The 109,039-nt window shown below is 49.6% G+C and overlaps 5 protein-coding genes across 15 annotated transcripts; all 5 read right to left on the reverse strand.

Moving 5' to 3' along the window:
• Positions 1-10,080: 10,080 nt before the first annotated feature.
• EPN1 (epsin 1) lies at positions 10,081-46,320 on the reverse strand. Of its 4 annotated transcripts, none has more exons than XM_049900854.1 (11): positions 46,077-46,320; positions 42,165-42,471; positions 32,867-33,116; positions 20,910-21,034; positions 19,991-20,065; positions 19,300-19,383; positions 17,074-17,371; positions 16,253-16,363; positions 15,983-16,066; positions 11,003-11,260; positions 10,083-10,804 (listed from the first exon to the last, which is right to left on the reverse strand). In XM_049900854.1, the coding sequence occupies exons 2-11, from the start codon at positions 42,390-42,392 to the stop codon at positions 10,596-10,598; spliced, it is 1,722 nt and encodes a 573-aa protein (XP_049756811.1). In that variant the 5' UTR covers positions 42,393-42,471; positions 46,077-46,320; the 3' UTR covers positions 10,083-10,595. The 4 variants fall into 4 exon arrangements, with proteins under 4 accessions (XP_049756813.1, XP_049756812.1, XP_049756811.1 ...); XM_049900853.1 differs by having other exon boundaries at positions 16,253-16,366; XM_049900856.1 differs by lacking the exon at positions 19,991-20,065 and having other exon boundaries at positions 10,081-10,804.
• Positions 46,321-46,850: 530 nt separating this feature from the next.
• U2AF2 (U2 small nuclear RNA auxiliary factor 2) lies at positions 46,851-66,718 on the reverse strand. 2 transcript variants are annotated; one of them, XM_049900839.1, is made up of 12 exons: positions 66,511-66,718; positions 62,033-62,168; positions 61,243-61,287; positions 60,837-60,940; positions 60,241-60,392; positions 58,811-58,927; positions 57,809-57,947; positions 52,184-52,263; positions 51,979-52,101; positions 51,551-51,637; positions 51,064-51,312; positions 46,851-47,587 (listed from the first exon to the last, which is right to left on the reverse strand). In XM_049900839.1, exons 1-12 carry the CDS (start codon positions 66,557-66,559, stop codon positions 47,453-47,455), a joined length of 1,416 nt encoding a protein of 471 aa, XP_049756796.1. In that variant the 5' UTR covers positions 66,560-66,718; the 3' UTR covers positions 46,851-47,452. The 2 variants fall into 2 exon arrangements, with proteins under 2 accessions (XP_049756796.1, XP_049756795.1); XM_049900838.1 differs by having other exon boundaries at positions 51,539-51,637.
• A 1,363-nt stretch (positions 66,719-68,081) lies between these two features.
• On the reverse strand, positions 68,082-75,214 carry CCDC106 (coiled-coil domain containing 106). Of its 2 annotated transcripts, none has more exons than XM_049900840.1 (6): positions 74,974-75,214; positions 74,159-74,356; positions 73,889-73,996; positions 73,597-73,773; positions 70,377-70,583; positions 68,082-69,152 (listed from the first exon to the last, which is right to left on the reverse strand). In XM_049900840.1, the coding sequence occupies exons 2-6, from the start codon at positions 74,187-74,189 to the stop codon at positions 68,836-68,838; spliced, it is 840 nt and encodes a 279-aa protein (XP_049756797.1). In that variant the 5' UTR covers positions 74,190-74,356; positions 74,974-75,214; the 3' UTR covers positions 68,082-68,835. The 2 variants fall into 2 exon arrangements, with proteins under 2 accessions (XP_049756797.1, XP_049756798.1); XM_049900841.1 differs by having other exon boundaries at positions 74,970-75,214.
• Positions 75,215-76,992: 1,778 nt separating this feature from the next.
• On the reverse strand, positions 76,993-79,112 carry ZNF581 (zinc finger protein 581). 2 transcript variants are annotated; one of them, XM_049900597.1, is made up of 2 exons: positions 78,953-79,112; positions 76,993-78,012 (listed from the first exon to the last, which is right to left on the reverse strand). In XM_049900597.1, exon 2 carries the CDS (start codon positions 77,991-77,993, stop codon positions 77,400-77,402), a length of 594 nt encoding a protein of 197 aa, XP_049756554.1. In that variant the 5' UTR covers positions 77,994-78,012; positions 78,953-79,112; the 3' UTR covers positions 76,993-77,399. The 2 variants fall into 2 exon arrangements, with proteins under 2 accessions (XP_049756554.1, XP_049756555.1); XM_049900598.1 differs by lacking the exon at positions 78,953-79,112 and adding an exon at positions 78,850-78,897.
• A 155-nt stretch (positions 79,113-79,267) lies between these two features.
• LOC126085793 (zinc finger protein 580) lies at positions 79,268-91,928 on the reverse strand. Of its 5 annotated transcripts, none has more exons than XM_049901482.1 (2): positions 91,818-91,899; positions 79,268-80,271 (listed from the first exon to the last, which is right to left on the reverse strand). In XM_049901482.1, exon 2 carries the CDS (start codon positions 80,257-80,259, stop codon positions 79,741-79,743), a length of 519 nt encoding a protein of 172 aa, XP_049757439.1. In that variant the 5' UTR covers positions 80,260-80,271; positions 91,818-91,899; the 3' UTR covers positions 79,268-79,740. The 5 variants fall into 5 exon arrangements, with proteins under 5 accessions (XP_049757439.1, XP_049757437.1, XP_049757438.1 ...); XM_049901480.1 differs by lacking the exon at positions 91,818-91,899 and adding an exon at positions 81,472-82,934; XM_049901481.1 differs by lacking the exon at positions 91,818-91,899 and adding an exon at positions 81,423-82,934.
• Between the last annotated feature and the right edge of the window lie 17,111 nt (positions 91,929-109,039).

Genomic DNA, 109,039 nt, shown 5'->3' on the forward strand with positions numbered 1-109,039 from the left:
GGGTCATGGCCCCAGACTCTCTGTTAGCCCGAAATTAAAAGCATTCCCGAAGCCAACTCTTCACACAAAGATTAGACTGGACTATAAGACATAAAATGATACTGATGAAGAGTGTGCTTTTTAGCTCTAGTAGACACGAGACTATGTGGGCAGCTCCTGCCTGGAGGCAAGATGAGACGGCAGAAGGGGACAGGAGCTGGTTGAATGGACCGGGGAAATACAGGATAGAGAAAAGGAGTGTGCGGTCATATTGCAGGGAGAGCAACTAGGGTCACACAACAATATGTGTGTAAGTTTTTGTATGAGAAACTGACTTGAATTATAAACTTGCACTTAAAGCACAATAAAATAAAATAAAGAAAATGCAGAACATTTCATGAACTGTAAACATAAATTACAATTCACAATTGTAAACATAAATTGCATTCAGTATATGGATTACACCTCAAAATAAAGAAAACAGAAGTCCTTACAACGGGACCAATAAGCAACATCATGATAAACAGAGAGAAGATTAAAGTTGTCAAGGATTTCATTTTACTTGGGTCCACAATCAATGCCCATGGAAGCAGCCATCAAGAAATCGAACGATGTATTGCGTTGGGCTAATATGCTGCAAAAGACCTCTTTAAAGTGTTGAAAAGCAAAGATATCACCTTGACGATAAGGTGCGCCTGACCCAAGCCATGGTGTTTTCAATCACCTCATGTGCATGTGAAAGCTGGAAAATGAATAAGGAAGACCAAAGAAGAGTTGATGACTTTGAATTGTGGTGTTGGTGAAGAATATTGAATATACTATGGACTGCCAAAAGAACGAACAAATCTGTCTCGGAAGGAGTACAACCAGGATGCTCCTTAGGAGGAAGGGTGGCGAGACTACATCTCCCGTACTTTGCACATGTTATCAGGAGGGATCAGTCCCTGGAGAAGGACATCATGCTTGGTAAAATAGAAGATCATCACAAAAGAGGAAGACCCTCAACGAAATGGATTGACACAGTGGCTGCAGTGATGGGCTCAAACATAACAGGGATTGTGAGGATGGTGAAGGACCAGGCAGTGTTTGGTTCTGTTGTACATAGGGTCTTAATGAATTGTAATCAATTAGACAGCACCTTAACAACTAACAACAAACATAAATTAGGTTAATTAGGAAAAATTATAGTTATTAGGAGTTTTGGATGTCTTCTTTGGGCCTTATATTTGTGTTTCAATAAATATCTGCTCAACTTTCAGTTTAGTTCCCAATTGTTTTTCTTTTTATTTTCCATAATATCAATGTAATGTGTTGTGGAGGTTATAAACTATGTCTTGAAATGAAAAAAACCTTTATTCTAAGTAGAATGAAAGAGAAAGAGTTTTATTGAGGAATAGTTAAGATGCAGCTGGACAACACTAAGTAAAGGTACAAAGTGCTCCGAAGTACAGAGCTGGGAAGGGCTTTTTACACATGACAGGTTTAAGGAAACAGTAAACCAACAGTGGTACCAGTTAATCTACAGACTTCCTAGAGTCAGCCTGTAAGAGCTTTTGCTACGAGGACCGTATGCTCAAGCATTTTTTTCCAGAACATGCTACACAGAAGGTATTTTTGTCACAAGCTTCCTGGAACATTCTGATAACAATCTCAACTACATCCTTTGAGAGAAGAGCCAAATTTTGCCCCCTCCCCCATGCATCCAGACATAGTGCAAATTAACCTGTTACGGTGAGCTAACCCAAAAGCCTCTTATCTGAGGGTCTGCCAACACATAAGTAAACCTTTGGATTTACCCAACAGATGAGGCAATTTTCTAAATAATAAAGAAAGTTAACAGTAAAAATATAGAGAGAAGAAAAGATCCATCGCCACCAGCAGGAAGTTGTGGATTCAAAGTCCTGGAAAAGACCAGGCTCCAGATCAAACAGTGATGCTCAGTATGAATCAATCATAGGGTCAGCAAGATTTTGGAAACCTAAAAGGGCATTGAGGAAAATGCCCAACTAGAAATAAAGTAAAGAGAGACTTATACACACTTCAAAGTTATACTTTCACCATCAATGGAACTTAGCTTCTGAACTTGGATTCTTCCATAGGAAGCACAGAAAACTGCATCCCAGCTGCTGAGCTGCTTGTTAGGATCTGCTTGTTGATGGCCAAGAGTTGTCCTTAATCACCAGAGGTGGCTCATACTGACTTGATTGGACATAAAAATTGCTCCTCATTGAAGATGTCCCAGACTCCCCATGCAGATGCTGTCACTTGTCCTACAGGTGACAGGATAATGGAATCTCTGTGGGGAGATGGGGTCCAGGAACCATGTACCTATAACTATGGCCTCAGGTGTCCTGGGCTCATCATGAATGACACTTCCCTGTTCAGAGCTCTGGAGCAAAGGGCAAGCAGGTGAGTGCTTCCTTACATTTAAGCTCAGGGCAAGAACAGAACAGAGAGGTGGGTGTCCAAGAGGAGAGAGACTCAGAGTGCTGTTGTGTAGAACGCTGGGCATGATAGGAACTGACCTGCCTTGTCATGAGCAAAGCCATCCACGCTGTGGTCACGCCAGGAAAGAGAAGGGTGTGTGCTGGGGAGTCTTTCAGGGTGAGACCAAATATGGGGCCCCCGCAAAAACCTGTATGCCAGACTTTGATTCACAGAGACAAAGAGGGGGGCAGTTTCTTTGGAATCTGTGCCCAGCCTTAGACCCCAAAGTCACTGAGCTACTCTCTCAAGCAATAGTCTGCTCATTCTCTCAGACCTAACAGACTGAGGTTTGAGTGTGGATATGAGGGGACAAACTCATGTGCAGTGCTTGGAGTAGAACTCAAATATCCAAACTTAATACAAGATTTACCGACGCAGGCACACATACATGTTCAAACTGAAATACAGGGACAACTAACCTATGGTATAACGACACACCTAGTTTTCTTCTCTAAAATTCCACTGCAGTGTGATGCAATCTTCTCAGTATTTCTCCAAAAATTTTCTGGGTTAATTGCTGGTTATTTTCTGGATACTGTGTATGAGTATTGCTCATATTTGTATCTCTCTATGCAAGTGGGAAACCCTGGTGGCGTAGTGGTTAAGTGTTATGGCTGCTAATCAAAAGGTTGGCAGTTCAAATCCACTAGGCACTCTTTGGAAACTCTATGGAGCAGTTCTATCTGTCCTATAGGGTCGCTATGAGTCAGAATCAACTCAACGGCAACGGGTTTTTTTTTTTTTTTCTTTTTTTTTAATGAGTCAGAAAGGGCCCCTCTCTCCTTCTTTAACTTGAGGCAAAAAGGGAAGAGAAAAAAACGTTCGTGGGATGAACTCAAGTTAATCGTCATATCCAACAAAACAGTGTCACTGCTGGAATGTAACTGACCTCTTCTTCCATTTTTACACTTTATTATTCTTCTCACACATCCCCGGATATAATAAGTCATCAAAACAAGGAAACAAATGATCTCTACGTTAACATCACTTTCTAATTACGCTAAATGAGGGCTAACTTTATTCCAGTCACTGTGATCAACAAGTAACATGAAATCTGCATGGTATGTTCAAACCACTGAATGATTTATGTTCTATTTAATTCAAATTTTACTTTTTAGATAAGAAGACAGTGGCACCGAGTGATTAATAAAATTCCCACATGACGCTAAGCTAAAAAGGGATGATCTTGACACCAAGTAGGAGTTTTCTGGCTCCAGAGGCTGGACTGTTGACAACTTGCTCTCTTGCCTGTAACCAGGAGTCCTGGTTTTATCCCCATGTTAAAATGAGGTGGCAAAGGTTCTGAGAGGTCAAGGCCATGTTCTAGTACCTCAGCGTAGGTGACTGGGAGTCAGGACCACGACCCAGATCTGGTGACTCCAAAACTGAATCCATCACGGTGTTGCTTCCTGTATTGTCTACATCACAGTTTCAAAAGTTATGCTAAATTTTCTTGAAGAATAAGGTATTTTGGCAAGTCTGAGATTTGGTTTCAGATTCAATTCTCTCTTCTATACCTGATAATGGCTACTTGTTCCTCAGGAAGAATTATGAATAATTGCCTCCTGGAAAATTCACACTTTAAACTACAATAAGTCAGTTTGATGTTGTATCTGACAGAACCATGTTATTTAGTCCTAAGGACTCCGGGCCAAATCAAACTTTAATGTGACCCCATGTGTGCAATCAGAGACTTTGAGGTCAAGGACCTAGCTTGATGCTTGTTTGTAAAATCCAGAACCAAGCAAAAGAGTCAGACAAAATATCAACCCTCAACAACTAACAAAGAATTCAAATGATCTGTGTACTGGGGCTAGGGACTGGGGTGTTTAATTTTTGGTGTGCACTGAGGAGGTTTGGGGCCACTCAGGAACTGCTGACCAGGATCTGACTTCTCAGCAATATGTGCTATGATCATTGGAGCATGTAGACATTAATAATAGTTTATACCACTGGTGAGCTTCTCTATACCCAGTCTATACTGAATAAAATATCCGAGGACATTTTTAGAGTTACTGTGTTTATTCAAAGGGCTATGAATTTTTGAACAATATTTTGTTTCTGGTCACATTGTCATGTCATGACTTCGCCAAGACTGAAAGTTGATTATTTTCCAGTTTTATTAAGTTACATAATTTTCTAATTTTCGTATTACTTTGGGTTTTTCCTTCTCATTTTCATAGGCTAACACATTTTTATGACAGGCAGAATGATCATGATCTCTGATGGTGGACAGTACATCCCAGTCTTTGAGTCTTTCACTTATTCATTGACCTAGTACTTGTTTATTTTATACCTACTATGTGTCACCACATTGAGTAACACGTCACCTAAATTCAGGGATCTTCCATTCTGACCAAAGTGTCGGCGAAGAATATTGAATATACCATGGACTCCCAAAAGAATGAACAGATCTGTCTTGGAAGAAGTACAACCAGAATGCTCCTTAGACTACATCTCACATACTTTGGACATGTTATCAGGAGGGATCAGTCCGTGGAGAAGGACATCATGCTCGGTAGAGGGTCAGCGAAAAAGAGGAAAACCCTCAATGAGATGGATTGACACAATGGCTGCAACAATGGGCTCAAGCATAACAACGATTGAGAGGATGGTGCAGGACCCGGCAGTGTTCTGTTCTGTTGTACATAGGGTTGCTATTAGTTGGAATTGACTCAACAGCACCTAACAACAGCAACACATTCTGTTGAAGAGTGAATATAAAAGCAAATAAAAATAAACACTAAAAAATAATTGTGAGAATGAAACTGATTTGGGGTGCATTTTCCTGAGTATTCCCTCCCTGTGAAATACAAATGCATCCAATTTTAGGATTCTCAACCCCTTTTCCAAGGTTGGATAACCAAGAAGATTCTTGGTGTCTGCACTGCAATAGCCCTGCTTTTCCCACCACAGGACACTGGTATCCTCCCCATGTCTTTTCAGAAGCAAGCCCTGAGAACCAATGAGCAAGTGACTCTGAAAACCTTCTTTCTTTCCAAAGTTGTGGTTGAGACTCTGGCCAGTGGCTCTCTCTTCTTCCATAATGTCTCTCCAATCCTGACTGGACACAGGATGAGGTCCACACACACCATTTTTGCCTATGTGCCCTGGGCAACTCCTTGGTTCTTCTCTCCTCTAGGATTCCCCAGATGATGGCAGCTTTTCGCCTTAAGAACATTCTGTCCAGTCTTGGGTGTAAACTTTTCTATTACATCTGTCGATTGGCTTGTAGCACCACCCTGTGCTCGACCTGTATCCTGAGCACCTATCAGGCCATCACTCTCATCCCTGTGAAAGCAGAGTGGGCAACAGTCCGAGGAAGAGCCCCCAAGGTCATTGGTCCTTCTTGTTGCACCTGCTGGATGTTCAGTGTCTTGACAAATATCTATACTCCTTTTGATAGTCACTGGTCCATAGGGCACTTACAATGATACTACCACCCAAGACAAGTGGATGCGTTCACACTTGCGTGTCAGTGCAGGCGTTGTTGCTTTTTGGTCAGCCACTGACACCTTGTTTATTGGCCTCATGATCGGGGCCAATGGCTCCATGGCGCTTCTCCTGTGCAAACACCAGCAGAGAGTGCAGCATATTCACACCCCCAGTCACTCCCACAAACATCCCACTGAGATCATAGCCACCCACAATCCTGATACTGGTGATCACCTTTGGCATCTTATTTTTTATCTAAGTGTTTTTGTATATGTACGTGTAGGGGTGATGCATGTCTCTCAGATTTTGGCCTCATGTTTTCCCACTGTCAGTCCCTTACTGCTGATCCTCAGGGATCCTAGAGCTACAAGCTTCAGTTCTTGAATTGTTGAAAATCTCTGTTAGAGGGAAAATATATAGAAGAGAGCTTCTATAATATCCATAATTACTCTGTTCAGTGATCATTTACTGAGAACCGATTTTTAACCTAAAATTCCAGTGACCTTAGGAGGTCAACTCGATACTGTGGCAGCATTGTGGGATCTGACAGTCTATTGATGAAATCATGAGCTCATAAAGATCCATAACATTATGGAGGAAACTGATTTCCCCCTCTACCAGTGCCACTGTATAGAATAAACCTCCTCTTCCGAGAGTAACCTCATAAAGAGTTTCCATAAATTTTATCTCAATGTAGATGTGGCTAATGCCTGACATAGTTTGGTGCAGAATTCCATATTGATCCAGATAATTTTTACTCCAGAGTGGCTAAGATTCTATTTCATAGATATAGATAACTGGAAGATGGAGGGTGTGCTTATGTAGTGTTGTGTGCCATCATTTCACACACATTTCTTTCAATATGCTGGGGTGTCACACAGGAAAGCGACGGTGTCCAGTGGATCCTCATCAGAAACCTTGCGTATTTTCTTTAACTGGTTGATTCTCAGTCAATTTTATTGATTCAAAGGATGGAGGAATATTAGGGAGTTTGGAGAAGCTGCCATTCATGGACTTGTCATTTAGATTTTTACTTTTCACCATTAAAGAACAGAAACCAGGGACTTCAGTATCTGTCTTATGTCCCCCCGCCCCATTACCTTTTGCCTTCCTTTAGGTTAGTCTCTTATTTCTTTATTCCTTGTGTGCAAGCATGTGCACGAGGGGGGAGTCAACTCCAAAAATTGTACACATTTACATGAGACACTGTGGGTGTCTACAGCTGTAAGTCAACAGAAAATTCTACAGCACGCATCTGAGAGAGAAGGAATGGGTAAGTGTGGGGGCATGTGTAAGAGACTCTGTGTGAGAGGTCTCGTGTGTGTGTGACTAGTGTGTCCTGTGAGAGTGAGAAGGCCTAAGACTGGGAAAATGTGTTCAGTGTTCACGCCTAACGTGTTCCCAAGCAATACAGCCTACATGTTGAGCAGAAACAGCTCTCAAAACCGGGCTGCGGGACCCTCGATCCCTGGCGCCATCTGCTGGTTGACAGAGCCACAAGCCCAAAAACCAAAAACCAAACCCGTTGCCGTCGAGTCGATTCCGACTCATAGCGACCCTATAGGACAGTAGAACTGCCCCCATAGAGTTTCCAAGGAGCGCCTGGCGGATTTGAAATGCCGACCTTTAGGTTAGCAGCCGTAGCGCTTAACCACTACGCCACCAGGATTTCCCCACAAGCCCAAGAAATCGAAAAAACAAACCGGTTGCTACGGCGCCAATTCCCACTCGTAGTGATCCTATTGGACAGAGTAGAACTGCCCCACAGAGCTTCCAAAGAGCTCCCGGTGGATTCGAACTGCTGACCTTTTGGTCAGCAGTTGTAGCACTTAACCACCTATGCCACTAGAGTTTCCAAGAAAGGTCTCCTTGTTTTTCCTCACAGCCCAACCCCCAGGCCCTAAACTGGGTCACAACTGAGGAGCCCTCCGTGGTCCACGGTGGGGGGGGGGGCTACATTGGGCGACACTGTCAGAGGGGGCGACACCAAATGACTGTATAAAAACAAGTAAAACTTTTTCTTAAGCCCAGTTTACAAAGCTAAAACTATGCTAACTCACTTTTTGAATCTTCTAATAATTTTTTTTTTTAATAAGCTTTGGTCAGAGCTGTGATTATTACGCAATAAAAATGGCTGCAAATCACGTGGTTTTGTCTGCACGTGCTCCAAGCATGAGCTACTGCTGCTAGTGTTTTTATAGTCGTTGATTTTGTCAAATTTTCTGGTGTTTTAGCTACAATATTGTGCTAATTACTATTTGTGAACCTATTAACTTTTTTGAGCATGAAGTAGTAATTAAAGGGGAAGAAGGAGTGATATACAGGAATTACAGTTTGTGAATAACATTAGTACAAAAAAAATAAATAAGGATTTTATATGGTCAGGTACAGGAGGAGATCTATGGGGGGTTACACCAACTCTAGTGATGCTCTTGGGCTAGAGCTGCTCAGCCCAGAGCATGACACCTGAAACATGGGGCCTCAGAGCATATTTGCCATTGAGTCTGTGAAGGAAAAAAAATGAAGTATACATGGCGAGAATAAATTAATGAATCATGAATGAACTTACTCAATATTAAATGGTGGAATACCAGTTGCCTGAAGGCCAGTCTATTCAACTCACGGCAACCCCGTATGTATCCGCGTAAAACTACTCCATAGGGTTCTCAGCGGCCGGTTTTGCAGAAGCAGATCACTCGGCCTTTCTTCTTAGGCACCTCTGTGTGGACTGACCTTTTGGTTAGCAGTTGAGCATGTTAACCATTTGCACTACCCAGGGATTTCCAATTATGGAGCATCTCTACAAATCAGGTGTTCGTATTTGAAGAACCCAAATAAGGGGCCAAAACTCAAAAGCCGTTGCTATCAAGTTGATTCTGACAGCTGCACCCAGAGGGGTTCCCAAGACTCAGAAGTCACACACCTCAGGGTTATACAGGGCAGCCCTCCTCAACCTGGGAGGGGCTACACGAAGGGGGCTACCAAAGTGAGATCGAGGCTGGCTATCACCCCTTCTCAGTGGCCCTCCTGATACTCAGGCTGGCGGGGGGGAGGGGTGGCTCTCTGGGCCCCATTATAGCATATGCCCACGTGTCGCGATTGCCCGTCTGTTTGTCCACTTGGCCTCTTAACCAGGGAGCATCTCCTGAGCAGAGGCAAGAATGAACTCCGGCTGATCTCCAGGTCCTGACTCCGGCATGGCCTGCAGCCCATTGTTGGAATGTCCGAAGTTAATTGCCCCAGGAGTTAGGACCTGAAGCCAGGGACACACCGTGCCATAAAAGCGACTTGGCGGATCCATCTGCGCAGAGGACGGCGGACCCGCCTCTCAGGACTGTCGGAGGACCCGCTGGGATGGCAGTGATAAGAAGAGGTTCAGCCAGGACAAGACCGAACATGCCCGGCAGGGGGTGCCCGGCCCTGTGGGCTCACCAGCATAGGCCGCCTGGGATTCGGGCCCAGCGGGGGCTCCCTGTGCAACGATGTAGTGCCGCTTAGTGTTGATTAGTGATGCCTGGCACGGATCGTTGCTCCCCGGCATAGACTACTGACGCCTGGGGTGTTCTCAGTGTTCTTCGCCTAGGATTGGTGCTACCTACCATGGATTAATGATGCCTAGCATTGATCACTGCTTGCCCAGAATCTGTGCCTAGCATGATTTGTGCTAGGTGGCACAGTGGTTAAGAGCACTGCTGCTAACCAAAAGGTCAGCAGTTCAAATCCACCAGGGGCTCCTTGGAAACCCTATGACGCAGTTCTACTCTGTCCTATAGGGTCTGTATGAGTCGGAATGGACTGGATGGCAATGGGTTTGGTTTGGGGTTTTTAACCAGGTAGACTAGTGCTGCCTGCCATGGATCAGTACTACCTGCTGTGGATTAGTGATGCCTGCCCTGGGCACAGGTTATGGCAGATATGACACGTGCCTTGCAGAGATAGTGTGCATTGTGTATTTGCCATCTCTGAGTAAGAACCCTTATCACTGACCTCTCCCTTAACGCTCAGCGACCCCGACTTCAACACAGTGTCCGCTGGTCACAATCTGAAGCCAGCACACCCAAGTACCAAGTCACTGGCCCAAGCAGTCTGCAGCTCCTACAAGGCTGCCCCCTCCCACCCTCCACACAGCTGAACCCCATCAAACCCCAAAGGGGCAGGAGATTCAAGGCTCCTGAGAGAGGACTGCCCCACAGGTAAGCAAGGTGAATCCAGAGCCCTAGGTCCCATGGCGTAGGGAAGGGGCTCCCAGGGACACAAACCACAGAGGGGAATGTGGGGGAGCCATGCCCAAGAGAATTGCCATTTATTCCCAAAGTTGCCAAAATCATCACCAAGGATTCACCGAGGGGTGCATAAGGGGGACAAGGAGGCTCCAACACTGATTGAGGAGAGGTCAGTAATTTGGAGGGAGGGAACGCGCAGGGGGACCCCCAGTTGGCCCTCCCCCTTCTAATGCCACAGGAAAAGGGTCCTCCTCTTGCCAACACCCCTCTCACCCCCCAGGCCCAGTTTCTCTGTGGGGAGGTAGAGTGGGGAGGCAATTGGAAGAGGGCGTAGTGTGAGTGGGCCCCAGGAGGGGGAAGGGGGCTGGGTGAGGATGGGGGCCCCCATTTCACATGCACTCACAACACTGATCTCCTGGGGAGCAAAAATAGGGAAAGCCAGGCCGGGCCAAGTCCCTCTTCCCCCCTGGATTATAGGAGGAAGGGGTTAGTGTTGGGGGCTGGGGGGCCCGGGGGCATCATGGGGGGCAGGCCAGGGCCCCCCCCAAGGGGAGAGATGTACGTCGGTGGTGCACCAGGGACTGGAGGTACGGGGCTGAGACGCAGCTGGTTCAGAGTGAGTGTTGCAGGGGGCACAGGCTGGAATGGGTTGGTGACCGAGGGGCCGGAGGCTGGGGCACCTGTGAAGGAGAGACAGACAGACAAGACACACAGCACAGGGTCAGCGGCAATCAAATCAACTCTAAACCCATCCTGGGCATACAGATGCACCAGGAACCACGTCCCTGCTCACATGAGGCCCCAGCCTGGCCGGGCCACAGGGGAAGGACCCAGGGACAGAGTAGTAGGTCAGGGGCAGGGCAGACGGGGCTACTCACCGCTTGGCAGGAAGGGATTGGAAGCCTTGGTTCCAGGGGGTGTGGGCCCTGGCCGGCTCACCAGCGAGTCCAGGTCCACAAGGGCCGCGTTGGGCCCCAGGAATGACTCGGGTGTCTTCCGTGTGGGGGGTGTGGGGGTTGGGGTAGCTGCAGGTGGGGGGCTCCCCACAGCCTCAGCCAGCGAGCCCCCGACACCACTCATGTCAAAGGCCCCAGGACTACGGGCGGGCACCTCTCCTGCAAGCAGCTCCAGCTCCCCTGGAAGAAGCAGTTGAGAGGGGCTCAGGGAGAGAAAGTTGGAGGGACTCCGACCCCAGGAGTCAGAGTCTCTGGGCAGCTCAGTGCCGAGGCTCCACAGAAGGCCAGTACCCAGAGCCCTCAAAAGGGAGGAGGACCGAGGCTCAGAGAGGGGGTGTCAGTGGCTACAGTGGAGAGCCCAGAATCAAAAGCAGGTGGGTTCCCCTAGGATGGCTATTAGCAAGAAAACAGAAAATGACACGTGTTGGTTAAGGACGTGCTAAAACTGGAACCCTCATCCACTGATGGTGGGAATGTACAATGGCGCAGCTGCTATGGAAAAGTTTGGCAGTTCCTCAAAAATCAAACATAGAATATGATCCAGCAATTACACTCCTAGGTATCTACCCAAAATAACGGAAAGCAGGAACACAGGCACATGCACACCAGTGTTCACAGCACCATCATTCACAATACCCAAGGGTAAAAACAACCAAACTGTGCACAATGTGGTCTGTACACACACAATGGGATATTATTCAGCCATACAGAGAAATGAAATCCTGATACATGCCACAACATGGATGAACCTTGAAAACATTATGCTGAGTTAAATAAGCCAAACACAAATGGACAAATATTGTATAATCCCACTTATATGAAATATTTAAAGTAGACAAATGCAGAGACAGAAAGTAGATTCGTGGTTGTCTGGCGATGGGGCTGAAGTTGGAGGGAGTTACTGCTTAATAGACAGAACTTTTGTTTGGGGTAATGAAAAAGTTCTGGAAATCAACAGTGGTGATGATTGCAAAACACACACACACAGATGCGTTTGATTCCAACAGAGGTAGAAGTAATAACGGAACTAGAGTATCACTACTTGGCAAACGCTGTAGTAGTAACTGCTTCAGGCAAAAATCATCAACGAACTCCAAACCCAGTAGGTGAGAAACGGGATATTAACATACTCGCAAAAGGTCTCCCCACAAGAAGGAACATGGTAGCTTTAGAGTGGCCCAACATTCGCCAACACCAACGACGCCAGTAGACCTGATGACATTTGATGGCTTGAGATCTGATTTCTCTTTTTTAAATAGATTTAAGAATTCTATCTACTGTTGAAGGAGCCCTGGTGGCACAACAGTTAAGCACTCAGCTGCTAACCAAAAGGTCAGTGATTGGAACCCATCCAGGGGCACTGCAGGAGAAAGATCTGGCAATATGCTCCCATAAAGACTGCTGTTGTTATGAGTGCCATCAAGCCGGTTCTGACTCATAGTGACCCCACATACAACAGAACAAAACACTGCCTGGTCCTGCGCCATCCTCAAAACCATTGCTATGTTTGAGCCCACTATTGCTGCCACTGTGTCAACCCATTGTGTTGAGGGTCTTCCTCTTTTTTGCTGACCCTCTGCTTTACCATGCATGACATCCTTCTCCAGGGACTGGTTCCTCCTGATAACTTGTCCAAAGTATGTGAGACAAAGTCTCGCCATCCTTGCTTCTAAGGTGCACTTTGGCTGTACTTCTTCCAAGACAGATTTGTTCATTCTTCTGGCAGTCCATGGTATATTCAATATTCTTTGCCAACACCATAATTCAAATGCATCAATTCTTCTTCAGTCTTCCTTATTCACTGTCCAGCTTTCGCATGCATATGAAGCGAATGAAAAATACCACAGCCTTGGTCAGGCGTACCTCAGTCTCTAAAGTGACACCTTTGTTTTTGAATACTTTAAAGATGTCTTTTGCAGGACATTTGTCCAATGCAATACGTCGTTTGATTTCTTGACTGCTGCTTCTATGGGCATTGACTGTGGATCCAAATAAAATGAAGCCCTTGACAACATCAATCTTTTCTCCATGTATCATGTTGCTTATTGGTCCAGTTGTGAGAATTTTTGTTTCCTTTATGTTGAGGTTGTAATCCATACTGAAGGCTGTAGCCTTTGATCTTCAACAGTAAGGATCTACAAGTCCTCTTTACTTTCAGCAAGCAAGGTTGTGTCATCTGCGTATCACAGGTTGTTAACGAGTCCTCCTCTAAACCTGATGCTGCGTTCTTCTTCATATAGTCCAGCTTCTCATATTATTTGCTCAGTACACAGACTGAATAAGTATGGTGAAATGATACAGCCCTGACACGTACCTTTCCTGATTTTAAACGACGCAGTATCCCCTTGTTCTGTTTGAATGCCTGCCTCTTGGCCTATATACAGGTTCCCCATTAGCAAAATTAAGTGTTCTGGAATTTCCGTTCTTCTCAATGTTATCCATAACTTGTTATGATCCACATAACTGAATGCCTCTGCATAGTCAATAAAACACAAGTCAACATCTTTCTGGTATTCTCTGCTTTCAGCCAGGATCCATCTGACACCGGCAATGATATCCCTGGTTCCACATCATCTTCTGAATCCTGCTTGAATTTCTGGCAGGTCCCTGAAAATAGACTGCTGTAGCCACTTTTGAATGATCTTCAGCAAAATTTTACTTGTGTGATGTTAATATTGTTCAATAATTTCCACGTTCAGTTGGATCACCTTTCTTGGGAATAGGCATAAATATGGATCTCTTCCACTCAGGTGGCCAGGAAGCTGTCTTCCAAATTTCTTGGCATAGATGAGTGAGCACCCTCCAGCGCTGCATCTGTTGCTGAAACATCTCAATCGATATTCTGTCAATTCCTGGAGCCTTGTTTCTCACCAATGCCTTCAGTGCAGCTTGGACTTCTTCCTTCAATACCATTTTTTCCCATAAAGATTACAGCCTAGAAAACGCTGTCGGTTTTCTACTCTTCACATGGGGTCACTATGAGTCAGAATAGACTCAGAATCACCTAACAGCAGCAGTATCTAATCAAAAGCAAGTCTGGAAAATTGAGAATTAGACTAGACAGTAATCTAAATTAATCCTGGTGTGATGGAGGAGGGGAAGTTGGCGCTGTAATATCTCCCTTCAGGGTGTTAAAGTCAACCAGTGGGAATGTATTTCTGTTCCACAATTGAGGTTCAATAAAAGTTTGCTTAATTAAAGTGATCAAAGTTTAAAACCAGACCAGTTGCCACCGAGTGGGTTCTGACTCATGGTGGTCCCATGTGTGTCAGAGTAGAACTATGTTCCATAGGGCTTTCAATGGCTGATTTTTCAGAAGCAAATCACCAAGCCTTTCTTCCAAGGTGCCTCTGGGTGGGTTCAAACCACCAACCTTTCAGTTACCAGTTGAGCACTTAACCATCTGCACCAGCCAAGGACTCCAACCCAGACATACCCCAGAAAAACCAAACCAGTTACTGTCAACTTCTACTCATGGTGGTCCCATGTTGTCAGAGTAGAACTGTGCTCCACAGGCTTTTTGATGGCTGATTTTTCAAGAGTAAATGACCAGGCCTTTCTTCCAAAGCACCTCTGGCTGGACTCGAACCTCCAGCCTTTCAGTTAGCAACCAAATGCTTAACTCTTTATACTACACAGGGACTCAGATCCATACCTCCCTCTCAAAAAACAAAACAAGTTGCCACTGAGTTGACTTTGATCTTTGATTCATGGTGATCCATGAATCAGAGTAGAACTGTGCTCCACAGGGTTTTCAATGGCTGATTTTTCAAGAAGTAGATTGCCATGCCTTTCTTCCAAGGCCCCTCTGGGTGGCTCTGAACCATCAACCTTTCCATCAGCAGCTGAGTACATTCATCATTTGCACTACCAAGGGAATCTGATCAAGTTAAGATCCCCAGTATATCATGTGCCTCCTGATAAGAAGACCCAACGTCACTTCTGGGGCACCCCTGCCAAAAAGACAGGTGGATCTGATCACAAGGAAGCTTCAGCGCAACCCAAACTGAAGAACATTCGAAAAACAGTCAGCTCTGCCAACACATCGCTGTCAAGAGAAGACAAGTAAAACTGCTGTGAGCTGAGGACCACTCAAGAGGCAGGACATCTGAGTGCAACACGTCCCTGTGGGTGGGACCCTGGTCCGGAGAAAAACGCTCTCTGCCATAAGAGACATGAGTGGGGCAACTAAGGAAAGCGCAATGTCTGCAAAGAGAGGAGAAGTCCCTGGGCTACCTTCCAGGTCCTGATCAGTGTACTATCAGGTCCCCAGAACAGAGAAGCTCCTTGCTTTTAGAGACACTGAGTGAAAGGTCCCTGGATGGCACAAGTGGTTTGCACTCAGCTGGTAACCAAAAGGTTGGCAGTTCAAACCCAACCAGCAGCACTGCAGAAGAAACAGGCCTGGCAATATGCACCCATGAAGACTACAGCCTAGGAAACTCTATGGAGCAGTTCTACTCTGTGTAACACGGGGGGGGTCTCCTAAATCACAAACCACTACCAACAACAACAAAAACAGCAACAGGAACAGTGAGTCTGCAACCGCTCAAAAACAGTTTGGACACAGTGGGGAGAGATTAGCATTGTGGACTCACAAGGAAGGCAATAATTCACTGTACTCTTTTTCCAGCTTTTCTCTAACTCTGAAATTATTCCAAAACAAAGGTATTTTTTTTTTTTAAAGATGGGTAGATGGGTCTGTCTCAAGGGACTGCATTCTATCCCAACTAGCTCTTCACCTCTCATCAATACCTCCCTACCTGCTGAGGCAGAGGCAGGGAAAGTAGATGGTTGGGGCTCCAGGACTCAGTGCCACAGGGGGGATGGGGTATCAGGGCCACTGGGAGCCAGAAGGGGATTCAGTGGCCGTGGCGGGGGGTTGGGCGGGAGGTTGCTCACCTGTGCTGCTCCCAGAAGTTGGCAGGACCGTCCGTAGTCGGTCAAAGTCAGAGAACTCATCAGGCTCTGGGTCAAATCCCCCGACTGCAGAGTGGAGACCAGAATGTTCCACTAAACTCCCCAATGCCCCACCCCCACTCCCAGGTACCTCAGACACACACATTCACACACACGTGCAACACACACGTGCACACATGCACACACACAAACACACAACCACGACTCCGCCCAACCCACCCCAGGTCTCCAGGCCCATGACCTGCCCCGTACCTGTGGTGCCATTAGTGCTAGCCTTGGCAGGTGATCCCCCCCAGGGGTCCGAGAAGGCCGGGGCTGGCGCCCAGGGATCGGAGGCGGGGGGCCCACTGACCGGGGCCCCACCTGCTGAGAAAGGAGGCTCTGCATGAGAGGCAGGCTGCCTGTCAGCCTGGCCCCCCCGCACCCCTGTGTACACGCCCAACACCTACCACCCTGCACAGGACCTCACCAGGCTGGCCCTCCACCCAGCACGCTACCCCTCAGCTTGGGGCTCAGCTTGGGGATCTAGGGCCACGTCTCCTCAGTGAAGATTGTGGCTCTAAATTTCCTAAAACCACAGGACAGTCTTCATAATCAGAGCCCCTCACTGAAATACATCCCTGTAGGCCTCCCCTGCAGTCAGCCCAACCAGCCTCTTCCACACCATCCCCAACTCGTCCCTGGCTCTCCCAGACATGTTCTGAGCCCCTCAAGCTGTGATACCCCCAGGCCTATGAGCACACTGTACTCCCTCCTTTTCAGACTGAGGCCTCACCTCCTCCAAGAAATCCCTCCAGATCTTCCCTGCCCCACACACCCACCACCACCACCGGAATGAGAGGCCTCATCTGAACAACGTGGCCCTTCTGCTGCCTCACCACCCGCCCCGCCCAATACCCCTCCCAGCCTGCCTGCCCTCCTCTACAGTTTCACCATCTACCACTTCCCCAGAAGCACTCTCATGCCACACGCACCAGCCCCTAAGGAACAAGCTGGTCCTTCAGGGCCCAGTCCCCGCACTCTCCCTGGGCAGTCTTATCTGGCCCCCCACAGGCTCCTCCTTGGGCACTCACCATCAACACTCCCCCACGGGTCAGGTGTGGGTCCCTCTCCAGCAGCAGGTGCAGGGGTCCCACCCCAAGGGTCGGCCGTGGGCCCAACTGGGGCAGCAGGACGCCAGGGGTCCCCAGAGGCTGGCGTCGGGGCACCCCAGGGATCAGCAGCAGGAGGGACAGGTGGTCCCCCCCAAGGGTCTGAGGCGGGGGCAGCAGTGGGGACAGCAGCGGCCATAGGGGCTGGGCCCCCCCAAGGATCCGATGTAGGCTGAGGAGCTGGGGCCGTGAAGACATCAGCAAGATCCATGAGGGACGACTGCAAGGAGACAGGAAAGCATGAGTCAGGAAGGGGGGCCGCCAAACGATCCGAAGACATGAAACAAGAAAGAGGTCCCTCCAGGCCCTGGGGAAGGACATTCCAAAGAGCGAGCACAGACCATTCCAGGAAGCAAAGCAGATGGGGGCTAGGTGCCCAAAGACACAATGATCCAGGACAGACTGGACAAGGGGGGAAGGGCGAAGGCTGAGCCCGAGCATACACGGCCCACCCACCCATCGGCTCTTCCTCTCTAAGCGGCCTTTGTGTCCACCTGTCTCTGTCCACCTCCAACTGCCCCACTAGGCCAGCCCTCCATCCTGGCACAGCAGCAGAGAACCACAGCTGGGCCTTACTCCCACCTAGGTCCTCATACCAGTCCACACCTAGGCCAGCTCCACTCCCTGAGTACCCTCTCTAACCCTTCAGCTGGAGGCACTCTTCCCTCTCGGGTCTCCACCTCAACTGGCCTTCCTCCGGGGAGCCCCAGCTGGCTCCTGCCCCGACTAGGTCAGGCCCAGAAAATAAGGCCAAGTTGCCCTGAACATGCCTGTCCTGATGCCCACCTCACTTCCCTGTATGCTTCAGGCTCTCCAGAGCCCCCCGCCCGACGCACACATTTCCCTGTGTTCCAGGGGAGGCACGCGGCTCAGGCCCAGCTGACAAGCACTGACTGTCCCTTTGGGTACAAATGTGCCCTCCCCCCTCAACAAACATGCCCATCAGCACCTTCCTGGGGAGATACGTGGCCTCAGGAAAAGATCTTCCTCCCCACTGGGTGACCCGAGGTCCTCCCTTCAGAAGGAAACCGGGGGGGTGGAGTCAGGCCTGCAGCCCCCTCACTACCCGGATCCTTCTCCACTGTCAGAGGTACTGATATAGACCCTGCAGCTAAGGCTGCTAGAACAGGGCTTCTGCCGACCAAGAAGCCCAATGTGGCAAGTGAAGGCGCCCCTCTCACAGGGCCGGCTGTGACCTACTGCAGATGGTGGGATGTGGTAACTGGAAGGATGATGAGCCCTCAGGAGTGAGGCCTGGCAGCCCCACGCCCACAAGATGCCAGCCACCGTGGCACTGTAAAGACTCTGGGGACAAACTGGTGGGTGTTGAGTGGCCACGGGAAGTGAGGTTGGAGGACATGCGGCCGGCTGGGACATCCCAACAGAAGCTGCGTGAGACCTATCGAAAATGGACCAGAAGAACTGCATGCTGAGCCCAGTTGGCCTGAGAATCAACCGTCATGGACACAGCCATGTGTCAGGAGAGCTGGCAGCATAGCCATTGGTAACTGAAATGTCAATGATGCGATGGCTGTCTCCACTGTCAGAGCAGAGGCTCCAGGGCAGGACCATCGGGTCCTTGGTGCCCAGTGCCCAAAAAAAGGTAATAGGCCAACAAGTCCCAAGCTGTCTCCCTTTAGCAATTATCACGTCGCATTTCCACGTTTTCCCGGTCTTCTCCCTATTCAACAGTGATGACTAGCAACAGCGGCGCTTGGTATGAGGGTGACAGCAGTCACAGCAGCAGTGGCCACACATAGCTCAGAGCTTACACAGCCCCAACTGCCCCATCTGGGCATCCCTCCACGCTCTTCCCCAGTCCTCACAATGACCCCGTGAGGCACAAGTGAGCCTCTCTACCTGCAGGAAAGGAACCTGTGAAGGTACCAGGTTGCCTGTCCACAGGTGTTGGGCTCCCCAGGAAGGGTGGGTCTTATTTCCTAGACTATTTCTCCAGCTCCTCCCAGAGACCTGGCCAGAGCCAGAACCAGAATGAATGAGAAGACATGGGCAACAGTAATCTGGAGCGGGCAGGGGTGAATCCTTACTCCCTCCTCATTAATGACCCCCTCCTCAACATCACCCATTTTCCTCCTCAGGGTCCTCCCTCCTCAACATCACCCCCCTCTTCCTCAGTGCCCCCCTCACCTCCTCCTTGCTCCCAGTCTCCCGCTTGCTCTCCTCAATAGCCATCTGTAGCCTCAGGTCATCCCCTCGACGAATCCGCTCTTCCTGTGTTGGGGGTGGATGGAAACAGACGGCAGAGGGAAGGGCAGGGCACAGAGGTCAGAGTCTGAGACAGAAGTCAGGGGGAGAGGAGGGTCCAGAACACCAGTGCTGCCCCCAGAGCCCTCTCCCACCCTGACAAATGTGACTAGAAATTAAAATGGGATGTGTACAATGTATGGAATAGGGGGAATGACCAAGGTCCAAGAACAAGAGGGAATGAAGACTAATGGTGGTGCCATGTTGGGGGACAGGCCCAGGGTGTAGGGAGGGGGCTCAGAGACGCCTGGGAAGCACCGAAGATGGGGGAGACATGGTGGGTAGCTGATTATCTGCACTCAGTGACGCTCTGCGCAGAGTAGGGGTGGCGAAGCCACAGGAGGGAAAGGAAGGGCCTCATCCGAAGCAGCTAAACCTCCCTGTGTCACGCCCAGGTGTCTGTCTGTGTGTCTGAGATTGTCTGATGCTCAGCCCCACAGCCAGAAATACTAAGCTTTGAAAGTGTACAGAGCTGTGAGCTGCAGACCCAATGGCCAAGACCCAGGAAGGGAAGTGTAAGGGTGGGACCCAGGGGTCTGCGGGTACTCTGGGGAGGGGCAGGCGCTGCTCTGACCTTATCATGCTCCTCACGGCTCAAACTAAGGGCCAGCTGGAGCTGGACGTCGTCCTCAGGGCCGCAGGACGGGGGCTGAGGGAGAGAGAATGTGAGGGGGGCCAGGGAGCCGGGGGCCAGCAAGACGGAGAGAAAGAGAAATAGGGAGAGTGTGGGCGGAACGGGGGCTAGGGGCCAAGGGAGAGAGAAATGTAAAGAAAGAGAAACAGAGAGAACCTGAAGGGGGTCAAGGGGCCAGAGACCAGAGACAGGCAGAGAGAAAGAGAGACAGAGAGAGCATGAGGAGGGACAGGGGCCAGGAGCCAGCGATAGAGAGAGACAAAACAAAGGGAGAAAACGACAGAAGGAGCATGAGGAGGGCCGGGGGGCCAAGAGCCAGCAAGAGAAAGAGGCAGAGAGAGACAGAGGCAGACAGACAGAGAGAGCATGAGGTAGGCCAGGGGCCTGGGAGAGAAAGAGACAGAGTGTGAGGAGGGCCGGGGCGGGGCCAGAGGCCAGGGCCAAGATACAGAGGGAGAGAGAAAGAAAACAAGCCAGAGTCCCAGACGGAAAGGTAGGGGCAGAGGGAACTCGGGCCTGATAGCAAGAGTGAGAGAGACAAAAGAAATAGGAAGACAGTCCCCAAGTGGGATGAGGGCCAGAGTAAGGCAGAGACAGAGAGACGAAAACTGAGGAATAAGGCCCCAGAGTGGCAGCATGGGGGGCGGGGAGGTGCATAGGATGGGAAGAGGAATTGAGGGGCAGGGGAAGCATCCAGAAAGAGGGAGAAGGAAGGGTACTAAGGTAATTAAGGCTGGTGTGGAGGGTGAGGTCAGGAGTGGGGGTGGCAGGCAGGTGGGCAGGATAAGGAGGCTGAGGCCATGGAGGTGGGATGGAGAACAAAAGTGGACCCCCTCGCCCCTCCCCCCATGCCCGGTACCTGGTCGGCCTCCTCTTTGCTCATGGCCAAGGCCAGCTGCAGCTGCAGCTCCTCCTCCCCACTGCTCTGTGGCCACGCCTGCTCCGCCTCAGGTGGGGGCCCTGTGCCAACAGCCGCTGAGGAGGCTGGGGGAGAACAAGGGTGAGCACGCACCAGGGGAACAGAGAGGAGAAACCCCAAAACTAGACACAGACAGGCTTCTGTCTCCATGCTGGCACGGCCTGAGGTCCCCCAAATTATCCCCAAGTCTGGCCTGCCCCCACCCCATCCCACCCCCTCCAAAGGCTGAGTTTGAGGCTGTGAAGTTCCCCAGGGAAAGCCTGGGCCCAGACACCAGGCCTGCAGGAGAGGATGGGGGACCCACGGGGGCTGTGAGCTGGATTGGGCTACTTTTGTACTCACCCCAGGGAGGGGTGAGGGGCTGCCCCACCCACGAAAGGGCTAGGACCAGGGGGAACAAAAGTCTGCTGATACAGAGAAGGAAGGGACTTCAGGGACTTTGGGAGCCAGGATTCTGCCAGTGTCCAGGGGCCTAGGCACTCCCAGCATACTCAGAGTCTGTCTCAGAGGCTGGGGGCGGGGAGGGGGTTCCTTCCTCCTGTTGCCCACCTATGAGGGCTCCAGGTCTTGAGCAGCCTGGGGGCTCAATTTCTGGGGCTAGTCAAGAGCTGTGGCATCCTCAAGCACACGGATGGATTCAGAGTCAGGCTGGGGAGTGACCACCAGAGAAGATGAGGGGAAGTGCTTAAACAAGCAGGTGAGAGCGACTGCTCAACAGTGAAGGGTTTTGCTACCAGCCCAAAGACTGGTGGTTCAAACCCACCCAGAGGTGCCTCGGAAGACAGTCCTAGCGATCTGCTTCCAAAAGGTCACACCCTTGAAAACCCTATGGGGCAGTTCTACTCTGCATACATGGGTCACCATAAGTCAGAATCGACTTGAAGGGCGGATAACAACTATCTCATGAAGTCCCTGGATGATGCAAATGGTGAGCCCACTCGGTTCAAATTCACCCAGAGGTGCCTCGAAAAAAAGGCCTGGCGATCTCCTTCAAAAAAACCAGCCACTGAAAAGCCTATGAAGCAGTTCTCTGCATATACAGGGTCGCCATGAGTCAGATCTACTCAGTAGCTACCACTAAGAACAACAACCATGTTAAGTGTTCTGCAAAATAAAAACACCCGGCTGCATAGTCTGCACCTTCTCACCACCCTGCTCCTCCCTGCCCCCGAAACCTCATTTCCTTTCCCCAGTGTCCTGGGTGCCATCTTCTCCCCTTCACCCTGCCAAGCCCTGGGACCCGTGCGCTTTGTGAGGGGGACAGGGGAACTCCCTGTACTTTTTGCACAGTTTTCCTACTGTGAACCTAAAATTGCTCTAGAAAACAATCGGTCAACTCAACAAAAAGCAAACCACGTGGTACAGCTGGTTTTTGCTGATCATCAGGTCTTTCTTCCGAGATGCCTCTAGATGGACTCAAACCTTCAATTTTTCAGTTAGTGGCCAAGCGCGTTCACCATTTGCACCACCCAGGGACAGGGCTCGGCAAACTTACAAAGAGTGGGCAGGGCTGCCGGCTGTTTCCATATGACCCTGGTGATAAGGAAGGTTTTTACACTTTTAATTGGTTGAGTAAAAAAAAAAAAAATCAAAAGAAGACTACTTCAGACCGTGAAAACAACAGGCAGTTGGGATATCAGTGTCCATGAAGAACATTTTGCTGGCACCTGGCCCAGCCACACCCACTCATGCACAAGGCTAGACAAAGCAACAGTGCTGACGCCCAAACCCTGGAGCTCGCAGAATCTGGAACATTCACTGCCTGGCCATCACAGAAAAGGCTGGCTGACCCCGCCAACCATTAAAGACACCTCCCTGGGGGTCCCCCACACTTCCCTGCAGACAGCACCCCCATCTCTCTGCTTCATTTCAGCAAAACGCGGGATAATGGGGAGCCACCTGAGGTTGACGACTGTTCTCCCACCTGATGCCCTTCCTTGGGCCACCCCAGCCCACACCTTCCTTCGCCATCATCCAGCTTGATGCCCATCAGCACGTCTCCACCAAGCTCTTCCTCAACCTCTGAACAAACAGTAGGATCGGCCTCTGGGACCCCCACTCTTCTGCATGGCCCTCCTCCTCCTCGGTGGATTTGGTCCCGGCTACCTAGTCTCATGCCCTCCTCTCTCTCTGGGCCCACAACACCCTGTCCTGTAGCTTCAACACAGCCATGCCTCACACCCAGTGTGTCCTAACACCTCCACACGGACACCAGACAGTGACCTCAAGTCCACTTGAGGTCTAAACGGAGTGCTGCATCTTCCCCCAGCAAACTCACCTCTCCCATGATGATCCTGGGAGCAGGCTCCCTCCCCCACCTGCTGCCCCTGCTGCAGCCCCCTCCTCTCCCAGCGCAAAGCACAGGCCGCTCTTCTCAGCACCTGACCACCACCACTCCCAACACCCAGAAAACCCAACAGTCTCCTGACTGTGCTCCCAGCTCGTGCCTGCCCCACCTGCCCTCCACCCTTCTCTCCTAGTCCACTCTCCGGGAGCAGGTGGACTCGTATCTACAATATTCGCCACATCTTTGGGAGTTCCTGGATGGCACAAACGGTTAAGCGCTGCAAGCTCAAAGGATAGTGGTTCAAACCCACCCAGAGTCACCTGGAAAGAAAGGCCTGGCAATCTGCTTCTGGAAGATCGCACCCATTGAAAACCCCAAGGAGTACAGTTCTACTTTGACATACATGCGGTCACCATGAGTCAGAATTGACTTGACAGCAACTGGTGTGTAGGAATTTACTGGAGGGTTTTGCTCAAGAGGGAATCCCTGGTTGGTGCAAATGGTTAACATCCTTGGCTGGTACACAAAAGATTGGAGATTCGAGTACACCCAGAGGCTCGTCAGAAGAAAGGCCCAGTGCTCTACTTCTGAAAAATCAGCCGCTGAAAACCCTACGGAGCGCAGTTCTACTCTGACACATGGGGCGGTCACAAGTCAGAGTCCAGGGCAACTAACGACAATCACGTCTTTAGCCTCCCTGAGGCAAATCTCTCACAGGCTTCCCACTGCTCCCACAATGCTGTTGGTCAACTGTTTTTGGCCATGACCACTCAGGAAGTAAGTGCATCTCATAATGAGCCACCGCACTGAAAAGGTTTCGTGGGGCAAATTTTACCCTTACTACCTGCAGGACATTCTTTCCACTTCTTCTATCTCGATTCTTTTTTTATTTTAACTGTCACCACCCACCAAACTGATTTTACCACTAATGGGCAGCTCAGGATCAGTAATTTTAAGAACTCCTAAAGGGAGTCCCGGTGGTGCAATGGCTAAGTACTCAGGTCAGTGGGTCAAACCAACCCAATGGCTCCACGGGGGAACGACCTGACAATCTGCTCCCGTAAACGTTACAGCCTTAGAAACCCTGTGGAGCAGTTCTACTCTGTCATATGGAATCGATATGAATCAGAGTAGACTCGACAACACCTAACAACAACAAAAACAAAAACACTTGGAAAGGTTAACATGCTCATCTGCTAACCAAAGGCTGGAGTTCAAGTCCACGCAGCGCCGCCTCGGAAGAAAGGCCTGGAGATCTACTTCTAAAATATCAGCCATTGAAAACCCTACGAGGCGGAGGGGCGGGGCCAAGATGGCAGAGTAGTCAGACGATCCTCTTAGAACAAAGACCCAAAAAAACAAGTGAAAAGATTACATTTATGACAAGCTGGAAGCCCTGAACATCAAATGCAAAGTTAGAAAATGGACTGAGCAGCAGGGGGAGGGAGAGACAGTTCAGAAGCAGAGTTGCCGGACCTGAATCGCCAGGAACCCTCAGGCACCATTCCCGGGAGCGGCGACCCTGAATTGCTGGGAACTTTCAGGCAACACTCCCGGGAGCGGCTACAGTGGGCTGCTGGTAGCATTCAGCCAGCCGCAGTTTCCTCAGGAAGAAACACCCAACCACACAGCTTACTCCCACCTCCAGAACCAGAGAAGAACAGCGCTCTTGGCAAAAGCTAAGTACTTGTGTATATTTTACCACATGCCCGTCCCAAAGCCAGCTTCGGTGGCTGTGGATTTCCCTGGGCCTGAGATAGGTCCTGTTTCACGATCTGAGCCATTCTCCCAGCCTTGTAGAAGGAATAAATTCACAGTTGGGGAAAAGATAATCTGCCAGCTCCACTATCCTAGGGAGCTCAGGACAGAAGCGGCTCCTGCCCAGGCATTAAACAGTCCGTGGACTTTGAATACCTGGACAGAAGCGGCTCCTGCCCAGGCATTAAACAGTCCATGGAACTTGAAAACCTTTCCCCACTGCATCGACCTGTGCAGGCCTATTTTAGGAGAACAGGCCCTTGCTGGCAGACTACAACTGTTTCAGCTGTGTGGTGGAGAAGTGGGTGTTTGATGGCTCATACCGCTTTGCCTATTAAACAGGGTCCTCACCTACCCACATCAGGGGCCTAAGGGCTGGTGGCTCCACTCAGGTCACGCGGCCACCCGCGATTGGGGTCCAAGGATAACTGGTACCTCCCAGTCCTTACAACCAAAAGCACTGGGTGTCCAAGGTCCATCTGCAGAACCTGCCCACCTGTGTGCTCTAGGGAACAGGGACACACTCTCCTCACAGACACTCAGGGGATGGTTGTCAGCCCCCTGCCTTGTTCAGAGCGTGACCCCCTGCTGCAACCAGATACCGGTACCTATATCAATCACCCCTGCCCCACTAAGACTACAGGACAGAGGCTGTACTACACACTTGATGACCAACTACCTGGACACCTGAGCTGAATCCAAACAAGAAAAGTGAGTGGATTCCTAGGCTCATACGCCTGGTAACAGCTCTAGCCGTCTGGTGACAGGACGTTAGAGCTTCAAAGGCAAAAATAATCAAGCTAGCTCACTCAAGCAACCTATTTGGGCATACCAAACCAAAACCAAACCCAGTGCCGTCGAGTCGATTCCGACTCATAGCGACCCTATAGAACAGAGTAGAACTGCCCCACAGGGTTTCCAAGGAGCGCCTGGCGGATTCGAACTGCCGACCCTTTGGTTAGCAGCCGTAGCACTTAACCACTATACCACCAGGGTTTCCTATTTGGGCATATCAAACAAAATCAAGCAAGAAGCTAAGATACAGTAAGCAAACATAAAATAAACTAATAAAGTAACTTATAGACGGCTCGGAGGCAACAGTCAATATCAAATCAAATAAAGAAGCAGACCAAGATTGCTTCAACAAGCTCTAAAAACAAAGATTCAAGGGCTCGTCTGGATGAAGGTGCCTTCCTGGAACTACCGGATGCAGAATACTAAAGATTAGTATACAGAACTCTTCAAGACATCAGGAAGCAGATAAGGCAATACACAGAACAAGCTAAGGAACACACAGATAAAGCAGTTAAAGAAATTAAAAAGGTTATTCAAGAACATAATGAAAAACTGAATAAGCTGCAAGAATCCACAGAGAGACAGCAATCAGAAATTCAGAATATTAACAATAAAATCACAGAATCAGACAACTCAATAGAAAGTCAGAGGAACAGAACAGAGGAAGTGGTAGGCAAAATTTGTGAGACTGAAGATAAAGCACTTGACACCAATATACTTGAAGAAAAATCACATAAAAGAATTTTTTAAAAATGAAGAAACCCTAAGAATCATGTGGGACTCTATTAAGAGAAATAACCTACAAGTGATTGCAGTACCAGAACCAGGAGGGATAACAGAAAATACAGAGCGAATTGTTGGAGATTTGTTAGCAGGAAACTTCCCTGATATCGTGAAACATGAGAAGATATTTACCCAAGATGCTCATCAAACTCCACATAAGGCAGACCTTAAAAGAAAGTCACCAAGACATATTGTAATCAAACTTGCCAAAACCAAAGATAAAGACAGAATTGTAAAAGCAGCTAGGGATAAATGAAAAGTCACCTACAAAGCAGAGTCAATAGGAATAACTCAGACTACTCAGCAGAAACTACACAGGCAAGAAGGCAACGGGATGACTTACATAAAGCATTGAAGAAAAAAAATTGCTGCCAAGAATCATATATTCAGCAAAACTGTCTCTCAAATATGAAAAACAGAAGTTTAGGGAATTTGTAAAAACCAAACTAAAACTACAAGAAATACTAAAGGGAGTCCTGTGGTTAAAAAATCGATAATACAGATAGCAACTCAAGACTACAACACTGGAGAGAGCAACCAGATGTCAACCTACATAGGGAAATTACAAAAATAAAACAAGATTAAAAAAAAAGTTCAAAACAGGGAAACAGCGATGTCATTATGTAAAAAAAACAACATTAAAACAATAAAGAAAGACTAAGAAATGCAGTAATAGATCTTTCATATGGAAAGGAAGACAAGGCGACATTAAGAAATAAAAGTTAGGTTTAAACTTACAAAAATAGTGGTAAATATTAAGGTAAACACAAAGGAGGCTAACAATCCTACTCATCAAAATAAAATACAAGAAAAAAATAAAGACTCAGCAGAAGCAAAATCAACTACAACGAATAAGAGAAAAAGACAATATATAAAAACAAGCTACTCAGCACAAAAAATTAAGTGGGAAAAAGAAACTGTCAACAACACGCAAAAAAAGACACCAAAATGACAGCACTAAATTCATACCTATCCAGAATCACGCTGCATGTAAATGGACTAAATGCACCAATAAAGAGACAGAGAATGGCAGAATGGATTAAAAAAACATGATGCGGCTATATGCTGCCTACAAGAGACACACCTTAGACTTTGAGACACAAGCTCAAAATGGAAAAAAATATATCAAGCAAAAAACAATCCAAGATGAGCAGGAGTGGCAATATTACTTTCTGACAAAATAGACTTTAAAGCTAAATCCACCACAAAGGATAAGGAAGGACACTAAACAATGATTGAAAGAACAATATACCAGGAGGATATAACCATATTAAAAATTTATGCACCCAATGATAGGGCTGCAAGATACATAAAACAAACTCTAACAGCATTGAAAAGTGCAACAAACAGCACCACAATTATACTAGGAGACTTCAACACACCACTTTCAGTGAAGGACAAGACATCTAGAAAGAAGCTCAATAAAGACACGGAAGATCCAAATGCCACAATCAACCAACTTGACCTCATAGACATATACAGAACACTCCACCCAACAGCAGCCAAGTATACTTTCTTTTCCAACACACATGGAACATTCTCTAGCACAGACCACATATTAGGTCATAAAGCAAGCCTTAGAAAAATCCAAAACATCAATATACTACAAAGCGTTTTCTCTGACCATAAGGCCATAAAAGTAGAAATCAATAACAAAAAAAACAGGGAAAAGAAATCAAACACTTGGAAACTGAACAATACCCTGCTCAAAAACAACTGGGTTATAGAAGACATCAAGGATAGAATAAGGAAATTCATAGAATCCAATGAGAATGAAAACACTTCCTATCAGAACCTTTGGGACACAACAAAAGCAGTGCTCAAAAGTCAATTTGTATCAATAAATACACACATACAAAAAGAAGAAAGGGCCAAAATCAAAGAACTATCCCTACAACTTGAACAAATAGAAAGAGAGCAACAAAAGAAACCCACAGGCACCAGAAGAAAGCAAATAATAAAAATTAGAGCAGAATTAAATGAAATAGAGAACAGAAAAACAATTGAGAGAATTAACCAAAAGCTGTTTCTTTAAAAAAAAAAAAAAAAAAAATCAACAAAACTGATAAACCACTGGCCAAACTGACGAAAGAAAAACAGGAGAGGAAGCAAATAACCCAAATAAGAAATAAGATGGGCAATATTAAAACAGACCCAACTGAAATTAAAAGAATCATATCAGATTACTACAAAAAATTGTACTGCAACAAATCTGAAAGCCTAAAAGAAATGCATGAATTTCTACAAACAACCTACCTACCTAAACTAACACAAACAGAAAAAGAGATTGAAAAGGTAACTAAAAAAACCCCAACAAAAAAAAACCCTGGCTTGGATGGCTTTACTTCAGAGTTCTACCAAACTTTCAGAGAAGAGTTAACACGACTACTACTGAAGTTTGGAAAAGGACTGAATACTCCCAAACTCATTCTACGAAGCCAGCATATTCCTGATACCAAAAACAGGTAAAGACACCACACAAAAAAAGAAAATTACAGACCTATATCCCTCACAAACTTAGATGCAAAAATCCTCAACAAAATTCTAGCCAATAGAATTCAACATATCAAAAAAATAATTCACCATGACCAAGTGGGATTCATACCAGGTATGCAGGGATGGTTCAACAATAGAAAAACAGTTAATGTAATCCATCAATCGATGCAGAAAAGGCAACTGACAAAGCTCAACACTCATTCATGATAAAAAACACTCTCAGCAAAACAAGAATAGAAGGAAAATTCCTCAACATAGTAAAGGGCATTCATAAAAGCCCAACAGCCAACATCATCCTAAATGGAGAGAGCCTGAAAGCATTTCCATTGAGATTGGGAACCAGACAAGGATGCCCTTTATCACCACTCTTATTCAGCATTGTGCTGGAGGTCCTAGCCAGAGCAATTAGGCTAGATAAAGAAATAAAGGGCATCCAGATAAGTAAGAAAGAAGTAAAAGTATCTCCATTTGTAGATGACATGATCTTATACACAGAATACTCTAAGGAATCCTCAAGAAAACTACTGAAACTAATAAAAGAGTTCAGCAGATTATCAAGATACAAGATAAATATACAAAAATCAGTTGGATTCCTCTACACCAACAAAAAAAAAAACACTGAACAAGAAATCACCAAATCAATACCATTTACAGTAGCCCCCAAGAAAATAAAATACTTAGGAATAAATCTTACTAGAGTTGTAATAGACCTTTATAAAAAAAACTACAAGACACTACTGCAAGAAGCCAAAATAGACCCACATAAGTGGAAAAACATACCTTGCTCATGGATAGGAAGACTTAACATAGCAAAAATGTCTATTCTACCAAAAGCCATCTATAGATATAACACAATTCCGATCCAAATTCCAACGACATTTTTTAATGAGATGGAGAAACAAATCACCAACTTCATATGGAAGGGAAAGAAGCCCCAGATAAGTAAAGCATTACTGAAAAAGAAGAACAAAGCGGGAGGCCTCACACTATCTGATTTTAGAACCTATTACACCACCACAGTAGTCAAAACAGCCTGGTACTGGTACAACAACAGACACATAGACCAATGGAACAGAAATGAGAATCCAGACATAAATCCATCCACATATGACCAGTTGATATTTGACAAAGGCCCAAAGTCAGTTAAATGGGGAAAAGACAGTCTCTTTAACAAATGGTGCTGGCATAACTGGATATCCATGTGCAAAAAAACGAAACAAGACCCATGCCTCAAACCATGCACAAAAACTACCTCAAAATGGATCAAAGACCTAAAAATAAAATCTAAAACGATAAAGATCGTGGAAGAAAAAATAAGGACAATGCTAGGAGCCCTAATACATGGCATAAAGAGTATACAAAATATTACTAACAATGCAGAAGAGAAAACTAGATAACTGGGATCTCCTAAAAATCAAACACCTATGCTCACCCAAAGACTTCACCAAAAGGGTAACAAGATTACCTACAGACTGGGAAAAAGTTTTTAGCTATGATATTTCTGATCAGCATTTGATCTCTAAAATGTACATGATACTGTAAAAACTCAACTACAAAAAGACAACCCAATTAAAAAAATGGGCAAAGGATACGAACAGGCACTTCACCAAAGACGACATTCAGGTAGCTAACAGATACACAAGGAAATGCTTACAATCATTAGCCACTAGAGAAACGCAAATCAAAACTACAATGAGACTCTATCTCACTCCAACAAGGCTGGCATTAATCCAAAAAACACAAAATAATAAATGTTGGAGAGGTTGTGGAGAGATCACAACACTATACACTGCTGGTGGGAATGTAAAATGGTACAACCACTTTGGAAATCCATCTGGCGCTTCCTTAAAAAGCTAGAAACAGGACTACCATAGGATCCAGCAATTCCACTCCTCGGAATATATTCTAGAGAAATAAGAGCCTTTACACGAACAGATGTATGCACATCCCTGTTCACTGCAGCATTGTTTACAGTAGCAAAAAGATGGAAGCAACCAAGGTGCCCATCAACGGATGAATGGGTAAATAAATTATGGTATATTCACACAACGGAACACTACGCATTGATAAACATGGAGAAATCTGGGAGGCATTATGCTGAGTGAAATTAGTCAGTTGCAAAAGGACAAATATTGTATGAGACCACCATTATAAGAACTTGAAAAATAGTTTAAACAGAGAAGAAAATATTCTTTGATGGTTATGAGAGCAGGGAGGGAAGGAGGGAGAGGGGTTTTCACTAATTAGACAGTAGATAAGAACTATTTTAGGTGAAGGAAAAGACAACAAACAACACAGGCAAGGTCAATACAACTGGACTAAACCAAAAGCAAAGCAGTTTCCTCAATAAACTAAACGCTTCGAAGGCCAGCGTAGCAGAGGCAGGGCTTTGGGGACCATGGTTTCAGGGGTCATCTAAGTCAACTGGCGTAATAAAATCTATTAAGAAAATATTCTGCATCCCACTTTGGAAAGCAGCGTCTGGGGTCTTAAACGCGGCCATCTAAGATACACCAATTGGTCTCATCCCACCTGGAGCAAAGGAGAATGAAGAGCACCAAAGACACAAGGTAATTATGAGCCCAACAGACAGACAGGGCCACATAAACCAGAAACTACAGCAGCCTGAGACCAGAAGAACGAGACAGTGCCCGGGTACAAGCCATGATTACCCTGACAGGGAACACAACAGAGAACCCCTGAGGGAACCGGAGAGCAGTGGGATGCAGACCCAAAATTCTTATAAAAAGACCAGACTTAATGATCTGACTGAGACTAGAAAGACCCCAGAGGTCATGGTCCCCAGACCTTCTGTGAGCCCAAGAGAGGAATCATTCCCAGAGCCAACTCTTTAGACAAGGATTGGACTGGACTATGGGACAGAAAATGATACTGGTGAAGAGTGAGCTCCTTGGATCAAGTAGACACATGAGACCATGTGGGTAGCTCCTGTCTGGAGAAGGGATGAGAGGGCAGAGGGGGGCAGAAGCTGACTGAATGGACATGAAAATAGAGAGTGGAGGGAAGAAGTACGCTGTCTCACTAGGGGGAGAGCAACTAGAATATATAGCAAGGTGTATACAAGGTTTTGTATGAAAGGTTGACTTGGTTTGTAAACTTTCACTTAAAGCACAATAAAAATTAAAAAATTACAATAAAGAAACCCTATGAAGCACAGTTCTACTCTGACACACGTGGGGTGACCATGAGTCAAAATCGACTCAATAGCCCCTAACAACAACAAAGCAAGCCCACAGGCCTTTTTCCACCAGCAGGCCCTGCGGGCTGCCTCCTGGCAACTACCCTCACCCCCACTCAACCATCTTCCTATGCCCACAGGATAGATCCAGTCCTACTGCAGGGACCACCTGCTCCCCCTGCAGCATAGCTGATGGCAGTTCCCTGGGGACCCTTCCTATCTAGGGCTCAGGCCCAGGTATGCGCTTCGGGGAGGAGGGGCTTTACCATGCTTGGGCCTAGAGGAGCCCTGGGCTCTCAGGGGTGCCAGATCAGCATGTGTGTCTGACCGGGTGCCAAGCCTCTGGTCCAGGCCTCCGCACCATGGGAGGCAAGGAGCAGGGACGGCCCTGGAGTGGTAGGGGGAGGCACAAGGGGAAGGATGGGCCACAGTGGGTCCATGGCCAAGGTCCCAAGGAGGAGAAGGAAAGGAGGGAGAGAAAAGCCTGCACTTGGGGCTGTAGGGTCCTGCAGCCAGAATGGAGGAAGACACGGTGGGAGACTCCCAGGACCAGGGGCTTCAAGAGCAGGGCAAGCTCACCAGTGGCGGTTTGTGCCAGCTTCTCCTTGGTCTTCAGCGCGTGTGCACGCTCCTCTCGCAGCCGGTCCTCATCACGCAGCAGAGCCACCAGCTGCTTCGCCTTCTCACGCACATTCACGCCCTGGTCCTTGCCGTCGCGATCCACGTACTGGAAGTCCTTGAGTGTCTGCACGGCGTACATGTTCTCCTTGCACTGCTGCGACACGCGCTCTGAACCCGTCTTGATCAGGTATTCCATCAGCGTCATGGCCTGCACGAGGACCAGGCAAGGGTCATCGTTTAGCATACAGCCATCGCACACACAGTGGGACAGGACTGGGGGAGGGGCAAAGGCCCAGACACAGGGGATGGGAGGCACCAGTCAACACACAGCTGCCATGCAGACAGGGATGGGGAGGTGTAAGGCCCACAGGCCCAGACAGGTGGAGGCAAGGGGCACCGGTCACCACATGGCTGCAATGAACAGGGACAGGCGCCCAGCTCAAATCCCAGTGCCACCATGTGTCTTCGGCCAGTGCACGGGGTATGTACATACGGTGGAATACCATCTCGCAATGGAAAGGAATGAAGGTTTTTTTTAACTTCCCTTAGCCCCCTCCCTCCCATTCCTGGTAACCACTAATAGGCTATGATTTCTATACATATGCCTGTTCTAGATATTTCTTCAAAGCCTGTGGAAGCAGCAGTCAAGAAATCAAACAACATATTGTATTGGGCGAATCTGCTGCAAAAGACGTCTTTTAAGTGTTAAAAAGCAAAGATGTCACTTTGAAGACTAAGCTGCACCTGACCCAAACCATGCTATTTTCAATAGCCTCATATGCAGGGAAAAGCTGGACAATGAATAAGGAAGATCAAAGAAGAATTGATGCATTTGCTTTATTGTGTTGGCAAAGAAGACTGAATCTATCATGGACTGCCAGAGGAACAAGCAAACCTGTCTTGGAAGAAGTATAGCCAGAATGCTCCTTAGAAGAAAGGATGGCAAGACTCTGTCTCACATACTTTGGACATGTTATCAGCAAGGACCAACCCCTAGAGAAGAATATCATGCTTGGTAAAGTAGAGGGTTATTGAAAAAGAAGAAGACCCTCAACGAGATGGACTGACACAGTGGCTGCAACAATGGACTCAAAGTCAGCAACGACTGTGAGGATGGCACAAAACCAAGTAGTGTTTCATTCTGTTGAAAACGAGGTCGCTATGAGTCGGAACCAACTTGACAGCACCTAACAACAACAACAGATAGTTCATATAAGTGGGATGATACAATAGTTGTACTTTTGTGTCTGATTAATTTCACTCAGCATAGTGTTTTCAAGGTTCCTCCACATTGTGGCACGCATCAGGGCTTCATTCCTCTTTATGGCTAGGTAGTATTCCATTGTGTGTATGTACCACATTTTGTTTGCCCATTCATCTGCTGATGGACACGAGGGCTGTTTCCACCTTTTGGCTGCTGTAGGTAATGCTGCAGTGAACACTGATGTACAAGGATCTGTCTGACTTCCTGCTTTCAATTCTTTTGGGCGTATACCCAGGAGTGGAACTGCTGGGTCATCTGTAATTCTGAGAGCCCCTGGGTAGTAAGAACAGTTAAAACAATCGGCTGCTAATGCTAACCAAAATGTTGACAGTTCAAGTCTGCCCAGAGGCGCCTCAGAAGAAAGATCTGACAATCTACTTCCAAAATACCAGCCATTGAAAACCCTATGGAGTACAGCTCTACTCCAACACATGGAGTCACCATGAGTCAGAATCCACTGGGCAAACTGGTTTTGTTTTTGGCTTTTTTATGGTAATTCTATGTATAACTTTTTGAGGAGCTACCATATCTGTTTTCCACAATGGAAAACCATTTTATATTCCCACCAGCAATGAGTAAGTACTCCAATTCTCCACATCCTCACTAAAACTTGTTGCTTTCTGTTTTTCTGGTAACAGCCATCCCAGTCGGGGGTCAAGCAGTATCTCAGAAATAAAGTTCTAGCACATGCTATGACATGGGTGAACACTGTCAACATTATAATGAGTAAAAGAAGCCATACACAAAATGACATATTAGTATATGATCCCACCTACACAATATAACTAGAACAGGTAAAGGCGAAGAGACAAAAAGTAAAGTAGTGGTTGCCAGGGGCCTGGGTAGCAGGGTGGGATGTGGAGTGACCGCCAACAGGTGTGGGGTTTCCTTTTAAGGTGATGAAAAAGTTCCAGAACTGGAAATTCTCATGGACTCTAGACTTTCTGGAGCCACTGAGGATGGATGAACCCCAAAACTATTGCCCTGAGATAATCTTTAAACCTTAAACCAAAAATATCCCCTGAAGTCTTCTTAAAACCAAGCAATAGTTTAGCTTAACTAGTAAAAAATGTCTGCCTTGGGCGTTGTGCTCTTTTGAGAACTACCTATACAGGATCAAATTGACAACAACAAATCAAAAGATCAGACAGGAAACTTAGGGGGCAGAGAGTTTATGTAAATGGGGGAGGAATAACTTAAAAAAGGAGGGTGAGAATGGTTGCACAACTGGAAGAACGTAATCAATGTCACTGAATTGGACATGTGTAACTTGTTGAATGGATGTATGCTCTGCGGTGTAGATTCTCAATAATAACAAAATAAATTTTAAAAAATAAACACCATGATAATCACACCAAAAAAAAAAAATTCTAGAACTGGATAGAGGTGCTGGTTGCACAACACTGTGTATGTACTAAAAACCACTGAACTGTCCTTTAAATGGGTGAATGGTACACTATGTGAATTATCTCTCAATGAACAAAAAGAGAAGGCAGACAGCAGCTGCAGTCACTCCAGCCCAGGGGCACAGAGCCTGCTCTGTTTCTTTAAGATGGAAATCTCATGTAACACACCAAAATAAGTTCTAAAAAAAAAAAAAAAGACACTGTACACAGGTATGACAGGCTGCTTTTTCTGTTCTGTAAGTCTGGAACACGCCATCATTTTTAAGTGGAAAAAGTCACAGTGATGTGGAATGGTTTCAACAGTGACCACGTGACAAGCTACCCCTGCTATAAAAGGGAAGCTGTGTTGGCTGGGAAACTTAGGGGGCAGTGAGTTTAAGATAATGATGGTGAAATGATTTAGAAAAGGATAGGGAGAATGGTTGTACCACATGAAAAATGTGAATTGTACAGGGAGAAATTGTTGAAATGGTGTCTCTGGCTGTGCATACAAAAAACACAAACCCACTGCCATCAAGTCAAAACTGACTCATAAAAACCTTATACGACAGAGCGTATAACTGCCCAACAGGGTTTCCATGGCTGTAAATCTTTACGGAAGCAGGCTACCACATCTTTCTCTCATGGAGTAGCTGGTGGGTTCAAACTGCTAATCTTTGGACTGGCAGCCAAGTGCTTCAGCCACTGCACCACCAGGGCATACATTCACCAAAATTTTTTTAAAAAACAGGAAGCTGTGCCTGGGGTGGAATCCCTCGTGGTGCAAATGGTTAAGTGCTCAGCTGCTAACTGCCAAGGCTGGAGATTTAGGTCCACCCAGAGGTGCCTCAGAAGAAAGGCCTGGCAATTTGCTTTGAAAGCTCACAGCCTTGAAAGCCCTACACAGCACATTTCTACTCTGACACACGTGGGGTTGCCATGAGTTGGAGTTGACTCAACAGTCACTGGTTGTGTTTTGTGTGTGCCTGGGGTAGCTAGTCCCAGCACGGGCTCTCTCGGGAACTACACATAAGACACTCGGAACAGCAAGAGCGAGAGTCTGGGAGAAGGGAATCTTTTTTCTCAACTGGCATCCTTTGATATCTTGTGCATTTCATAACAGGATAACATATTCCCTTTTCAAAAAGTTAATGTGAAACTGAAAAAAAAAAATCCCCACTCTTGGGCCAGGTGGTCTTTGCGTCTTTCTCTAGCCTGGGCTCCAGCCCTGGCTCTGTGCAGCAAGGAAAAGAGTCAGCCCCCTCTGGAGACTGCTCAAGGCAAGAGCCGTTGCCCTTGGAAAAAACACAGATGATTCCAGGGGTTTCATACCAAAAAAAAAAAAAAAAAACCAAACTCATTGTTGTCAAGTCGATTCCAACTCACAGTGACCCTACAGGACACAGCAGAGCTGCCCCATAGTGTTTCCAAGGAGCGCCTGGTGGATTTGAACTGCTGATATTAGTAGGCTTAGCTCTTAACTACTCCACCACCAGGTTTTCCAAGGACTTCATGGAGCCCCAGGATCCCATTCGAGGTCCCCAGGTCTAGAAAAGAGGAAACCAGAGGAAGGAATCCACCCTTTCACTCGACGATGTTTCCAGACACACCACGGAGGGTCAAAACAGCTTTCCAACCTTTGGACGCAGCAGGACCTAGATCTGGCCTGGCCCTCAGGAGGCAGGGCTGACGTAGTTATATCCCTAATCATATCCCTAATCGGAGTTAGTCTTTAACTTGCCCTAGCGGTGCTGACCGATTAGAGGAAGTAGAGAAGCAAAGCCATTGATATGGTGTCACACCCAAGGTGGGAAGGCAGGTAAAGCAAGTCTTCAGTCCCTGAGACTCTGGGGGCATCTGTGCTTTGGAATTCTGAATTTTCAAGAGCAAGATGCTGTTACGGACTGAGTTGTGTCCCACCAAAATTACGTGTTCTAAATTTGTACCCTTATACCTATCGCAGTGGTTAAGCACTCAGCTGCGAACCAAAAGGTTGGCAGCTCGAACCCACCAGCTGCTCTGTGGGAGAAAGAAGTGGTGATCTGCCTCCATAGAAAGACTGAAAAACAAAAACAAACCTGTTGCCTTTGAGTCGACTCCAACTCATAACAAACCTATAGAACAGAGTAGAACTGCCCCTTACGGTTTTCAGGGAGTAGCTGGTGGATTCAAACTGCCAACCTTTTGATGAGCAGACGAGCTCTTAACCACTGTGCAACCAGGGCTCTCCATAAAGATTACAGCCTAGAAAACCCTATGGGGGCAGTTCTACTTTCTCCTATAGGGTCACAATGAAGGAGTTAGCTATGAGTGGAAACAACTGGAATGCACACAGCAACATACCAGCGAATGTAATACCATTTAGGCATAGTTTTGTTATGTTAATTATACTGTTTCAGTACAAGGTGTATCTTACGCCAATCACTTTTGATGTATAGAACAGCACAGACAAAAGCAAGGGTAATCAGGGAAGACAGATGTCACATGAAGATAGCCAAGGAACCCAGGAATAGAAGCCAAGAGACAAAGATCTTCCTAGAGCCAGCACCCTGAATTTGAACCTCTAGTCTCCTAAAATGTGAGAAAATAAGCTTCTGTTCCTTAAAGCCACCCACACGTGATATTTCAGTTACAGCAGCACTAGGAAACTAAGACAACTGCACACACACCACATGTAAGGTAACTCTCGCAGAGGGCTAGATGAGTAGTCGCACTCAGAGGGACCAATAAAGACTGTACAGTGAGCCTCACCTCAGCACAGGTCAGGCTTTGCTGCCAGGTGAACTATCACAAGCTTTCATTTTCCAAAGCCTTCTGGACTTTGGACTTGCAGTTAAAAGACGGCGGATGCGGAAATAACACAAATGCCCATCAATAGCAGAATGCATAAATAAATGATTGTGGTAGAATCCCACAGTGGCGACACCATATACACAGCAATAAAAATAAATAAATAAATGTTGAAAGCAAGCACTCAGAAACCTGCACATCAGTGTTCACTGCAGCATTATTCACAATAGCCAAAAGGTGGAAACAATCCAGTATCCTTCAACAGATGAATGGATAAACAAAATGTGGCACATACACATTGTTTAAGAAAATGCACCCCCATTAAACCTAGAACCCTGGTGGTACAGGGGTTAAGCACTCGGCTGCCAACCAAAAGGTTCGAATCCGCAAGCCGCTCCACAAAAGAAAGGTGCCTGACGATCTACTTCCCAAAACATTACAGCCTAGGAAACCAAACATGGCAGTCCTACTCTGTCCTATAGGATCACTATGAGTCAGAATCGACTCAACAGCAACAGATTTGGGTTGACTTTGGTTCTGTTTAAACTTAAGTCTTAACCCTTCACAGAAACTAAAAACTCGTAATAAGGACAGTTCTGGGAAAACAGTTAATAATTAGATAAGCCGTAAGTAGCCTATGGAATGCAAACAAGAAACCTTAATAAACTAATCTAAGCCACCTTCTGCCGATTAAGTGAATGACCAAAATTGTAATGTGCTGAGATCATCTCTTGGAAGGGGTGCTCTCTGTTCTCAAAGAGTTTCTTCCACCCAATAAAACCTTGCAACGCTAATTGCTTTATTGACCAGGTTTTTTCTTTAAAGAAGGTGATGGAATATTGCTCAGCCATAAAGAGAAATGAACTCCTGAAGCGTCCAACAACATGGATGAACCCTGAGAACATTATGCTGACGGAAAACAACTGCAAAAGGACAATACTGTATGACCTCACTTATACAAATAAGCAAATCTACAGAAACCTGTGATGCAATGGATCGCTTTTATATGGCCTTTCTTGCTCACCATGGTCTTGTAACTTCCACCCAAGTGACTGGGTGGGACCAGGCAAATAAGGTCTACGGAGCTCTAACAAAGGGACTGTTCAGTTTTGCCATCCTGCTAGGTTTAAAAAGAGGCATCCCAGAGGCGGGAGGGGATCTCAGCACCACCAAGAAAGAAGAGCCAGGGCTGGAGTGCATCTTTTGGACCCGGGATCCCTGCATCAAGAAGCTCCTGGAACCGAAAGAGTGTGGAAGCAGTGGGAGGAGGCCAGCAGGACACAGCGCAGGGGGCCAGGAGCCCACAAAGCGAGAAAGCTGAGCACCTTTGAGCAGGAGGCTTACCGACTATTGGCCGAGTAGGGTGCTTCTAGGCACCTGGCAAAACTAGATTTGCCCACTCAAGGAGCTAGAGCTGAGCGTTGGGGCAGGGGGATTACTGGCAGAGTGGGTGCCTCAGGGCACTTTATCAGTGGAGCTAAAAGAGCTTTGTAACACTTGCAAAAGGGCAGAGGCAGAGGGCGAGAGAGAGGCCTGCCTGCAGGCACAGCTGAGAAGAGGCTGTCCTGATGGAAGAACTGTTATCCTGAGCATTCCTGAACTTGAACTGTAACGTATTCACTTCCCTAATAAATCCCATAGTCACGACTACTGTCTGTAAGTTCTCTGTATAGCCACTACAATAAATTATCAAACTCAGCAGTGAAGGAGAATGTGCCATGGGAGGGACAGCTAGCATTAGAATTGGTAGAAAGAGCTCGAGAGAGCAGGTATGTCTGACCTAAATGTCATAGGAATCAGCCTTCGGCTATTGATCTTGATTCTCCTTGCCCCTTGTGAAGCTAGAGGTGGTCAGCCATCTCTACCACACCATTTTTACAAAACCCAAAATATCAGTGGTTCCCAGGGGTGGGAAGGATGAGAAAAGGGGGAGTTTTTGCTTAGTGGGCCTTGAGTCTGTGTTAATCATGGTGGAATAATTTGAAAAAAGACAGTGAGAATGGTTGCACAACTTTAAGAATGTAATCAATGTCACTGAATTGTATAAATGGAAACTGCTGAACTGGTAAAGGCTCGACTGCATATATTCTCACAGTAACAAAAAGGGGGAAGGAACAAAAAAATGATACAGAGCAGTTCTGTCACTCCCAAAGTTGTCCCTTGACGCTACCCCTTTGCAATCAATGCCCCCACCTCCTGGCAACCACCAGGCTTTGCTCTATATTCTGTCTGTAGCCCGCCATCCCCAGAGCACCATATCAATGCAAGCAAACTGCACGCAGTCTCTAGAGTTTCACTTCCTTCCCTTAGCATAATGCACATCAGGTTCACCCCTATCATTCTAACAGATTGTTATGGGTTGAATTATGTCCCCCCAAAAAATGTGTTATAAATCATTTGAACCCACCAGGTACTCCACAGGAGAAGATGAGATAAATTACAGTTGAAGCCCTGCTAGAAAACAAGAGCAGCATACACCACTGCACAGCAACCAAATGTGTTGTCCATTGGATTCTATGCAGAATCAGAAATTGCGGTAGCTGGCTCAAAGGTGGGAGCCAAGCAAGCAGCTTTAAATGTGTGTCTCCACAGTCCTGCCGATAATTCAATCTCACACATCAGGCTTCTGAAAGGGCTCACTATGCCTCTTCCAACTCTCCCATTCCAGGGCATCAACCCATAATTTCTCCCGTTCCAATTATGGTTCCAGACCACCCAAATTAAAAAACTTCCGGTCTCTTCCAGTTTCGCTTAATTGGCCATAACAAAACAAGTTAGAACCAGGTCAATGTAATGACTAGGATTAGAATTAGGATGAGGAGGATAAGTTTCCAGAATACCTAAGATCTGTAATTTTTCCCATTCTGGTTATGGTTCCAGTTCACCCAAACTTAAAAAATTAAATTTAAAAAATAAAACAGGTTTGAGATCCTGATCCTAGCTACACCAAATCCCTAAAATTACATCTAGCACTAATGCTAAACCTCATCCTAATCCTAAACTACCCATTCAATAACCCCACCCCTCACCCTCACCCTAGCTCTGTCCCTTATCTCTAACCCTCACCCTAATCCTAGTTTACTCCATTCCTAAACATACCACAAATGCTAATTCTAACCAACACGCTAGCTCTCTCTCTACCCCTAACCCTAAACCCTCGCTCTAACCTTAACCCTATCTCTACCCCTATTCCTAAGCCACATCCTAGCCCTACCCTAATCCTAGCTCTACCCCATCCCCAACCCACACCCTAACCCTAGCTTTACCTCTACCCCGACCATCTCCCTAACCCTAATCCTAGCTCTACCTCATTCCTAACACTATCCGTTATACCTAGCCTTCACCCTAGCCATAGCTCTATCCCATCCCTCACCCTGACCCTCACAATAGCACTACACCTATCCCTAACCCTACCCCCTAGTCCAAGTGCTAATCCTAATCCTCACCCTAACCCTAACATAACCCCTATTTCTCACTCTCACCCTAGCCGTAGCGCTACCCTTATCCCTAACCCTCATCCTACTACAAATTCTAACACTAACCCTAACCCAATTCCCAACACTAACACTAGACCTAGCCCTAATCTTAACACTAACCCTAAACCTATCCCTTACCCTACCCCTAACTCTAATCTACCCCGTGGGACTGACCAGGCGGGAGGGCCAGGTGGGCACTCATGCTCCATTTACCATCTCCCCACCTGACCGCTAACAGCTCACCTGTCAGCCCAGAAAGGTGTTTGAGATCCTGGTCCTGGGGTGTCAGGTGGGGGTTTGCTGACAGGGCAGGGGCAGGGTGAGGGCCCAGGGCCACTGACCTTATAAACATGCCTCCAGTTCTTGCCGTGGTCATTGAGACGCTTCCAGATCATGCTCATGATCTCAGAGAAGGCAACGACGTTGTAGGTGAGGTCGGCGATCTCTGACATGAGGGAGCTGGACGGGCCCCAGGGGTCGTTGCTCGTGGCCTCACGGACCTTGATCTCTGCCTCCGAGTAGTTGTGGACAATGTTCTTCATCTGGCGCCGCAACGACGAGGTCGACATGGTGCCTGGCAGCAAGGGTGTCGAGATGACGGTGCAAGTGGAGGACAGGGGCCGCAGCAGGGGTGGTCAATCACTGCATCTGAGGAGGAGAGGAGAGGCCCTTTGGAAAGAGACTGGGCTCCCCACGGCCCCCGAGGTAGAGAACGCATCCCTAACTGTGGCCTAGAAGGCTCCGTCCCTCATTAACTGCTCTGTCTTAAAGTGCCGCCATTGCCATTCACCTTTCAGTTCCTCAAACTTGCCCGGCTCCTTCCTGCCTTAGCACCCCTGCTGGGCAAGGCAGAATATGTGCTGGGAGAATGCAGGCTTGGGGGGCAGCCACATACCAGCCATTCAACCCTGGGTGGGCTGATGGGCTTCCACATCTCAGTTTTCTCCTCTGTGAAATGGGGTGTCACATGATGACCCAGGGAACTGAAAGAAGCTGGTGCAGGGAAAGCACCCCATGAACATCGGCCGAGGTCATCCAACCATGCATCCTGCTCACAGCTCTTCCTCTCCTTCTCTGAGGCCTCCTACTCACACACACACACACATACACCCCCGCCTAGGGTTCCACTTAAACTTCCCTTCCTAGATCCACACGCCGGCACCAGGGTTGCCATTCCTTGAGCCTTGTTGGCAGATTCTGCTGCCCTCATTACTCTACACCTACTTGTCTGATTCTGTGACTAAGGCTGGCCCTCATGACTCTACGCCTACTTGTCTGATTCCATGACTAAGGTTGGCTCATGCACCCTGTGGGGGCAGAGACCATGGTTGTCTGGATGTGGCTTTTCCCAAGAGAGGCCAGCCCGGAAGTGACATTCAATGACCGGTCAAGGCAAGAAAGGAAAGAGGGAGGGCAGGAAAGGCCTCTGGAGCAATGGGGGTAGAGGAGGCAGGAACTCAGGGCAAAAAAAGGACACCCGGGATAGTGGGCCACTGAAGAGAATACAAAGCTGGGCAGCGAAAGGATGGGGGAACATCAGGGGAACCCTGCGTCCCAAAGGTGTGAGAAGCTGAAGATCCAGGCGAAGAGAGATAAGGAGTACAACAGCCCCACTGACTGGGTCCTATCTGTGTGCCAGCCCGAGAGAACATTATCTCATTTAACACATTTGTTGTCTCATTTAACACTGCTGCATACAGCATGTCAAGACTACAAATGAGGGGCCCGGGCTCGTGAAAGTTAAACAATTCAACCAAGGTCACACCCCAGGATCAGGGCAGCATAGGGATAAATACCTAGGCCCACCTCCAAAACATATACTGCTCACATTTAAATTTACTGACACTAAATTAAGAGGGCAGTGGTGGTTCAGGATTCTCACCTTCCATGCAGGAGGTGCGGGTTCAATTCCTGGTCAATACACCTCATGCATAGCTACCAGCCATCTGCCAGTGGAGGCTTGCAAGTTGCTGTGACGCTGAGGAGGCTTCAGCAGAGCTTCCAGACTAAGATGGACTAAGAAAGCCCTGGCAATATACTACTGAAACAGGCCAACATACACCCTGTGGGTCACAACAGTCTGATCTCATGTGTGTGGGGTCGCCATGAGCCAAGGGCCAGCTCGACATCAGCTGACAACAACATTAAACTAACCTGGGCTGAGATGAGTGCCACAAGAACAAAAGGAAGGGAATCAAACAAATGATAATGATGATAATGTCGCTGTCGTGTGTCATCGAGCTGATTACAACTCAGAGTGACCCTACAGGAGAGAACAGAACTGCCCCATAAGGTTTCCAAGACTATAAAACTTTATGGAAGCAGACTGCCACATTTTTCTCCTGCAGAGCCTAGTGGATTTGAACTGCTGACCTTTCAGTTAGCAGCCAAGTTTTTAATCACGCGCCACTAGGACTCCTTATGATGATGACACTAAGCACTTACGTGGTTCTTACCTTGTTCCAGGCATTTTCCTAAGTGCTTTATACACACTAACCCAGGTAATCCTTCCAACAAGCCCAGGATTCAGAGCCACTTACAGGGGAGGACAGAGAGAGGAAACGCCCTTTCCCAGGGGCACACAAGTCATCCCCACGAACCTGGATCCCGAGCAGGCTCTGAGCAGCTACTGATGGACAGGTGCTGAGCCCCACAACAACGTAAGTCCCCAGGGCCATGGGGATGAATAAAACAGGCTGGCCCTTGCCTTTGAACTCAGGCCAGAGAGCCAGGCACTCGGAGATAGATGTAAATAGTTGACAAGAGACAGCCAGGGCCCAAGACAGCCAGACACATGAAGACTAAGAGAAAAAGTGACAAAGGCAGATTAGGGGATGACAGAACAGAAACTGAGAGAGACAAGCAGAGAGCGGGAGTCCCGCAGACACAATGAGATGAGCAAAGACACAACAAGAAACAGGGAAAGACAATGAGTGACGCAGGCAGGGAAATGAGAAAAAACAGGCCCTAGAACAGAAACAGGCAGTGACTTGGGACAGAGAAGGCCCAAGAAAATTAGGATATAATGGAAAGTGTGTGGAATTTAGATCCAAATTTTGGCACATAAGCTATAGCAGAGCAGCCTCCTCGAGAGGGAGTTTGTTCAACTCCATAATGAGGAAAAGAATCTCTACCTGGCAGACTAGTTGATTAAATACTATGGGTACATAAAGTGCTTGGCTCCAGGCCCCACAGATAGGAGGCGCTCAATAATGCTGGTTGCTATTATTATCAGAGAAAAAAACAAAAAACCTTTCCAGAAGGGTGGCATCCGAAGATGCATTAACAGCGTGTATTTATCTAAAGCGCGTCCGGAAAAGCACACATCTCGTGCATCAAAGCTAAGATTTTAGATCTTGCTTAGAATGAGGCTTGGTCTTTCAAATTTAAGCTGATTCGAAGAAAAATATCAGGGGCAGTACGGGCAAATACAATATAACAGAAACTACTAAGGCATACTAAATGGAACAGAAAATCTACACAAGCTTCCAGTTAATTACACACTGTCTACCTGCCAGGCAGTGTTCTAGGTGCTTCACAAGCACCGCCTCAACTAACATGCACAGGGACCCTATCATGTGGGAGCTACTGTTACTCCCATTTCAAAGACTAGGAAACTGAGGTTTACGGATAAAAGAAAACACCTGTCAAAATACCATCAACTAGCAAGCAGTAGGGTCTCAGATTCCAGAGTCGGGGATCTTAACCACCACATTCCAGTCTCAGGAAACTAGGTGGGAATGGGGAGAGTCAGATCCTAGCTAGACTCGTGGACGGGGACTTTGGGACTGGAAGTGGTGGTACAGGGGGCAAAAGTGAGAAGTGAAGACAGGAAGAGAAAGAGAAGCCCTAGAGGCAAGAGGATCTAGAGGAGGGCTGGGGACACCTGGGGAGCTGAAGTCACGGAAACTCCCAGAGAGAAATATTGGCAGTCACACAGAGATAAGACAGACACACAGGGACGTCAAGAACACCAAAGCCGACACAGAGACCGACCACCACGGAAGCACACACTGAAGCCGAGAAAAGAGGCAGACGGTGACAGACAGGAGATCAGGCCGGCCGAGGAGAAGACGAAAAGACAAACACAGGGACCCGGACGCGGAGACGCAAAGGCGGCAGAGACGACCAGACCCGAGAACGGACAGCCAGCCTGTCCCGAGGCCCGGCGAAGTCCGCGCGCCGCCGCCCAGGCCCGGGCCGCGGCGCCTGCCGCCTCCCAAGCTGACCCCGCGCCCCGAGCCCGCGCTCACCTCGGCCCCTCACGACGGGCTCCGGGGGGTCATGACGGTCAGCCCCCCTGCCCCCGCTTGGCTTCGGTGTCGCGGGGCGCGCGGCGGGCGACGCAGGCGGAGGCGCGCTCGGACGCACGCGCGGACGCTCCGGAGACCGCACGCCGACCGCCCCGCCGCCCCGGCGCCCGGGAGGGGGCGCGGAGAGCCGGGCCAGGGGAGCGGAGCCGCTCAATAGTCGGGAAGCAACCGAAGGTGACGGACCGGAAGCGGAAATGGCCGCGTCACCCGCCCTCGACGCGCCTGCGCAGTCGCTGCTACCCGCGTACAATCCGCACTTCCTCTGCGCGGCCTCTTGCGCCCGTCGCTAGGCGCAGCTGACCTCACTTCCGCTCGCCGCTGCGGCCGCGAGGTGGGGTGCACGGGCCTCGCGGACTGTGGAGCCGGTTACGCCCCGCAGACTCAAGTTGGCGTCCGAGAGGGGGCTGAGTGCGCCCCCGCTTGTCCTAGCCCCACAGCCACGCCCCGCCGCCAGGTGCCATTAGGCCTCGACCTCACGAGGCCGCCCGCTGCCCCGCGGGGCCCCAAGGCCAGTCCGCGGCACGCTTGCATGCTCACTGCTCTCTGAGACACGCTCTATACCCGACGCTTTACAGACAGGTACGGGCTAGGGATCATGGGTCAGGGACAGCTTGCTCCCGTCCCCCGCAGGAATCCCCGGCAAGCACCCCAGTTTGCCAAGAGGAACCCCCCTGAAAAGGGTTAGACAGACCAGACACAGAGCAGCTCCATAAGTAAAATACAACAAAATGTTTAATGAGCAAATTCGTCTTAGCAAATATGAAACTGCCACAGAGAGTAGGAGGGGGATAGGGGCCACAGGGTTGGGAACAGGTCTGGCTAAGACTAAAGAGGAGAGAATCAACTACATAAGAAACCAGGGAGCGACCAGAAAGGGCCAGAGGCCAAGAGGGCAGGAACTGTGGTCCTGGAAAGGGGCTGGACACTGGGGGCCGGACAACAAAATTCAAAAGTTTGGCCATAAAATATAAACACGCTATGTTCCTACCAAGGGGAAGAGGAGGGGAAGGTACAAGGGAGGAAGAGAGGCTTTGTGGGGAGGGGCGTGGGGGTCCTAACCCGCCCTGTGTGCACCCATCCCCATCCCAATCCTGCCCTCTGTGTCTTCGGGCGCGTGTGTCTGTGGGCGCTGGGCGCATGTGTACACTTCCCCATCCCCCCGCCCCCACCCCACCCCAATCGCTGCCATTCCAGTTGCTGCCGGCTGTCACTCGGCTGTCACTCCTCTGCCCATCGTCTTCAGAGGGGGAAAAGAGGGGGGCGGGAAGGGAGGAAGCCCCCCTGCCAGCCCTGGCCCTGCCTTCCCCCGGCCGCCTCTACCAGAAGTCCCGGCGGTGGTAAGAGTCGGGGTCACAGTATTTTGTGACAACCACTCTGTTGGCGAACTTGCGGCCCGTCAGGCCCTGCATGGCTTTCTGGCAGTCAAACACGGAGGTGAACTCCACAAAGATCTGTGGAAACAACAGGCAGGTATGAAGGCCAGACAGAAGAACAGGTGGGCACACTCCTAGCAACCCACAAGAACACAAACCCAGCACTCAGGACAGAGGGCTCAGCAGGAAGAAGGGCCTGCACAGAGGCGGCCTTGGTGCAGGTGTGGGGCGTTTACTCCAAGTTCCTTCAGAGCCCCCAGGAACAAGAGACTGCACAGCAGAGGCATCAGTGAGAGAACAGCCACACAAGGGACACACCAGCTCCCAGAGGCCGAGAGCAACAGCGCTGAGGTCTACTCTGCATAGACACTGGGAGGCACTCCCCAAGTGACTCCCAGGGCCAGGTTCTCCCTCAGACAACAGATAGAGGAAGGGACGCTCAGAAATTAGGAACAATAACCTTCAGAGCCAGAGTGGAAGGAGAGCTAAGACAGAAGAGAAAGCCACGTTAAAAAACTAAACTGCCTGATCTACTAACGCTTCTAACACCAGTTTACAGGAAACTGGAGGGGCAGGCGGAGGGATACGATACAATGGGCTTAATCCAAAACATGGAACGTTCTGTAGGACAAATGGAAACCCTGAAGGCATAATGGTTAAGAGCTACGGCTGCTAACCAAAAAGTCAGCAGTTCAGATCCACCACCAGGCGCTCCTCGGAATCCCTATGGGACAGTTCTACTCTCTCCTATAGGGTCGCTATGAGTCAGAACTGACTCGATGGCAATGGGATGGATAGGACAAATGACCCCGTTTCCTCAACAAATAAAACTGCTTGACCAAAAAAAAAAGGGGGGCGGCGGGTAGAACTGGTAGAAATTAGGAGAAACTGTAACCAAGTATAAGGTGAGGCCCTTGTTTGGATCTCTGCAGAAACAAATTAGCTGTAAAAACACATTAGACAGGGACATGAACATGGAATGACTAAATACTAAGGAATCCATGTTAATGTTGTTCAAATAAATGGTGTCATGGTTTCATTAAAATAAGCAGTGTTTCTCAGCCTGGGCTAATATTGTCCCCCAGGATGGGACACTAGGCAGTTACAACTGGGGGCAGGGGTGCTATTGGCTTCTACTGTGCAGAGGCCAGGGCCACTGTTCACCATCCTGAAATGTGCAGCATGTTCCCACCACAGAGAATGAGCCCACCTGAAATGTCACTAGTTGAGAAATTAACCTACTGAAGTATTTCAAGTAACGGTAGGTACAATACTGTCATATTTTCTCTCTACTTTTATGCATGTTTGAAAAGGTCCACAATAAAGTTTCAAAACAGCAGGGGGCAAGATGTAGTTACTGCTTATGTAGAAATGAGTTGCAGTTTAGAGAGATGGAAAAAGCACACTGATTAAGGGAAGGGATAATTACGAAGCCAATTAATGTAGTTTTTGTCAAGTTACATAACTGTAAGAAGTTGAGCTGGCGAAATTGTGATATATTTACAATGACAAGAGAAAAGACAAAAATTGGCTGCTGAAGCTGCTTATATATTCAACGAACCACCTCAAGGAATTTGGTTCCTGGGTTTAGTGGTTTAGGGTCATGGTTTCATGAGACATCCCAGTTATTTGCCCTATAAATGTTATTTTCTGCCTCCTAGCTCACTGCATAATGCCCGGGGTCTTAAAAGCTTGCCAGCAACCATCCAAGGCACAACTGGTCTCTATTCTCTTGGAGCAAAAGAGGTAAAAAGAAAAGTCAGGAATAGGAGGCATAAATGCAATGTGTAGCTACTTGCTTCCATGAACAACTGCCTCCCTTGCCAGTTACAATTCAGTGACTTCTCAGAAGTGCTGCAGAGTTCTGGGCTACTATCAGTGAACATTTTGACCAAAGATTCCATAAAAGAATCCTAATCAGAAAGGTGAAAATGCAGAACAGAATGTCAAATTCTCAGGGACTACAGATTTTCTGGTGCAACGGAGGGTGGATGAATCCCTGAAAACTACTGCCCTGAGGCAAACTATCAACCTTAAACCTAAAATCATCTTAAAACCAAACAACAATTTAGCTTAACTAGTTAAAAAAAAAAAAAGTCTGCCTTGAGAATTATGCTCTTTTAACAACTATCTGTATCTTTAACCATCTGTATCTGATCAAAGTGGCAACTGCAACTCAAAAGATTAGATAGGAACCTTAGGGGACAGTGAATTTATGTTAATGGGAGAGGAACAACTCTCCCATTAACATGGGTGAGAATGGTTGCACAACCCAAAGAATGTAATCACTGAACTTTAAGTGTAGGAACAGTTGAATTGGTGTATGTTTTGCCATGTATATTCTCAACAACAGAATTAATTTAAAATAGTAACAGGAAATGCAGTACCAATGAAGACAAGAAGAAAAGGCTAAAATTTTAAAAATCTACATGGGATCAAATTGACAACTTGAAAGATAGGAAACTTAGGGGGCAGTGAGTTCACATTAATGGGGGAACTCAGAAGAGGGTGAGAATGCTGCACAAGAATGTAATCAACACCACTGAACTGTACATGTAAAAATTGTTAAACTGGTATATGTTCTGCTATACATATTCTCAACAACACAAATTATATTTAAACAAAACAGGTTGGCAATGCCAGAGCCTGGGGTTCTTCCTTTCCTGCTTCCCACCAGTGCTCGCTCAGCCCCTACTTTGAGCCAGGCTCCATTCTAGACACCAGACCACAACCTGGAGCAGCCCTGACAAGAACCCTCCAGGACTCCGGCCATTTATACCACACCCAGTGAGAAGGGGGCAAGAAAGCAGCCGAAAGAGGCTACTATCTTCCTCCTCCATGAGTGCACAGAGCCGGGACAATGGGACTCCGGGGGCTCCACCCATGCCTGTGTGGCCTGTGACCTCTCTGTACCCACACCTCCTCCTGTAGCAGGGACTGGCTGCAACCCCAGACAGATCAGGGAGCACTGCTGTGAGAACAGTCACATATGCAATATGCACAGCTCAGGCAGGGCAACGAGCACAGAGTGGACACCAGTGAGTTTGCAGCTTCTAAAACTTCACAAAGCACCCAAGGTTCAGAGAAGTGTCACCTACACAAGATGACGTAAAGCAGCAGCAGCAGAGCCAGGTTCTGCACCAAGGTGACCTCTATACAGAGTCCAAGGTTCATGGCCACAACGCTGTATGCCCAACTGCCTGCTAACATGGCTATCCACCAAGGGGGCCCCAGTGGGCCACACACCTCTCAGCTCCCCAGAATCTCCCTGGAGCCATGCCCAGAGGGGGCACTCAGTAGTGATGGTGGTGGGGGGTGTGTGTGTGAGACACACATGTGGGGAGATGCATGCCCAAACGAAGGCACACATGAGGACACACACATGGGCACAGGGACGGGTACACAGAGGAACACGTGCTCGTGAGGTACAGATACACATATGGGAACACACACACACACTAGGGGACACACACAGGTAGACCCATGAGGACACGCACACACGGAGCAACAGGCACACACAAGGACATGCATGCCAAGCCCCTGGCTGCCCTGACCTTTCCACAGCCGGGCACCTCAACGCCGTCCACGGGCCGAGGAATCTCAATGGACTTGACAAGCCCATACTTGCTGCACTCGTCACGCACATCCTCCACAATCTCCTCATACTCCTCATCATCCAACAGCTCCTCGGGCAGCACCATGTTCATGAGACACAGCACCTCAGTCGGGTGGCCGCCCATCTGCACCTGGGAGCTCATGAGCCCCGGCACTTGCAGGGTTACCGGCGTCTGGTTGATCGTGCTCTGTGGGGGGAGACAGATGTCACAGGGGGCCCACCACACCCCCCGCCCCGGCCTCCCTCTCTAAAGGCCCGGACCAGCTCTCCCTCCGCTCACCCTGCACCCTCGCAGACACCCATGCGGGTGGACCGCCCACACCACAGGGACAGCCTGCACCCCACCTCCCACACTGCATCCCTCTGGCCCGGCTCGCCCCGGGGGTCCCTCTAGCCAATGGAAGATGACGTGCCGGGAGGCTCACCAGCGTGGCATTCTTGGCACCCACACTCGCCCGCTGGACGAGCAGTTTCTTGTCCCCCAGCTGCATCCCGTTCAGCCCTGCAATGGCCTGTGTGGAGGGGGGTGAGCCACGGGAGCGGGGTGGTCAGGGGCTGGTCCCAGTACTTCCCCCCAACAAGCCCCAATACCCCAGAACGCAGGGCACTGGTGGGCAAGAGGGCAGGCACAGGGATTTAAGAGCTTGGAAAGAGCCAGAGCCAGAGTCAGGGGAAGCAGCACATGAGGCCTGGGTTTAAGCCATCACATGAGTGGTCGTGCCTCCGCTGAGCCTTTGCTCACTCAGCAGCTTCCCCAACCCCAAGGCCCCACCTCCAGGTGGCCTCCCCCACCGTTCCCATGAAAGAGGAGCTCAGTTTGAACGGCAGCATAGGGCAGGGACCCAGGACTCACCTGGTCTGTGACGTTGATGTCCACGTACTCACAGAAGGCGTAGCCCTTAGAGAGCCCTGTGGCGCTGTCCTTGACCAGGTTGAAGGCCTTCAGAGGCCCAAATGAGGTCAACAGCTCCTTCACCTACAGCAGAATGCAGACACAATGGCCGTCAGGGCAAGGGCAAGGGCGGAGCAGGGGAACAGAAAGGAGAAGAGAGGCTCACCTGGTCATCATTCAGGTAGTTGGGTAAGCCCCCAATGAAGAGCTTGTGAGCAGAGTCAGGGACTACAGTGGACACAACTCCTAAGGGGAGAGAAGGGATGGACTCAATTCCCAGCACAAGGTCAACACCCACACACTTGGGGGGAGTCCACAGGAGGAGACCCTGCCCTCTCCACATACAAAAAGCCGTCAAGGACCCTGGCAATCCAGCACCAACCAATCACACCTACCATGGGGTGGAACAAGTGTCTATCCATAACCTGAAGTCTAACCAGGAGCCTGGGAAACATCACATGACAAACCACCCCTGAAATGTTAGCAGGTGACACACAGACCCTCTCTCAGTGGCAGAAGAGGCACTGCCCAGAAACCTCAGATCAGTAGCACCCCTCAGAGCACCTGGTGGCCCATATGAGGCAGCCTGGCAGAAACAGGTCCAACCCCAAGGTCACAGAATCCCAAGGTAACACCCCAAGCCTGCCACTTGCCAAGTCGCTGGGTGACCTTGGCAGGTCACTCTGGCTCTGGACCTGCTTTTTTCTCATCCTACTGGCAAGGGATCACAAGGACACATACGCCCTTCTTCATCCTTCAGGCCTCAGCCCTTAGAGCCCTTTCCTGATGACTCCCAATTGAAATTAAGCCTTCTTGCTAAATCTCTCAGCCCTTTTTCTTCATGGTACTGTACCAATGATGAAGAAAGCCCCAAGGAGGTATTCTCAGGGCTCTGTCATCTGTGACACCAGAGAACCATCCCTCACAGAGCTCTCCTGAAGAGGAGCCAGGCACTGCTCAAGAGGCTCAAACAGCACCCTCATGTGAGCTGTGTCATCACAGGTGGTGACTGCTTCAATGACTTTGGTGGTCTGTGCTCACTGTTGGCGCTCTCCCTGCATAGAAAGCAGGCCTCCAACACCCAGGACTCGCCATCTCGCTCACCACTCCACACCCAAAGCCCAGAAGTGACTGGCACCACCGGCCACACAATGCTGAATAAGAGAGGGTGCGACCACCCACATGCTGGCCCAAACCCAGCACTCACTGCACTCCAGCCCCTCTCTTTCACCCTCCCTCTCTCATACACATGCACATCCACCCACCAGGTTGCATAACCCACTGCCCCACAGGCATCACCAAATGTGCTTAACTCTGGGAAATATCCAGCCAGGTGTGACATATGCAAGCCCGCACACAGTCTGTACCACCCTTGGGTTCCAACGGACCCCCATCCATCTGGCCGTGCATCCCGCTACCTACAGACTGCCCTGCCTCTGCCACCACAGCTGCACAGAGGGGTGGCCCCCATCCCACCTGTCCTGAGCCTCAGAGAGGAACACGTACAGTAGGATAATGGGAGATGCTTCAGAACTGAGCACTGCACCCACAATAGGGGAGAAAAGAATCCCTCCTCCTGCCCCCCTCCCCAGCTCAATTAGCCCCAGTGCACCCCCTCCCACTACCAGCTCCTCCAGGCCACACTGACATGGCCCCTTCTGAGCACCCCAGCTGGCACCAACAGCCCAAGCCGAGCCACATCAGTGTGGGCTGTGAGAATTTCCAAACCACAGGAGAGGCCAGACTTGAGAGAGTTATCCAGCAGATGCCTAACAGGACAGGGGGCTCACGCCAAGCATAGACTGCAGGCCAGAAAACATGTCAAACTCTATGTGTTAATTCAGTCTTTCAAAGCCTCTACCAACAACATGAAAATCAGTAAACTGAAACATGGAGATTAAGGACTATGTGAGGTTACAAAGTAAGGGGCTTCCAGGGCCCACACTGAAAGCACCATGGCTACACAGACGGCTCTGACAGGCTAAGGGTTGCCATGGGGACTATCCCTGTCCAGCTGGCCTGAGGCTCAGAGACTCGACCTCTGCCATGCCTGAGCCCTGAGTACACGAGGGCAGAGCTGAGGGGCAAATCCTTATTCCTGAGCACTGGGCTGCACCTTCAGTGGGGCAGCAAGGTGGTCAAGAGCGCATGATAGAGCCTGGGTTCAAGGACTGGCCTGATGCTTTAAGGATCCCCTGGGCCTGGTCTCATCTGCAGAGGAGGAGATGCTAGCGTCCACAGTGAGGGCTTCAAAGGGCAATGGTTCAGGTCAAGCACCCACTAACCCAGGGCCTCAGGACAGGCAAACTGCCCTCAACAAGAGCTAAGGGACAGGAGATCAGAAATGGTGGCCACTGTTACACTGCTAACAGTTTTAACAGAACCTCCTCTCTCAGGCTCAGGTTCCTTGGTAATCAAGGAGGAGGGTTGAGCCCTGCTTATAGCCCACTGTGGAGAGCCCAGTCCCCGACAGCACAAGTCACTGCCTGACCATGTAGCACCCTGGGTGCACAGATGGACTCTGGAGCCAGAGAGGGTAGGGCTCTCCTCCTAACCGTCCCAAAGCTTCTTCCTTAATGGCAGAATGGGGAGATGCCACCCCCTCACAGGGCAGTTTGACCCTGTGGTCTGGCGTCAAACCTGGACCACCTCACTGCCTGACACAGCAGACAGCTCCCCACCCACCAGGTCACTGCTTCACACATCTGTCCTCTTAACAAGTCTTCCCTGGTGCATTTTGCAGGACCGATCCCTCTGAAGTGCCCTCCTCCCCGCAAGTACCCAGCACCCTAGCAGGCTTTTCTTGTGCCCCCAAGGTGCCACCTCACTAGGCAGCAAGGCCAGGACTGCCCCATGTGCCACCATGTCCCTAGCCCCTAACCCCAGCCCTGGTACCACAAAACCAGTCCTGCCCCAGAACTCGAGTAGTGTGCCTGGCATGGGGCAGGCGCCTAAGGCGAAAGTAAACTTGGAGATTGATTCAGAGAAAGTGCCCTCTTAAAGGAGCCCTGATGACTGAATTGTTAAAAGCTTGGCTGCTAACTGAAAAGTCAGTGGTTCGAACCCCGCAGCAGCTCTGAGGGAGAAAGATCTGGTATGGCCATCTGCTCGGGTAAAAATTACAGCTTAGAAAACCCTATGGGTAGCTAACTAACAAACTGGTTCGAACAATAATGAGTATCAACATTAGCTACCACACTCTTTTTAAAAAATGATCTTTGAGACCAAACGGTCAACAATTACTTGAAAACAAAAAAGAGAACATTACAGAGTAAACCAGAATGGAAATAACGAATCTATTCCAGGACTGTGAAGAGTACAACCAATATCAACAAACAACTTGAGTAGAAATAGCTGAATGAGAGCCTAAAGCAGTGTGTAAACCTTCACCAAAAACATGTTATTAAAAAATAAAAAAAAAAAATCTACGGTTAAATTCTACTGTTATATATGGTTGGTATTAAAATTGACTTGATAGCACCAACAACAGCGCCCTCTTGCCCAAAAACACAGCTCTGGTTCTTCCTGCTCCTTGGCTCCATCTCCTTTCTGTATTTCTTGTTTCAGAAGTACCTACTGGGAGCCTATAGCAACACTGAACAGCCAGGCTTGACTGTGGCAGCCTCATCTTGTTCCCAGCTTCAGGGAGAATGCATTTCATACCTCATCCCTTTGTACGATACTTGTTTAGTTACAGGTCAGTGTGCTTCTATCAACGTAAAACATCTTCCTTCCAGTTTCCCGAATTGGCCTTTTTTTTTTTCTTTTTTCAATCAACAGTGTCTGCTGAATTTTATCAAATACCTTTTTTTTGCGGGGCGGGGGGCTTGGTGGGGAGACCAAAACACCAGTTTTACTACTGGTACATAAATGCTTAACCTCCAGCCAGAATCATGCATCCTGTAAGCCCCAACCCCCAGAACCGAATTCATCAACACAGTCAAGGCCACACTGGACACCAGGCCTCTTTGTACAAGAAGATCCCGGAGAGAGAAGAGAAACGAATGACTTCTCTACCACTTAATCGAAGCAAGGGACCTCTCCGGAAAAGGGCCTGCGATGAAGGGAAGATGGTCAAAAGAATCTACCAGGCTCCATTCCCACCAGGAGAAAGGTAGGCGTGCAGGAGGCAGTGGTAGTAGTGTTTGAGTGGGCTCTGGGGCCAAACTACGAGCTCAGGACAGTGGATGCCAACTCTTAACGTCGTGACCTTGAACAAGTTACTTATTGCTCTACACCTGAGTTTCCTCCACTCCGAGAGAGGTACAACAGTATTTACTACAGCAGGAACCAGCTAACTTTTTCTGCAAACGGTCAGATGCTACATATTTTCGGCTACAGTCTCTATTGCAACTACTCAACTTCGCCACTATGGCGTGAAAGCAGGCTGTGACAAATGGGCGTGACCATACGCCAACAACACTTCATTTACAAAAGCAGGCAGTTGGCCAGGATTTGGTCCCTGGGTGGAAACTGGCTGACCCTTGTACTGCAGAACTGCTACAAAGATTAAAAAATAATCCATACAGGGCACAGAAAACGGTACCTAAATAGAATAAGCACGCAACTGGTTAAGTCAGTCATATATTACAAACTGCTTAAAACAAACAGCAGCACGAGGAAAATATTCTGTAGCTAGGTCTGGGAAATGGTTGAAACTGTACGATTGAATTACAGCATGTCAACACACACTATACCTCAATTTTTTTCAAACATACACTAAATTTCCAAAGCATTACAACGAAGAAAGTCAGGGAACCAAGCCCTGAGTCCTGAAATGAGCATCAAGGTGTTTCCCTCTCTAGGTATCGATGTCTTGAACCTTATGAAGAGCTGACTCCATCTCTAAAGGATCCTTCAGGGATAAGCTTCAACCAGCAAAACCACATGTTCCCCAAGCTCCAAGGTGCCTGGCTGGCTCCACCCCAGCACCCAGAGCACAGTAGTGCTCACCCGGCCTCTGCCTGGAGCCCGGGGCCACATGTGCTGTGCTATGGCCACCTGAGGACTGTTGTAACACCTGTAAAAAAAAAAGTTATCTCATGGCATGTGGGAATTAAATGATGTTCAAAGATCGGTACCCTTAAAGGCTATACTAGCAGCACAAAGCCAGGCCCACACGTTGACTATCGTCTGTTACTGTTTTCATGATACGATGGCAAAACAGAACGGTCCTGACAAAGACCATAAAGCTAAAAATAAGTGCTACCTGGCCTTTCAGGAAAACTGTGCACCAACCCATCGATTGTACGATCCACCCATCAGGCCTGTGGGGAATGGGCCCAGAGAACAGGATTCTAGAGAAACGCAGGAAGGCAAACACATGACTATCCACACGCCAGATCCCAAGTCAGGAGCTCTGCTGACTCCACGCTTGCACACACACACACATGCCCACACACATGCCCACTCGCACACGTGTTCACGCACACACACACATCCTCACACTCATGTGTGCTCTCATAGTAATGCACTGACCTCCCTCACTTCTGAGGAGACTGAGGCCCAGAAAGATCACATCAATGTCCAAGGTACCAGAACCAGAAAGCCACAGACCAGGTTCAAGACCTTGAATGCCAGCCACCTTACCTCCTGCAACTCCTCCAGCCTAGTCCTGGCCCTGCCACTCAGCCCCAGGCATCACGTCTGCAAAGGGGGAAAAACCCCCAACTCACAAAGCTCTTCGGAAGCACTGCTTTCTAGGGAGCTTCAACCAGGCTACAGACGGGAAGGGTGGGCCACAGAGACAGCACCGAGAGACACAGGGGCCTGTGTGCACGTCCCCACTCACCAGGCACATAAACAGAGGGGTTCTCCGACATGCCCGGCAGTGGCTGGTAGTCGTGAGGTCTGCGGATCTTCAGTGATTGGCCCTGGAAAATGATGCCATCGAAGGCCATAGCCTGGGTAGTCTCATCCACTGAGCGGAACTGAAAAAGAAAGTAGAATGGTAAGGGGCATGCAGCCAGAGGCCACGCAGGCCACCTCTACCCCGCAAGGCCTCTGAGAGCAGGGTTTCCTCTTTCCTTCACTTGGGTAGATATTCAAAAAGCAGGGCCTTTATGGAAGGCCTCATACAGGGCATAGGGAGAACCAAGCTGCCACAATTCTTGCCTTTAAGAGTCCACACTCCACCAACAATGATGGATTATGATAGCCCTACGAAGGGAAAAAGGGCTGAGAGAGCATAACAAGGGGCAGCTCACTGAAATGGAGAGATAACGATGTTCAGAAAGGCTTTTCTGATAAAGTGGCATTTAAATTAAAACCCATAGCAGGGCTGCTCAGAGTATGGCCCACCCACTGCCGCTGGACCACAACGAGAAGCACAGAAAGGGACGTGAGCGTTTAGAAACTTCTACAGCACCCCGACACTGCCTCATCAAAGTTTAAGTCCACAAAAAGCCGAAAACCAAACACCACAACCACCATGGTCCTTTCCAAGTTTGAGAAACAGGGCAGACAGAGCAGAGCGGTTGACCCTGCTCTGGCTGGCACAGGGCATGTCCCAGGAAGACCAGTGCGACCGGAGTGTAAAAAGCTGGGGTAGAGCGGCCGGGAAGGGGCTGGAAAGGTCGGTGGAAGCCGAGTAGGCCCCCAGAGAGCAAAGGGAGAACAGACTCCATCTGTGCCTCACGAAGCTCACCGTGGCAACAAAGTGCAAAATGGGTCACGGAGGGACCGCGTGGGGAAACAGGCAAGTGATGGAGCTGGAGTCAGGGACACAGCAGCTGGGAAGACCCAGCCCACCCAAGGGGTGCCTCACACGGCACCCCTAATGTGCCTAGCTCACCTCCAAAAAGGCAAAATTCTTGTCCTGGTTGATCTGCACAGCCAAGACCGGGTTGCCAGGGGCCTGGGTCAGCCCCCCCAGGCGCATCTGAGCGTTGAAAAAGTCCATCATGGCCTCCTGCAGAGGGAAGAGGAGACAGGGAGGGGCGGGGAAGGGAGGTGGAGAGAGGAGGGGAAGGGTGAGAGAGGGAGACACAGAGGGGTGTGGGGGCAAGGGGAGAGGGGTGGGGAAGGGAGGGGAGCAAGTGGAGTATGGTGGGGACGGGTGAGGAGATCAATAGTGGAAACAAAAACAAGAGGGAAATGAGAAATAAGGAGGGCACAGCGGCCAGAGACGGCAAGGGGACAGGAGGGGGGCAGATGGGGGAGACGAGAGAAGGCGAGGCGAGAGCCAGAAGCCCCACAATCCGGGGGAAGGAGAAAAACGTTATAAAAAGAAGAACGAAAACACAGTGACGTTAGCAACAGAAAAGACAAAACAGATATCAAACACACAGACAATGAGAAAATGAAACACACAGGAAAAAAAACATCCAGGGGACACACAAAGAAAGACAGAGAGACAAACAGCAAGAAAAAAGAGACAAGCAGCCAGAAACCGAGAGAGAACCAGGGTCAGAGATGAAGAGATGGCAGACAAAAAGAATACCCAGAGAGGAACAGACAGGAGAGAGGAGGCCAGAGCAGGCGAGGAGGTGGGAGAGGAGGGTGGGGCGGGAGGGGAGGAGAGAAGAGTGATGTGGAGGGATCTGGCCCTGGAGTCCGGGGGCTGGTTTATCAAATGTAGCAAAGTGCAGGTTGAGAAAGTCAGAATGGACCTTACTTGCCTTCGACGATGGTAGCAAACTTTTTGTTGCTACGAGGGATCTCAGCCCCACAATATTTCACTTTAAAGAGAAATGGAAACAACTCTTTGATCTCGGGATTCTCGGGGGGGTGCCATAGGAAGGGTAGGGGAGAGGGGAGGGGGAAGGAGAGGGGGGAAGGGGAGGGAGGAGGTCGGGGGGCGATCAAAAATCACAGAGCAGCGACCACGGGAGGGTGTGGGAGAGGATGGGGACAGGCGGCAGAGAAGGAGAGGCGTGTCAGAGAAACACGAAGGGCAGCGTGCGTCTATGTCTGTGTGCACTGTGTCTGCGTCTCCCTCTCTGTCTCTCTCCGGTGGGTGGGCACCTTATGTGTGTGCTTGAGCCCTGGGCAGCTGCAGTAGGTTGGGGGAGGGCAGACGGGGAAAGGGGGAAGAGGAGGGAGGGAGAGGGCCACCCCCAGCCCGGCCCCTGGCTGGCTCAACTCCATCGGTCCGTCTGGGAGGGGGCCGGGGGGTCTTGCAGGAGCAGAGTCTGACCCGTGCAGGTTGGGAGGAGGGAATCCAGGGAGGGAGGATGGGGTAGGGGAGCCAGGGAGAGGGGAAGGCCAGGAGGAGGGCAGTACCTCAGTGATGCCAAAGGGGATGTTGCCCACATAGAGGCGCCGGGCCTGTCTGGTCATCTGGCTGCCGACCACGGGCACCGGTGTTGGGGTCACGGCCAGGCCGTCAGGGGTCATGGTGGGGAGGAGGGCAGTGGCCGGAATTTGACCCGCAGCTTGAAAAAGGTAGAACAGCATTAAACAATAGCTGGGCACCCTGGGGCACCAGTTCAGGACCACCCCTGCACTCCCTAAGAACTCTCATTCTCAACTTAAAGCTCCCCCAGACCCAGCTCAGGGAGTGCAGCTTCTCCCAAAAGCCACCATCCTCCCAAGCACGGCCCTCGGCATTCCCCCCAACATGGCACTCTGCCCCAGCCTGGGCAAGGAAGATTCTTGTCCAGCCAACAGTAGCCAATGCCGCGACATCTCCCCTTGTGGCAGTCACCCTCTCCTCCAATGGGGGCTTCCATGGGGTGGAAGCAGGGTCATCAAAGGTTTGAATCTCATCTCCCCCAAGACTGAAGTCTCATTCCTCAACCTCCTTAAGCACCCACATGGGGCTCTTCCCTTGTCAGGCCTCCTCTGCTGCCAAGAGGACCTGCTCCCAAAAGGCCTACCTTGCATGGCCTTGTACTGCATGGGGGTGATGTGCTCAAAGCCAGGGGGTGGCACGTCCCAATATTTGCGGACCTTCTTCTTCTTCTCATGACGAGGAGAACGACTGGGGAGGGGGAGGGGAAAGCGGGGTGGGGCACCCTCAGTCTGACCAAAGCAGGCCTGTGTGTGCCCAGGTTACTCCTCAGCTCCCGCCCCACCCCCAACCATGGTCAGCTCAGCTCTCTCAAGGAAAGGGAGGGTCAGGGCTTGGCCTGGGCCTCTGGGGTGGGGGGGGTGCCAGACTCCAGGTAGTAAGGTCCTCCCCAGTGTTCTGGGATTGGGCAGGATGGGGCAGGGCAGAGGAGTATGGGGTGAGGAGGTGAAGTGGGGGCATCAGGGCAGAAGGGACAGGTAAGAGAAGCTCACATCAATCCACCGTGCTCCTCTTTAGCGCCTCTGGTCAAAGGTTTGCTGGGGGTGGGAGGGAAAGGTATGGGGAAGGGTGACTGGGGACCCTTGTCTTCCCCACACACCACAACCCCCAAGGACACTGAGTCCCAGGGTGAGGGCAGGACCAAGGTGAGCAAGCAGCAAGCAGGCCCCCCTCAGCCCTGCCATTCCTCCCGAAACACTCCCACCCTGGAAAAGAAAAAATGATGACAAGAATAAGAAAAACAAAGACAAACCATGTTCTAGTTGAAAGACTGAAGCAAAGCCAAAAAAAGGATTCCACCCCTCCTGCCCTTCCACACCCAAGAGAACGAGAACAGAGAAAGAAGTCCAGGAAAGGAAGAGACGTTAGAGCAACAGAAAACCATCCCACAACTAGAAAGCAAGCCAGGCTGGAAACACTGCCCACCCCAGGAATGCTCGGGGGGCATCGAGGCAGAAACCAACCCCCCCCCCGAAGACAGTCCCAGACCGAAAACAAGGGGGATCAGAAACAGATGGAAACAGAGCAGCCCTCACGGAGAAGAGACAGAATCCCTCCTTGTCACCAGGCTCCTCTCTAACATAGAACCTTCTACCCCCAACAACCCAAGAGCACCCCCAATAGAGAAGCTAAAAGAAAAACACAGAGAAGAAAACTGAGCTGAAAACAAATCACAGCAGATAAATCCCCCACTGAACACAGAATAAAGAACAGGCACCCCAGAAGCCTGTCCCCCATCTCCAGTGCCAAGGGCTGCCTCAGCCACCCCCCACGCCCTGATACCTTCGCCGCCGCCGGTCCCGGGAGGCGCTCCGCTGGTCCCGGTTGCGCCGATCACGGCTCCGGCTCCTGCGCTTGCGATCCCGGCTTCTCGAACGGCTGTGGCTGCGCTTCCGGTGCCGGTTCTCTTTGTCCCGCTCTGCGAGAGGAGGGGAGAGGGGAGGTGCTGAGGCCCAGCCCCCTGCCCCCCGCAAGCCCACACTGACGCCTTGATGTCCTGGAAGGCCATCCCAAGTGATGGAGGGAAATAAGCAGGCTTTCCAGTCCACAGCAGCCCAGAAGCATCTGGGATATGAGATATCTAAAGGTGCTCCCCAGGCAGAAAAAACAGAGGAGGCTGGCTCCTGGTCCCCTGGAGGGTGAGGGCCTGACGCCAGGGGTGTCCCTGAGAGGGGGAGGGCTAGACGTTGGGGATTCAGAGACCCAATGGCATTTTCCTGAAGGCACCCAATGACCTCTCAGGAGAGACCTCTACAGCCAGCTGGCACCCACGGTGCTGCCCGTCTGTGCAGTACCAGGCTGGATCTGATACCCCGGGGAAGCAGGGAAATTTAAGCCTGTCCCTTCCCAGCCAGGTAAATAATACAGGAGGCAGTCTCCTGTCTCCAGGCTCTTCTTTCAGAATCTGCACAGGAGAGGGAGAAGAGGAGCATGCCTGGCCCACTGCCCACCCACTGAACCCCACACCACCCACCTCCTCCGGCTGTACTCTCACTGCCTGAGCCAAGGACAGGAGGCACTGGGGTGGCAGCTGTGTTTCCCACAGCTCACAAAGGGGCGCAGACCTCTCCACCAGAGGACCCCAACCCCTATCTGCCTCCCACAGGTGGGTTGTCAGAGGACATCCCCCCTCCAACAGAGAACAGGGACAAGAGAATAGCAGCAGAAACAGGGCCCGGCCTTGCCATTTAAACCACAGAAACCTCTGTTCCCAACAGACCCTTTACTCTCTAGAATGGTATATGGGTCCTTCCAGGTGGAGGCTGACCACCCGCACCCTTGATCCCACAGGGGGAAAGCAAGGCACAGCATGGAGAAGAAGTGCAGGAGCCACAAGGCCAGGAGCCCAGGGGAGAGGCAGCAAGAGCTCCCAACTAACTCTCTGCCGCTGCGCAGATGGGGAGGAGAAGACTAAGGAGCACCACCAGACTCTACCTCCTTTATTCAAAGACGCCAAGATTTCTAAATCACTCCCCAGACAGGGAAAGAAAAAAAACTCACGTAAACACACAGTAAGTTTTAACATGCATCTCCCAAGAGTAGCAATTTCTGGAGATGTGAGAAAAAAAAGGTCATGAGAAGAGAAGGTCAAAGTGCACTTTAGCCTCACCTGTCACATCTCGTCTCGCACGTTTTTCCGATACGATTAAAAACAACTTTTTTGCAAAAGCATCTCAGTTTCAGAATCACTAAAGCTCAGAAGACACACACACCTTAAAAACAAAACCAGGGAGTGTCATCAAAATACTTCCTGAAACCAGGATCTGTGCTATAGGGTTCTGTTTGCAGCACTACCGTTTTGGAAAACATGCCTAGACTCCTATCACAAATCAGGAAATAAAGCCAAGCAACAGAGAAATGGAGAGACTTGAATTTCAAACTAGGCCACTCTCCCTGATGCTGGTCAGGCAGGACATACCAGAGCCGGCCCTAACCAGGAGGTAACCTCCTCAGAATCCACATCCCCAAAAAAAATCAAAGCCTGGAATTGGAGAGAGGAATTAGGAGGCCAGCCAGTAGCACATCGAGCACACAGGCATGGTCCTGGGCACCGAGTGGCGTTTCGGCCTGGCTCTGGGCCTGTGGCCTCCACGCTAGTCAAATAGGCAGGCTGGAAGCCCCCAGAACCTTTTCTGCTTCAAAGGCTCTGAACCAGGCGAGCAGAGACAAAGATATTCACAGAAGAAGCAGTGCGGCCTGCTAGGTATTTAAAATACAGATAAGAAAAATTAACTCTTTGGAGAGAGACAAATACACAAGGCAATGCCTGAAACCTAGAAACTTAGACTAGTAACAGAAAAAAAGACCTCCAGACAGAGCCACTCGCGGGCAGAGCCCTTTCAAGAACAGAAAAGGAGCTACCTTTATCCAAAATGCTCTGTGCAGTGCTGGTGTGTGGGCAGCTCCACCAAGCTGGCAGAAGAGGCAGGTCCGAGGGCCTGGCCTCTTGGCCCCAGTGAGGACACCCTGGGAAATCCAAGAAGCATGTCTTTGAGAGCCTTAAGGAACAGCTCAATCAGCTCCACTACATGGCCAGAGTGATGTGGAACCAACACACGCAGCCAACCGAGCTCAGAGCCAATGTCGGCTTTTCTGCTCATCAACCCTATAAGATCACACAAAAGTGACTTCACCCCGAGACTCTTTCTCTTCTTCTACCCAATTACTCCACCCAAACTGTTGTGAAAACTTGACAGAACAGCATCTAGAAAGCACCCTTCCCCTACCCTTCCCAACTCTGACATTCCCTCGTAAGCCGAAGTCCTGAGAATGATTTCACAATAACCAGTATCACTTCTTGGGCATGTGCCAGACACTTCACATGTTACCCCACTTAATCCTACCTCTGCCTCTGACCAAGAAATATCTAGGAAAAATTTTTAAGTTCTCTGTGCCTCAGCTTCCCCTCCTCAGGAGAAAGAAATAACTTCCACCTCGCAGATCTCTTAGAACGATCTAATAAAAAAAAAAAAATCACACAAAAAGCTTAATCTGATACGTTGCAAACACTCCTGCTTAACTATTACTATCTTCCTTTTCAATTCTCTAAACCCAAAGCAGAAAAATAAAATCGCTAACACCAAGTCAACTCCAACTCACAGCGACCCTATTAGACGAAACAGAACTGCCCCATACGATTTCCAACGTTTAAAATCTTCACAGAAGAAAAATGGCACATTTTTGTCCCAGAGTGGCTGGTGGGTTCAAACCGCTGATCATTTATTTGGTTAGCAGCCAAGCGCTTCAACCTAGTGACAGAAAAACGGTAGCCGGTGTAAAAATGATTAAAAATCAAGTTACAAATGTACTAAAACTCCACAGCTACTAAACAACGAAATGGGTATTTGAAAACCCCAGTATGATCAACTCCAAAGCCTATGGTTTCAAGCAGTATATCAAGACATACACATACGGAGACACCCCGCAGACACTCAACAAACGTTACATCTTCCCCAGCCCTGTCTCCTAACTCAGCCACCCCTCTATCCGAGTCTAGCCTGGAGTCAGAGGAGAGCGTACGAACCTCCTATTCACTCCTTCAAAGAATGGCAGCACGAAAAATGAATTCCAACTAGGCAACTTAAGTCTGAAGCACCAAGAGACCAACGTCCCCACACCTTCCCTGGGCCTCGATGTCTTCACTCACAAAAACAGGTACGCAAAAATAACATAAAAAAAAATACAAACCTAATCACTCTCCTGAGCCTGGCATTCTTCAAGTCCCTAGGCAGGTAAGCGTAGTCACATGCTGTTCTGACCCACCGCGATCATCGATCCTCAACACCAATTCTCACCAGCACCTGGGAGATAGATGCCTTCCCCCCACCCTCTCCACCAGCTCCTCATGGGCCAGGTCCCCATTACACCCTCGAGACTTCAGTTTCCTCATCTCTACGTTGAAACACTTTACGAAGCTGACTCTAGGTACCCCAAGTTTGGGATAAGTTAGAATTTTGACTCCGTCTCAACACGGAAAGAAATAAACAAACATCCCACGTTACGACTGTCAGGACTAATCCAAGAGGGACACGCGAAAAAAAAGTATTTAGACTCAAAAAATGCTTCATTCTTCCTCTTCTTTGACGAAGGAGCAAATATAAAGCACGTTCGTCCTAGGGACCCCACGACCAACGGCGGGGACACCAACACCCCGGCACAGCGGCTCCCAGAAACCCGCACACGAGGGGAGGAAGAGAGGCTTGCTGCCGCCATACGCCGCCGAGATTCTCGCACATGGGGCCCGCGACGCCGCTGCTCTGCCCTCCTCCACGTGAGACAGGGAACAGGGTTGCGGGCCTCACAACCGCCATTTTGGAAACAAAGGGGGCGTGGAGACAAGGCCATGGACCCGACCGGAAGCGGAAGTGCCAAGACAGCGGGAGAAAAAGCAGGCATTACAAGACTCAAACTAAATTCCGAAAGGAAAAAAAGAGGGGGGGCGTCAGGATACCGAGAGAGCTCGCGCCCCGGTCCCCCGCGCCACCTCCGACGGGGACCTCGTGGGGCCCGGGGACAGGAGACACGGCGCGCATGCGTCACGGGCCCGCGCTCCGCCGCTCCCTTCCCCGCGCCGCGCGCGCAACGGAACGCCGGGAGGGATCACGTGGGCCAGGAGCGCGCCGCGGAACGAGGGGGGAGAGTGGGGGATGGCGCCGTGCGGCACTGAGAGGAGGGGGGAAGAAAGGAGAGAAAATGGCGGGTGAAGGCGAGGAAAGCGAAAACCCGCCCCGACCGCCGCCCCAAGCCCCCAGCGTCCTCACCTTGTTTATTCTCGTTGAGCTGTCGCTCGAACTCGTCGAAGTCCGACATGCTGAGGAGGCCGCGTAGGGCCCTGTACAGCTCTCGCCTTGCCTTGCTGCCTGCCCGCTCCGGCCGCTCGGCTACTTCCGCCGCTTGCTTCGGCTACTTCCGGCCACCGCCGGCGCTTCACCGCCTCCTACCTAAGCAAGCCCGCGGTGCCCCGCCCAGGCTCCGCCCCCCTCGTCCCGCCCCCTCGCCCGCCCGCCAGCCCTCGAGCTGTCCCTCCCCCAACCCGAGGCCTTGCTCCGTCTGGGGCCGGGAAGCGGCGGCTTCGGCTTTTCCGGAAACACACGAAACGAGGGTTTCGTCGGCTTCGCAGATTCTCGTAATTTTCCGGAGATTAGCTCCTCAACGTTCGGGTGTTTCCGTAGGTCCTCGCGTTCCTCCGCGCCGAGGCCCTCTAAAGGTTCGGCTTTCTTCCGACAATTCAGTCCCCAAGCGTTGGCTTCTTCCACAGATTCTCTCCGCTCTTCTCCGCCAGCCCTTTCCAAGCAATCGGCTATTTCCAACAATCCTAACCGTCCCGACACTAGTCTTCGGGCCCCTCCAGAAATTTCAGCTCAATTCCAAGCTTCGGCTGTTTCCGGAGATTCCACTCGCTCACTCCTCCCCTACCGGAGAACTTCGGCTCCTTCCGCCACCGCTTCGGGAAAGCCTCACTCACAGGAAATCGCTTCGGCTCTTTCCGTTGACGCTTCGGCTCCTTCCGGCTTCGGAAACCGAAGAGTGGGAGGACGGCGGCGAGGTGGGTTCGCAAAGGAATACGATAAGGGCCAGGGTTCCGGCTCCCGGCACCTGGCTCTACGGGTGGGGATAGCGGAGGAAAAGAAGGGCGGATCTCGCTGAAGGCCTAATGAGATTGCGCGAAACAAAAGCAGCCAGCGGGACGAAGGGTACGCGCGGCCGCCGCGGAGGTTGCCAGCCCGGCTTTGTGCGCCTGCGCAGGGCGGAAGCGGAGCCCTCGTAGAGACCAGTCTGAGGCGAGATTTCTCACTTCCCCGGGAGGAGCAGACGCCAGAGTGTCCTGCGCGCATGCGCGAGATCTTCCCCTCCTATCGTGAAGATACATAATCCCCGGACGTTAAGGCAGTCCGCCCTCTGCTGGTTGTCCCAGCAACCGCTTCAGCGTGCTCGCGGGCCCTCTCCTGCCGCGCAGGCGCAGGAGGTAGCTAAGAAAGCACTTCCGGGAGACCGGTCATCTGGAACTACCGCCCCCTGGCGGATCGGCGGAAACATCCGCTCTGAGATTATGTGGTCCCGCGGTAGCCTTCTGTGCTACCGATAGGTCGCGGAGTCCGGCTAGCTACCGCCCGGTCTCTATCCCAAATAACCCAGGGGCAGTGTTCACTCCTCTTTTCCGGAGATCTGTGCCCTCTGTTCCCCAGGACACAGCTGCCTCTCTCCCTCCCACCTCTGCCTAAAAAAAAAAAAAATTGGGGCTAATTACACCCTGTCTTTCCCCATTTCCCGCCTGACCGCCTGCTTCCTGGAACCCCCAGCACCCCCGTCACCGTCTCCGTAGCAACAGCCACCCCCTCCCGACCACGTCCCCCTCCGAGCAAGAGGCTGGGCCTGCTTTATTCCAAATCTTCTCGTCTCTTTAAATTCTTTGCATAATTCTCTGCGGCACATGGGATGGGGCGGCCCGGAATGGGTGTGGGAAGCTCCCGGCAGGGGAGGCCGGGTCGTGCCAGCCTATCTGGGTGGCTGGAGGTGGAGACGGGTCTATACAGTCTCTCCAGCCCAGCAAGAGAGGGCGGCACGCAGTCAGCTCCCGAGAAGGCCGCTTTCCAGGAGGACTGAGGCCCAGGGATGGCAGGGCAGGTGCAGCTCAAATGGAAGGGTTTTCTTGTTGGAGGAAGATGCCGGTGTTCAGGAAAAGGCAGAAATGGACCCCGGGTAGTAGCTCTTGAAAGCCCAACTAAGTGAGCGCCCCAGTGAAGAGGAGGATGCTAGAAACGTGGGAGGCAAGAGGGACAGATCTATATACAGGCGGCCTGGATGTGGGAGTGGAGGTCTGCAGGAGAAAGAGGCACACCTGGTCCCACCGAGGCCCTATGAGGAACACCCACTCATGTACTTGAGTTCCTGGAGAGGATCCCCCTCACACATATGCACCCCTAGAGACTGGGTAGAGTCCCACTCACACGCACACAGTCCCAGAGGCTAGCAAGGTCCCACTCATGCACGTGCTCCAGGGGCTGGGGAGGACAGAGGAGAGCAGGGTGGGGAGAATTTGAGGGTAGAGGGCAGGTGGACCATGGGCATGTCCCAGCAGCAGGCGGTCACCGCTTGAAACGGTAGGTGATGGGCAACAGCAGCTTGCTTTTCTTGAGGGCCTGCACCTTCTTGAGCGTTTCCTCATCCAGGGCCAGGAAGCAGCGGCGGGAGTATTCAAGCAGGCGTTCCTTGGAGGGGTCGAACTCGCCCACCTCTGCCAGCTTCTCAGGCGCCACGATGAGTAGCTCAGCAATGGGTGTGGTCAGTGCCACCGTATTGCGGTCCACGCAGTGGTGCTCAAAGGCTCGAGACATGCTCTTCAGCTTCTGGAAGGTGCCCAGTATCTTCTTGTAGCGGCAGAGGACACCATCTGCATCCTTAACTGCAAGGTGGGGTGGGGTTGGGGGACAGACACAGATGTGGAGGACAGACAGGGATGGGGGAGAGAAACGTGAGAGATAGAAAGAGACACACAGACATGGGGGGACAGAGACAGATGTGGGGGACAGACAGGCATGAGGAATGAAAAGAGAGACATGGGACAGAAAGATGGGTTGAGAGGCACACTTAGAGGAAAGGAAATGGAGACAGATGAGCCCCAAACCAGAAGAAAATGGGTAAACAAAATAGAAAGCAGGAGAAAAAGGCGGAAGAGTGAGAGGAGATGGGAAAGCAGATGAGACAGAAGGTGGACCGGTGCAAAATGGGAGGAGGAGGTCCCAGAGATAAGGATGAGGAAAGGGAAGGAACGGAGATTCGGATTAAACCCACGAGTCAGGCTTTCCATGGGCACTCGGTAAACGTTACTTCGTCCCCAGACCCTGTCTCCTAATCCCAGACCATCCACTATCTTCCTGACTGCTGCCCCCTCATCCCCCCCCCCAAAAGATCCTGCCCCAAGGCAGGCCATCAGCTCAGTAATGACACATAACAGTGAATGCTCAGGCACGAAATGTGCTATCCCAAGGGCTTCCTGTGAGTTCGCCCACCCTCCAAGGGAGCTCCTAATGCCACCTCCTTTTTACCCATGAGGAAACTGAGGCTGAGGAAGGTTAAAGAACATGCCCACCATCATCCTGCTGGCAGGGCGAACCAGAATGTAAAGGATATAGGGCCCAGACCTGCCACATCAAGGCTGGGGGAGATGAAACCAGCTGCAGGCTTTTACAGATAGGAAGACTGAGGCCTGGATGGAGAGCAGAAGGGACGGCCTCTGCAAAGGCCACAGGACAGATCCCTGCCCACCTGACCCAAACCCCTCCACACACATATACATGCTGAGATACACTCTCACACTTATACACTCATACATACTCTTGTGTATGCACACACATGCACACCAACATATTTCCATACACTCAATATACATTATCAATACACGTATACACTCACACACACATTCATAAACTCATACATATACTCATATATACATTCACATCATACACTCATACATACGCACTAACGTACATATCACTCATGCACACGCACACACATACTGTCACATACACGCATGGTAATACACTCGTGCACATACATACTTTCATATACACACATGCTCGTATACACACTCATACCTACATAAACTCACCCCAGACCCCCTACTCACCTCGTTGCCTCTCCCGTGCCTTGGGCTTGCTGAAGCGCCTCCGGCCTGTGCCTCCCTTCTGCTTTTGCCTCTTCCTCTCGCTGGAGTTGCCTTCTTCGGATCCTCCGCTGAGCGAGGAGGCCGCTGACTCTGGGTCGGAGGCCTCAGCTCCACCCCGACTGTCCCCCTCAACCCTCCGGGGCCCAGGCTTCACCCGGCAGTGGTCCTCTGGGAAGAGGAGGAGAGAGAGACACACACATGAATGAAGGGGCCTGAAGGGCAGGTGGCAGGATGGGGACCAAGCATCCCCTCACAGCTCCTGAGGCCTGGGTGGATCCCTGGAAGCCAGAGGTTCAGGCAGGGGAGAGGCTGGGCTCCCCAAAACTGGGGTCCTCAACAAGGGCTAGGGTACAGTAGACACTAAGGCCCTTACTGTGACCCCTGCATGAAGTGGGATTTGGGGGATGGCATCATGGGTGGAAGCAGTTTCCAGGTGCCTGCCTGCAGGCTCCTGACATCGGGGGCCTTGGGATGGTCTGTGACAACATGGGGTTCCCACAGCGGAGGAAGAGTTTTCTAGGGATCTAGGTGGGACCCCCAGAAGAGTGAGGTCTAGAATCACGGGGAGCAGGCAAGACAAGGTGGGGTGGGGGGCAAGTGCTGAGAGAGACCACAGCCCTCTGGGTGTGGCGTGCTGGGACTCCACCAGGCTCTCCGCAGGGACCCTCAAAAGGGCAGGTCTGGGCAGAGAGGTTCGTTGCTGGGGTTCCCACTGAGGAAGACCAGGGGCCCCTGACACCAGCTGTCAGGGGAAAGAGCTGAACTGACCGGGATGGAACCAGAACCTTGCAGGTCTCCATCAGCATGGGGCAAAAGCTTAAGTACCTGGTGTCTCCAGCGAGAGGTGGTCCAGCACAGAAGAATGGCTGGATTCCCAGATACCAGGGTCCTCAATAGTGCAGATGCTAGAAACCATGTGCCTCTAGCCCACGCTTTGAGAACAGGTTAGGTTAACAGGACTGTGGGGGCTTTTGAGGGGTCTTGCAAGAGACCCCACTGGGGCTGAATGTGAGAGAGGCCAAAAAAAACCAAACTCATTGTTGTCAAGTTGATTCCGACTCATAGTGACCCTATAAAACAGAGTAGAACTGCCCCATAGGGTTTCCAAGGAGCACCTGGTGGGTTTGAACTGCCAACCTAACCTTTTGGTTAGCAGTCATAGCTCTTAACCACTATGCCATCAGGATTTACGTGAGGGAGAGGGTGGGTATTTAGAGGCTGGATTCTCCAAAATGTGGGCTAAAGATTTGGCAAAGGGAAGCTCTGGCTATGCGAAAAGCAGACAGGGGTGGTCTTCAAATGTGTAAGTATGGTGCCGGGCCGAGCCTGTAGGGAGAAATGCTCCAACCTGCTCAGCCTTGGGGAGGGCCTGAGTATCAGACAGGGAAGGGGGCTGGAGATCCAAGGGTTATTGTTGTTGGGTGCCTTCAACTCAATTCTGACTCATAGCAACCCCATGTGACAGAGTAGAACTGCCCCATATGGTTTTCTCATCTGTAATCTTTACTGGGGAAACCCTGGTGGCGTAGCGGTTAAATACTACAGCTGCTAACCAAGAGGTTGGCAGTTCAAATCTGCCACGTGCTCTTTGGAAACTCTATGGGGCAGTTCTACCCTGTCCTATACGGTCACTAAGAGTCGGAATCGACTGGACAACAGTGAGTTTTTGTTTTTGTTTTAATCTCTACTGGAGCAGATCGCCAGGTCTTTCTCCCTTGTAGCCACTAGGCGGATTCCAAATACCAACCTTTCTGCTGACATCTGAATCCTTAACCTTTCAGCCACCAGGGCTCCCTTAAGGATTGCTGTTGTTGTTACTGTAGTTGTTGTTGTGTGCCCTCGAGTCAATTCTAACTCCTGATGACCCTATAACCTAATCAACCCAAATGCCGTTGAGTTGAATAAAACTGTCCCATAGGATTTCTAAACGTCATTTTTGCTGGAGCAGATCGCTGGGTCTTTCTTCCACAAAGCCACTGGGTGGATTCAAACCTTACAGTTAGCAGCCAAGTGTTTAACCTTTGCACCACCAGAACTCCTTCCAAGGGTTGCTATGGGTCATGAGTTATAACAGATCAAGGAAAAGGGATGTGCTAGCGACACTTAGAAAGCAGGCACGGTTTGGGGGACAACATGCTGAGATCCCCCCAAGAAAATCCCCCAGCAACCTGCTAGGGAAAAGGCTTAGGGTCTTTGATGGGGAAGAAGCTCTGAATAGTCAGGGTAGCATGCAGGGGGAGTCCCTGGGTAGTGCGAACGGTTAACATGCTCGCTGCTAACTGAAAGACTGGAGGTTTGAATCCACCTAGAGGCACTTCGTAAGAAAGTCCTGGCGATCTACTTCCAAAAAAATCTGCCATTGAAGACACTATGGAGTGCAGTTCTATTCCAACACTCATGGGGTCACCATAAGTCGAAGTTGACTCAACAGTAATTAGTGCTTTTTAGCAGACAATGTGTGTGCAAAGAGACAGGTTCCTTGAGGACCCAAATAGGAATGGGGTACAGTAGGAGGAGGCCAGATATTTGGACTCACCAGGCTAAGATGAAGAGGCAGCCCCCCCCCACACACACACAGAGGAAACCAGGAGAATGAGAGTGGGCCTCCTGGACAAGGACATGAAGGGAGGTGCCCCTAAGGAGTTGGGACCAGAGTAATCGAGGAGAGAGCAGTCTGGACTCTTAGGTCCCATAGTCCTGAGAGAATATGCCAGGGTGCTTTGGTGAACTGATGGAGAAAACAGATAGTTGTCATTAGCTGCCATTGAGTTGGCCCTCAACTCGTGGCGACCCCACGCGAAACAGGATCTGACCATTGTGATCCATAGGGTTTTCAATGGCTGATTTTTGGATGTAAATTGCCAGGCCTTTGTTTCTGGTCTGTCTTAATCTGGAAGCTCCACTGAAAACTGTTCAACATCACAGCCACACACAAGCCTCCACTGACAGACACATGGTGGATGTGCATGAAAGTGCATTGGCTGGAAATTGAATCCTGGTATGTGAGAATAAGAAAACTTGAACATCAGGCAGGCAGAGAAGCATGGCCTGGGGGTCCCCGAAATGCACAGGGGAGTAGCAGACAGGGTCAAGCCCCAAAGGGTGGGGCTTCGAGTGTAGGAGAGCTGGGCACCCAAGGGTGGGGCAGGGCAGGGGACCAGATCATAGCAGCTCCCCTTACCTGCGTCCATGCGGGCAGAGGATATGAACTTGTCCAGCTGGCACCGCAAGAAATCCCTCTCCTCCTCCAGGTCCTCAATGCGCTTCTGCAGCCACGAGTTCCTCTCCAGGGCCATGTGCAGCTGGGCCTTGACACCATTCATCAGGGCCAGGGCCGCTGACGCAGCCTCCGGTGGCTCTAGGGACGCGGGAGGAGGGGGGGGTGCCGGCGACTCCCCAGGACTCCGGGGGGCGGGGCCGGCAGCCCGGCGGGTTCCAGTCCCTCCACACCCCCGCCCCCGCCCCCGGCTCACCCTCAAAGCTCCCCCGAGAGGGGCTCAGACTGTAAAAGATCTGTGAGTCTAGGTGGGGTGGCTGGTCGAAGGGAATGGAGATATCCAAGGCCTCATCGTCTGTCTTCACTGCAGAGGAGAGGCCCAGGAGTCACACTCTACACAAGTCCCCAGGCACTTTGGACAAGCCCCCCAACTGCAGCAGCCCCAGGGAGGGCAAAGGGCAGGGGCGGGTGCGCGGGCAGGCATGCGTGGAGACCGAGGGTGGGGAAGGGGACCCCGGCTCCTCACTTGTCCTCCACTGGCTGTTTCGGTCACTCATGGCAGGGCTTGTAGCAGACCGCACAGCTGGCAGCTGAGCACCTCAGGCGCACTGGACAGAAACAGCAGCCAGAGGTGGAGGAACCTGGATGGAGGCCTGGGGCCTCAACTCTTTACAGGTAAGCAAGGAGTCCTGAGGGTGCAGCTGGGGAGGCCGAGACTTCGGGTCTGAAGGAAGAGGGGCTGGGGGTCAGGATTCCTGGGTCTGAGGGAGGAGTGGGGGGACTCCTGGGTCTGAGGGAAGGGGAGGCTGGAGGTCCGAGCTTCTGAGTCTGAGGGAGAAGGGGGCCAGGGGCCCGGACATCTAGGTCCTGGGGGTGAAATGGGCTGGGCACTTAAATTACAGTGTTGAAGGAAGACAGTCTACGGCCCTAAATTTCTTGGATCCTCATGGGGTCTACAGAGCAGGGATACCCCGGCCTGAACGGTAAGGCCCCTCATCGCGGGCCACCTCGGTGAGTGGTGCAAGGGGGAAACTGCCCCAACTTCCAGGTTCAGAGAGTAGGGGTCCAGCCCACGAGTGGTGCCCCCACGCCCCTCCCCCGCAAGCGCGTGGGCAAGCAGGGCCCCCTCCGCCGTAGGGGGCCCGGTCGCGTGCGCGGTGCGCGAGGTCACGCGTGGGGGTGCGCCCCCCGCCCCCGCCCTTTGTCCCGCGGGTGGGAGGGGGAGTGACGGTGGACAGGGGTCCCCATGAAGGCAGGGGCCAGATGGGGGCGCGGACGCGGCCACCTCCCGCCCGCGATGCCCCGGGTTCGAGGGGCCAGGGTCCCCCCGCGCTCACCCACCCACGCGCGGAGTCCGGCCCAGGGACCAACGGCGGCGCCCATGCCCGGCGCCGGGGAGCGTCTGCAAAGTGTCACGGGGCGCAAGAAGCGCCCACCCATCCGCGCGTGGGAGGGGTAGCGGGAAGGCTCATCTAGGGCCGGGCGGCGCAGCGGGGAGAAACGCTGGACTTCGTCCGGTACTGGCCAGCCGGCACCGCCCCCTCCACGAGTCCCCGGCCCGTGAGAGGCCCGCCGCCTTCGCGGGAGGCCGGGCCCGCACTTGCGCGACAGCCCCTTGCCCCTATCTCCCTCCCGTCCGGAGGCCGGAGCAGGGAGCGTGGCAAAATTCCCATCTCCCGGGGAGCTGGTGCGGCTCGCGGGTCCCCCGGGTGGGTGGTGGCGACGCGCCGAGTTGTACCCCGGGGAAGGCAGGCGAATAGATAAGACAGCCAGGAAAGTTGTGGCAGAGAGGAGAACCCCCTTTTACCTAGCCCTAGAATTGAATGGTGCGGACCACCCCCCCCCCCAAACAACCTGCTCCTTTAACTCTCACGGGGAGTCATTTTAGGGGTGTGGGGCTCAGGATCAGGCGGGAAATGGGGGTGACCCCTCTCACCGGCAGTAGGTGCCGGGAACACTCCCTGCCCCCTACGTTACCGATTAAGAGTTGGCTTTGGAACATTCAGACCTAGATTTCAATCCAGGCCGCTCCTTTTTCCTCCCCAGTTTCCGTTTACTCACCTGTAAAGTGGAGAGAGTATAATCCCTTTTAGGCTTGCTGTGAGAATGCAGTGATACAAAACACGGAAAATTGCTCAGCCTGGCCATAGAAAAGACTCAAGATAGGAGCACCGTTAGCATTATTTGAGGTCAGACGGTGGGGGGGTGAACACAGCCCCTAGGAGGCTCTTTCCTTATCTGGAGTGTGGGGAGCAGATTTGTTCTTCTGCTCAAAAGGAGGTCGGAAGATAGAAGTGAGGCCCAGCACAATGCCTGGCACAGAATGGACATGCAAGGAAAATTAATGAAGAAGGCAGCTATTTATTACGCTTGCAGCACAATTCCACCTGCGTCTCATTCTCTGGTCTTCATTAGTATCCATGTTCTGGAATTTACCAGCCCTTATGAGAGCATGAGGGAAAGAGAATGTAAATGTTTGCAGGGGGAGACTCTAAATGTTTGTGCCACATAGAAAGTTGTGACCACACTCCTCCTCCCTGCTCCCTCACTTTACAGATATATTGCAGCCAGATCAAAAAGTCCAAGGGGAGCCTCCTGCCCTAGATCAGTGTTTTTCAAACTACCGGTTCATGGGCGGAGAATTCAATATAGTGGGAATCAGCAATTTACATTAGTACATTAAAAAGTATCAGAGTGCCCTGCACGTAGTAACATACCTGTTGTTAAAGGAACTTCTGTTTCACATATATTTTGTGTATCTGTATTAATTGGTCAGCTGGTAACCAAAAGGTCCGCAGTTCAAATCCACCAGCCACTCCTTGGAAACTCTATGGGGCAGTTCTACTCTGTCCTATAAGGTCGCTATGAGTTGGAATCAACTCCAAGGCAACTGGTTGATTTTTTTGGTATACCATGTTACAAGTCTCTGGGTGGTGCAAACAGCTAAGTGCTCAGCTGTTAACTGAAATGTTAGAGGTTCAAGTCTATCCAGAGGGGACTCAGAAGTAAGGCCTGGCGATCTACTTCTGAAAAATCAGCCATTGAAAGCCCTGTGGAGCAGTTCTGCTCTGCAACGCATGAGGTCACCATGAGTTGGAATTGACTGGGAGATTTGGGTATACCATGTTGCCACACAAAATGTGTTTCTTACTGTGGATTTTGGCTAACAAACAAAAGTTTGAAAACCATCTGCCTACAAGGCATAGGTCATAAGGAGCAGACTCCAGACTTAAAACCAGCGCCAGAAGGCCAACCTTCCCATTCCCCAGCCAGGCACACTGAGGCCCAAAGCCAGTGAAGGACTTTCTGAAGTCTCCCTGCTTTGGGGCTGTACCCTTGTCAAAGACCAACTCCAAGTGCTCAAAGTGGGAACCGTGTTTATTGGTTGTCCAGTCTCAGGCCCTGGCTGGGAGTGGGACACGGGTCTGGGGCCCACTCCCCCAACATCTGAATGGAGGCCCCAGGAAGACGGTGCAGATTTACTGGTCGCCCCCAGTCGCAGAGGATTTGCACACACTGCACACACACCCCTCCTGTCAGGACTAACCCACCGCGTATCTCCTGTGTTTGAGGCCAGAGGCCTCCACCCTGTGTCTGTGAAGTTTGATCCCATCATACCCCAGAAACTTGTGGAGGACCCAAAGATAGCGTGTGGCCCCTCCTTCCGGCGGGGCGGAGCCTCCAAGAGAAGGTTGATCTGCTTTTGTATTCAGGTATCTGAGGGCCACGGGAGTACATGGGACCTGGGGCATCGTCACCAGCCCAGCTCAGGGATGCTTCCAACGCGTGTGCTTCTGCAGCGTGTTCTGCTCCATAAAGCGGCGCGGGCAGTGTGGGCACTGGAACGGGCGCTCTCCCGAGTGTACCCGGCTATGCTGAGCCAGCTCACCCGCCTCCCTGAAGCGGCGGGGGCAAAGGGGGCAGCCATGGGGCCGCCCGCCCCCCGCCCGGTGGATGGAGTGATGCCGCGTCAAGTGGCTGGCCCTCTTGAAGGCTTTCCCGCAGGTATCACATTCAAACGGCTTCACTTCCGAGTGGGTGATGCTGTGTCGCTGGAGGTAAGACATGTACTCGAAGACTCGCGAGCACACGGGACAGCTGTAGCACTTTTTCTGGGCGGCAGCCCCCTCAGCCCCGGACCCTCTCTGCGATTCCTCGTCCACTAGCACGGTGTAGGGGACACCCTGGGTGTCAATGAGCAGGTAGTGGTTGGGTCGCTGAGGGGGAGAGGTCTGGGGAGAACCCGTGGAAGAGGATGGCCCTGGCTCTGGGGACCGGCCTATCCGAGGGGGCGGTGCCTCCATGGCCTCAAGGGAGAGAAGCGCCTGGGGCTGGGGGCAGGGGAGTGGCAGCACCAGCATCCGGAGCGGTAGCTGAGGCCTGGTGCAGTGGAGAGAAGAGAAGGTTACATAGAAGGGGGAAGCTCAGCCTCTATATACCTCCGACCAGAATTTCTGCATCCTCCTCCCCTCAAACTCCCTGCTCTAGTCTTCTACCCACCCCTGGACTCTACTGTCCTCTATTTGGCTCTTAAACCAAACAAAACTGTTGCCGTCCAGTTGATTCCGACTCATAGCGACCCAAAAGGATAGAGCAGAACTGCCCCATAGGGTTTCCAAGGCTGTATTCTTTATGGAATCCAACTGTCACATCTTTCTCTCGCGGAACAGCTGGTGGGTTTGCACCGCTGACCTTTCGTTTCGCTTAACCACTGCACCACCAGAACTCCTTATTTGGCTCCTAGAGTTTCTCTTTTGAAAACCTCTAAGTCTCCTAACCTCTACGCTCCACGGCCCCTCTGTACTCAACGCGATCTCTGTACCCCTCGATCCTCCCCCCTCGGCAACCTCCTCAGGTGCCTCCACTCTAGCCACCCCTCGGGCGTCTCTATGCTCCACCCGATAGATCTCCAGGTCTCCTTCTCCCAAATCCCCCGGACCCCTACATGCTCCACCCCGAGAAGCCTTTACTACCCTCTTCTATAGATCCCTAAACCTTCTCAATCCGGCTACAACGTTAGGACCCAGGGGTCGTAACCCGCCCTCTAGCCACCTCCCTCAATAGTTCTGCGTGTCTTCCCTCCCCTCGTCCTACAGGTTTTCTAACCCACACCCATCCACCTCCCAGCTTTCTAAGTCCCAGCGCTTTCTAGGGATCCACCCCCAAGCCAGCCCGCGGGCCTCTCCTGAGCCTTTCCATCCAAGCCCCCAGAAGCACCTCTCCAGGTGCCGGCCCCACCCCGCCCGGCGCACAGGTGCCCCCCAGGCCCCGCCCCACCCCTCTCTAAAGCCCGCTCCCGCCCTCCTCCCGGCCCCCGTACCGGGTGCAGCTGCCTCTCCGATCCGGGCGATTCCGGAACGGCCCCGGGATAACCTCGTGGTTGCAGGTGGCGGCGGAGCGGGGTCTCTGGGTGTCCCCCAGGAGCTGGCGGCGCCAGGTGAGGGGAGAGAAGGCCGGGGGGGGGCGTAGAAAGAAGAGGGTCCAGGGAGGGCGAAGGGGGCGGGGCGCCAGGGAGTTCGAGAATTGGCTCCGGCCGGAAACACACGCCGAGAGGGAGGTTCCCAAGTGCTTAGGGTTCCCCCAGCTTCCCCTTATCCCCAACACACAGACACAAATCCGAACCAGAAAATGGTGTGCGGAATGTTTATTGAGCAGAGGGTGGGGGTAGCTGGCGGAAGGGGGAGATACAGAAAAGAACCTGACGGTGCCCGTGCTCTTTTGTCATCTCTTCCACCTGAACGACCGCCGTTCACCACTTCGCAAATCAGGAAACCAAGGCTCAGAGAGGTTTTGTCACTTGCGAAGACTCACACACAGAACCGCCCAACCAGAGCCCAGACCGGTGTTCTCTCCTCTGCCTTTCCTCCACTCTACCCATTTTGCAGGCCCAGGGAGGGGCAACGACTCAGTCTACATCACACAGCTGGGAAAGAGTGGGGCGGGGGGAATGAATGATGCTTCTCCCTTTGGAAAGTTGGGGAAACTGAGGCCCAGGGTAGGGCAGTAACCTCAGTAGAGCTAGGGAGTGTGTGTGGGAATGGCGCTGTGTGGGACAGACATGGTGGCCCGGAGAGGGGCACCGCATACCCAGTCTCCAGCGCCTCGGGTTTAGTGGAGGCGCACGTGCTGGGCCAGCTCCGCAGCGTCCTGGAAGCGGCGGGGGCAGAGTGGACAGGTGTGCGGCGGGCCGGCGCGCGCACGGTGCGTGGCACGGTGCCGCGACAGGTGGCTGGAGCGCTTGAAGGCCTTTCCGCAGGCTCCGCAAGTGAAGGGCTTGAGGTCCGAGTGCGACACGCGGTGGCTCTGCAGCCGCAGAGGGCTGGCAAAGACACGAGCGCACTCCGGGCAGCTGTAGCCCTTGCGAGGGCCCGGCTCTCCTGGGGGCGTCTCGCGTTGGGGCGGGCCCCGGGGTTCCTCCTCCAGCTGCACCGTGTACGTGTAGGGGACCCCGTTGGCGTCGATGAGCAGGTGGCGGCCAAGCCGCGGGGGTCGGGACCCTGCCACCGAAGCAGGGGTGGACGAGGGGCCTTCCGCCTTGGGGAAGGGGGGAGTCTTGGGGGGCGGTGGGTCCATGGCCTCCGGAGAGGAGGACCGAGGGTGGGGCGGCCGCGGCGGGAGCAGCAGCATCTGGAGCGGCAGCTGGGGGCGGCGGAAGGGAGAGAAGTTACAATCGCCCGTTTCCCTAAGTGTCCTCATCCTCACGGCTTGTTAAACCTCTGTGCCAAGACCTACCACTCCTTCAAAAAGAAACTCTCCAGATCTTTGAGTTCCATCAAGTGGACTCTAGGACGTCTCAAGCTGGGCTCGGCACATCCCGGCCCCATCCTGCTCTTCCTCTTAGATCCTCCTCTCAGCCCCCAAGTTGTCATCCTTCCTCTATCCCTCCCCTACCAGGCAACATTCAATTCCCTAAATCTGTTTCCCTTTTATACATCTTCACGACCCCTTCATGCCCGAAGGCTCTTCTGCCTCCAGAACTTCCTTTTCTTCCCCAGCGCCCAGCATTCTCTCCCCAGGACCACTACATCAGCCTGCATACCCCGCCTCCAGGCCCTCCCAGATCGCCATGCCCATTACATGTCCAGACAGCCTCTCCATCTACACCTTCCCGCGCCATCACTACAAACATCTGTGGCCTTATTTACTCTAGGCACATCTTCTGAGCCCCACTAACCCAATTCCCCACTTTTCACTCAGTGCTCCTCTATTCTGTTCCTACACTTGACACTTCGAGGTCTCTCCATCCTCTTCCCACTTTGCAACCCGTCTCTATTTCATCTACACATCAGTAAGACACCGCCACTGTCTTCCTTCTCTATACCCCAGTGTCCCAGGACCTTGCTATCTGCTATATCCCTCCAAATGCCTCTTCCCCCGCCCCTACGTATAAGCCACTGACACTCTTATTTTTTCTCTCTGCCCCCCAGGGCACAACTTTCCGTTACTCTTACTTAGCAGGCCCTCTGGATCTGCTTTCCCACTCTACCTCCCAAACCCTCCTTCCTTTATATATTCAGTCTCCAATCTTTATTTTGCCTCTTCTCTTTACATTTTCGGGCCCCACTCCTCCCCGTTAAACACAGCACGGCCCCTCCACCTTGTTCTCTTTTTCTCTTCTCCCGTAATGCCCCCTCTGCTCCTCTCCTTCAAATCCCAGGGCCTCCTCCATCCTTCTTCCCGCTGCACCCCGCAGGGACCCCTCCTCTGCCCCGGCTTCTACAAAGAGCCCTGGCCTCTCTACTTCTCGTGTCTCGTTCCCCGCCCCCACCACTCCCCCGGCCCTGCCCGACCTCGCTGCTGTCCGCAAGCCGGCTCCTCCCTCCTTCCCGGCCCCCGTACCCGGTGCGGCGGCCTCCTGAGTCCGGAGGAGGGAGCCGAGGTCCCGGCGGCCGGGGCTTCCCCAGGCGAGCGCCGGAGGCGGCGGAGCCGAGACTTCCGGGAGGCTCCGGGCCGGCGGCGCTGGGGACGCGGGACGGGGGGCGCGGGGGGCTGCGGCGTCCCTGGGAAAGGGCGCCGGCCGGGAACGCGCACGCCCCGCAGGAAGGTTCCGCCACGCTACCGTATTGGCCACTCCCACGGCCCGCCTTTCTTGGCCCCCGCGGGGAAAGGGTGCAGAGGGGCGCTAACACCCACAAAAGAAGCCTGTCTTCCAACCCCGTTTGGAACAGTGTGTCGACAGAGAATGACCAATTAACGGACGCTAGGCCGGGTATCGCAAATCTACCACAAAAGATCCCCCTAAAGTGTTAAAAAGCAAAGACGTCACCTTGAGGACAGGTGTGCCTAACACACACCATGCTATTTTCAATCACCTCATATGCATGCAAAAGCTAGACAATGAATAAGGAAGACTGAAAAACTGACACTTTTGAATTATGGTGTTGGCAAACAACATTGCCTATACCATGGATTGCCAGGATGGCAAGAGTTCCTCTCACTACTTCGGACATGTTATCAAGAGGGACCACTCCCTGGAGAAAGACATCATGCTTCCTAGAGGGTCATGGAAAAAGAGGAAGACCCTCAACGGGATGGAAATGACACAGTGGCTGCAACAATGGGCTCAAACATAGCAAGGATTGTGAGGGTGGTGCAGAACTGGGCAGTGTTTCATTCTGTTGTACATAGGATAGCTGTGAGTCTGGACAGCACTTAACAGACCAGGTTGAATCTTTTTGCCCAAAGTCCCACAACAAGGCACACCCGGGTTTATCCACTTTCCATTGGGGCATACCCACCCGCTCAAAGTGACCCAACCACACAGGGAGAAGGGAGAGTTCTGCCAGCTGAACCAATGGGGAAACAAAGGCCCAGACATTGCTAGATAGAGAGGTGGGGAAGGAGATACTTCCCACTGAGAGGGAAACTGAGGCCCAGGAAAAGGCAGATGTTGCCAGGTAGAGGGATGGGAAGGAGTGATACTTCCCATGGGGCAGATAGGGAAACTGAGGCCCAGACAACTCTACACACTGCCAGAGAGAGGGGTGGGAAAGGTGTTACTCTTCCCACAGGGCAGTTGGGGACAATGGGACCCAGAAAAGACCAGACATTGCTACACGGAGGTGGGGAAGGTATAATACTCTCCATCGGGCAGATGGGGAAACTGAGGCCCAGACAACACCACACATTGTCAGATAAAGGGGTGGGGAAAGTGTGATATTCTCCATCGGGCAGATGGGGAAACTGAGGCCCAAGGAGCAGCAGTGGCCTTGTCTTGATGTCTCAAAGCACCAAACGCTGTGGGCAGAATACTCCTGTGGGGCAGATGGGGAAACTGGCATCAGCGGCCCCTGCAGGCCCCTAGTGCGTGGGCACATGCTCCGCCAGCGTTGCAGTGTCCTGGAAGCGACGCGGGCAGTATGGGCAGACATAGGGGCGGTCGGTGCCGGTGCGGCGCACAGTGTTGTGCGCCATGCGCCGGTGGCGCGCCAGGTCGCTGGAGCGCTTGAAGGCCCGGTCACAGGTGTCACACGTGAAGGGCCTGACCATGGAGTGCGTCAAGAGGTGGCCCTGCAGCTGCATGGGAGAGCTGCATATGCGGCCGCACTCGTGGCAGGGGCAACTGCGGCCCTCCTCTTCCCCATCGCCGGGGGCGGGCTCCTCCACCAGCGGCCTCCTCCCCTCCTTCCGCTGCGCCGTGTACTTGTAGGGCACACCGTGCGTGTCGATAAGCAGGTAGTAGTGCGGCGGGGAGGACGCAGCGGGTGATGTGTCAACCTGCGGGGATGTAGGGTCAACCTGCGAGGGCGGCGGGTCCATGGCTTCCGGGGAGGACTGGAGGGTGGGCGGAGGGTCCATGGCCTCCGGAGAGGAACGAAGGGTAGACGGCCGGGGAGGCAGCAGCATCACCTGAGGGGCAGCTGGGAGCAGGGGAGGGAAGAGGTTATTGTAGCACCCAGTCTCAGGGCCCAGAGGAAGCATGAGCTACAGCTGTCAGCATGCCAAGGTGTTTCAAATACCACCAGGATCACCTGTGGTGGGCCAGTTTCAGCATAACTTCCAGGCTAAGACTAGGAAGAAAGGCCTGGCAACTTACTTCTGAAAATTAGCCAATAAAAAACCTTATTAATCATGACAGAATACTGTCCAGTATAGTGCTGGAAGGCACTCAAAATACACAATAGCTGAAACAATGAACTTGAGTGTACCAACGATCAAAGATGGTGCAGAACCAGGCAACATTTCATTCTGTTATATATAGCGTTGCCATGAGTGGGTGCCGACTCCAGGGACAACTAACCACTTTACATAATGATGGAAATGTTTTACGATCCATGCACTTTAAACAAGACCACCACTAGTCAGTAAACCACTGCACACGTGAAATGTGGCTACTGCCCCTGAGGAACAGCCTTCTTAATTTTATTTTATTTTGCTTAATTTAAATCCAAACAGCTACAGTGGCCACCACATGGACAGCACAGTAGACCACACTCAACCCCACTGCAACTGGAGGGGGCCAAGCAGTGCTCACAGTTACATTTAGTTTGGATCACAAGGTATTTCTTAATGTTTCTGAATTACTGGACAACATTTTAAAAGCCAGAAAAATGCATGCAAAAGCTAAAATTTGAAAAAAATCTCTAGATGTGGCTAGAACTGAGAAAGCATCTGTCTTTTTCAGGACACTCCCATGTGACCCAACAACTCGGACTTAAGGCTAAAATTAAAGATCCCCTAGACGCGGGCTGTCCAAAAGGGTAGGTGCTGGGCACATGTGGCTATCGAGCATTTGACCTGTGGCTGCTCTGAATTGCGATGGCCTGTGTAAAAGGTCCCTGGGTGGCACAGTTTACGATCAACTACTAACCTAAAGGCTGGCAGTTCAACCCACCCAGCAGTGCCATGGATCAAAGTCCTGGCAATATGATTCTGTAAAGATCACAGCCAAGAAAACCCTATGGAGCACAGTTCTACTCTGTAACACATGGAGATGCCACGAGTTGGGATCAATTAGATGGCAACCGGTTTGGTTTCTTTGGTCGCCACAAGTTAGAATCAACTTGATGGCAACTAACAAGTGTAAAATACTTAACAGATTTCAAAGACTTAGTACGAAAAAAGAGAATGTAAACTATCTCTTTGGCTAAGTTTTGAAATAACATTTTGTATATACTAGATTAAGTTAGGTATATTATTTGTGGTTGATTTTGTTTTTGGTGTGGATTTGCGGCTTAGGAGACCCCATGTGTGAGAATTTAACTGCCCCACTTGGTTTTCTTGGCTGTAATATTTACAGAAGCAGATCACCAGGCTTTTTTCCATGGTGCCACTGGGTGGGTTGCAACTGCCAACCTTCACAATTAGTAGCTAAGTGCAAACTGTGCCACCCAGGAATCTTAGTTTAGTATATTATTTAAACTAATTTCATCTGTTTCTTTTCACTGTTTAACATGCCTACTAGAACATTCACAATTACACATATGGCACATGTTATACGTCTGTTGGACGGTGTGTCCTTAGAGCTGCTGCTTCTTTAGTAACTTTATGGACGGGGAGCAGAGGCTGTGGTAAAGAGGAGCGGGCGTGCCTGGTGTAAAGGGGTTGCGGCTGGCTCCCCTGACTTTACACCCCAGGGGCACCTGCTGCACATTTAATGCATCTGAGTTTGTGCCCTCTCTTCCTACTACTCCCAAGGAGCCCTGGTGGTGCAGTGCTTAAGCGCTTGGCTGCTAACCCAAAGGCTGGCGGTTCAAACCCACCCAACGGCTCTACGGGAGAAAGATCTGGTGATCTGTACCCATAAAGATTACAGCCTAGGAAACCCTAAGCGGCAGTTCTACTCTGTTACATGGAGATCCTGTGAGTCGGAATCGACTCAATGGCAACAGATTTGGTTTTGGTTTTCTTTCTGCTCTCTGGGTCACTATGCGTATAACTTCAACTATACCCTCTGTCTACACCAGGGTTTCCCGACCTCAGCACTAGTGACACTTGCAGTTGGATCATTCTTTGTGGTGGGGGCTGGCCTGTGCATTGTAGGATGTTTAGCAGCATCCCTGAACTCCCCTCACTGGATGTCAGTAGCAGCCCCCTCCAAGTCATAACAACTGAAAATGTCCCCTCACCCCCAGATGTGAGTCACTGGTTTACACAGGCAACTACTCAATCTGTCTCCTGCCTGGATTCCTCACTTGAGTCTCAGACTCACATAACTAGAGGCAAAAAAACTAAATTCCAACTCCTGGCAACCCCATGTGTGTCAGAGTAGAACTGACCCATAGGGTTTCCAAGGCTGTGATCTTTAGGGAAGTAGATCTCCAGGTCTTTCCTCCATGGCATCACTGGGTGGGTTCAAACTGGCAACCTTTCAGTTAGTAGTCAAGTGCAAACTGTTTGCACCACCAAGAACCTTAAGTGCCATGAGGATTCTTATTTTACAGACAAGGATGCCAACACTCAGGGAGACCAAGGGATTTGTCCAGGGTCACACATTTTTACGTGGCAGAGCAGAATGGGACCTCCTTCTGCAAAGTGATGTTTGCACACATCTCACACTAATCTCTAACCTCCCACACCCTTGTGAGGGCTGTGAACAATACAAGACGGGTCCTGCCTGCAGAGGACTCTGGGGGAGACCAGAGTACCTTACCAGGCAGTGACCTGGGCCAGGAAGAAACATCCAACACCTAACTTCATAGTAACATCAACTGGAATCCATTAACTAGTACTAAAACTACCCTATCCATCACAGATTCTTGCTGTTGTTGTTGTTAGTTGCCGTCGAGTCGATTCCAATTCGTGGCGACCCATGTGTGCAGAGTCAGAACTGCACCATAGGATTTCCAAGGCTGTGATCTTTGGGAAGCTGACCACCAGTCCTGTCTTCCAAGGCATCTCTGGGTAGGTTCAAACCACCCATCTTTCAGTTATAGTCGAGTATTTAACCATTTGCACCACCCAAGGCCAGTTAGAAAAAACTGTGTGCCAACGAGTTTAATTCTGACTCATAGGACCCTATAAGACAGAGAACTGCCCCATAGGGTTTCCAAGGCTGTAATCTTTATGGAGGCATCACCAAGTCTCTCTCCCACTGAGCTGATGGTGGGTTCAAACCGCCAACCTTTTGGTTAGCAGCCGAGCGCTTAACCATTGTGCACTCAGGGCTCCTTCCATCATAGATTTGAGATGTTTTTTCCTGGTTCCCCTGCATGTATGCTTGTATGTAAGCACTAAGTATACAAACACACACTCCACACTGTCCTGCTCAGACCTCTACCTGGATGACTCTTGGCACTTTGCTGTCCGTCGTGAAAACCTTGGTGCCGACCTTTGTCTGTAAGCTCACTAATAAACCTAGATCTGATCAACCTGGCTTTTTCCACCTCTGTTTTTGGAATCCAACTTGTGCCCCTCAGAGCCACTCCTGCCACTGGGTCCGGTGGGGTGTGGCAGCCCTCACTGCCACCCTAGTGCAAGCCACCACTGTTGATCCCCACCTTACCACAATGCTACCCCTTGGTCTCCACCCACCCCTTGGCATCCCCCAGCTCCGTCCCCCTGTGGCAATCCAAGTGAGCAGTGTTCAAATACCCAGAGAACCATAACCCCTGACTGAAAACCCTCCACAATGCTCTTAGGGGAAAATTCCAAAATGCTCTTAGGGCTGTGTATGGACCGGCCCCAGGCTCCCCCCACCTCACCCTTCACCGTAATTTAGCTGCAGTGTTACCTTCCCTATCCTTGTCCCCCCAACCTCTCTCATCCCAAGGGCCTCTGCACTTGCTGCTCCCCTCTCTGGAATGTTCCCTTGCAGCCCCTCACAAGGATAGATTTTTTCTGGCCACTCAGGACCCAGATCAAATAACACTTCCTCAGTATTAAGGACTGAATTGTGTCCTCCCAAAATATGTGTTACGAATCCTAACCCTACACCTGTGGATATAGGAGCCCTGGTAATGCAGTGGTTAAAGCACTCAGCTGCTAACCAGAAGGTTGGCGGTTCGAACCCACCCAGCAGCTCCATGGAGAAAGACCTGCTGTTCTGCTCCTGTAAAGATTACAGTCTAGGAAACCCTGTGGGGCAGTTCTACTCTGTCGTATAGGGTTGCTATGAGTTGGAATTCAGTTGATGGTACCTAACAACAACTATATATATACACACACATATATATATATATATATATATATATATATATATATATATATATATATACACATGCATACATTCCTAGGAGTCCCTGGGTGTCACAATCAACTACTAGCCAAAAGGCCAGCCACTCCAGGGGAGAAAGACCTGGTGATCTGCTCCAGTAAAGGTTACAGCCAAGAACACCTTAAGAGTCAGAACAGACTTGAAGTCAAAGGGTTTTTCTTAATTCCTGTGGACACAATCCCATTTGGAAATAAGTTTTCTTTGTTAATGACTCCATTATCAGTGTAGGGTGTGTCTTAAACCAATCGCCTTTGAGATATAAAAAAAGATTAGGCACAGCAGCAAGAAAGCAGAGATATGGGAAGAGCAGTTATCAGGCCACTTGAAGATCACCAAGGAACCCAGGAACAGAAGCTGAAAAGAAACAAGGACCTTCCCCCAGAGCCCATAGGGAGAAAGAAAGCCTTCTGCTAGAGGCAGTGCCCTGAATTCAGACTTCTAGCCTCCCAAACTGTGAGAAAATAAATTTCATTAAAACCATCCACTTGGGGTATTTCTGTTATAGCAGCACTAGGAAACTAAGATGCTCTGAAAAGGCCTCACTGATTAAAATAGCTCAAGTACATGAGGCCCCAACATCTCACCAGACTTCTTATTTCCTTCACCTCCTATATACAATCCATGATGGCCTTGTTTATTGACTGATTTGCTATTTGATTGTCTTGCCTTCCCCCCTCTCCAGGAAGGTAGGGACCGCCCAGGTCTTTCCTGGCCACTATTGAATCCTCAGAATCTAGCAAAGGTCTCCGGAGAGGGTAGGGGCTCAATACAACATTGGCTGAAACAATGAATCAATGGATGATGGGACTCAATACAATCGATATTGACTGAATTAATGGACAGATGGATGGATGGATAGGGGCTCAATAAAATATTGGTTGAGTGGATGGATGGATGAATGAATAGGAGCTCAATACAACAGTGGTTGAAAAAATGGATGGATGAACGGGGTCAATAAAATATCGATTGAATGAATGGATAGATGAACAGGAACTCAATACAACACTGGTTGTTTGGATGGGTGGATAACCCAAACCCACTGCTGTCGAGTCGATTCCGACTCACAGCGACCCTATAGACAGAGCAGAACTGCCCAAAGGATTTCCAAGAAGCGCCTGGTGGATTTGAACTGCCGACCTCTTGGTTAGCAGCTGTAGCACTTAACCACTACGCCACCAGGGCTTCCAGATGGATAGACAGGACTCAATACAACATTCGTTGAATAAATGCATGGATGGGTGGATGGATGAATAAACAAATGAATGAAACTGCCCTCTGTTCTCTAAGTCCCAGCTCTGGCCCCTTCCTCTCTCACCTGGACCTCTATACTAGCCTTCTCCCTAGTATCCTGGCCTCTGGTTCCTTGCCCACACTGACCCCAGAGAGATCCTTTTTACATCTGGATCAGATGCAGCTTCTGCACCATTCAAAACCTTTTCATAGCCCCCCAGGACCCTCGGGACCAAGCCCAAGTTCCACAGCCTGGAGTTTGGGGCCCTTCATGAGGAGTCCCTGGATAGCGTAAATAGTTAAGCACTTGACTACCAACCGAAAGGCTGGTAGTTCAAACCCACCCAGAGGCACCTGAGAAGAAAGGCTTGGCAATCTACTTCCAAGAAATCAGCTATTGAAAACCCTGCTGAGCAAACTTCTCCTCTGACACACATGGAGTTACCATGAGACAGGGCTAACTTGACAGCAACTGGTTTTTACTCTTGAGGCGGTCCAGCCAGCTTCTCCACTTCGTCTCTCATTCCTGTGCTCCAACCACACACAGCACTTCACAGCCCCCTGAACAGACCTTGAACTTTTACAACTCTAAGCGCAAAGGCTTATGCTTTCTTCTGCCTGGCAACTCTTCCTCTTGTCTCTGCTGGCAACCTCCTCCACCTTCTAGAATCCCGTGCAAGCTGGTGAGGCATTACCTGTACGCCCCCTCACCGGTCCACATGCTCCAGAAAGATTTAACAGCTACTCTCCTATGGCTCTACCTTCACCATAAACCCCTGACCTTGGCATTCAAAGCCTCTCTCAATCTGGCCCCGACCCCTCTCCAACCACCTTCTCACCTCTCCCCCTACCTCCCCCAACCATTCTGACGTCTCTGTTTATTCCTCAGACTGGATTACAGCACCTCTCTCAAGGTCTGAATTCCCACCTCAGCCTCCCTATCAAATAAACACCTTAGCCCTCACTCTCTCGCCTCATCTGCAGCTGTCATTAGTTGCCTTTGAGTGAATTCCGACTCATGGCGACCCCAGGTGTGCAGAGTAGAACAGTTCCACCGGCTTTTCAAGGCTGTGACCTTTAGGAAGCAGATCACTAGGCCTTCTTCAGGGGCACCTCTGGGTGGGTTCAAACCACCAGCCTTTCGGCTAGTATTGGAGTGCTTAACCATCTGTTACAACCACTCTGACAGGATGAATGTCATTTGCACGGGAAGGGCATGAATTTTGGGGACCAAAGCGTAGAATTTTATGGATTGAACTGTGGTTGAATTGTGTCCTAAAATATGTGTTGAAATCCTAACCATCATACCTGTGGATACGGTTCTGTTTGGAATTAGGGCTTTCTTTATTATGTTAACGAAGCCACAGCAACGTAACCAGCTATCATTAAGACAATTTCCAACTCATGATCATCCCATGTGTGTGAAGTAGAACTATGCTCCACAGGGTTTTCAATGGCTGATTTTTTGGAAGTACATTGCCAGGCCTTTCTACAAGGCATCTTTGGGTGGACCCAAACCTCCTATCTTTAGAGTTTGCCCTAAACCTATGCGTCATGAAATGAGAGCTCTGATTATCCCATTTTACAGATGGGGAAACCGAGTTCCAGAAAGGGACAGTGATTGATTCCAGTCTATGAAGAGGGAATGTGGCCAAATCAGGGATCTAACAAGAGATCCCTGCTTCTCAGCCCTGGCCAGGGTGGCTGCGGGAATGGTTAAGGGACAAAACCACTAATCATTTCCTAGACATGCAAGGGGCAGGCCAAACACAGAGACACGCCCACAAGCTGGGGAAGACAGAGGCCATGTGAGGATCATCTACATGCCAAGGAACCAAGGGACACCTGGGGCCACCAACAAGAAAAAAAATCAACATGGCCGAGACCTTGATTAGGACTTTTTGCCTCCAGACTGTGAGAAAATAAATTTCTATTTTTTAAAGCCACCCACTTGTGGCATTTATGTTGCAGCATCACTGGGTAATAAAACCCAACTCCCCCACCCTGCATTATACTAGCTCTTCAGGTCATTCCAACCAAACCAAACCTGTTGCCATCGAGTCGATTCCGACTCATAGCGACCCTATAGGACAGAGTAGGACTGCCCCATAGTTTCCAAGGAGCGCCTCGTGGATTCGAACTGCCAACCTTTCGGTTAGCAACCGTAGCTCTTAACCACCTACGCCACCAGGGTTTCCCTTCAGGTTATTAGGCATGTCAATATCCATGGCCTCGCGAAATCCCCTCAACAGACCAGCGAGGCAGGTCAGGAAGACTCCACTGAGCCTCTGGGAAGGCACGCGCGGCTTGCCTCGTATCTCCAGCCCAGTCCTCAAACCTGGTGCGCTCGACTCCAGCACGTTCACCTCCCTCTGGGGGCTAAAAACCTTCCCCGGCCACCAGCCCGAGTCCTACCTCCTTTTCGGGACTATTCCTCTGCTCAGAGCCCACCGTTCATCCCACTTTATCTTGTATTTTCATGCAACAATCCCTTCTCTCCTTTTGGAAATGATTACCAAGCCTGTGCTCCTGGGTCAGTTTGGGTCCAAACAATTCGTTCCCCAGGTTTTCCATCGTTCCCCCCTTCCCCTTATACCCCACCCTCGGGCTGCTGTAGCCTCTCCCCAGCCCTCCCTCGCGGTTTTCTCCGTCTCCAATGCCCACCGCCCTGGAGGCCACTCTATTCCACACCCCAAGTCCTTCGCGCCGCCCTGAACCCTCACTGCTCCGTAGGGCAGGACTCTAATGCCACCTCTCCTGAGCCTACCCAATTCCCCGAGCCCCAGCCTAGCCTCCATACCCCGGCACAGCAAACTTTCGGGTCCGGAAGTGGCCGCAGGGACAAGTTCCGGAGATGGCTCCGACATCCCGAGCCGAAGGAAGAGACAAACCAGCTACCTCGGGATTCAGAGAGCAGCAGGAAGTACGCATTAAGAAAGTACTCCAGCCAGAAACACAAACCCACAGAAGAATGGTTCCTATGTCGTTTGAGTTCCTGCCCTATCCGCAGTACCTACGAGTTATTTCCGATTCATAGCTACCCTGTAGGACAGAGTAGAACTGCACCATAGGGTTTCCAAGGGTGTAATCTTTACGGATGCAGGCTGTCACATCTTTCTCCCGCGGAGCGGCTGGTGGGTTTCAACCACCAACCTTTCAGTTAGCAGCCAGCGCTTAACCTTTGCACCACAGGGCTCCTTGATACCTGGGTACAAAAAAAATAAAAAATAATAAATCCGTTGCCCTCGAGTCGATTCCAACTCATAACGACCCTACAGGACAGAGGTGAGCTGCCCCATAGGGTTTCCAAATAGCGGCTGGTGGATTCAAACTGCTGACCTTTTGGTTAGCAGCTCTTAACCACTGCCCCACCAGGGGGAGAAAAATTGGACGCACAAAGATTAAAAAAGAAGAAAGAAAGAAAAGAAAAAAGCAAACCTATTGCCGTCAGGTCAATTCTGACTCATAATGATCCTGTGGGATTGAGTAGAACTGCCCCATAGGGGTTCTAAGGCTGTAATCTTTACTAGAAGAGACTGCCACCTCTTTCTCCCCCTGGTGGGTTCCAAACGCCAATCTTCCAATTGATTGTGTTGTGAGGTGCCCTGAGTCAGTCTCCACTCATAGCGACCCAAACTACAACAGAACAAAACACTGCCCAGTTTTGCACCATCCTCACAATGGTTATGCTTGAGCCCAATTGTTGCAGCCACTATCAATCCATCTTGAGGATCTACCTCTTTTTTACTGACCCTCTACTTCAGCAAGCATGATGTCCTTCTCCAGGGACTGATCCCTCCTGATAACATGTCCAAAGTATGTGAGAGGAAGTCTCGCCATCCTTGCTTCTACGGAGCATTCTGGCTGTACTTCTTCCAAGACAGATTTGTTCATTCTTCTGGCAGTCCATGGTATATTCAATATTTTTCGCCAACATCATAATTCTAAGATGTCAATTCTTTTTCGGTCTTCCTTTTCATTGTCCAGCTTTCACAGGTGTATGAGAGGATTGAAAATACCATGGTGTCTTAGCTATCTAGTGCTGCCATAACAGAAATACCACAAGTGGATGGCTTTAACAAGGAGAAAATTATTTTCTCACAGTCTAGTAGGTTACAAGTCCAAATTCAGGACATCAGCTCCAGGAAAAGGCTTTCTCTCTCTGTCAGCTCTGGAGGAAGGTCCTTGTCCTCAATCTTCTCCTAGCTGAGGAGCTTCTCAGGCACAGGGACCCCGTGTCCAAAGGACACCCTCTGCTCCTGGTGCTGCTTTCTTGTTGGTATGAGGTCCCCAACGCTCTGCTTGCTTCCTTTTCCTTTTATCTCTTGAGAGATAAAAGGTGGTACAGGCCACACCCCAGGGAAAATCCCTTTACATTGGATCAGGGATGTGGCCTGAGCAAGGGTGTTACATCTCACCCTAATCCTTTTAACCACAGGCAGAGATTATGATTTATAACATGCAGGAAAATCACAAATGGAGGACAACCACACATGGCTTAACCAAGTTAACACATATTTTGGGGGGACACAATTCAATCCATTACACATGACTTGGGTCAGGCACACATTAGTCCTGAAAGTGACATATTTGCTTTTTAACACTTTAAAGAGGTCTTTTGCAGCAGATTTGCCCAATGCAATTTGTTATTTGATTTCCGGACCGATCCTCCCACGGGCATTGATTGTGGATCCAAGTAAAACAAAATCCTTGACAACTTCAACAGGTTTGGTTTTGGGTTTTTTTTTCTTTTTCTTTTATTTTTTGGTTTGGTGGTAAAAACCAAGGCTATAGAGGAAGTCACTTGCCCTGCATTACACAGCTAGTCAAAGCTAGTAGTATGATGCTACATCCCTCCACTGGCCTGGAGTGGTGGACGGAAATGATATCCAGGTCTAGAGTACACCTGAATCTCCAGGCCACAGCCAGCCAGGAACCCCTACCCTAGCTAACACACCACAATGTGCTAGACCAGCACCTGGGCATACTGGAAATGTTGGGGTCAAGGTGGGCAGGGGTGGCTAGCAGCTGTCCCACCCCAGGGGGTTAGCCAGTGCAAGCAAAGGTTCCTGGAGTGCTGGAATGCCTTTCCACAGGTCCACACACTTAGGACTAGAGTTCTGAGTGCGAGATACCATGCAGAGAAGACTGGTGAGGACTTGTCAGCACCCCACACAGGAAGCACTCCACAGAGGGCGGGAGCCAGCCAACTCCCTGTGCATCCTGAGAAGCCTCCTCCAGCCATGCGTTGCAAGTGTAGAGCACCCCCTGGCAGCCAATAAATAACAGCTTGAGTTTGGGGACACAGATGAGGTCAAAGGTGACCAACTCATCCCAGTTTGCTAGAATCTTTCCCAGTTTTAAAACTGTTAGCCTTGCATCCCTGGAAACATCTCAGCCCCAAGAAAACTGGGATGGTTTGTCAGGGTCTGTCCAGGTTTTTAAACTGAGAGGAAAAGCAAAGAAGAATGAAACAAGAAAACAGACTTAGTGGGCTTGGAAAATCACCACCACCTGGCTACTGACAGAGAGGAGATCATTCATTCCCATTTTACACACAGGGTCATTGAGGTCAGAGTGAACTCCCCAGTCACTAAGCCCTGAGTGAAAACCAAGGATTCTTGCCTCTTGGTGAAGCTAAAGGGGAAAAGAAGACCAGTAATCTCCACAGGGTGCCAGCATGGTGGTTCAGTTCAATGGTACAATCCTCGCTTTCCACGCAGGAGAAGATTCTCAGCCAACGCACCTCATGTGTAGCCACCACCCATCTATACAAGTGGAGGCTTGTATGTGGCTAGGATGCTTACCAGGTTTCAGTGGAGCTTCCAGACTAAGATGAACTAGGAAAAAAGGCCTAGTGATCTACTTCCAAAAATCAGCCAGTGAAAACTCTATGGAGCACAATGGTCTGATCCTCAACCGAATATAGGGATGGCGCAGGACCAAGCAACGTTCTGTTCTGTTGTGCGTGGGGTCGCCATGAGTTGGAGGCCAACTCCACAGCAGCTAAGAACAATCTCCCTAGGCGGCGAGTACATCTTGCATGCACAAATCTTCCTCCTTTCCCTACCACCCATAGGCAGCCAGCATACCCTGAAGTTGTAAACCATTCAGCTCAGGAAAGAGTCCTGCCTTATCCATCAGTGAAGCCAGAGCCAAGTTCTGGAGCTGACATCTCCCAGGTCTGGACCATAGAGACCTGGGAAAAGATCCCCATGACACCGCTTGCTGAAGGCACCAGTTGTTTGATTTTCTGTAATATAATTTATTTTTGTTGCTCTTGTTGAGAATATGCACGGCAGAACATACACCAATTCAACAGTTTCTACATGTACAATTCAATGGCATTGATTACATTCTTTGAGTTGTGCAACCATTCTCACCCTCCTTTTCTGAGTTGTCCCACCCCCCCCATTAACATACATTCACTGCCCCCTAAGCTTCCTATCTAATCTTTCAAGTTGCTGCTGTCAATTCAATCCCATATAAACAGATCTCAAAAGAGCACAATGCTCAAGGCAGACATCTTACTAGTTAAGCTAAATGATTGTTTAAGACCTGGTGGCACAGTGGTTAAGTGCTCAGCAGTTCAAACTCACCAGCTGCCCTGTGGAAGAAACATATGGCAGTCTGCTTCCGTAAAGATTACAACTTTGGAAACCCAATGGGGCAGTTCTACTGTATCCTACAGGGTCACTATAAAAAAAAAAAATAGAATCAATTTGACGATAGTGCGTTTGGTTTTTACTTTTTGGTTTTAAGAAGACTTCAGGGATATTTTTGGTTTAAGGTTTAAAGATTATCTCCAGGTTCATACATGTTGTGAGATGCTTTGCAGATTCATCATTGTTCTTTATCATTGTGTAGTATTCCATTGTGTGTGTGTACCAGTTTGTTTATCCATTCATCTGTTGACTGGCACCAAGGTTGTTTTCCATCTTTTTGCTATTGTGAACAATGCTGCAATGAACATGGGTGTGTATATGTCTATTCATGTGACAGCTGTTATTTCTCCAGGATATAATCCTAGGAGTGGGATTCCTGGATCATATGGTATTTCTATTTCTAGCTTTTTAAGGAAGCACCAAATCGTTTTCCAAAATAGCTGTATCATTTTGCATAAGAGTTCCAATCTCCCCACAGCCTCTCCAACATTTGTTATTTTCTGTTTTTTTTTTTTAATTCACGCCAGTAATGTCGAGGTGAAATGGTATCTCATTGTGGCTTTGATCTGCATTTCTCTAATGGCTAGTGCTCACAAGCATTTCCTCATTTATCAGTTAGCCTCTTGAATGTCTTCTTTGGTGAAGTGTCTGTTCATATCCTTTGCCCTTTTTTTTGTGTGTGTTTTAGGTGAATGTTTACAGCTCAAGTTAATTTCTCATACAAAACTCATACACACATTGTTTTGTGACATTAGTTGCAATACACACAATGTGACAGCACACTCCCTCTTTTCACCCCAGGTTCCCTGTGTCCATTCAACCAGTTCCTGTCCCTTCCTGCCTTCTCATCCTGCCTCTGGATAGGAGCCGCCCATTTGGTCTCATGTATCTGATTGAACTAAGAAGCACACTCCTCATGTGTATTATTTTTTTATTTTATAGTCCTGTCTAATCTTTGTCTGAAGAGTAGATTTGGAAATGATTTCAGTTCTGAATTAATGGAGCATCTGGGAGCCATAGTTTTGGGGGTTCCTCCAGTCTCTGTCAGACCATTAAGTCTTCCTTTGCCCATTTTTTAATTGAATTGTCTTTTTGTTGTAGAGGTGTTGGATTTTCCTGTAGATTTTAGAGATTAGATTTTTGTCAAATATGTCATAGTCAGTAATTTTTTCCCAGTCTGTAGGTTCTCTTTTCACTCTTTTGGTGAAGTCTTTTGATGAACATTAAGTGTTTAATTTTTAGAAGCTTCCAGTTATCTAGCTTATCTTCTGGTATTTGTGTATTGTTAGCTGTGGTTTGTATCCTGTTTTTGCCATTTATCAGGGCCTCCAGCATTGACCCTATTTTTTTTTCTGTGATCTTTATAGTTTTTGGTTTTATATTTAGGCCTTTGATCTATTTCAAATTAGTTTTTGTGTACAGTGTGAGGTATGGATCCTGTTTCTTTCTTTCTTTTTTTTTTTTTGCAGATGGACATCCAGTTTTGCCAGCACCATTTGTTAAAAAGACTCTTTTCCCCATTTGGTGGACTTTGGGCCTTTGTCAAAGATCAGGTGACCATAAGTGGATGATTTACAGCTGGGTTCTCAATTCTGTTCCACTCGTCAATGCATCTGTCTTTGTACCAGTACCAGGCTGTTTTGACTGCTGTAGCTGTATAGCTGGTTCTGAAGTCAGGTAGAGCGAGTCTTCCTACTTTATTCTTCTTCAATAGTGTTTTACTTATATGGGGCCTCTTCCCTTTCTATATAATGATTAGTTTTTCCATCTCTTTAAAGAATGCTTTTGGTATTTGGATCAGGATTGCATTGTATTTGTAGATTGCTTTGGGTAGAGTTGACATTTTGACAATGATAAGTCTTCCTATCCATGAGCATGGTATGTTTTTCCATTTATGTAGATCTCTGTTGGTTTCTTGCAGTAGTGTTTTGTAGTTTTCTTTGGATAGGTCTTTTACATCCCTGGTTAGATTTATTCCTAAGTATTTTATTTTTTTAGGGTCTAATATAAATGGTATTGTTTTCCTGATTTCCTTTTCATCGTTCTCTTTATTGGCGTATAGGGATCCAACTGATTTTTGTACATTTTTGTATCCTGCTACTCTGTTTAATCTTTCTATTAGTTCCAGTAGTTTTCTCATTGAACCTTTTGGGTTTTCTATGTATGGTATCATATCATCCGCAAGTAGGGATAGTTTTACTTCTTCCTTCCCAATTTGGATGCCATTTATTTCTTTATTTTGCCTTACTGCTCTACCTAGGACTTCCAGCACAATGTTAAACAGGAGTGGTGATAAAGAGCATCCTTGTCTTGTTCCTGTTCTCAAGGGGACTGTTTTCAGCCTCTCTCCTTTAAGAATGATGTTAGCTATTGGTCTGTATAACCAAAACCAAACCCAGTGCCGTCGAGTCGATTCCGACTCATGGCGACCCTATAGGACAGAGTAGAACTTCCCCATAGAGTTTCCAAGGAGCACCCGGCGGATTTGAACTGCCGACCCTTTGGTTAGCAGCCGTAGCACTTAACCACTACGCCACCGCCACCAGGGTTTCCTTGGTCTGTATAGATGCCCTTTATTATGCTGAGGAATTACCGTTTTATACCTATTTTATTGAGACTTTTTATCAGGAATGGGTGTTAGGCTTTGTCGAATGCCTTTTCTGTGTCAATTTAGATGATCATGTGATTCTTCTTTTTTACTAATGTGGGCGCCACCAGTTTTAAGCCCATGTCTGTTATACATGCAGCCTGCCCTAATATACCAGGATGTGCTGAGCTGGAGTCAGAAGGAACTGGTATAGGAAGCCCAGTGGTGAATCAGTGCTGGCAAAGACTGCTGGAACACTTAAAAGCTTTGCCGCAAGACTCACAAAGGGCCAGACATCTGAGTGAGATTTGCCACAGGCCTGGAGGCAGAAAGCATTCTTGAAGAACTTCAGGCACTTAGGTCAGCTGTAAAACAGTCAGAAGTCAGCTCGGCTGCTAACCAAACGATTGGCAGTTCGAATCCACCAGGTGTTCTGTGGGAGAAAGATTTGGCAGTCTGCTTCAGTAAAGATTTACAGTCTTAGAAACCCTATGGGGCAGTTCTACTCTGTCCTGTTAGGTCAGTATGAGTCGGAACTGACTTAACAGCAGTGGGTTTAGGTTTTTTTAGTTTCTCAAATCCAGAGGAGCAGCTAAAGTTGGGAAAAAAGGTATTAACATAAGATGGGGGAGGAAAGCTAAGGCCTGGGGTGACCAAAGAACCTCAATGTACCCCAACGTCTGGTTACCTATTTCATCCTCCTCCTCTGCCTCAAACCCCTCACCTCTCCAAGGAGCTGGTGGGTTTTCCAGAACCATCTCTATGCGCTCAACCCCTAGACTTTCTCACTTTACAGCTTCTAATACTCCCAGGATTTGCGCAGGCCACCAGCCTCTATCAACCCAATTCCTATGATGGGCTCTGGGAGGGCCTTCTTAGAATCTATGTGATTCACACTTTCCTATTCCCTCCGTTATCCATCCCTGCCCTTACATATTCTCTGTCATAGTCCTAGGAGACTTTCTCTTCCCAGCATCTCTATTCCTCCATATCCTCTCTTCTAAGGTCTCTCCGTGCCCCCAACTCCAATATTTCTTCCTTTCATGCTTGTTCTACAATGTCAGTTCATGTTTCTATCCTCCAGAATTCTCGCCTCTGAGAAACCACCTACTCCAACACCTCCCTAACATTCCTTTCCAAAGCACACTTGGGCCCCCCCTGGTTTCTGCCCCTTCTATGTTCCCGAGGAATTTTCCGGCACAAACCTCCCCGGCACTCCCCAACCGTCCCTACAACGGATCCTGCGGGTCCAGCCCTCGCCAGCCCCTCCTCCCGGGAAGCCCACCTGAGCACCGCCCCAGGCTCTCTAGAGGACCCTCCCCTCTCAGCGCCCAGCTGTCATGCTCCAGGACCCCTACTCCGTGTATGGCCCTTTTCTATCAGGCCGCAGAGTGGCCGCCCAGGAATCGGTTCCCGAGGACGCAGGCGCTTCCAGCGACCCTAGAAGGGCCGTTGTGCTCCCGCTGGCAACGAGGGAAGGGGTTCCCCTGAAGGCCTTCAGGTTGAAAATTCACACCCTCAACGGAAAGGTTCCAAGAGCTTTTTGTAGCAAAGATTTAAAGCTGCCAATTCCTTCGTTCATTCGTTTATTTTATTTTGTTACTCATTCAACAAATATTTATTAAGTGCCAATCTTTGGGCAATGAGCAATCTAGATATAGGCAGTCTCTGCCTTCCTCCCGCTTAAAATTCTATGAATTGATTTTTATTGGATACCTGCTGCTGGCAACATCTCCTAGGCCGTGTGGGGGCGACAAAGCGCAAAATACCAAAACGTCGCGCGCAATCTCAGCGCTTGGAAAAAGTTGGCAAAGGGGCGTTGTTCCCTCCAGTGTGCAAATAAGGCGACTGAAAATCTTGAGAATCACTTAGGAACTTTGTATGTCAGGCAAGAATTTCGAGCTAGAGGGGACTTTAGTTTCTCACATTCAGCCTTAGCATTTCACACAAGAGGAGACCGAGGCCCAGAGAGGTTAAGTGAAGTGTTGATAGTCACACAGCAGGTGGAAGGCAGAGCCAGGATTAGAACGCAAAGTTGGGAAGGTCTTTACACTTTCTCATCACAATTTCTTCATTTTAGGGAAACTGCTCTGTAGCCCCTGAGGGCTACAAAGGGTAAAGCTGTGGAAAAAAAACTTCAGGTTGACAGTGATAGTTCCCTCAGGGGAAAAAGCCATCTGAGCATGTCTGCTTTCCAAGGTCACTCAAAGTACCAGCTGGTTAAAGCTGGTGGTGATGCAAACAGCAGTCAGGTGTTTTATTTTATTTAAAAGCTTCTTTTAAAAAAAATAATACTGTGTTTTGAGTGAAAATGTACACAGCAAATTAGGTTCCCATTTGACGATTTGTACACAAATTATTCCACAATGTGTCAACATTTAATTGCATTCTGTTTGTTTCATTTCCAGTACCCTAGTTTCCTTGCCCCCTTATCTTCTCATCTTTGCTCTAGTGTAACTATGGACCTTTTGGTCTCATACAGGTGGTTTTTTAACAGAGCACTGTACTCATGGATAATACCCTTTATTTTGTGCACCAATCTGTTATTTCACTAAAAGGTGACCTCAGAGGATCATTTTGGTTCAAGGTTTAAAAAATATCTTAGGGCAACAGTCTCAGGGAGTCTCGTAGTCTCAACTGGTCCAGTAAGTCTGGACTTTTTACAAATTTGAGTTCTCTTCTGCATTTTTCTCCTGTTCTATTGTGACCCTGATCAGTGCTTTAACTGTGGTGAAAATACATTTAAAAAAGCATTTACCATTTCAACATTATACTGACACGTAGAATTCAGTGACACTGATATCGTTCGCCATGCTGTGCAACCATCACCACTACTGTTTTTCAGATTATCCCAGCACCATTAACAGAAACTCAGTACCGCTAAGGAATAACTCTCCCTGTGCCCCCCTTCCTTCCTGCCCCTGGAAACCTTTCATAAGCTTTGGTCTCTGTTGTTGTTGTTGTTAGGTGCCCTCAAGTCAATTTTCGACTCACAGCAACCGCATGAGACAGAGTAGAACTGCCTCAAAATCTTTCCTAGGCTGTAATCTTTACAGAAGCAGATCCCCAGGTCTTATCACAAGGAGCCACAGGGTGGGTTCAAACCGCCAACCTTTCGGTTAGCAGCCAAGCACTTAACCATTAGGCCACCAGGGCTCTATACATTTGCCTGTTTCATGTAAGTGAAATCATACAGAATTTGTCCTTTTGTGGCTAACTTAGTTAACTCAGCATTAATGTTTTCAAGGTTCATCCATGTCATAGCAAGCCTGCATTTCTCTTTATGGCTGAGTATTATTTCGTTGTGTGTATGTACATTTTGTTTATCCATTTTTCTGCTGAGGGACATTTAGGTTGTTTCCACATTTTGGCTACTGCAAATAGTCCTGTTATGAACATTGGAGTACAGGTCCTTTGTAGACTTTTTCAAAGTCCGTAATCACATGCATTTATTATTTGCAACCTGTCTCCCCCAACTAGAATGGTAATCTCCATGAGGGCAGTGCCTTCCCTCTCTTGTTCACCACTCTACCCACCAGAGCTTAGCTCAACCTGTAAAACCTGATGCCATCATGTCAATTTTGACTCATAGTGATCCTATAGGACAAAGTAGAACTGTTCCATAGGGCTTCCTAGACTATAATCTTTCTGGAAATAGATTGCCAGGTCTTTCTCCTGTGTATCTGCTGGTGGGTTCAAACCGCTGCCCTTAAGTTTAGCAGTCAAGTGCTTAACCACTGTGCCACCATGGTTCCTCAGAGCTTAGCCCAGGCCCAGGCATAAGAGAGATGCCCAACATATTGATTGAAAGAAAAAAACAAAAATGTAGTAAGAGCGAGGAGCTCAAGCCCTGGAGTCAGAGCAACTTTAGTTTGAGTCCTAGGGCCACAACCAAAGCATTGTGTGTCTGTAGACGAGGCCCTTCACCTCTTGGAGCCTGAGTTGCTTCATCCCAAGAAGAATACGTTCCAAAGCTGGCTGCTAAGATTAAATGAGACAGGGTTCCTAAGTAAGCACCACAGATGCCAACCCTGGCTTCCTTAAGGAGAAAAGAGATGGATTAAAAGGTATTGGGTATTTCAAATTCTCATGGAATCCAGATTTTCGGGAGCCATAGGGGCTGGATGAACCTCCAAAACTCCTGCCCTGAGATAAAAGGTCTGCCTTGAACATTACGCTCTTTTAAGAACTATCTTTTGGGATCAAATTGACAAGGACAACTCAAAAGACTAGATAGGAAGCTTAGGGGGCAGTGAGTTTGTGTTAATGGAGGAGGAACAACTTGGAAAAGGAGGGTGAGAATGGTTGCACAACCCAAAGAACATAATCACCGAATTGTGGATGTAGAAACTGTTGAATTGTTTTATGTTCTGCTGTGTATATTATCAATAACAAGAAAAAAATAAATTATATATAAAAAATGAAGCTAATCACCTGCAAATAAAAATAATAAAACTGAGGAAAAAGAAGAGGTATTGGGTAACTCATTGTAGGGAGCATCAGAGAAGTTAAGCATAAAGATAAGCAAGAGGAACAATAGCCCAAATCCTGCCACAGAACTGGTCTGTCAGGATAACCATTCCCACCATTCCTGCCCCAAAGTTTAGGCCAAGGTCACTTCTGCACTGGGAATTCAATCTAACTGCAACCATCACAGGAAAAATTTCCTGTGCTTCACCTATTCAACTCTCCTCCTACCCCATGTCCCTGGTAACCACTGATATTATACTGTCTCTATAACCTTGCCAAGGAACCCTGGTGACATAGTGGTTAAGTGCTCGGCTGCTAACCAAAAGGTGGTTCAAATGCACCAGCCGCTCTGCAGGAGAAAGGCCAGGCGGTCTGCTTCTGTAAAGATTACAACCCAGAAAACCTATGGGGCAGTTCTACTCTGTCCTATAGAGTTGCTATGAGTTGGAATTCACTTGACAACGGCTCTATAATCTTCCCAAGGTCTCTGGCTGGTGAAAATGGTTTGAGCTTCACTACTAACCTAAAGCTTGGTGGTACAAAACCACCCAGCAGTGCTGTGGAAGAAAGGCCTGGTGATCTACTACCATAAAAATTACAGTCAAGAAAATCTTATGGAGCACAGTTCTACTTTGTAGCACATGAGGTCACCATGAGTCAGAATTGACTCAATGGCAGTGGGTTGTTTGGTTTTTTATTTGATAAACAGCTACCATATGCCAGGCACTGTTCTAGGCATTGAGGATACAATTATGGAAAAGAAATAAATTAACAGTTACTCTCCAGTTGACTTCAACTCATGGTACCCCCACGTGTGTCAGAGTAGAGCTGTGCTCTATAGGGTTTTCAATGACTGATTTTCTGAAAGCAGATTGCCAGGCCTTTCTTCCAAGGCATTTCTGGGTGGACTTGAACCTCCAGCCTTTTGGTTAGCGGCCAAGCACGTTAGCCATTTGCACAACCTCGTGGCCACCATATTGGACAGTGCAGGTCTACAGGAGTGGTGTTCAATAGTATCCACATTTTTTAAAAAAAATGGTAAAAAGAAACAGGTGAAATAAACATTAAGAACATATTTCATTCCACTCAACATATCCAGAATATTATCACTTCAAATCTTCGAGATATTTTGCTTTTTTTTTGGTCTGTTTTCGTCAAGTTTTTTGTTTGTTTTCATTGTATTGCTGGGTTTGTGACTTTGGCAAGACCTCAAGTGTTAAAGAATAAAACTGCTCCATAGAATTTTCTTGATTCTAATCTTCACGGAAGCAGATTGCCAGGCCTCTTTCTTCCACGTTGCTACTGGGTAGGTTCGAACCACCAACCTTTTGGTTATCAGCAGAGTGCGAACAGTATGTGCCACCCAGGGGCCTTTTGCATTATTTTTTGTCATACTGAGTCTTTGACATCTGGTGTGTATTTCATGCTAACAGCACATCTCAGTTTGAACTAACTACACTGCAAATGCTCAATAGCCAAAGGTGGCCAGTGGCTACTATTTTGGATGGACAAATAAGCAACTACAAGGCAGGATCGTAAGGGTAATTAAGTGGGGGCGGGGGGGGGCTCCAGGAGGGCAGAAGGGGCTCATCCACCAACTCAGGGAGGAGTATAGAATTGGAAATTTTTTCTGGAGGTGACATCTGAGCAAAGCCTTGGAGGACAAGAGAGAGTTAGCCAGGCTTGGGGAATAGTAAACACCATTCCAAGCTGACTGTAAAGTCAAGGACTCAAACAGCCTAGAGAGCTGTTTGTCATCTTCCAGAGTGCCCAGCCTAGCATGATGCTGGCTGAAGACATCAACAGGTGTCATACTGAGGCACCTGGACTTTGTCCTCTGGCACTAGTTTTTGAGCTGGGAAGGGACACTATCATGTGACGGAGTTAGAATACCTCTGGAACTAGTGGACTATAGGGAACAGTGGAGAGAAGCCAGAGCGCTAGTGGCTGCCAACTGAAAGGTCATCAGTTCAAACCCACCCAGTGGCTCTATGGGAGAAAGATGTGGCAGTCAGCTTCTGTAAGGATTACAGCCTTGGAAACCCGATGGGGCAGTTCTGTTCTATCCTACAGGGTTGATATGAGTCAAAGTCGACTCCATGGCAACAGGTCAGGTATTTTGGTTTATAATACAAAGGAACCCTGGTGGTACAGTGGTTAAGCAGCTTGGCTTCTAACTGAAAGGTCAACAATTTGAACCCACCCAGCAGCTCTGTGGGAAAAAGAAGTGGCAACGGGCTCTGGTAAAGAGATGGTAATTTTTTCTTTGTTTGTTTGGAGAGAAGCCTAAAAAAAAACCCATTGCCTTCCTCGATTCCAACTCATGATGACCCCATGAGAGTAGAGCTGTGCTCCACAGGGTTTTCTTGGCTGTAATCTTTATAGCAGATCACCAGGTCTTTCTTCTGCAGCACTTCTGGGTGGGTTCGAACTGCCAACCTTTAGGTTAGTAGTCGAGCACAAACCATTTGTGCCACCCAGGGACCTGGAGAGAAACCTAGGGGTTGCCTAACTCAATCTGAGAGCTAGAGGTAGGCAGGAGTCAGAAGATGCTTTCTGGAAGAATTAAGTCCTAAAAAAAATGGAGCTCTTGGAGGGAAAGTTTAGTCAGAAAGGTTACTCAGGGCAGCAGGAATAGTTCAGGACTTAGCACCTGGAGGTGTGAAAGTATTAGAGTTTTCAGGGAGGTGTGAGATGTTGTTTTTGGCTGGAGCACAATCAAAGTGGTGAGACAAGAGGCAGGAGAGTTTGGCCGGCACTCCTTCATGAAGGGCCTCAAATGCCAAGCTAAGGAGTTGAGATTTTGTAATGAGTCTATAACAGAGAGCTATGGAAGAGTTTCAAGCAGAGAAGAGACAGGATCCCGTCTGAGTTTCAGAAAGATCTTTCTGCATCTGTTGGAAGGGTAGAGAGTGGAAGGTGAGATATTAACTAGGGAGGAGACTGGTACTGTAATCCATTGGTATAGAATGAGGTCTGAGCTCTGGAAGGGGCTGCAGAGATTTAGAGATCTCAAGTGATTATATGGAGAACCCTAAGAGCTCCTTTTTAATGCCCAATTGCCTGATTGTGTCCCTGGGTGGTGCAAACACTTAAGCACTCGGCTGCTAACCAAAAGGTTGGAGGTTCAAGTCCACCCAGAGGTGCCTCTGAAGAAAGGCCTGGCGATCTACTTCAGGTAGGTCACAGCCATTGAAAACCCTGTGGAGCAGAGTTCTACTGTGACACACGTGGGATCACCATGAGTTCAAATAGAGGGTAACTGGTTTGTTGTTGTTTTGTTTTTTGCCTGATTTTAACACCCTAGAGAATTTCAGACCTGCAAAGAAGATTTCAGAACGCTAAAATATTAATAGCACTAAAAGAACAAACCCCCTCCCGTCCAGTCGATTCCAACTCATAGGGACCCTATAGAACATAGTAAAATTGCCCCATAGGATTTCCAAGGCTGTAAATCTTCATGAAGCTGACTGCCACACCTTTCGCCTGCGAGCAGCTGGTGGGTTCAAACAGCCTACCTTTTCAGCCGAGTATTTTAACCACTGCGCCACCAGGGCTCCTTAATAATAGCACGGGGCTCCTTAATAATCGCACTAGCCCTCACGTATTACATATTGTGTTGGTATACTTGGTACTTTCAGAGATGATTTACCACTATGACCCTGAGAGGTAGCGGACACTCATTCCCATTTTACCAGTGAGAAAACTGACGCACAGAAAAGGAGTTCGCTTGGTCACGAGTAGCTGGCAGCGAATGACTGATACGTGGAGTCCGACAACTCCCCCAACACTACCAGCCTCTGTGGCTCTTCTCTTCCACAACGCTCCTTCCCACCTTCGGAGGCCTCGCTAGTTTCCAATTCCCGTCCCCAAACTCATCTACCCCTACATCTCCTCTCCTTTCCCTCCCACCCTGGCCCTTCTAGCCTCCACCGATCTCTCTATAGTTCCCCCCCACCCGCAATCTACCCCCACGCTTCCTCTTGTTTCCCGCCCACCTGGCCACTCTATCCGCCGCGAACTTCTCTATGATTCTCCGCCTCCCCCCGATTGTTATCTCGGCCATCCACCTCCCGCACCCGTCGCTTCCGGTATCTGGGCTTCCCTTCTGGTTCTGCTGAACCGAAAGGGCGGCCAGAGGGAGAATGCCTTTACAGAAGAGCTGGCAACGGTGAAGGAGGTACCGTGATTTCTAAGGGAAGACCCCAGGAAGAAGGTACGTTTCCGGGTCCTCTGCGAAATTGCTCCGGCTGGAAACGTAAGGCATAGAGAAACGTAAGGCTTTCCGCTTGGGCCTCCTCTCCAAGAAGGCGGGCACAAAATGTCTCTCACTATTCACAGAGGAGCTTCCTGCCTCTCGTTTCATGTTTATTCTGGCAGTGCCGGGGACAGACGAGGAGGCTGGGAACTGCCCGCTTCATTTCATAGCCTGGGGAAAAAGAGGCCCACAGCGGGGAAGGAACTCGCTCCAAACTTGTCAGTCAGGAACCAAATGGGACTGAAGCCAGAGTCCTGACTCCCAGTTCTTAGAACCTCAGTGTTTTTCCCTCTTAAATTAGATGGAGTAGGTAGAAACAAAGACTTCTAAAAGAGGCATTTGGAGCCCTCACAATCAGGTTCCTGTCTGATTCCCAGACTTGATTCCCTTTCACATTTAGCAGAGTAGATGTTAATTCTTTAAAAGTAGTTAAGCATATGAGTGAAATAAGTCAATCACAAAAGGACGAATATTGTATGAGACCACTACTGTAAAAACTCATGAAAAGGTTTACACACAAAAAGAACAATCTTTGATGATTACGAGGGAGGGCAGAGGTGGGAGAGAAAAACACTAAATAGACAACAGATAAGTGGTAACTTTGGTGAAGGGTCAGACAGTACACAATACTGGGGAAGCCAGCACAACTTGCCCAAGGCAAGGTCATGGAAGCTCCACGAACACATCCAAAATCCCTGAGGGACCAAATTACTGGGCTGAGAGCTGTGGGGACCATGGTCTCAGGGAATATCTAGCTCAACTGGCATAACATAGTTTATAAAGAAAATGTTCTGCATTCTACTTTGGTGAGTAGCATCTGGGGTCTTAAGAACTTGTGAGCAGCCATCTCAGATATTCCACTGGTTTCATCTAGTCTGGAGCAAGGGAGAATGAAGAAATCTAAAGACACAAGGGAAAGATTAGGCCAAAGGACTAATGGACAAGTACCACAGCCTCCACCAGACTGAGTCCCGCACAATTAGATGGTGCCCAGCCGCCACCACCAACTGCTCTGACAGGGATCACAATAAAGGGCACCAAACAGAGCTGAAGAAAAATGTGGAAAAAATTCTAACCCTGTCTCTCTCTCTCTCTCACACACACACACACACACACACACACACAAACACCAGACTTACTGGTCTGACAGAGATTAGAGAAACCTGGAGAGTATGACCCCCAGACACCCTTACAGCTCAGTAATGAAGTCACTCCTGAGGTTAGATGGGTCCTTAAAACAAAATGAGATTAAATGGGCACACCAGCCCAGGGACAAGGACAAGAAGGCAGGAGGGGACAGGAAAGCTAGTATTGGGGAACCTAAGGTCAAGAAGGGATTGTTGACATGTTGTGGGGTTGCCAACCAATGTCACAAAGTAATATGTGTATTAATTGTTTTGGAAACCCTGGTGGCATAGTGGTTAAGTGCTCTGGCTGCTAACCAAAAGGTCAGCAGTTCGAGTCCAGCAGGCGCTCCTTGGAAAATATGGGGCAGTTCTACTCTGCCCTATAGGATCACTATGAGTCGGAATCTACTCAACGACAGCAGGTTTGGTTTTGGTTTTTTATTAACTGTTTAATGAGAAATTAGTTTGTTCTATAAACCTTCATTAAAATACAATAAAAAAAAAAAGTAGTTAAGCATAGCTGTGAAGGTGGATTTACCATGAGGCTAATGAAGTTTACGCCTCAGAGACTCCTCACCTGCATAAGCCCCTTCCAAGGCCTTCGGTAATGAGTGTTCAAAGAGTATTTAAGATGAGTCCCTGCTCAAAAAAGCTTGCAATGTCCTGCAACCTTAAATTCATATGTGAAAGAAACTTGATATAGATTTTCCCAAACTTGACAATACTAAAAATTTACAAGTGTGACTCTGAAATAAAACTTTCTTAAACTACCAATAATAAAAATGTCTTTCATCAACCACATTAAAGCAAAGATTATCCTTCTATTCTCTCTACAGAAAATATTATGAAATTGTCATGAGAAAAGCTGATCAAGGAATGTAGAGGGAGATGTATTATACAGCTGTGTCAGGCGGT

This window comes from Elephas maximus, chromosome 11 (genome assembly GCF_024166365.1).
Source record: "Elephas maximus indicus isolate mEleMax1 chromosome 11, mEleMax1 primary haplotype, whole genome shotgun sequence".
Classification (NCBI taxonomy): Eukaryota; Metazoa; Chordata; class Mammalia; order Proboscidea; family Elephantidae; genus Elephas; species Elephas maximus.

Bases quoted from the DNA above. Each gene is read 5' to 3' on its own strand.
- EPN1 (XM_049900853.1), bottom strand. From the start codon at position 42,392: ATGTCGACCTCGTCGTTGCGGCGCCAGATGAAGAACATTGTCCACAAC. The intron at 16,367-17,073 runs GTGAGTGCCCAA...CTCCTTTCTCAG, and splicing joins CCCGTGGGGGAGTGTTGATG to CAGGTGGGGCCCCGGTCAGT. The intron at 16,067-16,252 runs GTACGGGGCAGG...TCCACTCTGCAG, and splicing joins TAGCACTAATGGCACCACAG to TCGGGGGATTTGACCCAGAG.
- U2AF2 (XM_049900838.1), bottom strand. From the start codon at position 66,559: ATGTCGGACTTCGACGAGTTCGAGCGACAGCTCAACGAGAATAAACAA. The intron at 61,288-62,032 runs GTATCAGGGCGT...TCCCACCCCCAG, and splicing joins CGGGACCGGCGGCGGCGAAG to CAAACCTTTGACCAGAGGCG. The intron at 60,393-60,836 runs GTAGGCCTTTTG...ACCTTTTTCAAG, and splicing joins GCAGTACAAGGCCATGCAAG to CTGCGGGTCAAATTCCGGCC.
- CCDC106 (XM_049900840.1), bottom strand. From the start codon at position 74,189: ATGAGTGACCGAAACAGCCAGTGGAGGACAA. The intron at 73,774-73,888 runs GTGAGCCGGGGG...CCGCGTCCCTAG, and splicing joins CTCTCGGGGGAGCTTTGAGG to AGCCACCGGAGGCTGCGTCA. The intron at 70,584-73,596 runs GTAAGGGGAGCT...TCCTCTTCCCAG, and splicing joins CTCTGCCCGCATGGACGCAG to AGGACCACTGCCGGGTGAAG.
- ZNF581 (XM_049900597.1), bottom strand. From the start codon at position 77,993: ATGCTGGTGCTGCCACTCCCCTGCCCCCAGCCCCAGGCGCTTCTCTCC.
- LOC126085793 (XM_049901478.1), bottom strand. From the start codon at position 91,884: ATGTCGGAGCCATCTCCGGAACTTGTCCCTGCGGCCACTTCCGGACCC. The intron at 83,493-91,817 runs GTATGGAGGCTA...CCCTGCTCCCAG, and splicing joins CGAAAGTTTGCTGTGCCGGG to CTGCCCCTCAGGTGATGCTG.